At 40.4% G+C, this 106,821-nt stretch overlaps 1 protein-coding gene across 2 annotated transcripts; it reads right to left on the bottom strand.

The window, feature by feature from the left end:
* Positions 1-7,854: 7,854 nt before the first annotated feature.
* On the bottom strand, positions 7,855-106,405 carry asic4a (acid-sensing (proton-gated) ion channel family member 4a). 2 transcript variants are annotated; one of them, XM_037789943.1, is made up of 10 exons: positions 105,372-106,405; positions 24,865-25,009; positions 24,377-24,504; positions 24,095-24,248; positions 17,215-17,268; positions 14,188-14,341; positions 12,369-12,460; positions 12,141-12,220; positions 10,741-10,851; positions 7,855-8,548 (listed from the first exon to the last, which is right to left on the bottom strand). In XM_037789943.1, the coding sequence occupies exons 1-10, from the start codon at positions 105,945-105,947 to the stop codon at positions 8,408-8,410; spliced, it is 1,635 nt and encodes a 544-aa protein (XP_037645871.1). In that variant the 5' UTR covers positions 105,948-106,405; the 3' UTR covers positions 7,855-8,407. The 2 variants fall into 2 exon arrangements, with proteins under 2 accessions (XP_037645871.1, XP_037645872.1); XM_037789944.1 differs by having other exon boundaries at positions 8,408-8,545; positions 105,372-105,947.
* Positions 106,406-106,821: the final 416 nt, after the last annotated feature.

The following is a 106,821-nucleotide window of genomic DNA, read 5'->3' as shown; positions in this document are numbered from 1 at the left end:
TTGTGCTTTGAAAATCATGTCATTTGACCATGAAAACAATTTAAAATGTGTTTTTCACTCACTTTCGATCAAATAATTCATTTCAAAAAGCAGGCAAATACATATGCTTGTTTTAAATTTCCATTGATGTTTGGTTTACATTATTTTATGCATATGGGTACTAGTATAACCAAAGTTTTAATTATTGCTCATCACGTTAAATTGTGTGCTGTAATTCCCAATGAACTGTGAATTATTGTAATTTTTAAATAAAGAGTATTTGAATATAAACCTCTTTTTGTTATCTTTTTAAGATAAGAAAATAGTATTTTTTTTTTTATTGCAGCTACAAAATCCAGTTTGTCCTTTAGGTGTCAGCAGAAGAGCGTGTTTACCGTCTGCAGCTCAGGTCCTATAGAGCAGAACGGGCTGCCAGATGCAGCATTACTGAACAGCATTTAGAAATCATATTTCTAACACAGACTGCTATCTCATTCGCGTTCCCAGCGCGTGCTCGGTAGCACTGCAGTTAACATTCCTGCCCATGTCAGACCCGAGGTATTCCTGATGTCTGGTTTGGTTAAAAACAGGGAAAATGTTGCAGCCTTAATTACAGCTTTAGTTATTTCAAGGGTCCATATGCACTACCCTGAGGCATGCTGTAAAACCACATAACTACAGAGCAGCTGGGACTTAATTGTAAGTCATTATTTTGTACTTCGTTTTACGTTCGATCCCAGGACTTTCTCCTCCCACACAGGGACACAGTTGTTTCAAGTCCTCTAGAAACTGGAGCTGGAAGTTTTTTTTTAGTTTTCACGACAATTTGGGTTCATCTGAGGGTGTTTTAAAAACACAAATGGCTAGACATTAAGAATTATGGTCATGGCAGAGAGAAGGATCTTCACTACTCCTTCGCTATTCTTTAATAATGGCTCTTACTAATACTAGCATGTCTCTCTCCAGCTCCCTTACCTTAATTCAACCAATACTATTGTCTTTACTATTTTACTCTTACTTAACATTACGCTTAACTTCATTTTATTTTATTTTTTAAAGCTAAATTTATTATTTAATTAATTTATTTTTTCTCTCTCTTTTATTATTTTTTTTATCTACTTTTTTTCAATTATTATTTTATTATTTATTTATTGTTATTAATATTCTTTCCTTTTTTTTCTCTCTTTCGTGTGACCAAGACCAACATGGGGTGGGTCCTCTTTCTACGTTTTTATTTCATGTCACGGAAACTCAGTTTTGTTCTTCATTTGATATGATGACCTTTGCTGTGTCTGCAAAAAAGAATAATAAAGATTTGGACAAGAAGAATGGTCAATTATCCTAACTAGATAATGACATTTCTTCAAAGGCCATCTGAACTGTCCCATATTGTCTCCCCAAAACCTACCTTTCAGTGGTGGACAGGCTTTAAAATGGATGGCAAAGTTGAAATACATTTTGACTGTTGAGAAGAAAAAACAAGACAGTTACAAAGTGAATTGGGCTCTTGATTTAGGAGGCACTGGTTTTACCAATCTAAACTTTAATAGTTATCGTATTTACCATATTTAACATTTATAAAATGTGTTCTAACAGAGGAAATAATCACAATATCACACATCTGTACAAAATGTAAGCGTTCCTTGTTGCTGCAGTGATGGTCCATTTCCTTGTCTTGTCAGATATAGGATGGGATTCCTTCTCAGGAATTCCTGACAGCTGCTTGTGTCACCCTGCACTCGTATTTTTTTCTCCTCTCAGATGACCTCTCAGACCTCAGCTAAAAAAAAATAAGCGGCTGAATAACAGCAAAACTTAACATCGGTGGCAGGTCGGATTAATTTTTACGGATAATGTAATAAGCACATAGAAGCACATGTGACTGAATGTCATGGAGCTATAAAAAGGTCGGCCCTAAAGAGCTGTGCAAGACGGGAGCTCAGAGTGGAGCCTCGAGGAATCTCAGGAATGTGAGCTACATGTTATCAAGCAGGGAAGTTGTCCCATCTGCTACAGTACAGACCTGCCGCCCACCGCTCAGCCCCGTGGCTCCTCAACACAGACGGCACACTGATGTAAAATCAACTTATCTATCTTTTTTAAATGCTTTTGTATACAGAATTAACCAGGTTGTGTTTTACTGTGCACAGCATCTGGAGGATGGAAACCTTTCAAACACAACTCTACAGTGATAATGCAGCCCGGTATTCATCTCAACACACCAGCCCCTGTGTGACTTGTCTGAGGATAGCTACAATTATTGATGACAGAGGAGAAGATTGTTATGCATAGCCTGTACAGGATGCCATCAGAGACTGTGATTGGGAACCTTTTGAAAATGTCAAAGTGACACATGATTATGAATATTAAACAGCCATGTATAGCCCATGATTACTTGACAGGAGGAGGGGACCTGACAGATGGAGGACTGTGGGATCTCGTTGTGAGTTAAAGTGATGAATGGCGATATCGCGGCAGCAGAATGCACCGATTAAAAATTAACAAGAAAATTATGTTGGCATTTGTAAACATTATATCCTGTAATGTGCCGTATTTCACACATTTACCAGATAGATGTTATGAATTACAAACAGAAGGGATTGTTAAAGCCTTGTCAAAACTTAAGGGGCTTTAAAGGGACAGTGTGTAGGATTTAGTGGCATATAGTGGTGTGGTTGCAGATTGCAACCAACTGAGTACCCCTCCGCTCACTCCTCCCTTTCCAAGACTGCGGTAACGTGAGCAAAACCATGGTAACGCCGCTTGCCTCACTCGGATCAATAGGTCATCCTTACCATAACACTGAATTCACACCACGCAGCAGCGAAGTGCCACTTGCCGGGATAATTAAATTTTTCCGGGGCCGGGAGGCGCATTCATGTCTTTGAGGCGATAAAAAAATCTTTGTAACATAGGTCAAGATGTCAAAGGAGTCACAGGATCTGTTTACTGATTGGCTGTGGGTATTCTCGGGCCACACTTTGCCGCTTACATTTTTTTCCCAATTTTTGTTTGGCCACATTTTGCTGCAGAATCAAACGACAACAGCTTGCTGAGCGTGGGAGCGGCCGCCACAGCTTTTCATTGACGTTGCATGGCAGCTCGCCGCAGGCCGCACTTTGGTGTGAATTCGGTTGCCTTCAGGTGACGTGAAAACGCAAAAGGCTCTCTCTAGAGCCAGTGTTTGGTTTGTCCGTTCTGAGCTACTGTAGAAACCTGGCGGGGCAACATAACGGACTCCATGAAGAGGACCTGCTCCCTATGTAGATAAGAAAGGCTCATTCTAAGCTAACAAAAACACAACGATTCTAGTTTCAGGTGATTATACACTAAAGAAAATATTATATATATTATATTCCATTTCTGCTAATAGATCCCCTAAATGCTACACACTGTTCCTTTAAGCAGGCTTGATTTTGTGCAGGTTAGGGTTACACTTTAAAATTTAATCCCACAAAATTTGTTCACAATTAGCAACAAAACAGGATGTGATGTCACAGTTCTGAAGCCTAAACTGCTGCATGATAGCTAATAAGTTGCTTGCATGCTATGAGAGAAACATGATGAACATCTCCACCAAGATAACCACAACTGTCTTGTGATTTAGCACATGCAGTCCTGCGTTACAAGTGAATGTGAATCACTTTCTTCTACGCCTAGCATTGTCAAATATATAAATGGACGATGGGGCAACATCAGAAATTATGACGCACGAAACAGCCTAAAGCAAAGTATCTAATATCTTGTGGTTGAGAGTTGATAAAGAAACGACCGCAACTCTGTCATTGCATCATTTCTGAATGTTTCCTCAATGAAGACGAATACTAAACAAATATTTGCAAAAGATGATGCAACTGTGGCTTTACTGTATGTAACATTAGATTGAAGAAAAAAGGAAACTATATTACGAGGCCAAGTGAACTTTTGACAACTACTGACACAAAGAATGGTGTCAAGTCATGCCAAGTTAGTTTGAGCTATTCAGTAGCTTGTAGTTATTCAGATCATCTAAAGATGTTTTTTATGTGGCCATTATTGTACCAAAACTATTTGCAAATGTGTGTGGAGAGTTGTGTAATGTTATCTAAATCTGTGTGTGCACAACCAGATTTGTAAATATGTACAATAATCTCTAAATGTGTACTGAGATTTGGGAATGTGTACAGGAATCTGCAAATGTGCATTCAGAATCTGTGTAAGTAATCAGATTTGTAAATGTGTAGACAAATCTGTAAATGCGTACATAAATCTGTAAATGTGTAGACAAATCTTTAAATACATAGATAAATCTGTAAAAGTGTAGAGAAGTTTGTAAATGCGTAGACCTACATATATATTATTGGCCGAAAAGACAGTATTTTGCTCCAAGAGCTGCAAATTCAGACAAATCATCAGTTACAACTCAGCAGGCCTCTCAATAGGCCGTCTTTGTACATTTGGCTTTTGCTACACTTCTATCATGCCAGAGATCTGAAAATGTGTGTGGAGATTTGTCTGCACACTCTGTCTGCACTGTGCGTCAGTAGCAATACAGCCTACATGCCAACAGTTAGTTTCAGCCAATAATATCTATGTACGCATTTACAGATTTGGCTACACATTTACAGATTTATGTACGCATTAACCGATTCGTCTACACATTCACAAATCTCTACACATTTGCAAATCTGCATTTGGAGATTTTTTTTTTACGCATTTACAAATCTGATCACACGGATTCTTTTTACACATTTGCAGAATCCTGTTCACATTTACAAATCTCAGTACGCATTTAGAGATTCTTTTTACAAATCTAATTACACACACACGGATTGAGATACTCTCCACACACATTTGCAAACAGTTCTGCTACAATAATGGCCCCGTACGTTTTCCACTGCAGGAACACCCATCGTCATGGGTTCTATTTTTGTTTCCACCACTCACTTTTTAGATGAGTTACTGGAGTGAGAGGTTTTACTACTGCATCTATATTAAGCAGGACAACCAATATTTAAAAAAAGACTGGCAAAACGATTGTTAGGTTAACAAAGACGTCTGGGTGAGAGAACCATTAAGAAGAGAAAAAGATGTCTCAGCATCTGACGATGACATGCGGCCCAACGGTGCAGGGAATAAAGTAAAAAGATCAAACAACTGAAAGCTGCAAAGTGGTTCAAAGAGCTGGAGCCCATTTTTGACCACCGACAGCAGCAGTGCCCTGGAGCTAGCATAACTGTGCAAGAAAATCAATATCTGCACTACTTTTTCCATTGTTGTCTGTCCCACTTATATGACATAGTGGTATTGTTGGTACCACTGTTGCTTTTTTAACAGCAGAAAATCCAAAACGTCTCAATTTATAAAGAGTCATACAAAGAGGAACCTGGAACTAAAGCCTCACAAGCTGTTAAAGGTACAGTGTGTAGGATTTGGCGCCATCTAGTGGTGTAGTTGCAGATTGCAAGACTGCGGTAACGTGAGCTGCCGAATGCAAAACCATGGTAACGCATTCGCCTTGCTCAGAGGCCATCCTTACCACAATGACACAACTTTAGAAGTCAGACAGCGGCTGGTGGTACCACGGTTTTGCACTCTGCATCTCGCGCTACCGCAGTTTCACCAGCGTGTCGGAGAAGTACGGTGGCCTTCAGGTAACGTCAAAATGCAAGCATTGGGTTAGTCCGTTACAAAGAACGTATATCCCCAAGAAAATAAAGTCAATTGTTCGTTTCATTAGCAAAGCTATGCTTCTGCCATTTTGGACTGAAAGCGACTACCGAACGTCAGTAAAACGTCCGCCTTCAAAGTGCCGAGCGAAAGTGAAACTAAATTATTTCTATTCTATTGTCATATTCTACCGAAATGGCCTGTGTTGAATAATAAAATATTATAAATATAATAAGCGTTTTCAGTCCAAAATGGCTGCTGTTGTTTCGTTTCGTTGCTTCCATACTCTTTGTTCCCTAGGCAGATATGACGGGCTCACTCTAAGCTAACGCAAACATGATTCTTAGTTTCAGGTGATTATACACAAAAAAAAAACATATTTATGAATATTATATTCCATTTCTGCTAAAAGAGCCCCCGAAATATTACACACTGATCCTTTAAAAAAAATCTGATTATGGGAAACCAGAGGTTACAAGTTGTGAAAGTTCCTGCAGTGCATAAGGGCAAGTGAGCAAGCCGACTTTCCATGATAAAAACGAACATGATTATGAATGAATCGATGCAAAAGTCTCCATTTTTAACTTGTGCTATTTAAATCTGTTGTGTCTTTGTCCCGTCCATTGAGGATGAAGTTACCCCGTAAGAATATTTCAGCCTCCAGAGCAATTTTTAAATTAAACTCTGAGCTGTCCTAACTCTACATTTATTAGATATAAACCTTACTACTGCAATAAAACAGCCGTGCTTTTTTTTGCTAACTATTCCAAACATTTTTTCTCCATGGATCAGCTCAGCCGAGTCGCATCAGCCTAATGTGCTCAGTCATGTGTGCAAAATGTTAAAGTGCACATGCAAACAAACAAACACACACACACACTCATTCCCCCTCACACACACACACACATTGATGCACTGTAAATAGCTGCTACACTTTTACAGCGGTGCCGGCCCACAAGCTGAAGGAGATGACTCGGCAAAAAATAAAATTCTGTTTCTTATTGCTTATGTCAGCTTAAAGTTACGATGCCAACCGGAGTGAAGAGTGGATGGTGTGCAGAAATGAATTGAATAAGAGGAATAATTTAAGTACAACCGTGTCGTAACTGAAAACATCATCCACTCCTCATCCAGGATTGAGTGTGTTGTCTCGGTAAAAGCAGGACATATAAAAGAAAATGGCGATAATAGTCACGATCCATACAGTCCATTTCTGTCACCTGGACAATTGTATTGACGATTGGCAGTCTATCATATCTGCAGATTGTAAGTGTACAGTAATTGCTACAATCGTGACCGCTATTGTCATATAAAAGTCTTCTCTAAAATGTATAAATAACTAAAATTACATAATATATTATATATTAACTGAATATAAACAACAACCATTGAAACAGAACTTTAGAGCTTTCTCATTTTAAAGTTTTATGTACAGGTACAATGCTACTCTCTAACACCTTTAACCACAAACCAGACAAAGTGTATCATGTGGAAAGATGCTGCTAAAGATCTAAAGCCAAGGTCTACAGTTCAGCCTAAAGAACTCCCCTCAATATTTTGGATGGATGTAACATGAGTAAGATTTGCTTACTGTCAGTATTCTCATCTCGTATACAATATAGAACATATAGATAATAGTATCTCTTAAATAATTACATAATTTAGATGGCTTGGTATGGTACAGTGTGTTTTCTATGAAGTGGGAGGAATAGAGAGGTGAAGTCCTGTACCTTCTGCTGGACCGCATGGAACATTATATATCGGATAAAATATGTACGGTATGAGAGACAAATCATTTATTGATCCCGTTTGAATTGCAGAATGAATCACACATATGATGTTTGCCAATTTAAAACATTATTTTACGAGTCAAGAAAGTCACAGTTTGTTGTAGTATCATTTAGTTTTGTGTGAAACCGCTCAGTGAACTAAATCTCTCATCTCGTACAATATACGTCACCAACACTAGATAGCTATTTAACTTAGCTATGACCACGCACAGATGAAACGTTATCTTACCTGATGTGTTTTATCCAGCGACTCCTGGTCTTTTTATCAGCTGGGAAGCGAAAGAACGAGCGAGACCCGTTGATCGTGTAACTACATCCTGGTACAAAACACACAGGCATCGGAGCTTCCAAAAGCTTGCGACTTTTGGGTGTTTAGTCTTTCTAATTATGTATTTTCAAACTTTCTTGACTTGCAAAATTATCTTTTAAATGACAAACATCATATGTGTGATTCATGGTGCAATTCAAACGGGATCAAAATAATATTTGTCTCTCGCCGTTGACTACCGTTCATATTTTTTCCGAATAAGGTCGCATGGTGGTCCACCGGAAGGGGCGGGACTTCGTCTCTCTATAGTTGGAGGAGAGGTAAATGGAGGGATACAGACAGAAAGAAATCAGAGATGCTAGCTGAATAAATAAATAAATCATTGGAGTATAAACTGGATCAAGGTGACATGCAGTCCTCCTCGTGTCCCCTTGTAGTGATCACGTACCAAAAGTTGGTCCTGAATACACAAAGTGCCTGATTTCAAAGTTGAGAGGGGTCCCATCCAGAGAGAGAAAAACAAAAGCGGTGTCCAATTTTGTGCCTACATACTGTACGTACAAGTGCTCTGTTAGCAGCACGAGTTTGGTGTTTGACTTTGGCTGTAGCTTTTCACTGGTGACAGCAAAGGAGCGACGGAGATGCCAAGGGTCTGTTACTGATCTGAACACAGACGACTTTTATCTTTTGGTGTCACCAGGACTGGAAACGATGGTTGGCTCTAGCAAGCGAAGTCCTCGAATACCCCGTGGCGCCCGGCGTGATGGTGGTGAGGGTGCGGGTGAGGGTTGTGGTGGTTGGGTAGGATCGTGTTGGCGTACGCCCCCTCTGGGTGACTCCGTGTCATATCATTGGGCTCCTGCTGAAGGCACAGCAAACACGTCAACTTCAACATCACGTTTCAGAGATCATTAAACGTCATTATGTGATGATACCTAACTGATAATCTCTTGACAAGGTCATTCAAAACCCTGACACTACTGAAGCAGTGGTCATGCTATAGATGGTCATAGTACTTTTACATTGTAATTTAAAGGGAACATTTTTTCCTAACATTTTGGGAAAGGCTTATTCACTTTCTATATGAGAGTGAGATGTAAAGAGTTATGTGCTGTAACTATTTTGTGATAACAGAGTGTATCCAGTACTACCGTGAAGTATCTCCAGCTATAGCGCAGATAGCCAGATATGGTCGAGATATGAGAACAGTTTGGTATTGATCTCTCTACAGGCACGATAGCCCTAAAAGGGGAAAACCACCTAAATAAATAATTCCAATATGTTATTTCCAGGGCCTAGGAAAGTTCAATCAATATTTGTTTTTCAGGAGCTACTCTCTCTCAAAGCCAGAAACCAGAGAAATAAGTCTCAATGGGAATGGAAGTCTGATTTTGTTTGTTTTCTTTTTTTTTATACCCAAATGAGCTTTATTCTGTTGTAGTGTTGTCAGTTGTGAAACAGAAAATGTTCCCATATACTCAGATCGTTCCCCCGGGTGCTCTCAGTGTCATCTGTAACATCTTTCACAATTCATTTTTTTATGGAGCTGTTCCACACTTTATACCCTGCGACATCACAAATTTGAGTTTTAGCTCTAGTTTTTGGATTTGAGAGAGAGTTGTTCATGTTTACTAATGTTTTTGGACTGTGTTGGATGAATTTTTAAATTGGGGGTAGTTCCCCCTTAACAGCCTCACTGTGATGACTGCTGTTATTTGCTAGTAGTTACAGCACATAACTTCCACTAAAACCACAAATTGTCATATTTAGATTTCTGTTTAAGCATGAATTGAAAAAAGCAGATACAATCAGAAACAATTCAGAAAGAAGGTGCCGCACTGAGAGTCAGTTTCCTGTATCTGTTTCACTTGGGTTTTACAACTGCTCTGCCCCTTTAGGCAGCCTAGAAATTAAGTTTGCATTGTGAATTACATTTCGAGGGAAACGTATTTTGTCACGGATTACGTTTGTTTTTTAAGTATCACAAATACGTTTGTAATGATAGTCCGTGGGAGTCGGCGTTGGGAGGAGGTCGGGATGGTGGATGGGTCAACAAACACTGGACTTTCTCTCCGAGGGCTGCTGTTTGTGTCCCGTGTCAAACTAAAAGTCACTCTTGCTCTGTACTTAGGGAGATATTAATCTTCTCATCTAACTCTTGAAAGAAAGTGTGTTTCTCAAATTGGGTGTCCCAAAAGTATCGCTTTTAAATTTCACTATTTGACATCAAATATTTTGGCAAAACAAATCCAGCGAAGTGATAATGTATGCTGTGTGTCCAAATGCAACACAAATGTTGGCTGAATAAGAGACAAGGCTGAAATGACAACTGTCATTTTCTCAGCTATAGCTAATCGTTAATTCAGTGAGACGTGTAAGATTGCGTATATAACACTTACACTTGGCCACAGATGCATCTTCGGTCTTAGTTTCCATGAGAAAGATAACAGTAGCTAGCTATTTAAATATTAACTGAGTGAAATTACTTTTAAGTTCTGTATATATATATATATATTTGAAGTTAATAGAGATCTGAATTCCCTGTTAGCTTGAATGGATTTTCTGTGAATTGATAATGTTTTCTCCTGTAGATACTGAGGTTTTCTGCCCTTATTCTAAAACCAATTTTATGTCTACATCTCCACTGCAAAGTAAAATGTGATGTTAGCCAGTCACACCAGCCAAACCTAATCAAAGCTGCAAATATTGAACGGCAACAGAATAAATTGTGTTTTCGGTTTCTCTGGCTGACTTGTTTAAAAGTGAAAACCCTGTTATAGTTTTATAGTAAGGTGTGTGGAATTGAGACACAGTTAGATGTGAGACAAGAAGTCTATTGTTCAGATATAAGCAGAATGAAGTTGTGCAATAACAAATCCAAGCTCCAGGGGAGGATGTGCTTTGCACCGTGCTTAGGACTAATTAGGAACAATACATTCTTCATTATTTTAGAATTATTCCCTCGTAGTTTCCTAATGCAGTTACAGAGCTGCAGAGCGAGCTGTACACTCGGCATGAACACAACTATTTGTTAAAGTACAGTATGTGCTGTACCTTTGCTTTCATTTCCTCCAGACCCACTGTTGCAACAGTGCTGGTCTGCTGCTTGCTCTTCTTCTCCTCTTTCTGCGGCCTCAGCAGACGTTGTAGCCGGTGCTTGATCACCTGGATTCACCCATCGCACAGCAGCGGGGAGGGTGAAAGAGCAGAGATGAGCGAGGGAGACAAGAGACGCAGCGGAGTGAAGAGTTCTTTCACTGTGATGATGTCTGCATTACAGTCCCTCCCTCTGATTTAGCTTTATTCATACATGTTTGGTAGTCAGCAGGTAGCCGGCTAGAAAGCTTAAAAGGGGATACAGCTGAGACAGGAGTTCACTTCATGATCAGCGTTAGTAGCATATCTTTGGCACAGACCTGAGCGGATATTATACTCTCCAGCCTGGAAATCAAATGAAACTCCTCACATGCATAATAAGAGATAACGTTTACACTGCCAGAGATTATCTGATACGTCTGGGAAGAACAGTGATATGTACTATCTGGGGCTGTCAAAGTTAACGATAATAACGCGTTAACGCAAATTTGTCCCTAATTTAAAGAGAGTCTAGAGTAAAGATACTGGCATCATATGAAACTAGAAAACCTAAGGTACCAAACATGTCAAACTAGCTTGTCATGAAGCAGGTTAAATAACGCTCCAAACTTGCGATAAACTTTGGCGAGGACAATATTTGTCATTGTTTGTGTTGTTAATTGATTTCCAATAATAAATATATACATACATTTGCATAAAACAAGCATATTTGTCCACTCCCATGTTGATAAGAGTATCAAACACTTGACAAATCTCCCTTTAAGGTAAATTTTGAACAGATAAAAAATGTGTGATTAATTTGTGATTAATCACAATTAAATATTCTAATTGATTGACAGCCCTAGTACTAACACACATATCACAAATTTTTTTTTTCAATATTGAGGAAAATTAAATAGAAATACTTTCTAAATAGTTGCGTAAAGAGTCGGTTGCAACAGATTTCTTTCTGAGGACAATAGTGCTGCAGGAATGAGTCCTACAACCCAGAAACGAGTTAGCATTTCTGCACATCCAGTTCCCCCGCTGGAAATCAATCTGGCGATTGCATTTACGCTTCAAAAATCATAAAAGTGGTGTTCATTTGTGGAGCTTATCTAACGGAACAAAACGTGTAAGTATCATAAATGTTTGTTTACCACCAAGTTTATTTTCTGCAGTAATCCAAAACCCAAAGGAAAAATCCCGTTGGCTTTTAGTCGAGGGAACCAGGGCGATGCTAACTTCTTGGTTGGCCTACAAAAATACGTCATCTCTGCAGTACTCTATTGCTGTTAATTAATGCTGATTATATCACAGCTAGTTCTGACCTCACATTGTGATTGGCTGATGTGTGTGGGCTTGCACAGGCACCATACCTCATAGACATAATCCAGTATTTCTAAGATTGTCAGGATGCTGGCTCCAATGAATAAACCCATCTGTCCACCAATGTCACCTGAAAAGAAGGAGCATGTAAGGACAAGCACAACGTAATGCCAGAGCAGTTCTTGTCTGCGACTAATGGACATGAAAAATAAGTGCAGCTACAATAACAACACCTCTCCCTCTGCACCAAGAGAGACAAAAAGTGATAGAAATCTTACCCAATAAACCTGCAACATCATAGGCTTTCTTTTGCTCAATTGTTTCATAGTTCAGAGCTTCAAAGAAGATATCTAAGACCAGGAAGTTGTCTCTGGAAAAACAAGTGTGGATGTCAAACACGGTGTCATACTCTTTTTGTTTCTGTTTTTATAATTCACTACAAAGTTAACATCATTTGAAAAAACACCATTCTGAGTCATCACTGTAAACTGTCATGATGGGACTGTCAGGCCTCCAGCGTTTTATACAGATCTAACCAGCGATTGTGAGATAATGAGGTGTTTGAGGGTTTAACTGAGATGAGCAGAACAAGCACTGACAGCATGCACACTCACCGCCACGTCTCTGATCTCTCTGGATTTGCAAAGTCTGGTGATATTAAGTGTTGTGAGGCATCATGCGCTCTTTGGATAAGGCATGTTTACCTTCTACCACATGCCTGCCTATTAGGCGCTGAGAGGAATTACAGCATGAGCACATTGGAAATGCATTAATTATAATCTGAATGTTAGTAAATGCTCCATAAAACACGTTGTAGAGCTGGATTAAAAGTTATAGCCCTGCCAGAGGTCGCTAGAAGTTACAATGTTGATTAAATCTCACAGTATTAATGAGCCGGATGGAACAAACAACCTCAACCAACCCTCCTGATTTTCACAGGAAACTCTCGTTTTTCATTACCCTCTCCCGGTTTCCTCACGGATTTACAATTCTCCCGATTTATGGCAAATTTTGACACTTTTTTTTCTCCCTTTTTCGTTATCTTATCCTGTTTCTGGAACTGAACTGTGTATAATCCCTTCAGTTTCCACCCGGACGACAATAGAGCTACACCAAGAGTGTGTTCCAATCCGCGTACTTCTGTACTTACACTTACTATTTTGAGTGCATAAGTGCGTTCACACTGGGAAGTACGGCAAAATGCAGTGCACTCAAAGTACCCGGATGTTGTACTCAAAACGGTCAGATCGTTGAGTGTGGAACGCTGGACACTTTCCACACTCAACTGTCGCCATCTTGGCTACGTAGCGGAAGGGGCGGAGCCACGACCACTATTCAAACATACGTAGATAACAGAATAAAACAATACAATACGTAAACAGGAGGACACATCGTAGGCGTAGGCGACGACGTTGGAAACGTAAGTTCCACTCTGCTTTCATTTTTTTTCAGAAGATATTTTGGCGGATAGCGAGCCGCGGTCAAATGTTGTGATCGTCATTTCCGGTCAGTGCGCTGCAGAGTATTCGATTTGAGACGACCCTACCCCGTTGAAATTTACGCACTACTGAAGTAAGTACAGAGTGCACAAAGTGCACTACATTGAAGTGTACTTCTGGAAGTACGTGGATTGGAACACACTGCAACTGTCGTTTCCCAGCGGAAGAGAGCAGTCTATGCTCGTGACACAGCTCATGTATAAGGTGCGCTCGCCACAGCACGCTGCGCCCAAAGACCTTCAGATAGACTGACAGACCAGGTAGAGTACAACATCTCAGAATCTTATAATACAGTATAATAAATATTTTTAATGTCCAGATTATATGTATTATGCATACATATTATACTCATAATGACATCATGGTGCCTGATAATTAAATTTCTATCACCAGACTTTCTACTTCCAAGAAGATCAACTATTCACCTAAAGACAAAACATAAACTGATGCCTGTATGAAAGTATAATGGATTTTCCTTTCTATTTATGGTTGTGTGTTTGTTATCACAGACTGGAGGTCATAGTTTATGGCCCTTTTTATTGAGCACCACATCACCGCCCATACGTGAGCTTAGTCTTGTTGAACGCTCCTGTTGTACCTGATGTAGTCCTCTGACTTGTCGTATTTCCTGGAGAGATAGCGAGCAGAGCCCTTGCTGGGGATTTTGACCATGGAGAGCTCTTTACCGTAGCGGGTGAGATTACAGGGCGTCTCGCATGGACAGGTATCCCCACTGTTCTTCTGTAGCTGTGCTGCAACACAATGGAAACAGTAGTTTAACAGCTACAGACTGGGTCAGTTTCAGTGATGATTTGGTGGCACTCACTCTGCCAGAGAAACATATACGATACCACACTGAATCTAAAGGGAAAAACAATCTGCCGCGGAGGAAAAAGTGTGAAGTAAGGGAGTGTGTCTTATAAGAATAGTAGTTTTTTTTGACCGCTTGAGTGCAGTGGAGCACGCTGTAAACACAATATTTACACATTATCACCATTTCAAGTTTTTAGTAGTATTAGCATTAATTTGGAGCTGTGTTTCTGACCACCTGGTCTTTTAGCTCTGTTTTGGTCTCCACCAACTCTCTCTTTAGCTGCTAAATGCTCCAATATGTTCACTAGCTAGTCGCTTACTTTGTCTGTGTGCTTTGATGGGTGCTATGCCGTTGTTCCGATCAAATCCCAATATACTAATCCCAATAGTCCGAAAAATGTCCAGACAGCCCGTTATCCTGAACAGAAGCACATGGCTAATTATTACGCAAAATGATGTCATCGGATCTTTCTGGTCATAGTATTTTTTTTTGACCCGCCTCTGGTTGGCTGACAGTCTTACCCAACTAATCTCACTCCTCATGCTTAAACCTAACCAACCAACGAAGGCATTCAAGGCAACGAGACGGGAAGGTACGATGATGTCATTCTGCATAATAATTAGGCAGTCCCCGTTTGATGCTGGGCGGGTAGCGTTCAGTGGGTTTATCATTACTGCTATTTATGACTAGAATAACTTGACAAATCAAATTAATATTCAGGTTCCCAGCTTTCAGATGATGTACACCACTTCTATGTGACATACTGTATATGGTTGACCTACTATCTCCCCCTAAAGATGCCCTGCCCTCCCCTAAAAAAGACAAAAACAGTTCTTTGAAACTGTGGTGTATAGATTGGTGCAACTTTAAAGTTGCATGTTAAAGAGGACTTATTATGCTTTAGTGCTTTTCCCCTTTCCTTTAGTGTGTTATCTAGTTTTTTTTGTGCATGTAAAAGGTCTGCAAAGTTACAAAGCCCAAAGTCCACGCCAAAGTTAGTTACTCTCCCCCACAAAAACACTGCTCCTGAACTGCCTGAAACGCCTTGATTGAAGTCCTGCCTTTTCTTCTGTAAAGTGGTGATGTCACCAAGTAACACATTTGCATAATACCTGTGTAGGTGCTGCAGCACGGCCGGTATGAGAAAAATAAAGTGTTTTTTGAACATTAAAGTATGTTCAAGTAGAAAACCAAAATAAAAGTATCCTGAAAATAAGCATAATAGGTCATCTTTAATATACTTTATTACATGACCACAGAAATTATGTATGTTTCTGATTGGTTGGCAGGCGTCCATTACATAAGTGTAACATATTGGGACACTTCAATTACATTTCCAGTCAACAGCACTTATGGGACATGTCACGTTACCCCACAATGACAATTTAAAAATACCCTGTTTCCTTTAGTAAGTGGCCATGGTGGTGTTAGCACAAATAATACAATTGCGTGCTGATGTAGTTTAAGAAAAATATATACACCAGCTGAGATGATTAGGCCTTCTCTGTGTGGCTCTTTCAGTACAGTAATGAGGGTTTTCGAAGGCTAAAATATATTTTTTATTGAGAAGCAGCAGTCAGCACTCAGCATCATTAAATTATATTACTTTCATGCCCAGAAAATTACTAGCAGTTAGTGTTTCTCCCAGTTGTATGGGTAATTTTGAGGATGAACAAATTCAATACAGCCTTTTGAATGCAGAATTAACAGTTTGTAAAATCATCAAATGTGCATCAAAATGTCAGGTCATGTCAGGTTTTATAGACTTATAGACTCACCGCCATATTAGAAACAGAACACATGATATTAACAGACCTGGATATATCAACAAAACGATAACCGTATTATTTAATAGACAACTGTGGCAACAGTGTTTACAATAATTCAGTTACGGCATTTGTTTGGAGAATAAATGATGAAGTACTGTAACGGCTCTATATACATTCCTAGATTTAACATCCAATTAACTCGCAGGCATGAATTGTTCACACATTAACAAATAGATATTCAACTCTGAAACAGCACTATATACACAGGAGAGTAAATAGCTTTTCCCCAATCTCTCTTTTCAAATTCTAAATGCATTCAGTCCACACAAAAAAACAGAGAGAGGGAGCACTGAGAGCAGTAATTATAAATTGGTGATTTATGTATTTTATAACTCTCATGTGTATGCAGGAGCACAGTGGCATATATCCTTTGTCTGATATGGGAACAAAACACCTTTACAATATAAATATATAAATGATATTCTAATTTATTACCTTTCATGGAGGGTGAATGTATTCATTTGATTCAGGAATATGACCCACATGAATATGGCCCGCTCCTGTAAGATATAGCTAAGATTTCATTCAATTTTAAATAAGGTTTGAATTCAGCAAAGAGAGACATAATTAAATTTTCTGGCTTATTTGGCTGAGAAATGTTAATTGTACTTATATGTCTGCCATGACCATGAAAAATTTCTTTTTTTTTTTACTGCAACCGCGATGCCATTGAAACCAAGGCAGCTTTGTTGGAGGAGGCGAGAGAGGTCGGAGTCAGAGCTGAGGGTGGGGGTGCAGTCAGATATGCAGAAATGGAGAGTCGGTTTAATATTAACAGTTCAACAATGGAGCCAGCACAGCCATCAAGCTCTAAAGTGACTAAATCACAATGAGGAAAAGTAATTTCAAAATATCAAGTCTACCTGCAGGTATTTGTATTACAGAAAAAAAAATCCTTATCATATTTACTGAGTGTGTTTCCATTTCCCTTTGGGGGAATGCATTGTAATGAGAAAAGAAATGAAGGAAGATTGTTTCTTACCGAGTGCTTTGTCAACACAGTTGATTTTACTGGGAGGGCAGATAGCTGCAGTTCCTGGAGAGGAGAACAGAAAATGAGTTTGATCAATCAGAAACAAAATGATCAGTGACCCGTGTCTGCTGCAATGAGGAGTCCTGGCTGTGAACAACACTCCACAGCTTATTAGTCATCTTCGAATGAGGGCAGGCGCACAGAGGACGACTTCCATCCGCGGAGCGCGGGGCCGCCTTGGACGTCTGCTCTCGATTGCACTGAGAAATGGAGCATGCTGGCTTCACCCATAACGCATATTTAAAAAGTCTTTAAAAAACAATCAATGAGTCATTTCCTCGCAGACAAACATATTGCCCAGACCGTTAATGACAGGTATTCATCAGCAGCACAATTAATTGGCAGAGGTGTGTCTGTAAAATGTTCAGGGTTAATGTTTTGTGCAAGTCTCCTTCCCAATCACTAGGAAATGTTAATTAATGCGCAATGAAATGATGTCTGATGATCTGAGGAGTGAGTCTATTCAAACATTCAGCTGGTTCTGTTGTAGAAATAACCATCATTAAAGGTACAGTGTGTAGGATTTGGAAGCATCTAGTGGTGTGGTTGCAGATTGCAACCAACCAAGTACCCCTCTGTACACTGCTTCCTTTCCAAGACTGCCGCCAAGTGCAAAACTGTGGTACGCCGTTCACCTTGTTCAGAGGCCATCCGTACCATAATAACACTACTTTAGGAGCAGACGGCGGCTGGCGGTAACACGGTTTTGCACTCAGGTGTCTAAAGTCACAGGCCTAGACTGTACTCTATATCAGGGGTTCTCAACCAGTGTGCTGCGGCACACTGGTTCTCAACATTGGTTGAGAACCAATATCCCTCTCTGTCAACACGGAAGGTGTGCCTCGGAAATGTTTCGACAATCACAAGTGTGCCTTCAGTTGCAAAAGGTTGAGAACCCCTGCTCTATATGATACATGATATGATACATACATGAAACAAAACGGCGTTTGCAGACCATTTTCACACAACTCTTACTCACCACTTGGCTTCATTCCAGATGGCCTTTATTGAAATGATCAGATGAGATGAAGATGAAAAATGAGAAGATCCTTCAGTGTTTTTCCTCTTGACTATACTCATTTGCTCGCTTTCCTCATTTCTGTTTCTCTTCTCGTGCACTGACTCGTTTAAGCTGAACAGCCAATCAGAGTGATTTCTCTCACCGACAGTCTTCCTCGCCGATTCAACACGCTGAATCGGACGAAAAACCTCCAACACGAACAGGCTAGAGCCGACAGTGCGAGACCCCCCGCAAAAAACAGGCTGACGGGCGCTCAGCGACGACCCCAAAATGTCCGACGGCCGACCGTAAGCTTGGTGTGTCAGGGCATTTATGAGCAACGAAAGTCAGACGGAGGCTGGCGGAACCACGGTTTTGAACTCTGCGGCTTACTGCAGTTTCACAAGCGCGTCAGAGAACTACGGTGGCCTTCAGGTAACATGGCGGCTGACTCCGTGAAGAGGACCCGCTCCCTATGTAGACATGAAGGACTCATTCTAAGCTAATACACTAATGAAAACATAGTTATGAATATTATATTACATTTCTGCTAATAAATCCCCTGAAATGTTTCACACTGTTCCTTTAAACATTATTGATTGATGAAAAAGAACAACTTTAAATCATCTTGTGCATTTTATTTTTTAGAAATGTTGAGTGTGGAAGCAAAAGCTGTGGTGTCTCTGTCGTCCACACACTAAGAACAAGAACGACTTAAAAGCCTTTTTTCTTTTTTTTTTGGGGGTGGACATCCAAATATAGAAATAGGACGAAATACTGAAATATTAATCTTGAACCAAAGAATCCAGGAAAACACAGTTTTGCTTCTACACCTCGCAGTTCAGGAGTCATGAGCAAAAAATATATAAGATGCTTTATAAATAGCCACCTAAAAAAACTCACTCATCACGTGTCTGGGAATTTTTAGGAATCTGTGAAGTTGTTTTTGTCCTGCTAACAATCACAGATGCATAAATGTGTCACCAAATATATGATCTACTTGGTGGAGGCCACAGAAAGAAAACAACATGAACAACAAGATAATTCAGTGTCTTAAAAGGAAAAGAAATATGAACGCACAAACCCCAAAAAGACAATTAAACAAGTACAAAAGACTGAAAAACTAGAAGCAACAGACTGTAAACTAATGTGGGATTATGTAAACACATGCTGATGACAATTTGCTGGCATGTTAAGTAGACTGTAAACAGTTGCTGCCGGATTATGTAAGTGAATATGAGAAAGAAATGGATTACAAACATTGTGCCGTTTTCTCCAAAGCAAAGCAATAAAGAGAATAAAAATATGAGCAACACAACACTGTAGCAACAAACTGTAAACCGCTGCTGGAGTAAAAATATGGATACTGTAAATTGTGTGAGAGCTCCTGCGTTTCAGTGATACGGTTCTGTGTTGTTGCATCGAGGCTGTAAAAAGATTTTCAATTCACAAGTTGGTCCCTTGGTGAGCTTTGGAATCAATCGCTCTCTGAAATCTTATGAAGGAGTTTCAGCCAACTTAATATGCAACGATAGATTTGATCCACTATTGATAAGTGCAGTGAACTAATGTGAGCTTCCCGCTACCTGACAGAAGCCCTCTTCTAAATCCGGACCGGGCAAATGGCCTGGAGAAGCTTCCACATTCATTACATCTGATATAATAAATATCAGATGTAATACATCATCATGGGAAGCATAGTGGTTCTGCCGCTCTGTAAACAGCTCTCACTATCCATCAATTCAAAAGTTTCCAACTCAATAGTCCTTTTCTTACCTGCGATTGATCGATGAGATGGAGGACTGAATGTTCTGGCTCTGAATGAATATTATCTGGTTGATGTAACTTGCTGTTTGTTTTAAGTCTGTTGTCTCTTTTCAACACGTTCTCGTCCCAACTCCTGAGCGCATGATGCCAAAATTGCTTGACTGCCGAGTGATAAAGTACCCGGATCATCCGGCGATCTTCCGCATCCATTGGGCCCATAGGGGCAGGTAGTAGCAGTAGCATTTCCTTTAACCCCGCCTCCCAGCCATCGCTCCAGTCCTCAGTCTGGGGCTCATTCACATGAACGGAGGAAGGGAAATCACTCTGGATTCAGCTATTAGTGAATTTTACAACTTTTAGGACCTTTAAGGACCTAATCTTTCACAATGTAAGTCTATGGGAAAAAGTATTTTTGGGGCAATTAGCACCACGTGACAGACACGGAAGTTGTAATACCACCGTTTGGCCACTATGAAAATTTGCTTCAAAGCCCGACTCTCTTCCTGGAGGCTTGTGTCAGACCCCGCGGCGTCACTTTTTAGTCGCAGTACACATGTCCTTAATGTTGTGAATTAAACAAAAACGCTTGATTAGGTTTAGGCAACAAAAACACTTAATTAGGTTTAGGAAAAAACAACATGGTTGGGCTTAGAACTACTACGTTTGACGTTGTGAATGTCAAAGTGAAACGTAACGTACGGGACATGAACAGCGGGCTCCTGGATGAAAGCCTCCATCCCGCCCACCCTTTGTCTCTTTTGCTTTTTAAACTACGTCACCACAGCATTTTCCCTGAATGTTTACTGTTGCCGTGGATGGGTTTACATTGTAGTTAATGGAACGCCCGGTGCGTAACATACCGATGCTAAAGGGTGCCTTGTACTGCGGCTGAACGTCGACAGCCGTGACACATTGTCGGTATTTGATGCCCTGGGAATGAGAACGGGCTGCTTTTTTATGTGAAACATTTTATGTTGTTTTTAACTTTTTGCTGTTTGATCTGATCTGATTAAAAATGTCAACGGGATTATCCTGGTAAAATTTTTAAATATTCACATAATTATAAGTTTGAATCTGATACCCTGGGCATAAGATGGGGTTTGTAGGTGTGTGAGACTAAAACAAACAGGGATAAGTAAAGTGAAAGCAGTAGGATGTTTCCATGCAGTTACCAGTTAGATACGGGAGTCAACAGCCATCTTAGCTAGTTTTCCCCAAATCATGAGCTCATAGCAGCTTACTGCAACACAATCACGCTCTGGTAGCGAGGTACCGACACCCTGCAGAGCACACAAACTGATTAGAAACGTGTCGGCTCCACATCCTGGTGAGATCAAATGATTAGCTGTGATTTTTCTCTGCAGGTCAGACCACCACTTTGCTGCGGCCATTACAGCCTGCGAATGGAAGTTTGAAATGTGTGACTGATATGTAAATGTGTAACCTGAGAACCACGGCGTTTATATCCTAGAGCCTGGTGAAGAGCTTCCCTTTGTCAAAAACTCCATAATGCATCAGTTCAGTTACAGCAGTGTGGGGTTAAATTAGTATTAAAACTTATTTCTACCTCATACTGTGTTGTTTATTCACATCAATAGAGCTAAACGAGACCCACAAATGTCAGCCGCACTGTGTGAATCTTGAAGCCAAAGCGATTCATGCATACATTGTTAGTTTCCTTCCTTTAATTGCGACCACCTCAAACATGCCCAGAGTTGCCCAATTATCACACGACAGCCAACAACAGTTTGCATTCTGTGACTCAGCTCCTGCCGCCTGGCTGTGATGACGCACACGCTCAATAAAGTCCAAACATCTTACTTCATGTTTCTTGGACTCACATCTGCAACAAAGCTGAGCAGAGAAACTGTGTCAAGGGTGGAACTACAGTGACGTGTATCTACAAGTACACACAACTTTGTCTTCTACAGTGTGTGCTGTATCTGTGTCTGTTTGATTATCATTCTGCTCTGCTCATATTAGCAAACCCCGATCTCATGGGAGGTGTACGAATGACGCATGTCATTTGTACGCCGCTTTTCGCATGTCATTCCTACACCACACAACAAAACTACGGTAAAGTCTGCAGGAAAATCGTCATGGTTGGGCTTAAAGTAAGTAGGTAAACTAAGTAAAATATGTATGGAAACAATGTCACATAAGTATGGAAAACACGTCATAAATGTCATTAATGTAACATACAAAACAAGCAAAACACCGGTCTTGAGGTTAAAAGTCCTGTGTTTGTTGGACCCACCCACCATAAGCAGTGTTCATGCTTTTTATTCTACGTCACTAGCTCTGAGTGTAGCATATTTACGTGGATGCGTTTGCATTGTAGTCAGTACAGACAGTACAGACCACATTGCGAACAAATGACACGCCAAAAGCAAGAACGGCATTCTTATTGCACACTAAATGCCTTGTGCATTATTGTGTCAATCATTCGCCTAGTTATTTTAAAAAAATATATTTTTATAGATATCAAACACTATAATAATTGCTTACAATACGCTGACCCCAGAACAGTGTTTTTTATGTTAAATGTGTGATAAAAATGATTAGGTCAAGCCCAAAATCATAAATTTGCCTCGAGGGGCTTTACAATCTGTACAGGATACGACACCCTCTGTCCTTTACAGTACGACCCTCACTGATTACAAAAATAAGAAGCCACTCTGTATGAATCATGAAACATCATGATTTGCTCTGTGCTACATCTTTGTAATCAGGAGACATGTTAAACTGATTGTGCGTTCGAGGCAATCTCTCATTGTGTACGTCAATGCTAAATTAATAAGAGCTGTTTGCAAACCATCTACCAGTGGAAACTAAACACCAGAACAACCAGGACTGATAAAAATAATCAATCAAAATAACTAATGAGCGCCACGGAAACGCAGCTGAGATGTGGGAACAAATGGATCCAAAACTCATTGAGACTTTCATGCAGTCTGTCCAGAGAGCTACCAGCACCGCTGAAGGGTATCCCACTCCAGCTATCAAGCATCAAGGTCAGGCATGTGGCAGCCCAAATTATATCTATGCTGGAATTATTCAAGTGGGTAAAAAAAATGATGACTTGTTTTGCACAATGGGTCATCTGCAAATATGCGACTGGCTGCTTTTTCAATCACGCTAGACCAAACAATTTGACAAACAGAGGGAAACACTTGATTGTTCCTAATGGGAGTTGTGTTACTTTATACAGTATGATGTCATGACCTTGAAGTTGCTGCATAACACGAAAATGTGTGTTGGTGTGTTTCTAAGTTATAACCACACATACATTTTGTTCTTAGTTTAGTTTTCAGTTTTTTTTCATTCTCAGGTCCTGCTGTAACAATAACTTGACAGCATGAGTTACTAATATGTGTGCATTTTAGGGCTTATGTGTTAACGCAAATGTGTTTCAACGCCACTAATTTCTTTAACGCATTAACGCAACATGTGATTTTTAGGTTGTATCGCAAAGGAGTCTAAATAACGCTTCAAAGTTGCGCTCAAATTTAGGCAAAAAACTGTCATAGCTATTTTCAAAGGGGTCCCTTGACCTCGGACCTCAAGACATGTGAATGAAAATGGGTTCTCTGGGTACCCACAAGTCTCTCCTTTACAGACATGCACACTTTATGATAATCACATGCAGTTTTGGGGCAAGTCATAGTCAAGTCAGCACACTGACACACTGACAGCTGTTGTTGTCTGTTGGGCTGCAGTTTGCCATGTTATGATTTGAGCATGTATTTTTTTATACTAAATGCAGTACCTGTGAGGGTTTCTGGACAATATTTGTCATTGTTTTGTGTTGTTAATTGATTTCCAATAATAAATATATACATACATTTGCATAAAGCAGCATATTTGCCCACTCCCATGTTGATTAGAGTATTAAATACTTGACAAATCTCCCTTTAAGGCACATTTTAAAAACATAAAAAATGTGTGATTTATCAAGATTAAATATTTTAATAGATTGACCGCCCTGGTACATTTGTATTCCCCTTCCCCCTATGCCACCTGCAGGGCTCTGTGTAAATGTGAAGTGGGGGTTGATCTTACCGGGCATGTGCACCATCCTGCAGCTGCACACTCGCAGGACCTCGTTGGTCTCGCAGAGCAGGCGACAGGCGCTGATGCTGTATGTGTCGTATCCCGGGAACTTCTCTTTGCTGGTGGAGCGGCAGTTCCCCCAGGGCTGGGGCAGGTAGGTCAGCTAAGCACACAGAGATTTATTAGACCCCAGTCTGAACCACCACGGGGCGAACGGTTGCACAGAGAAGAGTAATCTGGTGGGGGGGGTTGGGGAAGCGGCGACGGTGGGCTGTGATGAAGAAGACCTACCCTCTGCTCCTGACATGAAACAAAGGTCTGGAAGCCCGGAGAGACGCCGAAGCCCAGCTGGTGGATGTAGGGAGGCTCGTCCTGACTGTGGATCTGAACTCGGATGCCGGCCTCCAGGGACGTCTCATCTTCAGGATGAAACAGAGCACGGAGCATTGCAAAGAGATAGTTCAAGGGAATTTCAGACGGCTGTCTCATCTGACAGCTAACTGAAAACCATATTTCAGTCATGTTTGAAAAACACGCCAGTAGGGATTAATATTATGTGACAACTACAATGCAAACACAAATCTGAGGTAGAGTATTGTGTTCAGGAATTTCCTCTTACAGATCACATTTTCCAGGTTGCAGGGATGCAATCAAAAAATGCATTATTTACAGTACGTGACCCAGAGGAAATGTTTGCAGGTTATTTTAAAGCCCAGCGGAGGTATCTCACGCTGTGGCATATGATGGGATTACATTGGACAAATAGTTTTGAGGCTTACTTGTCTCTCTCCAGATGGGCAGATACTCATCCTGCTGGATATCCAACATGATCTCCAGCCCATTTCCCATTCCGCCCTGCTTGCTTTTCCTGGATGTCGTCTTGTTGCCATTAAAAGTGTAGCATTTCCCATATCTGGTGTAAACCTGGAAGAGAAAAGATTCCTATCATGAGCATCACCATAAACATGACAAAGTCCAAACGCTGGCTGTGACAACATCATACTGGTGGTGCATTGCAATGAAGGCAGATATGGAAGAAAGAATAAATAAACAAGCCGAGCGTCTGCCTGGGCAAGTTACTGATTATTACCCATAAACCTCTGGATGCAGTCTGCTGGCTGGCTCAGTCCCTTATGGACTTTGATAAACTGTATTTGAATGAATTCCCAACACCCACCGCATAAAGCCTGCACAATGCTGCTCAATAGTACTATCAGCCCACTGAAATATCAAATGGCATAAGAGATTCTTTAATCTTCCTTCAAAAGAAAACAAAAGACAATAAGTGAGAGGCATCATGTCACCACCTATCAGAGGAGCTGTCTCTGCGGGGGACACATCATCTCTTTGTTTATGCGTCTCCTCTAAACTGCTGCACTGCAGAAAAATGTCCATCTTACAGAGCATTTATCTGGTATCTCCTCTGAGTTATAGAGGGACAATCCCTGGTCTACATGGAAACAAAAAGGTAAAAACAAAAAGCCAAAACAGAGGATGGGAACCTGCCATCACTCCCAAATTGACTGATAAATATTTTAATAATAACAGATTAAAACTAGAGAAAATCTAAGTTATTCATATTTTTTTTTATCCTGATTAAAATTTGATTAAATCTGTAATATGTTGTGAAAAACACAAAATGCTTATTACAAATCATTCATTAACCGTTCGCTAAACCCCTCCCCCAAGCAGTGATGATCCAATCACAGCTTAGCAACCGTAACCAGGCATGGCTGGCCTGTCAAGCTTTGGATTTCTCCACATGCTGAAGCAGCGTGCATAAAGGGCTTTAATGACAGCTTTTAAACTGTGTGGGGGGTCGTGTATTGGCATAAGTGTAAGGAACGGACTAAATGTACTAAAGGTAGGCTATACCTTCAGTAAGCTAGCGTTACGTTTGCCGAACACATTGGTGAAAAAGCATATTTTTTTAATCATAACAGGATCATAATAAAGCAAAATAACAGTCTCATCTCACATTTTTTCATTATTGTACTTATAATACTTGGACTAACAAACTCTACACTGCAATACAAGAACAATATTGTTTTCCTCAACGGTCTCACAGGAAGGCGTATCAATAGCACGACATTACAAGGACATTCCACATGTCATGAGGACGCATTTTAGCCTTTTTACTCATCATTTGTGCGCCACGCAACAAAACTATGGTAACGTCCGCAGTTTAGGCAACAAAACCACTTAGTTAGGATTAGGAAAAAAATCACGGTTGGGCTTAAAATAAGTACGTAAACTAAGTAAAATACGTACAGAAACAACATGACATAACTATGGAAAACACGTCACAAACGTTACAAAACATTGGATCCATCAACTTCTCCACCTCTCCGCCATAAGTACTCTTTCTCGCTTTTTATTCTACCTCTCTAGTTCTGAGCATGGCATATTTATGCAGATGCGTTTACATTGAATGGCGTACAAATGACACGCCAAAAGAAAGAAAGGCGTGATTATTACATGCTAAATGCCTTGCACATTATCGTGGCATTCATACGCCTTTTCGGGCAAACGGGATGTTTTTTCTTTATGCCATCTACTTGGATCAACTGGTGAGGACGTTGACATTTTGCCTTAGATATGTTAGCTTTAGCCTTTTGGCACAATAATATGCATGCACCCATCAAGTTCATTATTAAAGACACATTTCCAACATTTCATTTTAAAACGAGTTAGCTGGAAACATCAACAAGCCGTTCAACAAGCAGTTTTCATTTTAGCAACCGCTGGCTAGAAACGCAAAACCCTGCTTTTGTTTTACTCTGTGAAGACTCATTGTTTCAAAAAATTACAGAGAGGTAAATCTGCCACCGTTTTCATTGTAAACTGCATCTGTGACATGTGCGAGAATGGAAAGCTTGACATGCTTAGCAACAGTAACTAAGGGTGGCGGGGCAAGTATATGTGGGCATGTATGTTCTGCTTAAAACATTTCACAAATCAGATGACATCATTATTATTCAGGTGTTTTGTGAAAAGGCCGAAACAAGTAAGACAAGTAAAACAAAAGTCACTTAATTTGCCTCGGTTCTGGCTTTAAGGCTTTTGAGAATGCCACACACGTCAACAACTATCCAACTATCATGAGAGTAGTGCTTTCTCCTCTAAACACATTTATAATACATCATAATGCGTCTTTCCACAGAGCAAAAACAATAATCTATTGGATTCATTTTGCCCAAACATCAAATAAAAGAGGACAGTGATGAAACCATTAAAGCCGAAAGAATCACATGTCAGGAGAGGTCAACCGACAAGTCGCTAGAGAAATGGCAGTGAAATAACAATCGGGCCGAATAGACGGCAGACGTATCATTAAAGAGACACTGCGACCGTCCCAGCCTCCTCCGAAACATCGACATCTGTGTTCTGACTTTGATATCAGCTTGATCCACCTAATGAGTGCTGTGATGTCTAAATAAGGGATGCTGGTGGAACAACAGACACTCTCATTTACAGACCACAGGGTGTATTCACATCTGAGACGGCTGAACAACAAATCAAAGTCACGGTTGTGAGGTTCGGTCCCGTAATTCCCTGGAACAGTGGCAATTTAGCAATATCCACAACAGTGATTAGAGCAAGAAATGAGTACCATTTACAAAAGCTCTGCGTTTAGAAGTAGAGCTGTATTTTATGCAATAATAGACCTGGAGGCTTTTGATCTGTGAGTGTGTGCGCATGCATGTTTGTAATGAGTGTTTTTGAATGCATTACAAATGGTAACCTTCAAAGTGAGTCTTAGTTGAGGATTCAGAGAAAAGGCTGACACAATGACAGATCTCAGTTCGGGTGAAGAGTGTAGGAGCAAAGAGGCGAAACTCAACTGCTGTTTTGACAATAGCCGCTAGATGGTGCTGCGGTTTTCCATTTTGGACTGAAAACGCCAATGAGTCCATAGCCATGAATGTATAAAGATAGTCTGTAAATCAGAGGATCATTTTTTTGGAGGTAAATCAACTTCCCAGTATGAACATTTAAACAGCACTCATTTAAATAATTATGTCCTAAAAGTTGTAAAATTCACTAATAGTCGAATCCAGGGTCCCACCCTGCACACTCATATGACATATCCGGTTCTGCCAGCTTCCTGCTAACTGTATGCAACTGTAATAATGAATATATTGGCTGTTATTAATCACTTTTATTATCTCATAATAGACCCATGATCTGTATGCTGTAAGCCTGTACCGCGGGGGATGTATTAACGTCTCTGTTCCCAAACAACCGGCTATCGGCCAGTAGCTAGTAGCGCTAGTAGCATGACATAAACAGAATTTAATGGAGTTATAGGCTATTTACTAACAGGCAGGGCAAAAGCACAGGACACAACCTCTTATACATCCATGGTCTGTGGTCTATTGGGCATTGATTTTGATTCTGGAGGTCCTTGACATGAAAAAGTTTGAGATTGCTCTCAAAATCTGTGTGCTTGATTTTTCTAACTTCCATTTATTTCCATCGATCCCTTTATGCTCCTCTGGGAAGCGGCCGAGCAAAATAGTTTAATAAATAAATAAGTAAGTAAGTAAATAGTCATAATAGTATGCAAATTTATAATGTTTTTTATTGTTCAACACAGGACATTTCAGTAGAGACATTAAAATTATGACAATAGAATAGAAATCATTTTGTAGGTGGACGTTTTACTGGCATCCGGCTTTCAGTCCAAAATGGGGAAGGCGTTAACTTACAAAGGGGTCTCCATTGTAAAAAAAAAAAAAAAGTTCTGCTAGCCACTCAGCATTTCGTTGTAAACTGCAGCATCTTTCCAGCCAGTGTGATTAGAAAATGGGGGGTTGCGAAGTGGGGGCGGGGGCCGGGAAGAAGTATTCAAGTGTGACTTTTGACTGACATGTGCTATTAGGTTGAAATGGTTTAATCTCTATTTGGCTGGTGCGGAGCAGTTGAGGAGGTAAGCTGCACTTATCATTGATCCTCCCGCCGTTCATTGACACACTTAAGCCTCCGCAGGCAGACTTTATCTGATGGAGCAGGCAACAGAGGCAAAGGAGGATTTCACTTTAGAAACGCTCAAAACACCCCGACCAAGTGCCTGGGTTCCGCTCTAAAACTTTGGGCTCTGGAGGACGCTGGTGCGTTCACAAATGATGTCCCCAGAGAGTACGGCGAAGTTTTCCCATCATCTTATCCAGGAAATGGTTGTTGGCAGAGCTTCCACTGGTTTATTTCTCTTCCTCTGAACCCCCCCTCCCTCTCTCTTCTCTGTCTGCATCTGCAACGTGATTGATGGAGCATTTTTCTCTTGTTACATCTCGCACCGAATTTAGCAAAGGTATCAGGGCTGACTTGGGCAATTCCCAAGTGGGGACTTGGCACTGTTGTTGACAAGCTGAAACAGAGCAGCAGCATGGCAGTTACAAACCAAATGAAAAGAGGTTTTTGTACTCCTCTGAGTGACTCAAGTTGTTTACAAGAGCTAATTATTGCGGCACTTAATGTAGCATTGTTCACTTTGTTGTCATCCGGAGGTCTTAAACGATATCACTCCGTTCAGCAGACGTTTAGATGGTAATGGAAAACAGATCCAAATGTTTTTCAGTTCCATATCATTCTGTGAGGTCTGAATACAAACCTGAAACTCTCTTACACTTAATATGATGTTGTTCTGTTATGTACTGTATGTAGTGTATTTGCATAATATTATTACTCCATTTCTCCATATTGTGATTCTACTATTCAAGGATGGATTATCTACTGGCCCGGGGCCCCTATAACCTCAGGGGTCCCAAAGGCCCCATGTTCACCGTGTAGCAATTTGCTTGAATAATTGATGATTTGTTTGGTAATGGTGTGTGCACCACTAAGAAACAATATAAACTGTAAATGAGATGGGCCTTCGAGGGATATAATAAATATTCTTGTATTAATAATGGACCACTTGACTACTTGTATATGATAGGACCTGCTTGGTTGCAGGACCCCGAAACCAAAGTAATGTTGTCATTTACATTTGTGCTTTTTTCTACAGTGACAAAGTGTTTTCTTTGAAAACTGCATATTGTTTTGTTTTTACGGCCTGCAACTGAACTGTGTTTTTTCTTTATTCTTTATTGTAAAATGCTCTGTCCTGTTCCTTGTTTCCTTGTCACTGCCACTCCTACTTCTGACTCTGTATATATGACACCTATTGGATGTCTGAGGGATCCGTGTTCTCTTCCTCTTCCTCAGGTTTCTCCTATTTTTTGAGTACATTTTTGTCCTTATTCAAATGGAGGTTACAAGGATAGAAGGTTTCTTATGTTCACACTGTAAAACTTCCTGAGACAAATCTGTGATTCTGAAGTTAGCTCAACTTGACTAGACTAGACAGTGGACGTATAAACGCATTAAGTTGGAGCCCTCGTCTACAGCGGCAACATACTTTGGAAAGATGCCTGACTTCGTGTCATTTGCATATACTGTACCTCACCAATTACAGCGTAACTGTCTTAAATGTCAATTCATTATGTGTCTTTTGGCAGTGTTTTTTCTTCCAAAGGGCCTTGTTTTATTCTCTGTCTCTCCATGCTAAATGCATTAGGAGACCAACCCCTTACCATGTAATTCATAAGCCCTAGTGGGGGAAACCCTTTAAAACCCTCTTTATGGCCGTGATCTGACAGTCCCATGGCACTTTTCCTTTTAAATAACCTGCAGGAATCACTTCAGTGCTTCTCCGGAGGACATCTATTTCCAGGCGGGCTGCGTGTCGCCGGGCGGCTCTGCGAGTATGAGGAGGGAGGATTTGAATTCATTTACGGAGGGTGGTAGAATATGCCACAGCACTGATTGGCAGTTGAAAACCATTAAGGCCGGCTCATGCAGGTTTAAGGTTGAGACAGAGCGTTCCTTGATTTAATGGCTTCCTTACAACCTCCCAACAGAAGGACTCGAATCACAATGTGACATGAACTGAATATTTATGCAGGACCAACGGTGTATGCAACAGGACTGCAGGTCAATGCACTGCAAAAATCTCTCTCTCGTCCAGTTTTTAATCTATTATCAACTTTTTTAATAGACAATGTGATGATCAAACCATTAACCATTCAGTTTGTTTTCAGTTTTGTCTGTTATAAGGGAAACTGCACTAAGAGGTAATGGATCTGGCTTATCCCATTGGCTGACATCATCTTGTTGTAAGAAAACCATACTAGTTATGAAGCATACACATAGAAAATAGACAAAATGTAACTGCAGGAGAGAGCTGTTTTACAGAGAACATTCTTTACTTTCCTGCTATGAAGACAAAGAATTAGGAAGTATAAATGTTTGGCGATATCCACACTGCAGCTAAAAGTGTCCTAGTTCACATTTTTTATGGACTATATGGACAGGTGATGCCTGCAGGTTGGATTTTATTATTCAAAAGTCCCTGTTACACAACCAGCCAAATAAATAAATCACAATTTCCATGACAATGCATAAATCTCACATTATGCATATGAGACGGTGCCATCGCTTTTTGCCCAACCTGCACTGGAGGACAAAAGGACGTACTGTAACAATGGGAAGCCAAATAGCTGCCTCAAAAAGTATTTAGGGAGACACCCCAGTTCGGTCAAAACTGTTGTTGCCAACAGGCATTACAAGGATGTACAAAAAGGATGTGATGTCTTAGGTCCTTCTGGGGAGAGGAAAAGAAAAATGTGAGGAATGAGTCTTCAAAAGAGAGAAGCTAAATTTACAGAGTGAATATTTTTGCTGCATTTCTTCCTTTCTTACCCTGGCATGCAATAGTCCCATTTGTGTCCTGGATACAGAACTTTACTCTATGAGTTTTTCCTTCTCACACTCTCAATACAGACAGAGATTCTTCACTAGCACCAAAAAGGAAGAATAGACGGTGATAAAGCAACTCTAAACTGCATGTGATCTTCTGTTAAACAACAAAAGAGGTAGAGGTAAAGCTAAAGATGATCTCCACATCGTCATCGCTGCTATTTATGCGTACACTTCTACTCTGCTTTTAACTTCTTTTGACATTAATTAGAAGACGGGTTCAGGGATCGGTGGATTCTCTCACCAGATTTCTTACAGCAGTTCTTTGAGTACACTTGCACAATTCATGATTTCCTGAAATAGCCCTGAATAGAAAAAAACCCCTCTGACCTTCTCGTGGGGTGAACAAAACATTAGCAACACCTTTCAATATAACACAGTCGACAACAACACTACAGCTGCAGCTGAATAAAAACCTGACACGGTGACAACAAAAACAGCTTCATTAAGATATGGTGTATTACAGTGCCATTGCATTGCATTAGATTTGACACTAAGGGTGCAACTAACGATTATTTTCACTGTTAATTAATCTGTTGATTATTGTTGTTTGGTATATAAAATGTCTCAACTCAAAGATGTTCAGTTTACTGTCATAGAGGAGTAAAGAAACCAGAAAATATTGACATTTAAGAAGCTGAAATGTTTCTTAAAACAATACTCAAACCGATTAATCGATTATCAAAATAGTTGGCGACTAATTTAATATTTGACAACTGCAGCTCTATTTGACACAAACTGCTATTTCAGGGTATTTTCTTAGATGATCCCAAACTCAAAAACATAAAAAATCCTTTCACAATCTTTCTCTACTGTGACAGGACCTTCAGGAGTCTAGCGAAATCATGATGAACAAGGCTACCAGCAAGGCTGCAGAGATTCTGAACATTTCTTTTTTAGCTCGAGATTAGGAGAGGAAAAATGATAGTGATGTGTTAACTCAGCGCACATGTCTGAAAAACTGACAAGTAGTGATAAGAACTCATTCCCAAATCTTTCCTTCTTCCCAATGCACCACGGTTAAGCTGCATAATTCATAAATAATCCTCAATCAAATGTCAGGCAGATTGCTTTTATCCTGGGTCAGCGCTTTGAGATCTCTACAACAGTGGGGAGTAAATACAAATCTAGCAAACATCATAACCCCCATCTCCCTGATATGTTCAGAGAAAACAGTTTGGCCAAACAGACGAGAGGCTCAGACACGAAGCCTAAACAGACTGGAATGTGAGGCGCACACGTTTTGCACCATTAACCTCCATCTCAATGCCGGCGCCGGGGAACGCAGCTTTTGGATTGCCATTCAACACATTACAGTTATTGTGTATCAATTCCGACCTTCATTATGCCACCGAGTGCCGAGATCTCAATGGTAGTTTAATACAGTCATTCAAGTGAGGTAAATACTGTGCAATCAGCGGGCTGTCATCGCGGTTGGTCTTACTCTCCTGTTGGGCAGAATAACATGTTTAATAAATGTGGTAATTTCCACAAATTGTCATAAGAAATGTAAATGAAGGCTGGATATAATGAGCGCTCCCAGCAGACCTTCTGATTAATACGAAAAAAAATAACCTTTTGTGATTGAATTGGGCTCTGACCCACTGTGTTCATGATCAAACATTGAGCTACACTACAGGGTGGTGAACTTACTCGATCATTTCAAGTCTACGTTTCGCTCTCCCTTTTGACTAAATACCATACATTAAAAAGATGAACTCTGATATAAACCTGCAGGGCTTGTTTCAGTCATTAGTGTAGGAGTTCTGACTCATCTCTTCGCTGCCTTTCCTGCCCTCTTTCTGGTTTCCTCCGACAGAGCATCAAAAATAAGTGGAGCACCAAAGTCAGAACAGTGCACTCAGCAAACCTCTCTCTCTTCAAATGTTAGTATTCCCATTCCCCCCACCCCTCCCCTCCCATGCTGCTATTCCCCGCATATCCGAGCATACTCAGCTAATGGAGCAGTGAGAGATGCTCTTGAAAAAGAGGTTGAAAATGGACAGGCTCTCCAGCACAATACAGCAACTCACAAATAGAATAGTCCACTACATGCAGCACTCTCGGAGATGTGAAAGCTTCCTTTGAGTACAGTCTGCACTAACATCATGGCCGCGGGCCCATAAAGGTGCTGTTTTATAAATGTGATTAGAAACTACTGTCATAATGGGGATAATTCATCTGGATCACCACAGTGAGACAGGTCCCTAATCAGCCTTTATGTGTAATTGAGATGAATCATTTCCTGCAGAGAGAGCCTGTGCCTGGGTCCAACCAAAATGGTAATAATTCTTGACCTTAAGAGTCCAACTGAACAGCGCCTATTAATTATGCTCCATATGGAACAATAGTTGTCATTATCCATTTATCTCTGATGGAATGAGTCAACCTGGATGATGGTTGGGGGTGGGAATCACCTGAGGACCCACAATACGATATTATCACGATATGGTCTTATTGCGATTTTAACATTTTGCGATATGCTGAGTATTGAGATAAGATATATTGAGATTTATTACCTTTTTTTCAACTGCAAATTATGCAGTTTGTCAACATCTGTTTTATCTAATAAGATACAGTTTTCACTTTGTTCATCTCAGAGTTTTCATTCACATATCTTGAGGTCAGAGGTCAAGGGACCCCTTTGAAAATGGCCACGCCAGTTTTTCCTCGCCAAAATTTTGCGTAAGTTCGGAGCGTTATTTAGCCTCCGTCACAACAAGCTAACATGACATGGTTGGTACCAATCGATCCCTTAGGTTTTCTAGTTTCATATGATACCAGTATCTTCTTCTAGCTTTAAGACTGAGCCTACAACAGCCTCTGAAAGACAATATAGCTGTCGGGCCTATTGGCGGGCTGTCACATTGTTAATAGGTTAATAGTTTATATAATAAAACAGGGCTATCAAAGTTAACGTGATAATAGTGCGTTAACACCTATTCGTTTTAACACCACAAATTTCTTTGACACAATTAAACGTTTTAATGTGAAGATACTGGCATACTATGAAACTAAAAAACCTGAGGAATCCATTGGTACCAACGATGTCATGCTAGCTTGTCGCAAAGGAGGTTAAATAACGCTCCAAACTTACTTTAAATATTGGCGAGGAAAAACTGGCATGGCCATTTTTAAAGAGATCTCTTGACCTGTAACCTCAAGATATATGAATGAAAATGGGTTCTATGGGTACCCACGAGTCTCCCCTTTACAGACATGCCCACTTTATGATAATCACATGCAGTTTTGGGGCAAGTCATAGTCAAGTCAGCACACTGACACACTGACAGCTGTTGTTGCCTGTTGGGCTGCAGTTTGCCATGTTATGATTAGAGCATATTGTTTTATGCTAAATGCAGTACCTGTGAGGGTTTCTGGACAATATTTGTCATCATTTTGTGTTGTTAATTGATTTACAATAATAAATATATACATACATTTGCATAAAGCAGCATATTTGCCCACTCCCATGTTGATAATAGTATTAAATACTTGACAAATCTCCCTTTAAGGTACATTTTGAACAGATAAAACATGTGTGATTCATTTTCAATTAATCTTTATTAAGTATTGACAATAATGCGCTTAATTTTAATCCTCTAGATAATAGCTCAAAAACAGCTACAAATGTATAATCCCGGCATGTTGGAGTGATCCTACTGTCAAACTCTGGTTCATCTGAGTCATTTAGGATCCTCCCCGTCTAACCCTTACAGTACAGCGCCTCTGGTTAAGCTATGGTTATTTTTCGGCCTGTGGTGGTTTAGGAACAATTTCAGGCTATTTATTCCACTCCAGCGCTCAGGGTCATGGCTCAGAAGAGTCGAGTACAGTGTACAGTCATGCTGAATGTATGAGCTAATGGGGCTCTCAAGATAGCTATACATGAGCCTAGTATGCTTCACTTTTCCACTTCACCTCATTTCGCCCACAGTCCTGATCAGTCATTCTGTACGGCCGACGCCGATACAGCCGAGGAAAAGTCTGCCCAGGGCACTGCGCCGGCAAACAGCCTTAGGCATTTGTCTAACTGTCGACCTTGTTTTTCTGCAGTCATTTAGATATTCAGGTTTAATTAAGGTACCTCTGTCATTAACACAGGATTTCATTTCCTAAGCTCTCAATCTCGCACCGCTCCCTGCTTCTCTCAGACTCTGGCAACCACTCCAAAACACAAACACTCTTCCACCCAACTGCCACTGAAGAAACGCCGTCACAGTTCCCTGGCCAAACTTTTATTTAGTATTCATCATAACCAAGACACCTGCTCGGTTGTTTTTCTTTCCCGGGGAACTCTGGGGAAATGATATCTGTTGGATTGGAGCCACATGTTAGGGTTGATGAAACTGCTGAAGAGGAAAAGCAGGATCTACAATCTCTTGACATGAATCATCAATATAAAATATGGTGTCCCTTCAGAGATATGAGGGAGAGATACAGATGCAAATAAATATCAGCTGCTAGCGCTTGTCATTTTGTGACAAGTTATTCATAACTGAGCACATGCATCAACATATACAAATGCTTGTGATTGCAAGTATTTTATAAAACGCAGCTGCTGCGTGAGATAATCATAAATACATTTTCTCCTCTTGTGCCCCAGTGTAACATCTCTAATGTCCTGGACTCCTAATGACATGCAACACTGGCTTTATTCACAAGATGGTGCAATAACTGCACTCACTTATCCACTTACTGACTCACTTATCCCAACCCAAACCTCTCGGTGAGTGCAACAGTGAAACAATATTTGCCTCTCAACCGTGTAACATTTATGAGCATGGGGATTCGTGTTTTTCATGCTACATAAATCATCCGAGTAAACAAGTCTGATTAGTGTTTTTGCTCAGGCGAAAGAGCTTGTTTTGAGTCAAAAGCAGATCTCACAGTCCATTAGACTAAGCTGGATCTAAAGTCGGAGCCCAAGGAAGTTTGGCAGACGCAGAGGTTTAGACTGCACACCTAAACACGCCCAGTTTAATTCGGCCTCTAATCACAGTCCTCTCAAAAGGCTGAGTTAAAGAAGGAGATAATGCAGCGATGGAACAAAAGGTCGGCAGATCGAACAGGAACTGGAGAGCTCAGAACGCTGATCCTGTCCTTGACCGACTCTGATCAAAGTCACAGCTTTTACTGGACAAAATGCCCACATGTCTGCACAGTGTATCTGCAGGGGACTGGTACAGTTGATGATTCATTTCATTAATTAAAATACAGGTGGTGACATTTCTGGCAGTATAAACTAGCTGTCTTGTGTTTATTACATTGTGGAACAAAAATGCCACAAGCTCATTCAACCACCCACACAAATACAAACACACAAACACACACACACACACACACATACACACATCCTTGCAGCATCATCATACAAAAGAGCGACCAGCATCACATCAGTTCTGAAAGCTACACACCCTCACAAGCAAAGCACTTTTATTACTAGGGATGCACCGATACCAGGGCTGGGACGATTCACCTATCTCCTAATTAGGGCTGTCAAATTTAACGTGATAATAACGCATTAACGTTTTAACGCCACTAATTTCTTTATTGCAATCGATCTTTCGGAGGTTGTAGCGGGCTCAGTTTTACAGCTAGAGTGAAGTTAGTGGCATCAAATGAAATTAAACATCTTAAAGAATCCATTGGTACCAACCATGTCATACTAGCATGTCGCGAGGTTAAACGAGTTAACGCAAATTTGTTTTAATGCCACTAATTTCTTTGACGCATTAACACAACTTGTGATTTTGCTTGTCGTGAAGGAGACTAAATAACGCTCCGAACTTGCGCTAAATTTTGGCGAGGAAAAACTGGCATGGCCATTTTCAAAGGGGTGAAAATGGGTTTTCCGGGTACCCACGAGTCTCCCCTTTACAGACATGCCCACTTTATGATAATCACATGCAGTTTTGGGCAAGTCATAGTCAAGTCAGCACACTGACACACTGAAAGCTGTTGTTGCCTGTTGGGCTTCAGTTTGCCATGTTATGATTTGAGCATATTTTCTATGCTAAATGCAGTACCTGTGAGGGTTTCTGGAAAATATTTGTCATTGTTTTGTGTTGTTAATTGATTTCCAATAATAAATATATATGCATTTGCATAAAAAAAGCATATTTGCCCACTCCCATGTTAATAAGAGTATTTATTAGTTGACTAATCTTCCTTTAAGATACATTTTGAACAGACAAAAAATGAGATTAATTTGCGATTAAATCTTTTAATCGATTGACAGCCCTAAATTAATGGACACATTTTGTTTTACAACGTTAGGAAAGCAGTGTTTAAGTCGAGCCTGATGTTGCCTTACACAGAGACATAAAGCTTATTAATTAAACACTGGTATCGGATCTGTACTTGGTACCGGTCGATACCCAAAGCCCTGGTATCGCTATCGAGACTGAAAAAGTCGGATTGGTGCATCCCTATTTATTACTCGACAGTATGACGATTCCAGTATTTAGCACATTGACAGATCACTTCTTCACCAGACATCCTGTTGGATCTCTCACGAGTCTCTCTCTGTGCCTTTAGGCTCATCTATTACCTACTGTTGTTGCAACTCCTACTGTTCGCCAATGGAGGTCGATAAAGATTAAAGATGATTCGATGCCCCTTTAATACCAGGTTATTAAGAGTGAGAGAGTAGAGGACCACTGTAATCCCCGTCTGCAGATCAAAGACAGGCCACATATCTGGCCCGGTATTACCCGAGTGGCTGGATGCCACCTCTCCAGATGTTTGGCATGTGGACTCCAGGTCTGCCAAATGGGAATCATGAGCTCACAGGACGCCTTCCAGGAAGCATCTGAGGTGCCCAAACTTCAAGGACAAGCCTGCGGTCAAAATGTTTTAAACATTTTTGCTCATTTTTTCCATAATAATCTATCAATCCTTTTATGTTTGCGGTTCAATGTCCATTTTGAGGTTTCATAAAACATTCTTCAAAAGATCCATTTCACACCTTGCTAACAAGGTTATTGCATTTGATTCAGACACCTTTAGAAGTTGATGACACAGCTGCCTCACTTTTAAATTTTAATTTTCCACGAACATAGCAGGCACTTTTGATATCCGGCATCAGAGGCCACACAGCTCAGAGTGGATTAGAAAGAGTTGATGTTGGGCTCTGCATATCCCACAGTCGTGACAATCCCCGGCCTGTTGCCTGGGCTCTGACTGTCAGTTAAAGAACTTGCTTGTGATAGGGCCTCAAAACATTGGACGGCTTCCTGTGGTTACAACTCTGACTGTCAATGTGCATTTGATCTCCTCCGAGTTTACTCACACTGAAGCCGTTTGTTGTTATTTACAGCCAAAGCCTTAGAGTGAGTCTGAGCCATTGTACACTCGGCCGAGCTGTGGTGGAGGTCGAGTTGATCGTTGCCATTATGTTAACCATTATACTCACTGTGTCGCAATAAGAAGAGACACAAAGACCGGCAAAAGCTACATATAACCACACATACAATGGTCACAAGGCCATTTTGTCACATGATGGTCATATGACCTCAACAATTCTTGTTTAACAACGTGACTGCAGTTTAAATCAAAGAAAGAAGAAGTTAAAAGCATGTAAATGTCTTATATTTAATAGAAGAAATTATGAAACCTTGGGATTAGGGCTGCACAATTAATCAAAAATGTTATTGAAATCGCAATATGGCCAACTGCGATTTTACAATTGTAGTGTTTGTTAAAATCGTAATATTTGTTAAAGGTGAAATGTGTGTCAAAATCACCATTTTAAATTAAATATTGTGGTAATGCGGAGATGTTCTGGCCTACAAATCATATTCTACAGACTTAAGAAAACATTTTTGTTTGGTACGGATCCCTGCAAAAATCACACCATAAATATTTCAAAATGTTTTGATGAAAATGAGAATAATGGTGTAAAAATTATCATTTCCTCTATTATCGCAAATCATATCGCAATATCAGTCAAAAAATAATCGCAAATAGAATTTTTTTTCAAAATCGTGAATCCCTACTCGGGATTTCAGTCGGTCGGTCAGTTCCAGATCAAGACTGAAATATCTCTACAACTAGTGGATGGTTTGCTATGAGATTCTGTAAAGACGTTCATGGTCCCCAGAGGATGAACCCTGATGACTTTGGTGACCCCCTGACCTCCATTCTAGTGCCACCATGAGGTTGACATTTGTTTTTGTTTCAGTCTTGGCAACGACTGAATGGATTGCAATGAAATTTGGCACCCGTGGTGCCCAGAGGATTAATTCTAATGACGTTGGTGATTGCCAACACTTTGATTTAGGTCCAAACACCGTCAAACTTAATGACCTTCCCATCAGCTTTGTTTGTGCTAATAAGCAAATATTAGCACAACAAGCTAAACAAAGATCACTCCAGTGGTAGACATTGATGGAAACACTGATGACGATTAAACGGTACAGAAATGACAACCAGTACCAAAAATATTCTAGATACTTTATGCCTAAATATTTAGGAAAGATTATATATAAAATATGTATAGATTTTTTTCCCATTTGTAATTCAACAGATAATTATTTTTCTGTCAATATAAACTGATTTTATCCGTCATCTGTAATGCAGGTGGAGGTATTTACACAGTATTTCTATCTACGAGACAAGACCTTAATACATTTATTTTTCCTTCTATGAGTCACAGGTGAACAAGGCTTCAACATTTATAATATGAAAATATCAAGCGCATGCATTTTTTAACACACATTTGCTCCACGCGGATGAATCTGTGTCAAATCAATTTCAAAGGTGGCACCCTCGACTTTGACCTTGTCCCGAGCCGCTCAGATTGTCACCGACTTCCATTAATACGACTCAGAGCAATTTCATTGCATGCGACGGACACAAAGCCAACCTCGATGCTTCCAGCGACGAGCACTTTTGCAGGCAGGAGCGAGGTGATATAATGCAAACGCTTTACATATCCATCATATCTGGCAATCGGTGCATTGCAAATAATCATCAGGCTATTTGAATTTAAATGCTTTAATAGATTTTAGGGTTATGAGTGAAGACATACAATTAATTTACCGTTTACATTTTGATATGAAGGATTATTTCTCATGCTGCAAGGTCATTTGTACCCTTCCAGACACACACACACACACACACACACACACACACACACACACACACACACACACACACACACACACACACACACACACACACACACACACACACACACACACACACACACACACACACACACACACACACACACACACACACACACACACACACACACACACACACACACACAGATTCAACTCCACTACCTGAAGGTGGAGAGCAGCTGCAGTGAGTTTCTGCTCGTATTCTGCCTCCGGAGCACTCGCTGTATAAGTCAGACTCCAGTCAGGCACTACAGACGCATGACTTATTATAAAAAACAACAAAGCTGTAAACCAAGATGAAGAATTGTGACTTCTGCAACTCTTTTCGAGATCTATAATTCACTTTGACAGATGTCAGAAATGGAGCATGTTTATTTTAGCCGCGCCGTGACAACAGGCTGCAAAATATACCTCTGAAAACATCAGAGGCCTTAACATCTTGCAGTCTGTGAATTCTGCGCTCCGCATGATTTATCATTAGCGAGCGCTGACACCATTGAGATGACTAAATTATGATAACAAAGCCCCATGCATCAGAGACTCTTCACTGTGACGAAAGAGGGAAGGCCCGGCCGACTCCACTCTCTCTATGCGTGTCTGCACCCCTTCACAGAGTCTATAGACGTTTTAAACATGAGCAGCTGACTGCGAGTGAATGACAGTAAGTGCAACACAGAAGAGCAAGCCTACTGTTTGCACCCAGACACCCCTCAAGATAATCACATTGGTTGTCATCATAGCTTGAACAGTAAGTCGAGACTTCTTTTCTAAACTGGCTCTGGCAACATTTCACACACGAAAACAGTCAAGAGTCGAGTTTTTCCTCCTAAAAGAAACAGAAAAAGAAAGCAGTGTTCCAGTGAAATGAAATGAGTGTGGCCTTTGACTCGGTGGCTTGGTCTGATAAAATTCTGTTCGCTGTCTTTCAGCTCCAGCAAACAGTGGCAAACAGAATGTCGCTAACTGATCGGTACGGCAGTCAATACATCAGCGTGTGCATTGGGATGAAGAAATCAATGTCAGTGCATTCCCATGCCTCCTCCATCTCTGCCAGCCAGCCCTCATACAGGGATGGAAAGCCATCAACTGAACCTACCCAAAGGGGATAGCGCACACCCGATATTGATGTTTGAAGGGTTGCCTTGGTGCCAAGAAAGGCCCTTGTAAAAGCCACGGTAAAGGATTACCCAAGCAAGCATGTCCTCCTTCAGCGCAGCCGAGAACACTAGTTTCCACCCTTGGTACCGTTTTGAAGGGTCATTTTTAAACACAGCACGGGATGAAACAAACAACAAGAGAAGCTAGGAGGAACCATCCATCACTCCTACTTGGCTCTACCCTGCTGTTTGTTGAGCTGGAGATAAAGCTGGCCCTTATCTTTAATTAAGCTTGATCCAACATTGTTAAGGCCCAATCTGTAATGCTAAACAAAACAAACAAAGAGGCTCTCCTGGGACACGGCACATTTCTTTATATTGTCAAATTGACTGATAGAAAATTACAAGTTTATTATGCTGCGATGATGGTTATAATGGTGATGCAATAGGCTGCAGCATGGTATCTATTATACTGATAAAAAGTGTACTTAAGGATATTATGGCTGTGAAGCTACAGTCACTGCTGCAACAAGCTCAGTTGCACATGTGGGTCAATACAGTTTCCTTTTGCCTTACCTTTCCTTATTTATGTAAATCTACACCTATAAATCCAAATATGTAAACCAATTCACTAATTGCATGATTGTCCATAGTTAATCGTGATTAATTGCAAATTAATCTCACATTTTCTTATCTGTTCAAAATGTACCTTAAAGGAAGATTTGTCAAGTATTTAATACTCTTATCAACATGGGAGTGGGCAAATATGCTGCTTTATGCAAATGTATGTATATATTTATTATTGGAAAATCAATTAACAACACAAAACAATGACAACCATTGTCCGGAAAACTGCATTTAGCATAAAAAATATGCTCAAATCATAACATGTCAAACTGCAGCCCAACAGGCAACAACAGCTGTCAGTGTGTCAGTGTGCTGATTTGACTATGACTTGCCCCAAACTGCAAGTGATTATCATAAAGTGGGCATGTCTGTAAAGGGGAGACTCGTGGGTACCCATAGAACCCATTTTCATTCACATATCTTCAGGTCAGAGGTCAAGGGACCCCTTTGAAAATGGACATGACAGTTTTTCCAGCATTATATAGCCTCCTTTGTGACAAGCTAGTATGACACAGTTGGTACCAATGGATGTTTTGTAGTTTAATATGATGTCAGTATCTCCACTCTAGCTTTAAAACTGAGCCCGCTACAACCTAAAAACCACAAGTTGTGTTAATACATTTAAAAAAATAGATTAATTCAGATTAGACGGAGACAGAAGGATTCTAAAATGATAAAAAAAAAAAGGCTTTCACTCTCTTTTCATTGTATTGACAAAACAGAGGGCAGAATATGTGCTGTACTTCTGAGTCAGCTGAGAGGTTTTGGTTGAGGTTTGGTGGTTGTTGCATGCAGTTTAGCAGATAAGATTGATGTGCCACTGCTCTGCCAAACAGACAATGTAATTAAAGTCATGCAACCATGGTCTGTACCATAACTGAGGCACATGTAGCCACTTCTCTGGTCACTCTGTTGAGTACTGACAGATTCTAAATTGTTACCAGCCTGTTATATATCTGGGAATATATATCCGTTTACATCCGAACCTTAAAGTACACGTGAACCTATGTTTAATGCTTAGTTATTTTTATCAATTGTTTCATGAGTCAGTTAATTTAATGTAAAAGGGTCAGGAGCAGTGGGCAACCTCCGGGTCTGAGAAGTGAAGCCAATGCGAAAGTGTCTTAAACTTGCATTATTTCTAACAGCCAGCAGGGGGCGACTCTTCTGGTTGCAAAAAGAAGTCTGATTGTATAGAAGTCTATGAGAAAATGAGCCTACTTCTCACTTGATTTATTACCTCAGTAAACATTGAAAACATGAGTTTATGGTCTCAATCTCTAGTTTCAAGTCTTCTTCAATACAGCATGATGTTCATTTAGTGAATTATGGTCCCATTTAGAGTCAAATAGACCATAAAGCAGGGGATGCTTTAGGGTGTGGCTATCTTGTGATTGACAGGTCGCTACCACGGCGTTGTCCGGTCTGAGAGTTGTCGTCTGACAACTTTAACCCTTTCACAGTGTGTTTTCACCTCATGAAAGTTAATTGTAACATTTTTGATCGCCTAAAAATGTCTTATTCAGCGTTCAGTTGTACTTTACTCCATCCTCTTGTGTCTAATCTGGTTGCAAAAAAATCACGATGGCGACAGCCAAAATGCCAGACTCAAGGCTTAAAAATGGCAGTCCACAAACCAATGGGTGACGTCATGGTGACGTCTACTTCTTATATACAGTCTATGGTTCAGGAGGTTTTAGATTTTAAAATTCGTGGTACATATTTCTTTCCAATACATCAGTTAATCTACAAAACCAGACTCATTAAAACCAGTAGTAGGGGAAACACTGTGGGGGGAACATGGTAACGGTAATGCAACAGGCTTGTACGCCATGTTGGCTTGCATAGATCGTAGATGTGACATACCTGGGAAGCAAAGAAAGGGAGTCTAAAATGTTGTTGTTGGTTGTAAAACTGGGCCAGTAACGTTATATTCACAATGAACTGCAGTTGGCTCCATATACATCATATAACATGGTGTCAGAATTTAAGGCGGGAGAGTATGGCGCAGTTTCAGCCTCCACTGAGTTTGAGTCTGCAGGGCAATCTAGCCAAAAAATTGGAACAAATGGATTCAGAGGAGGCGATCAAATGCAACACTTTTGAGGAGACAAGAGTGATTTAATAGACATACTGAAGAGGAAGTTTCAGGACTACTGTGAGCTCAGAATAAACTTCACTTATATACACGTAGCCCAGAAACCGGCAGAACCCATTGACACCACGGACTAATAAATAAAGCAAAAGATTGTGAATTTGGATGGCCGCTTGATTCCCTGCTACGTGACAGAATAGTATCTTGCTTAACGGCCAGGTGAGAGGCAGACTGTTAAGAGAGGCACATTAGAAAAAGCAATCGATAGCCGCCTTGCACGTGAAATTACATCCAGCCAAGTCAAAGCACTGACAAGAGAAGTGGAAGTCAACAGAATAATAGCAGTCAAGCCAAAAGACAACAAAGTCAAAGCATACGCAGTAAATCTTGAACAAAAACTCGCAGTAGACGTGACTTCAAACAAGGAACAAAAAACACGTCCTGCCACTGGACAGACATGTAAATCATGCCACAAGATGAGTCATTTTGCAGAGATGTGTAGATCACAGGGTCAGCTCCAGCATGGAAAGAAAGTGCATGAAATTGGGCAGTGAGAGTGAAAATGACATGTTCATAGGGATAGTTAAAGAGGAGCATGAAAACACCGGGCTGACGGAGTCTGCAGAGACAGAATCTCAGGAAGAAAAATACTTGAGAATAAAAGAGAACATTTTGGACTAGACACAGGTGCAGACTGAATGTCAGTTAAAACATTCAATGCACTGGATGTTAAGAGGCAGGTTCAAGTACAAGCAAACCTGTTGCCTCCTCTGGTCATAAGATAGCACCACTGGGCAAGAGAACACCAATGTGGGAGATCAAGCAGTGAAAAGAGTGCATGATGTTGAAAAGGAAAAGGACATTGTTAAAGACTATGATGATGTCTTCGATGGTGAGCACCACATACAGATTGACCACACTGTTACACACTATCCATTGCTCACTATTGAGGAAGTATGTGCAAAATGAAAAGTACTTCTCTGTGCTAATCAGGCCTTCTGGCAAATACAATTTGATGATGAAAGCTCAAATCCGTGTACCTTTAATAACCCCAAAGGAAGATACAGATTCCTGCCATTGCCGTTTGGAATTTCGCACAGATCGGAGTTTGATCGGAGTTCGCGAGTGATTGACAGCTGCCTAAATTGAATGAACAGCCAATAGGAACGCTCTCTCTCTGAAATGACCTGTGATTGGATTAGATTTTTTGAAGCCTGAAAACAGAGCCACGAGGAGGTGCAGAAGTCTCTCAGAGCACATGAATTACAATATGCTGAAAGGTTATTATGGAATCTTTGCCCAATGATGCCAAAAAACGTTGATGTTGATGTTTACAATACATGTTGTTCCCGATGTCATCATCTCAGATAATGGTCCTCAGTTTGCCAGTGCTGAATTCAAAGACTTTGCAGAAAGTTGGCCGTGCCCAGAACTGTACAGACTATTAGAAATAATGTAATAACGGCGACCGCTACATTGCACTGTTGGGAGAACCGTAATACACCGCTGGAGTTTAGGGTTATCACCAGTGCAGTTGCTGATAGGACGTCGGCTGAAAGGAAAACGGCCTCAGCCTCCAGTGGAAACAGTCTCGCTACGCAGGCAGCTCAATGAAAGGCAGGAGAAACAAAAACTCTACTACGACAGGCTAAACAAGACAACTATCTGATCTGCAAGCTGGAGAAAATGTCAGGATACAAAGAGGAGAGATATGGAAGCCAGGTGTGTTCCCGCACAATGTGTGAAAAGAAAAGAAAAGAGAAGAAAGGGGCACGTGTAGATCGTAGATGTGACGTAATGCGGAAGCAAAGACAGGGAGCTCAAAACGTTGCTGCTGCAAAGCGTGGCGGGTAAAGTTTTGTTCACAATGAACCGCAGTTATCTGGCTCCATTTATCTGACAACAGGAAATTACTGATTGGGATCACTAGTTGTAATTGTGAAAACAAAGCCTTGATTAAATCCTTGTGTTGTAAACACTGCCAGCAAATGTTGTTCATCCAGAGGAAATGACAAATAACATGACACACACACACACAAAGCTGACAGCAGGGCTATCTGCCCGAACACTGCCACAATAGATATTGTAGAAATAAATAATTGTTGACACTGTTAATCCGGCAGTATTTATATATATTATATTACTACACATTATATATATATATTATATTACACTTTTTTGGCCTCTTGGGGGCAGTATAACAAGCTGTAATCACAACACTGACATATTATCACTTTTAAAAGTTGTTATTATGGATGATGTTAGTAAACAGTTGCTTATTTAAACATCCAGCTAGTATAGAACATTAGCATTTCTTTGGCATCGTGTTTGTGGTGAATCTAAATCCAATATTCACTCTCATTTTAGCTCTGTTTTTGGTCTCTACCAACTCCTGAGGGAAATATCTAACTCTCTAGCTGCTAGATATTCCACTACTACTTTGTTTATTGCATGGCTTTGTTGAATATTCGATTCTGATTGGTCAATCATGGTGTTCTACCGTCTGTTATTTATTTATAACAGACTGTTTCTATGGGTGCAGTTCTGGTATCAGACCATTTTGTGTCAAATTATTGATTCCTTAAGTAAGTAGCCGTGTAATAAGCGGGATAATGTACAGCTAGCGGGTCATTGGTGTGAGATAAACCCCGACGCGAAGCGGCTCACTGTACATTATCTCTTACCTGTCGTTTGGTGCTGGACAGTTCATGTAAAGTCCGTTTATCTGAGCTTTTTTCTGGAGACAAGTTCCATGAAAGTGATGAAAATGAACCACAACAGTAAAGTTGCAGGCTGTAAATAAGCAGAACAATGAGAAGAAACAAGGGGGAACTGCTGAGTCGGGTGATAGTTGACTGACAGTGGAGCTACAGGAATGTGGATCAAAACAAAAATCAGTTGAACTCATCCTTTGGGATAATAAAATGTCCACAACAGTGTTACTACTTCTTTTCACATCATCACATTTCAGCAATCTGGGCGCCATCGCCGTGTTTAGTTTCCACTACCAGCGGGGGGGGGGGAAACAAAACAAAACAAAACATGCAGTTGTATTCCTTGAAACAGGAAGTATATAATTATTCACGCCCCACCACAGTCCTGTTTCAGATACACACACACAGAGAAACAACATCCTATATTGTTTGTATATTGCCTGCCAACCAGCCTGCAATTTAGCCCAAGTCAAGGCTGCAAACAACATTAGCCGCAAGTTTAGTATCCTGAATTAAAATAGATTCACAGCAGTGTGCTGCGGTAGGGCAGTAAATTACGGGTGCTTGTACTCTCGTGAAACTGCAGGTAGTTGGTGAGTGATCATTTGTAGATTGGTACAGCAGAAATAATGGCACACTTAGACCGGAGCAGGTCATTTTGTAGGGCAAGAAAAGCCTTGTTAAAACAGACAGACTGCACACCCTCTTAAAAGGTTAATCTGACAAATGAGGTGATGACATTACAATCTGATAATTAAGAAGCAAACAGCACTTTTTTCCACAGTGAAAGGCCCCCTGATGACATTTTAAAGAAGCAAAATAAGAGAAAAGAGAACTTTGTCAGATCATCCCGAGCCCTCTGCACCACTTTGTTTTATCACCTTATGATTTTTAGTTTATTGTAACACATAAATCATCTCCGTATCATACTTGAGAACATCCACATGTTTGTTTTACCCATGAGCGGTGACCTCAATACACCAAACAGTCCTTACAGAAGACCAAAGCATGAGTATAAACAGATAAATATGAGAGGTTGACCCTGCTGAAATCCCCAGTTTAATTAATGCCAGGTCCCCTCTCTGTAATTTGAAGTCTCCTTTATTAGAAATTTTAAAAGTGCCCTCCCAAGGGATGCTCTGAGTCACAGGGAAATTGTGGCACAATATGTTTTTAATTTCCCAGGAGGTACTTGCACAGCAACTATTTAACGATGGAGCAGCTTTGCTGAATGAAACTAAAAGGTATGCTTTTTTTTTTCTTCTTTTGTCATCATGACTGGCCCTAACATGAAATATTCGGCCTATTTGCATGGTCCTCCCTTGCTATTATTCAAAGCTTAGTACTACTTACTGCCTTCCACTGGGACATGCACTGTCCTGCTGCTGCAACAAACTGCAATACAACTTCAACTACAACTACAACCAAACGGAAATCACATCACAACAATTAAAAGACACAGAATTGAGAGTTTCATCAGAATGCGGCATTTCAGAGATAAAAATGAAATGCTGATAACTTAATTCGTTGCCTTTTCATTATGCCATAATTAGATTTTCTAAAACACAATTGACATAACATTTTTTGATTTGATTTTTTTTTAAATCACGAGATGAATGACATTAATTCACACAACACTACAAAAGATGTTCTTGATGCGAAAATAGTAGGGCTGTCAATTGATTAAAATATTTAATCACGATTAATCTGATTGTCCATGATTAATGGCACATCTTTCATCTGTTCAAAATGTACATTAAAGGGAGATTTGTCAAGTATTTAATACTCTTATCAACATGGGAGTGGACAAATATGCTGCTTTATGCAAATGTATGAATAAATCTATTACTGGAATCAATTAACAACACAAAACAATGACAAATATTGTCCAGAAACCCTCACAGGTATACTGCATTTAGCATAAAATTAAATCATAACATGGCAAACTGCAGCCCAACAGGGAACAACAGCTGTCAGTGTGTCAGTGTGCTGACTTGACTATGACTTGCCCCAAACTGCATGTGATTATCATAAAGTGAACATGTCTGTAAAACGGAGATTTGTGGGTACCCATAGAACCCATTTACATTCACATATTTTGAGGTCAGAGGTCAAGGGATCCCTCTGAAAATGGCCAATGACAGTTTTTCCTTGTAAAATTTAGCACAAGTTTGGAGCGTTATTTAGCCTCTGTCCCAACAAGCTAGTATGACATGGTTGGTACCAACGGATTCCATAGTTTTTTAGTTTCATATGATGCCAGTATCTTCACAGTAGCTTTAATATTGAGCCTGAAATCAAACATTACAAATGAAATATAAAAATTACAAAAAAATTATAATGGAAGATAAGCTTTTATTTCCAAGTTTTACATAATACATTATTAGTATTTTATTAAACTTTTTTTTTTTTTTTTTAAATTGTAGTGGTTATTATTACATTATTATTAAAGCATTTTCATGTGCAACGGCCACCTGTTCCAGTTCCTGGCACCACAGAAGCTGGAACAGGTGCCTACTGTGCGTTGGTATCGAACCTCTGTTGTCATAAAATATTATATCTATTATCAGTTTTAGTTGTACCGTCCTTCACGGCGAATCACTCAAGCTGTTGGAACTATTGTTGGTTTGGGTTCAAACCCAACACAACTCCGACCAAGTTGTTCAGCAAAGTCGTTGAGAGATCAATACGTGTATTTTCTCAGACCTTCAAACCACCAACAGAGTGAGCAGGCAAAGAAACCCAAAACCAGATAAGTATATTTTTCTTCCTTCAAGGATTTAAAGGTTGAAAATATGAGCAAATCTATTAAAAGCCAGATAAAGTAGTGGCTCAAAGAGATTCAAGGTCAGATTGATGCTTTCCACTCAAGTTAGTTTGGGGCTTCTCAGGCAGTCCTGATATCTTTGTCACAGTGACCAACTTGATGGCCCTATTAGTGAGGTTCAACTATCCCTTCATCAACACCAAAACAGAAATACAGTATATTACTTCGAACAAGTAGCTTCCTTTCCCTTTAATGAGGCACCTCAGATTGTGTCTTTGACCACAGCTGTAATAATCAGGCTCTTCTCCGCATTGAATCTGTTCCACTACTGCGTTTTGATTTGGGTCAAAGCTGCAAAAGTCGCTTCACACAAGAAGTCAGATCCAAAGGATAAGGGTTCATTAAGGCCATATTTCCCCAAGTCTGGACTCAGCGACAGTGTCTTGTCTGTATCTTTAATCTTTGGCGCACAGTCTGAGGACACATCCATCAACTGTTCCTGCAGCCCAGCAAGCCTGCTGCTGCCGCTCTCAGTCCAACTGAAAGAGTTCCTCGCCCGGTCCAGTTTAACAGATGTCCTGTCAATATGACTCAAATATGAGCTCAACTCACTCTGGAGCTCGGGGAAACACGTTTTCACCATTTTCACTACAGGAGGTCTGTCCGACTGAGGAGCGGCTCACATTTCCGTCCTCACATCTCCTCTCCCACAGTCTGACCTTGCTTATGAAACCATTAACCTTGTAGGATTTCTGTTTCTTTAGCGATAAGTACAGTTCCTTCACTTTGGACGATTCGGATGCTCATTTAGAAAAGCACGTACCTCAGTGTGAGGTTAAAGAAAAACTCTTTTTCCACAAGACAGCCACCGGATGAAGCAGCTGAGGAGCAGCTCTGATCCGCCGTCTTGACAAAGACTTTGAATCAGTCTGTGATTCACAGGCCTGAACTGCATGATGTCCGTCACTCCCTCACTACGCTCACAACAGAACCTGATGATGGAGGTGGATGATGCAGCGAGGCCTTTTCACATCATCTGAAAATGCCCCAGAAGGCCGTGCACTCTTCTCATCAACGCTGCTGCTCAGACGGTATTTATTCAACTGCAGGATTTCTACTTCAAGGATTGTCAGTCTTGTAAAACATGTCCAACACCTTTTTTTTTTTTAGTTTCTGTTTTCAAAATCGCATAATTTTTCTTTTCATATAGATATCCTCATAACATTGTGCCTTGAACTTTGACCCTCTTGCTCATTCTTTATATCTGCAGCGGATTAATCACAAATGAATGGCACATTTTACATCTGTTCAAAATGTACCTTAAAGGGAGATTCGTCAAGTATTTAATACTCTTATCAACATGGGATTGGGCAAATATGCTGCTTTATGCAAGTGTATGAATATATTTATTATTGGAAATCAATTAACACAAAAGAATGACAAATATTGTCCAGAAACCCTCACAGGTACTGCATTTAGCATAAAATAATGCGCTCAAATCATAACATGGCAAAATCAAGCTCATCAGGCAACAACAGCTGTCAGTGTGTCAGTGTGCTGACTGGACTATGACTTGCCCAAAACTGCATGTGATTATCATAAAGAACCATAGAACCCATTTTCATTCACATATCTTGAGGTCAGAGGTCAAAGGACCTTTTTGAAAATGGCCACGACAGTATGTCCTCACCAAAATTTAACGTAACTGTGGAGCGTTATTTAGCCTCCTTCGCCACAAGCTAGGATGACATGGTTGGTACCGATGGATTAGGTTTTCTAGTTTCATATGATGCCAGAAACTGAGCTAGCTACGACCTAAAAATCGCAAGTTGCATTTAAGAAATTTGCGGCTTTAAAACAAATTTGCATTAATGTGCTATTATCGTGTTAACTTTCGCAGACCTAGTATTGATCAACATTAGCTTTTGGGCTTGTCTGCAATGTGTGTGTTATTATGCACACAAGCTATCGGCAAATTATCCAAAGTGTGAGAGCTCTGTATTAGTGCTGGGGAATGAGTTTTATAATGGAAAAGCTGAAAATCAACTTTTCATGATTTAGTTATGTGTGATTTTATTTCCCTTCTATTATGAAAACATACGGTATATCTATTAAATAAACTTGTATTTCCTGTTGTAACTGTTACTGTAGAATCTGCCGCTGTGATGCCCATGTTAGCAAAGCAGTAGAAAATGCTAGGATAAGGATAAAACTTATTTAGCTTTGCTGGACATTGACCATGCCATGGTTGGCTATTTTTACTCCAGTTCAGCATCTGTGCTGGTGTGACATACGGGACGGTGTCAACACACTGCAGAGTCAACACACTGTCAGGCCTTGTGGTTTCTGCTCCCTGGTGGGAGACTTAAAGCATACAAAGCACTGACGACGGCTCCTGGTAGAGCTCGGGTCACTGCAACGCCAGTTCCTTCACCTCACATGCTGTTTGTGAAGTTAAATAAAATCTTGAGCTTTCTAAAGTTTCTCCCTGAACATAGAAGTGAAGTCCACAGCCCACAGCTAGAAGATTAGGATTTTTTTTGTTTGTGGCTTTGATGTTGGAGCTCTAATGAGAACACATTACTACATACCTGTTGGGAAGAAACACACTCAGCAAATCAGTAAGCTGCTAAGCAGCTGTTTGAAGCGCCCTTGCCCGTTCCCTTCGCTTCACATTTTAATGTGGAGCGATACTGTCTTCTAATGTGCTTGTAATATACTGCGTGTTCCTCAAGATGACACAAATCAATAGATATACTAATCCTGGTGTACCCAGTGGGCATTCTCTTATCCTGCTGGATTTTCACACACTAACTTAAAAAATCCGTTGAGTGGTCTTTAGGGCAAGTTTCTTATTCCTGTCAGAAGCAAGAGGGATTACGTACGATACTTAAAGCTTCACCCACTTGGAGTTGAACTTTTTTCCACATTAGGCAAAAAGAGAAACTAAAAAAAATAAATAAAAAAAAGACGTTTTACATTCGCTGACATCGTAGGACGTGATAAACAAACCTTAAAAACGGGGGTTGTGCAAAGATTGCCCCATCAAACTGGCAGATAAAATGCCTTCTGTTTTCTCTGGTTGTTGACATTTTCTAAAGTCAGTGGTGAAGATGGAAGAAATGCTTTGAATGTGTGTGAATCCACAACGGTGCAATTGTGAAAAAAAAAAAAACGAGTGCAGAGGGAGCAAGGAGGTTGGGGTTGTATTTCAACAGCTACACACTATTTATTGACAGTCGTGTTAAAATCACATTTCAGCTGTTAATTAGTGAGCAGTCGTGGCACATCTGGGCAGTAGCATGCTACACCTTGGAAGGAGTTGAAGTTGTGCCAGAAACCCCTAACTCTGCCTCTATAGTAGCACGCTACAGCCAACTACTGAGCTCAAATAGGTTTAGAAAGCTTTGCCTGTTTAATCACTGTGTGAAAAGTATAACGTGCCAATGCGTGGGTGACTTCTTAAAGTTCAAACTACAGTACAACTTCCCTCTGAGTTTGACATGTCGCTATTTGCGTCACCGTGAGCAATGAGTGTTTATTTTCTTGTCCAAATAGCGGATATGTGATGTACTGGTAGTCTTGGTCAAGCTCTGCTCTCAGACAGACTGGTGATTATATTCATAACTGAATATATTTGACTCTAATCCACTCCCCTGTTTGCTTCAGTGATCCTCTTACCAGAACTTATTCCACATTAAGGGTGTTTAGAGTTGACATGTTCCTGCCTGCTCCCTCCTTCCATCAATCTACGACTCCAACGCCGCTGTTTGTTGCTATTTTGAGAGTATCCAAAGAGGATAAAATGAGACACCTGACTGATGGTAAATTATCCCCCCCGCCCTCCCCAATCCTTGAACTGTGCGTCAAAAGCTCAGATTTATGACTCAACTCACATCCAAGAGGGCTTGATATCCGACATTGTCACAGAGTAAAGAGCTGGCGTGTAATTGAATTGAAAAGCACAAAGCCAGTGGTAGATCGCACTGGAAATTCCCAAAGCCTGCAGATTTGAAACCAAGTCACGACCCTAGTAGCCATAAGTGCCATCCAAGTCAAATCCCAGTTGCTTGCACGTGTCTGTCTCTGTCACACGGAATCCAAATTCCCCCATCAATCGTGGCGGTGGGCGACACGATCCCTGACAACTTTTCACATCAGTCTGGGGATTAGAGGCATAAGGTTTACGCTGGCCTTGCCAGAATCCAGGATAACATTTTTTGATTCAGCAATTTAAACTAATTTCAAGGCTGGCTCTGCAGCAATTTTCTGGATCAATGGAATGTCATAGCTCACTTGGTCACTAGTCCTCTTATCGCGGGTACCTAACACAGGGGGATGCTATGCTAATTGCCTGGTTTGGAGAGCAGAGGATCTTCATTTCCTCCATCTCAGCCTGACGTCTGACGGCCAGAACCAAACATTTGATATGATTGATTGTAGTCGTTACCGGACAAACAAAAGCCTCTACATGCAAAGACAAAATGTCAACATGACATGTTGTGTTATTTACACAGAAGCAGCAGACTCAGACTTACTCGTGTGCTCGGAGTCTATTTATTTTCCTTTTACACAATATGCAAATTAACTGTAACTTTCCTAAAATAATAATAATCTGTTGTTTTTCTTCAGATGACATTAATTATACAACTAACAATGTTTTGAGAAGATTTGAGTTAACATTTTCCTATGATGGTTGTTTATTCAGTCGGTAGTATAACGTGCCAATGCGTGGGTGACTTCTTAAAGTTCAAACTACAGTACAACTTCCTTCTGAGTTTGACATGTCGCTATTTGCGTCACCGTGAGCAATGAGTGTTTATTTTTTTCAGATGACATTAATTATACAATTAATTATGTTTTAAGAAGAAATAAATTAACATTTTCCTATGATGGTTGTTCCTAGTATGTTAAATCGGTTGGTATGATGAGGGTTAAACTTTATCAAACCACTTTTTCATTGACGTGACTGGTGTCTTCTTAATTTGTTGGGTCTCATACTGTCAGCTGCCAGAGTTGTCAGACATAAAATACACCCTGGTCTCTCCTCATCTCCCACCGCCTTCATTATAATTTATATTCATATAAATGTAATTTACGGTGCTGTTGGATTGCTGCTAGACCGCCTCGTTAATACAGGTGCGTGCGGGAGAGATTACAGTTTTTAACCGCAGTAGAACTGTTGTTTTTGAAAGGCTATATTTAATATTTAATATTTCAATAGATATATAAACATGTTTTGAAAATAATTACAATCTCTCTTTTTAATAAATTTGACTTTTGAACTGAGGACTGAGGCGATTACAGAGACAGACGGAGCGCTGCGTCGCTCGCTCTGTGTGTGTTTGAGAGAGAGGAGGGAAGAGAAGGTGGAAGTAAGGTTCATGTTCAAGTTTAATAATAATGTTCGTCTCCGAAGCATCATCTGTTTTTTTTTTTTTGTCCCTGTCAAATATCTCTCCATTCTGTAAACCTACAGACTACCTGTCTGAATGAACATCACTGCTACCTATACTAGATGTATAAAGGCACGATTTAGTTTACTGTTCCTCTGGGAAAAAGATTGTGACGTCAAAACATTAGTTGCGCATCACATATTCCTCCGGACACCCCACCTCTGTCATGCCTCTGACCCCACAGTTTGAGAACCATCGGGCTGAGGTGGTCCCAGAGAATAAATTAACTCAATCAACTAACTGTGGCGTTATTGTGAAATATAACGTTAGTTGCTCTAACGAGGGAAACCTAAAGACCACAAAGTAAACATCATTAATCGATCGGCATCACAAACAGAACACGTACAAAGTGTCTGCTAACCGTGTTAACTGACTCTCAGGAGAATGCGTCGTGGTTGCTCGTAATGACGGCAGCTGTGTCCTCGTAAAAGCCTTCAATTTGACTTTAATCAATTTTAAATATATACTAATCTGTGTTTATTATCGTCCAACTTTTTACGTAAGTTACCACGAGCAACTAAAGACGCTTTCGGCTGAAAGTCACCAGTTAATACTGACACAAAGCAGTCGCTGTATTCGTCTAAAGTGTAAAAATAAATCTAGTGGAAGAATAACAAAACTGTTGTGTTTCAAATGTAATCTTTTTATACTTGCATCATACGCCTGGGGCAAAGATAGTTGGAATGCATTGACTTCTGAATGGATGCTGACTGAGGCAACGTGGTGACATTCAATGTATGTAAATATATGCCAATCCATTTGAGTGGACTGGTTAAAAGATATATATTTTTTTGATTGCTATCCAATAACCATGAAACCGGGGAACTGGACATGTATTGTTGTAAATGCGGCTGGAGCCCTGAACACTGGAGCCTGAAATAAATAAATATCTTCACATCATTTCCGTAGTGTTGCTTCAGGGAGGCACAGCTGAGGACATTATCTGTTGGACTCTTTATTGGTGCTTCTGGCTCCCCTCATTTCTTTGAACATGAGTAACTCAAATGTTGCAACTGAATCTTCAAGTCATTAAATCTGGCAAGCGCAAAGAAAAGAAAAAGAAAAAACTGACAAAATTACCAAAATTGCTGTAATCTGTGACATATTCAGCAGGGTTTCCTTTTCTCCTCATTTCTGCAGACTGGCTCGGGACGAGACCAGAAAGCATTTTGGGGGAAAAACGGTTCTGTCTTTTTTTTTTTTTTCCTGGCAGGGCCTGTTCCATTTTCTTATGTTTCAATTGCCAAGGACAGCGCAAAGCCACATAGGGTTAAAAAGCAATTTCCTACATCATGACAACTGTACAAATATATGGTGGCAAATGTTGGAGGAGAAAAGGGGGAGGTGGGGGTAGATAAGGGGGTGAAAGACACCGTGGTGGCAGTGGTGGAGTAGAGAGGTTAATCCTGCTGTTTAATCTGTGGAGGTATGGGGGGGCCTTATCTCTGCCGCCTGCTGCCGTTGCGCTCTCCTTCAGCATCCAGCATCCCTGACTGTCTGACATCACTCAGCGCTGGGGTGTGGTGGGGGTTGGCTGGGGTGACGGGGGAGAAGGAAAGATGAGCTAACTGCAGCTACATTAAGTGCCAATGCTACCATAGGAATATACAATACCCCGCCCTTCCCTCTTACCCTCCCACCCTGCCGTGTTGTGACCACAGAGACTCAGATGCCGCTGATTCTGTTCAACATCCTACGGGACCGAACACTGACAACCTCCATTTCCGTATTTGTTTTTGTGAAAACTGCGATGAGGAAAGAAACCCAGCGAAGAACTCATTGGCCTGCTATCTGACAAGACTGTTGGCAAACCGAACAGCTGTCAGCCACCCTCAGGCAGCGAAGAAACAAGAAAAATCCCACATGGGCATACATTTTAGCTAGCATGCCTATTTGGAAAAACTGAAGCACAGATATTCATATTCGCAGCCACAACTCACTGCAACTTAGCTCATGGCTCTGATTAGGAGATGACAGTATAATATGCACAAGGGCAGCTAGTACTGGAGGCCTGCAAGCAAGCTCAACTCGACTGTTATTAACAGCACAAAACAACTGACCCGCCTCCAGGAAGAGGGGAAAGATCTCTGAAATCTTTTGATGATGACTTCCACTTGACCTTACAACCACCATTTAGGTTTCAGCCTTGGATCCAAGAAGCTTTTCTGGAGGGCTCTATGAAACAGACGGGAGCCTTGATGACTGCAAGTGGAGAGAGGTATCACTGCATTCACTGATTTAGAGGAGCAGTAATTATAAAAATCAGCATAAAGAGGGAGACGACATCAAGTGACTTCCTTCATTTGATTTCTCCCATACTAGTACTGTTCCTGTCCTTAAAATAACCACGGCATAAATTAATGTGAAAAAAAAAATGGTGTCATTCCTTTGGATGTTCTTTCTATGGACAATTTCAGTAACACTGCATTTTAAAGGTCTGCAAATTTCATGGTAATTAGATGATAATTAGCAAGTAACCTATTTGAAATTTATTTGGAATTACTACCTAATTACCCCAATATTTACCTCGAAATTTATCGAAAATTACTTTATTATAAACATTATTTAATAATTATATTCTAAAATAGCATATCATTATTAAAATAAGGCCCTTAGGCTTGAGAAGCGTCTGTGCGATGCTCTGCATTGGAGGTGGAAAACCAAAACTAATAGAAGACACTTCTGATCAGGCACAAATCACACCATTGTGTGACTTATTTTGTCTACACAAATAGGACGACATTACACAGACATTCCCCGTGTCATTTTAGGTTTTTCGCGTTTATTTATGCGCCACGCAACAAAACTATGATAATGTCCAGGAAAAACGTCATGGTTGGGCTTAAAATAAGTACTTAAACTAAGTAAAATACATCTAAAATGCTGTGTTACTCGATTTTTCTTTTACGTCGCTAGATCTATTTACACGGACACGTTTACATTGCAGTCAGAACAGAGTACATGGTGTACAAATGACACGCCAAAAGCAAAAAAGGTGTTCTTATTGCAGGCTAAATGCCTTGTGCATTTTTGTGTCATTCATACGCCTTTTCGTGCGAATGGGCTGTATATAGAGATGGTCGATGTGTTCACGTCCAGTTAAGGAAAGAAAACTCTATAAACCTTTAATAACAACGCTGTCAGAAGCCACTGGAGTACTATAACTCGTCAGTTTGACGGGCAGTTTCTAACAACCTAATTTTGCGTATCACTTTCTAACACAACATGAGACAGAGTTACAAGTGTTGGGAGGGAAGTTGGCCTTTTTTTGGACTTTTGGCCCTAATTAAAATAACCTGGCGTCCACGCTTTTCCAACAGTATATCCATGCAGAAAATGGGCAACCCTTAGCTATGATACTGAAAAAAATAAACAGACCAACAAAACAAATCCGCATCCCAAGCCTCAGGCTACAAAAACAATTACCAGAAAATCCATTTCTACATTATACAGCTTCCTATTCTTTTAATGACTCTATTAATGATACCATTCCATTGACTGGCCGAGGTCCCAACTCTTTTGTCCGTTTCGTTTATTTTTATAGAGCAACATGAGAGAAAACGTTTGGAGATAAACTGCCTGTTGTCTTTACAGAGCAAATCTGCAATAAAATCAGCAGTTATGCATCAGAATGTGTGAGGTGTTGGACAGACCAGTCAATACTGTATTTGTTTACACAGACAACTTCATCCAAATGCCAGAATCAGGAGAACGGAGATCCTAATCTGTGCTTGTATCTAAGTACAATTTCTGGAGGTGATTCACTGACAATGTTGCTTAGGCAGCTTTAACAGGCTCACAGTCCCTGAGCCTTTTCATAAAAAGGAGATTTGCAGATATGAAAATATGTCCTCGGTCCTGGAAAATCCCCTTAAGTACTGTCGGTGTCCACAAATAGTCATTTTCAACCTCACTGTTCAACAACTATAAGCCCCAGGAACAAATTTAGGGACCACATGTTCCTTTAGTGCATTCGTTTTTGTGTTTCCACTGCAACCGAAAAAGTGTAAAGATTGGGCAAATGAGACTGCTGTCAGATTAAAAAGCGACTGGGTGCTTTCAAATGTCACTTTAGCACGTGACGAGACATTAACGCAGAGTCATCGAGATGTTCTCCGGACAGGACATGTGCAAAGGTGGAAAGGGAGATTAAAAACCCCAGAAAGCCCAGACAGCTGTCTCCAAAGGGGACTGTCCTTATCAGAAAAATTACGCCACTGGTCATTTGCTCGAATGCTTTAAAGCGGCAAAGGCAGAAGAAGTGGGACGTCTTTATACAGCCCGCAAAACATCTTAGAACGGAGGTCAAGGTGGATGGTTGGGTGTTTGAAACGTGTGACATTGACGCCAGAGATCGCAATGTCTGATCTTCTACTAATGGACCATAGAGGTTGCAGATAACAAAACTCTCATATGAGTATGCACCCGATTCGACTGGTATCAGGCCATTAAATAGGCGTTATCGGTCGCTATAAGCACCATAGATGTGGGTCATTTGGAGCCTACTACGCCTACTACTTCGTTGTAGAAATGAAAGCGAAAATTAAAAGCAACATGTTCTAAAAAAAACTGTTTAGGCAACAAAACCACTCAGTTAAGTTTAGGGAAAAACATCATGTTTTGGTTTAAAATGACTACGTTGTGAAAGTGAAAGTGAAACTTAACGCCTCTGAACACAAAGACAACTACACGTTGTTGGTTTCAGGATGTAAACTCCGGTCTCCTTGGTGAAAACCATCCATCGCCCCCAACTTATATCACATATGGAGTTTCACACTGTTTATACTACAACACCTGACTTCTGCTTCTGCTCTTGTTATAATTACTACAGCGTAGAGGTCGCTGTCGTGTTCTTTTATACCTTCTATCAGTAGTCTACCATGTGAATAGATGATAAAACCTACTAGTGGGTATAGTAGGCCCCTATTGACCCACATCTATGGTTCTTATAGCGACTGATAACACCTATTTAATATCCTGACAACAGTCAATTTGGTTGAAATATATGAGTAATCTAACGCAAATAACTGCCATTTAAACATAAAAAAATCCCTTCCCTAGTCTTAATATTGATGCTAGTAACAAACATTGGTGCGGCCTGAATGATATCATGTTGTAGCACTAGTGAGGTTTTCCTAAGTCTAAAATAAAAGTTTTACATTATGATTTTGCTGACCTTTTTTAAGCTTAAAGACAGATTTGTGTTCACAAATGTTCACTGACAAAGATTAAATGTTCAGCACGCTTAATGTTAATAATTAATTCATTTTTTTTCACTTATGTGTGAAGTGTTTAACACATTACATAACATACTCTCATGAGAGCACTTATAGAGTGCAATAGTAACCAGAGAAATTAGTAAAATGTGGGACGATGTTTTCAGCTTTTTAATTGTGGTAACACTGTATTATTTTCTTCCTCTGTGGTAAGCCCCAGCCAGCAGTGTTAATGCACAGTTGATGGCTAATGACAGGTGTATTAAGTGATCATGGGATTTTAATGACCACTTATCCGGGGCTGTCAAAGGCAGAGTCCACAGAAAGCTGCTGGGAGCTGCTACAGCTGCTGTCTGTCTGCCAAATGTGCAGCTTTCTGCTCTCAGCCTCTCCGTTTCCCCCAAGTTTCTGTTTGACTTTGTTCTCTTCATCCGATACACACTCATTTAACACTACTGAACACCTGTGTCACTGTTCACGAGGGCCCTCTGTCACGTTTGTATCAAAGCGGCTTCAACGAACCTGTCGTTCCTTATTTCTTAAACCCTCGTTGACATGCCAATGGACATATTTATAACATGCAGTGAAACAATGCCCATTAGTTAATCATGACGCTAATAAAATCCATTAATCCCTCTTTTTGCTCTTATCAAGCCCTGCAACCTGCTGATAACAGCAGTTTTTAATAATTAAGAGTGACTGCCAATATAATCAGCCATCAGCGTATTAACATTTCAATAACAAAGGGTCTATCAGAGCAAAGCAAAGCATTGCAATTATATCTATTAGTCCTCCTACTCTCATTCAGAATATTTACAGCTGGGAATTCAAATGACAAAAAACTGATAGTGTGCCTTTGAGAAATAAATGGTTGGAAATCCTCATTGTAAGAGAGCGTGCACTGTCATGCATCTGCAGAGAAAGAGCAAACAAGTCTTTGCACTGTACAGTATGTACGTATGTGGATCATTGGCTTTATATTAGGGCTGTCAAAGTTAACGCGGTAATAAGGCATTAAAGCAAATTCGTTTTAACACCACTAATTTCTTTAATGCATTAACGCAACAGATCTTTCGGAGGTTGTAGTGGGCTCCGTTGTAAAGCTAGAGTGAATATGCTGGCATCATATGAAACTACAAATCGTAAGGAATCCATTGGCACCATGTCATACTAGCTTGTTGCAAAGGAGGTTAAATAACGCTCCAAACTTGCACTCAATTTTGGTAAGAAAAAATTGGCATGGACATTTTCAAAGGGGTCCCTTGACCTCTGACCTCAAGATATGTGAATGAAAATGGGTTCTATGGGTCCCCACGAGTCTCCCCTTTACAGACATGCCCACTTTATGATCATCACATGCAGTTTGGGACAAGTCATAGTAAAGTCAGCACACTGACACACTGACAGCTGTTGTTGCCTATTGGGCTGCAGTTTGCCATGTTATGATTTGAGCATATTTTTTATGCTAAATGCAGTACCTGTGAGGGTTTCTGGACAATATTTGTCATTGTTTGTGTTGTTAATTGATTTCCAGTAATTAATATATATTTACATTTGCATAAAGCAAGCATATTTGCCCACTCCCATGTTGCCAAGAGTATTAAATACTACTTAGACAAATGTCCCTTTAAGGTAAATTTTTAACAGATAAAAAACATGTGTGAATAATCACGATTAATCATGGACGATCATGCGGTTAATCGCAATTAAATATTCGATTTACAACCCTAATTTACATATGACAAATATAAAAGAAGCAGGTAATGAAATGTTTCATTTCTTTGTTTTGTCATACAGGAATGCTGTTTGTAAAATAAATGAGAAAGGTGAGATGAGGAGGCTGGTGGTTCACCTTTGAACTGCCTATCTTAGAGAAAAGAGGTAAGAAAGCATTTTCTCTCTCCCTTTCCTCCGGCAAAGAACATTTCTCACCGCAAGTCTCATGGGGAACCTTCTAAAACACATCCAACACCCACATAACTTCGATTTAAGATCTGCACCTCAGCTATCACAGGCTAAAAACTCACAGTATCCTGCCCTGATGCTTTGTCTGTTGTAACATTTGGTGTGATTACCCATGGGCCATCAGTCTTCTGTGAGCTCTCAGCTGAAATCCCCTACGGCGATATTTAGCGCAGTTTTTTTTACATATTGGCAGTTGGACAACGGTAAGCTACAGGTCACTCAGCCCATGTTTGGCTCACATCCACGCCCTCTGAGAAACATTATACAATATCAGTGAGCGGCACCTATCACTTCAATTTATTCTTTGGATCAATTTATCCATCTTTCTCTTGGTAACTTCCCACATCTCATCAAGCCACATTTGAAATGCCAGTGGTTTCATTGATTTCCATTAGCGCAGTTCACATCCCCTGGGTGAGGCCACAGCCACATTGGTCAGGATATTTGAACACTCAGATTGTTTAACACACTCCAGTGCCTTTAGAGATCACTGTGACCACACAGCTGAGCAGAGGTATACTGTATGTAGATCTGATTAAAGAAACCAACAATCCATGACATGCATTTCTTCCCCTCGGTGACCTTCATTCCCACTCTTCCAACTACCTGACTACCTGAGGAGCGGCTCTGTAGTGGTGCCCCAGGTCCATTTGGAAAACAAGAGATGATCGAATCATTCCCTGTAGGATAGTAGATGGAACCAGAGAGCCGGGCTTCTTCTGACGGCACGCAGCGCTAAGAGCCATTCGGTGGTCCACGGGACACACTTGAATGTCGTGTTGGATCACATCACACGTACTGGGAATAAGGTCAGCATCGAAAACGTGGAAGACCTCAGCGGCTACAAGGACGAAGCTGAGTCAAGATGGGGGGGATATTAGAGAGAGAGTTGAACAATCTCTCTGATTCTTAGTGAATGGAGCCACAACAATAAAAGGCTCAATATATGTTGTAATTACCTAACGCAATCTCACCAATGGAAAGGAACAAATGAATAATCTCCATGGCAACAGGCAAACAGGACTGTATTATCAATATTGCGTTGGTTTTAAAATGGGATCACTGGGATAGCCTGGTGTTTAAGACCCAAGGTAAAGCTATACAGATTATATTTTTTATAATATTAAAGCTGGATAAATAAAAAATAAAAAAAATCTACAGAAATGATAAATGAAAGAAAATAGCTACAAAATGTTGATCTGTTAACAGCGTAGTTTTTAATATAATATGGACTAATAATTATATAATAAAATGTTCCATTATTTCAGTTATTGGATTTTTTGGTTTACACTGTAATGACATTATCAAATAAAAAATGCACAATTTAATTGACATAAGCAATTTGTATGAGTTAAATGGGACAGCATATAATTTTTCATTATGAAATGGTTATTAAAATATAGCAGAGTATAGATTTACAAATAATAAACAAACAATATGTAAATAATAATAATAATAATACAGGTTTTTAGATTAGATGTCAAAAGAAACTTCCATTATTTATGAGGTGGGCAACGCTGACTGACAGACCAATCATGGTCCTGATATTGGTCCAACCCATGGAAATAACATGTATAATGTTGATTTGCATGGTACTGTATTTTTTATGTTCAAATTCAATGTGAATGTTCTAAAAATATACTACAGCTATGGATCTGTCATATACATTAAACACAAAGCAATCAAGACTCTTTTGTCCATCCTTCCTCGAGCAGGACCATTAAAGTCATTAATAAAATTGCTAAATCAACAGAAAACCCCAGCAGGAGGCTTCTCAGTCACGTGGTTCGTTCTTCTGACCGCTTGCCGTGATCAAGCGCTGAGCGATACGTGCCTCGCCTATCCGGAGCATCACTGGGAATGCTTTTGTCAGCAACATGTGAGCGCCTTCACTAAATGTCAGCTAACAAGGCTAAAGGAAAAAAGGAGTGCATGCACACACAAGCTCATTAAGACGTGCTATGATGTCCCTGGCCTCCAGCGGTATCACTAGCTAGTTGTGAAGAGAATTTAGCCGGGGAAAAAGTCAATGAAGTGATGATGAAAATGAGCCCCCCGATGCAGCCGATTGATTTTTTTCAGAGAAAAATGGCAGGTGCGTAGGGAGTACTTGTCGGCACTACACAAATTGCAGAAGGTATGGGGAATCGTTTTCACTAGGTGTTCTCACGCTACCTGTATTTATCTTGGAGGATGAGGGGATGCTGCTGGATGTCTTGAGATGAAGAAGTGTTTTGACCTTGACTGAAAAATCTGAACCAATCGTAGATTAGAATTTGGGTTAATTATTTTTTAGAGATTATCCTTATTTGCCATTAAATATATATAATGTCAGAGAGTTTTTTTTTAATGTGACTTATCAGAGAAAACGTATTTAAGGTGAAAAGATCCGCAGAGCTCAGAGCGCTTCAGCTGGCAGCTTCAGAGCCCAGCAAATATTTAGACACTGAATCAATATTGATACTACAACCAGAGTAAGGGTTAAGAGCAGCCAGAGTAAATACAGCAGCAAAACAGCACTCAGATGTCTGTAGTCATCCAGAACTCCCTCCTTCACGATTCTGTGATATCAGGACCTAAACCTGAGCATCTTCCAGCAATATGCTGCTGAATCAGGTGATTCTCAGATCAAGGACAGTGACCTTCAGAGGGGAGGAAAAGTACTGGAGCACATTCATTGATTTGCAGCCTTTACTAGTGCAAAAAAAAAGAGTAGAGTTTTGACTTTTCTACCATGTCTTCATCGCTGTCAAAATGCACAAAGGCAGGAAAATTGAGCTGTAATTTGGTGTTAGCTCTACCAGCAGCAGGGCAACAAACGCTGGACGTGTAGTGTATTGTTGCTGTATTTCACATCTGCACAATAGACACACTATACAAGAAGAAGACACACTATACAAGAAATAGAAGAACTAGATAAAGAGGTATTTCAGCTATTCAGTATTGCACTTCCATTAAGTCGGTGGACTAAAAACAAATTATCAAAACTGAAGTAGCAGAAGCAGAGAAATCCTGACTTTTAGTCCAAAAGTGCTAGATACTACATTTACCATAATAATAACTCAATAGTGTAAATAGTCAAGATTTTAAGTCTCAAGTCCAGTCGAGCCAAAATGATTCTGATGACATCGCTGTGACATCAGAGTTATTTTGTTGAGGGGCCAGTATACTCCATCAAAAGTGCTTGTTGGATGGCCTAATAGCTTCGGAAACCCCCGACCCGCCACATCTTTCTTTTGTCAGATTAGGGGGACTGTAACCGACCATTTCTGCAATTTTCCAAAACCATCGATCCGACATGGACACCCTCTTCATGCCGTCATTGGTATAGCTCTTATTTTTCATTTGTTTCCAGGACAGTCAATCGACTAAAATATTTAATCACAATTAATCGCGTGATTGTCCATAGTTAATCACGATTAATCGCAAAGTAATTGCACATTTCTAATTGTTGAAAATGTACCTTAAAGGGAGATTTGTCAAGTATTTAATACTTTTATCAACATGGGAGTGGACAAATATACTTGCTTTATGCAAACGTATGTATATATTTATTATTGGAAATCAATTAACAACAGAAAACAATGACAAATATTATATATACAGAAACCCTCACAGGTACTGTATTTGGCATAAAATATATACTCAAATCATAACATGGCAAACTGCAGCCCAACAGGCAACAACAGCTGTCAGTGTGTCAGTGTGCTGACTTGACTATGACTTGCCCCAAACTGCATGTGATTATCATAAAGTGGGCATGTCTGTAAAGGGGAGACTCGTGGGTAACCATAGAACCCATTTTCATTCACATATCTTGAGGTCAGAGGTCAAGGGACCCCTCAGTTTTTCCTCACCAAAATTTAGCATAAGTTTGGAGCGTTATTTAGCCTCCCTCGCAATGAGCTAGTAAGACATGGTTGTTACTAATGGATTCCTTAGGTTTTCTAGTTGCATATGATGCCAGTATTTAATTAATAATAACAAATTATATAATAAATAAATTAGTGGTGTTAAAATGAACTTGCGTTGACGCCTTATTATTACGTTTGACAGCCCTATTTGTTACACAACTATTTGTGGCACAACCGCGTTCAACACTGTGAATGTCTTCCAGGACAGACTGTCAGAAAATGTTGGCAACGGGATGCTGGGAAAAATGTTGCATCCTGACATGATGATGAGCAGCCCACAATGACTGCTGCAGGTGTGTGGGTTCACATAGAAAACAACAGGATGCCGAGATCATCTAAACAACTACAAACTGACAAGAAATGTACGATATTCATGGTCCAACAAATATTAAATTATGACTCCTAACAAAGAGCACGTAGTGGGTACCAACTTTACATTTCTGCCGCCACAAAATCATCAGCATGTTGTTCAATCCATCTAAATCTATTTGAACTCACCCACGTCCTGCGTTTCCTTAAGTGCTGCAAGCCAGTGAGTGAAAAGATTAAATGTAAAAATAGAGAGAAAGCATCTCTAATGGGCAGCATCTATGAGCATCTTTCCAGCTGTTTTTTCTTTTTTTTCCCCACTGGAGTGGAAGAGGAGGAGGTGGGCGGTGAGAGGACGAGGAGGGGGGTGAACAGATGAACTGATGGCCTTTTGCTGTGTTTTACAGGACTACAGCCTGGCCAGGATTGTTCTCTGCCTCCCAGAAGACACCAGTCAGCTGCTGGAGGCTAATGTTAATTAGAGCCTGTCAGCAGAGCAGCCTTTAAAAAAGGGTCAGAGAAAAGGTCAGTGTGCTATATTGTAATTATTTTACATGTTTAAACCAGAGCCTGTTTCTCTCTCTCAGATATCTGACACCAACATGATCTTTTTTCCAGGGTGGAATTTGTCTATCTACATCACAGAAAAGGGAGCTTCACCCGCATCCACTATTGATAAAACGACGTGATTCATTATCTAAAACGGAGCCTGAAAAACACTGTTGTTGACAGACTGTTGACTCATACAGCCTTTGTGATGGATGACGATAAGAAAAGTAAAATATTAGCCGAGCGCTGATAGTGATGGAATCGAATGGAACTGATGATAATTATTCTTTTACGAGACTGTCCCTCACAAGAAAAATTACAGCATTTGTCAGTTGTTCAAAAACCTGACACAACCTATTAAACCAGACCTCTAGCTGCCATTTGCAGTATGATCCTCGTCTCTGTGGAGCTAAGGCTGAGCCACAAAACTGTGTAGGGTGAAGGTGAGTCAAGCCTAACCTACCTAACAAAATCCACCTATTATACCAGCACCTGTTAAACTCACTAATTAACACATCTTCTTTGTTTGATCCGTACAAAAAGCGGTGTAAAAATGACAAGTTGCAGCGTTACAGGGGGTTATGTGTCAGACTATTTCTTGTCTGGGAGCGGGCGCTGCCACCGTGTGTGCAGCTGTCTCAGTAGTCTTTAGTCCAAAAGTGGACGTGAGGAAATATCTGTTGAATTTGACAAAAATAGGCCTATGTCTTATTATCATTCAAAATGAAAATGAAACAAAATGACGGGCAATAATTAGATCATGATGGAATTTTTACAACCCTGTCCGTCAAAATGACGGGCAACGAGAAAGTCTAACGCAGCCACCGCTCTAACTCCACAGTTCAGTTCTATATAGTTCACAGTCTTTTCACGTGTTTCAGCAATTATTTTGTTTAGAAACAAATCTCTGATTTGACTTTACCCGGACTTTAACGCACATTCAGCCAGACGAGCTTCAGTTGCGTAACATCAGAGGCATGCAGAAGAGAGGAGGAAGGAATTCAGCCCTGCTTCGTCTCTGTTGTGGGCTGAGCCGATGGCAACATCATTCGGAGGCTGTTAACCCACAATACATCAGGTGACACCTGTCTGTCCTGTGCTGACCTTCCCATTTCGACCTCGCCCCGCTCCTGTCTATCCTCCCTGGCAGTGTCAGACAGAAATCTCCCAGGGCCAAACTGTGCCATGTCCGTTCACTGCTTCCACCCCGTCAACCAGCAAACATCTTCAGATTGGATTGCCTGACCCAACCCCCACCCCCGCGGCTAAATAGATTGCCCCCCCCCTCCCCACCTCTTCCCCCTCCGCAGACAGGTGGAGACAGGTAGAAATGACTGTCTGTCTGTGCTGGACATTCATCACACCTGCTTCCTCCCCTCGTATCCACTAAACAATGTAGCAGAGATAATGCAGCATTAGAGTCCTCACCTTCATCATGCTGACATTTGCTACGCCTCGGCAGAGCTGCTGTTTGATCCGGCGCGTGTTTCAACATCACATCTTTAATCTGTGTAAACAAGTCAAAGGCCAGCGTGGCTTAGGAGGCAGAGGATGGAGAAACATTATTCAGACTGAAGCACGTAGCACGCCGGGTGAACCCTAACAGAGATTAGAGTATATAGTCGTGTCACGAGGAGTCAAGACAGTCACGTCCTGTGTGTGTTTATGTGTGTTGGTGTGTGTGCGTGCGCACGAGCAGGTGTTTTCTATGTGACATCCGAGTGGAGAGCCCTTGTTCAGATTCCTGTGTGCATTTCCAAACCCCGGGCTGTATATCATAGAGCAAAGTGTGACGTTTGAAATTGACATTTTTAATCTGCAGTGCTTCTCCCCATGATGTTATCTACTTTACTGTCTACCAAGACTGAGAGGAGGGGGAAGCATTAATCTAAGGAACACATTTATTCTAAAACCATCATAAAACATTTTTTTTACCCCTATGTAACCGATAATAAATATGAGAGGATATACTACCTCTATGGGAAAAAAAGACAGTCGGTAATTACATTTCAAATGTAATATGTTTAAATAGTATGCAAAAACGCATGTCAAATCAGATTTATAGACAGATATCCATAATGGAAATCCCTGTCCACATTAACTCTGCAAAGAAAGGGTACAAAGCACTCAGAGATTTGGTTGGAAGAAGGATATGGATAACACACGCTGCTGTCCTCCATCTCTCTAATGTCTGGTGCCAGCAACAGTGAGCATTCGTCAATGATGACTAATGACCAGGATGTTGATAGCAGACATCATAACAAGCCGTGATGCATGTGGACTATTATGCTGTATTATTACATTCTTTATTTGTTATGCCAAGCATTTGAACATTATTTTACAAGATGATGTAACGCTGATTGTTATTCTCAAAAGTCTAAGGTCAAAACCACAGAGCCAATTGGCCACAATGAGCTTTTTCATCGGCAGATTAATTTGAAAACTCTACTTAATTTGTCCAATTTGTTAAATGTCGTCTCAGGGTGACATCTTTCCTATTAAAACTGATATAGAGGTTGTGAAAGCATTGTGCTCTAGCGAAAGAAACACAGTGCAGATGAGGTAAAAAAATGAAATACATAAAATCACACGCATGCCCTCGAAATGAAAGCCCAGAGCTCAGATCAGTCTAAGCCCTGCTGAGACTTGACAGTGCATACAAGTTGGCACATCTACCCAAAAGCACTCCACAATTTTTCACTGACCAGAAATAGAGCGTGCATCTCTCGTTGAGCGGCGCGGCGAGATGAGAACATCAGTCAGAACAGGGTTTCTATTTGAGGTTGTCAATTTGTACAAAGTAAATAACAGGCTTGCACTGTCAGTTCTACCATGTAACGTGATGCATTTTCAATGCAAGGTGGATCCTTCCCTATCCTGAGCATGGGTGCATTTGCAGTAAATAAAAAACGAAGACATATATTCATATATTCTCTGTGAAAATTAAATCAATCTCATAGAATATGCGTTATTTGAGAAATTCATTTGGTCCACCACTTTGCCCCGACAGATATATCTTCTACATCAGATGGATAGCTGTCGTCTTTTTCCATTTAATTTTGGTGCTGAATTCTGTGAGTTAAGAAGTAGTAGCATTATTTATATGGATGTTATTATGAACCTTTCCTGCATATTGTTATGATTTTCTTAGCAGCCGCACTAAATCCCTATATGATCATTTTTAAGCTATTCATCTGTTCTTTAATAAACCTTCACATTTTAGCTGACATGTGATTTGAAAACATTAAATGGAAAACTGTGTCCGAATAAAAATTACAGGTTTATTCTTCTATAATTGAAGGCTATGGCTTCTAGATTATATTTTAGGGATGTGAAAGTAACGCAAATTTGTTTTAGCACCACTAATTTATTTAACCCATTAACACAATCGATCTTTCGGAGGTTTTCGCTTGTCGCAAAGGAGGCGAAATAATGCTACATACATCGCTAAATGTTGGAAAGGAAAAACTGGCATAGCCATTTTCAAAGGGGTCCCTTGACCTCTGACCTCAAGATATGTAAATGAAAATGGGTTCTATGGGTACCCACGAGTCTCCCCTTTACAGACATGCCCACTTTATGATAATGACATGCAGTTTGGGGCAAGTCATAGTCAAGTCAGCACACTGACACACTGACAGCTGTTGTTGCCTGTTGGGCTGCAGTTTAACATGTTATGATTTGAGCATATTTTTTGATGCTAAATGCAGTACCTGTGAGGGTTTCTGGATATATAATATTTGTCATTGTTTTGTGTTAATTGATTTCCAATAATAGATATTTACATACATTTGCATAAAGCAAGCATATTTGCCCAATCCCATGTTGATAAGAGTATTAAATACGTGACAAATCTCCCTTCAAGGTATATTTTGAACCGATAAAAAATCTGCGATTAATTAGCATTTTTTTTTTACAAATATTCTAACGCAATTTTAGGCCCATTTTGATAGACCTACTGCCTGTTGGGCGAATTACTCTAAGACATAATGATGAAGATAATGGACAAGTTAACATAACCAGATTGTCTGAGCTTGAAAATGCAAATTAATGATTGATTAATTGATAAATCTCCTTTTAAAGTACATTTTGAACAGATAAAAAATGTGCGATTAATTTTAATCGATTGACAGTCCTAATATATACATATATATATATATATATATAATTACATTATTCATAATGTACATTGTGCATTGTTTCAAAGTGGTTTTTATTTCGGGTTTTAGCACCGTTTTATTTATTGCCAAGTAATAGTAAAATAATAACGTGGGATCTCTGGAAAGGATGTATTAATCAATATATTCATATTCATTTACATAAATTCCAAAGAGTAAAATCTCGATACGAAGGCGAGTGCCCTGAGAACATGAACACCAGAGCACGACAGTTTTATGCTTTGTTAGTAAAGGTCAGGCCGGCACATTGATGATGTGCTTATTATCTGTCTCAGCGGCAATCTGTTTAAAATTACCTCATTATGTTGATGACCAAATCAAGTGCACCCCTGGGCCCCATGCACTCCTCCTTAGATACTGCTTATGCCAAGTCACGGGCTAGCAGTGCCGTCATGTTGGACCTGATGAGAGCTGTAGGGCATCTAATACTACATGTATGCCAGCTAAGCCATGACACCATATTAATTATGTTAAAGCCCTCCTTGTCAGGCTGCCTGATCTCCTTATTAGGAGCACAAACAGGTGAGGCTTCAGGCTCCTTCACCCGTTTGGAGCGTGTTGAGTGTGCAATGAGCTAACAAATTGGACGTTTTCCAATTCATTTATAAAATCACAATGGAAATGTCTCCATAATAAGTCTATAATCTGTTTGCATTATTCTGCATATATGAGCCATATAATTATTGTTTTTGTTGCATTTACAAACAGGTCAAACGAGAGTAAGAGTACAGGAATTACATAACATATATTTTCTTTGTGCAGGATGTATGGTGGAAACAAAGTTGAAGGATAATGATATGAAAATGGAAATTCAACCTCAAGCAGCACCTGATAGCATCCACTTTCTGGCTCGACTTTGGATTTCACAGTTTAAAGGACGAACCGAACCTTGATGACAAAACTGCTTGTAAATTCATGGCAATATGTTTGTCTCAAAAGTGGAGAAAAGAAGTCAAGATGGACTTTCCACCCTTTAGGTTTTCATTACAGTATAAATATGCTAAATCAGTTAAATTCAAGTCGGGAAATCTCTCTTCTTCTGTTTGGAAATGTATGCACTGCAGTCTGGATCTGGTCTACATTAATTAGCATCTTCAAGCTCAGACAATCTGGTTATGTTTACTTGTCCATTGTCATCATCATTATTGTTTCTTGCGGTATGGCTGTCAAAATGGGCCAAAGATTACGTTCAAATATTTGTTCTAAAACCTAGGGCTTTCAATCTATTAAAATATTTAATCGCGATTAACTATCTTGAATAGTGATTTGGAGGTTGATTACCATGGCAACGGTCAAAGCTTCAAAGCATTCGGGTCAGCCCTAGACGTTACTTTTCATTTTCAATTAATGAAAGTGACGTGCGACTCTCGTCATGCGGTGAGAGGTGGACAGCCGCGGTAGTGCTGCTTCTTTTTTGCACATCAAATATTAATTTTCAAATATCTATTGTTTTTTTTTACTATTTGAATATATATTTGAATTTATAATATTCGTTGCACATCTCCCCACTACACTAGAGTTAAATGCTGAGGTAGAAGAGCGAACTAGCAACTTTACCTGACAATAGACTTTGGAAACATGCCTGTAAGGTTTTTAGAATAATATTATATTAAGGGCATTTCACATCTTCCTTTACCTTCCAGTAACACTTTGAGTTGTTGATTTGCAAAGCTTGTAGAGTAGCCAGAAGAAAAAAACTTACATCAAAATCACATCAAAAGCTTTCAACAAGTATTGAATTAGTATTCTAAACATTTTTTCACCTACAGTAGCTCGATTGCTTATTCACTATTCATTTCACTCTATTTCCTTGGTGCTTTGTTTGTGCTGAACTGTACCGGAGTGAATGCTTTCATGCAGAACATGTAAGTGGCCACCCAAGTTCTTATTGATTAGGCTATAGCACGCTGAAAGATCAGACACTCACACTCTTTTGACAGAAATCAAAAGCAGTCAAACCTTGACACTTATCCCACTGGGATCTGTGCTATTAAACAGCTCTGTGTGATGGGCCACACGTATAGTTGGAAACATTTAACAAATACCAACAAATGAAAGAAACATGTGGCAGAGAGCCAGAATATACAACCGATATTTCCACAGAGTAAAGGTTAAAACTGCTTTCACAACATGAACAAAACGGGATATCCACAAGGTGGGCAAACTGAGTCGACAAGCTATAATCACAACGCAGCCAATTTACATGCAGGTTTTTATAAAGACTGTGTTGAGAACCACCTAGATAATTCTGACCATCATTAACCTCTGGCTGATCCTAATTCAGCTTCACAATCCCCCGGATTCGGAGGATTAATGCTACATTTAAATAATTAGGGTCAGCAATGGACAAACACCACATATATAAAAACCTCGCTGACATGGCCGCTATTGAATTTAATAAGACTGTGCAGCCACAATGAGCTGTCATCCTATATGGAACCGGTGGATAAAAATGTGGCAGGAAATAACACGCTGATTAGTCCGCTTTATGCAGCAAGCTGTTCTGTTGTATTACATCCCGCATGTACTGAATGCCATTCAATGCATGTTAAAAGGAGCACAGTAGTTGGTATGCATTATAAAAGTCAATCTTTGACAGGCATTATTACACACTATGCGTCGGGGTCGGATATAGGTTTGACATTTTAGACAATAGTCTGTTGATTGAACATGAAAAAAAACTGTACCTGCTCAGCACTGAATAACAAACAGTTAGTAACTAGCTGGTGAACATAGTGGCGGTATTAGCAGCGTCAGATTCTGTTCTATTCAAGGTCTTGAGGTCCCCTGACCGGTAGCACTATGGAGCGCTGTTTTGTTTCTATCTCGTGCACCCACACGAGGACGCCCATGCACAGTCCTGCAGATGGTTTCTCGCTATTCCGCTAATAGATGGCTGGTGGTGATAACATGCCAAGAAATGTAACACTGCACCAGTTTAGGCATGGAAGAAGACTGCTAGCGAGCAGACATGGATGTACATGTGATGAAGGGTCAAAGTTTCCCAGCTTTGTAGCTGTTTTATGAAGAAGAAAAGGTGTTAATTAGGCCTCAAGGATACACACAATGTGTTTTTGTGAGAAGATAATGAATCAAAAGATAACTTTGTCTACAAAAAAAACTAGATAGAGGACCCATTCATTGTCACAACACACAAATGAAAAACTGCCATGAGAACTAACACCCCTCTTTTGAGTTCAACCAACTGTCTAATAGGGCGCACACATTCACAGATACTGTAAGACTGAAGGCATACAGTACATCTGTGAGTCCTGAATATAAAACAACCCTGCATAACACAGGGCGTTATTTCCGTCTTCATCAGTCCACTTGCATTCATCGCACTGAATCTCATTTAGCACCTGCTGTTGGTATTTTGGATCAGCGTGATGTACAGCATTAAATGCCATGTAAATTTAATGCGCTCTGCTGCTAATCTACATTACACAAAGGTGTGTGCCTCGCAGGCTACGGCCGCATCTTTCAGCTCAAACTCGATGTAAAGTTACTGTAAGTAAGTTGCCTCTGAAAAGAAGACAGAGGAGCCTTCTTTATCAGGCAGGGAGAATAACTGTAGCACAAGTAATTTAACACTTCAAACAGTTAATTGATCCATGCATTGGAAAATATAATCTGAAAATCTGACAAATACTTTAGGCTGCTTTAGAAGTGCTAATTAGGAATATTGATCCCATATAATAATGTCTAAAAACAGGGAGCCTGTCTCTCACCGTGTAATCTACTGTGAGACCCAGGGTGCCAGCTCACCACTTTTTGTGAAGGGCATTTCTCCCTGAAAGCTTTGATGGTATAACGTCTGCTTTGTTGGGTGTGTGTGTGTGTGTGTGGATGAAGGAGAAGGGTGTGTGTGGTTGCTAAACATTTCTCCTCTCTACTTTTTTCTCTCTCGCTGTCCCTCTTTCTTTGGCCACAGCTTACGTCTTTGCTACTCTTTGAGGTTAAAACCGGCGTTGCCTTCGGCTCGAATGGCAGAGTGAGTGACAGGTCAGTGACAGGAAACAAATGTGAGCCTTCATCACACTGGGCATCCACATAAACATTCGGCAACCCCAGGGCCACGCTCTGAATTGCTAATTCGTTTTGTGATGAGGACGACAGTGAGCGTATTTTGAGGGGGGTGGGGGGGAACCGCGGGTGTCACAAAGTCTACCCCAGCTTCTATTTACAAAGTCATCAATTCAGTGTGTTTTCCACTTCCAGACAGAACGGGCAGTTTTCTGTTTTCAACAACATTGATCAGCCTCTGAGCTGCCGGGACTCGGGATATTAGAGGGAAAATGATCAGCTAGGCCTGGAGAAATGGCTCACCGCTGGGAGGCTTTGATTGACTTTCCTTAGGGGGGGAACACTGCCTTAGATCTACTTCGAGGTCTCTGTTGATATACTAGTCCACAATGCAGCTGAAAGGACAGCAGGTGGAGGTGTGTGTGTGTGTGTGTGTAATGTTGAAGAACAGGAGGAACAAAAGGCCAACGCAGGAGAAGGTGGGATGTCTGGCCCACTCTGTGTGGGAAGTAAACTACTTGTATGTTTTTTCTATTCTGGGTGGAGTGGAAGGCTGCTTTGTGTTTTATTTTTGAGGCCAGAGCTCCAACATGAAAAGCAAAAACGTTGCAGTAAAGCATTCAAAGTGTAGAGATAGAAGAGTGTACAGGGTAAAGAGATGAGTGACACCATGTGAACCAAGTTTAACATCCCATGCGATCCGAGCATAGACTGCATAAGAAGTAGTCACTGTGACGTCAACCATTTGTTTGTGGACCGTCGTTATGAAGCCTTGAGTTTGACATTTTGGCTGTCGACGTCTTGATTTTTTCTGAATAAGAAAATTTTACGTGACCAAAAAGGTTAAAATTAACTTTCATGAACTGAAAACACACTGTGAAAGGGTTAAAGACACACGAAGATGGACAATTTCCAGACCGGACAACGCCATGGTTACGACCTGTCAATCACAAGGTGGCCACACCCTAAAGCATCCCCTGCTTTATGGTCTATTTGACTCTAAATGGGACCATAATTTACTAAATGAACATCATGCTGTATTGAAAAAGACTTGAAACTAATGATTGAGACCATAAACTCATGTTTACAATGTTTACTGAGGTAATAAATCAAGTGAGAAGTAGGCTCATTTTCTCATAGACTTCTATACAATCAGACTGCTTTTTTGCAACGAGAGGAGTCGCCCCCTGCTGGCTATTAGAAAGAATGCAAGTTTAAGGCAGTTCTACATTGGCTTCACTTCTCAGACCCCAGAGTTGCCCACTGGATCCAAATCTTACAAATCAAGACTGACATGTTCATTTGCCAAACAATAAAGCCACGGTATTTAACTAAGCCTTAATAATGCGGGGGGGGGGGGGGGGGGGGGGGGGGGGGGGGGGATGTGGAGGGAGAGACATGAGGCAACAGCACGTGAGGTGAAAAGGACAAGTGCATGCTGGTGCTCTGAAAACAACGGGAAGTTAGTTATTTTAGTTTGGTCCACTGATTTGGCCGGCTTTTCAACATGGTCAGCAGATGCAGCTGCAGCTTCAGCAGTGGTTGTGACAGCTCATGGAGGCAACTAACTACTTTAAAGCCCATTATTGCTGCAATTAGCGGCAACAAATGGTACATGTTCTTGGAGTTATAGCTCAGTCAAATCTGAATAGACATACATGATTTACACACTGTAAATCCAGAGGATATCGTTATCGCTATGTCCATCGTGAATAAACCTTCATAAATCAGATTAGAAATGATAGAAAAAAGGCTTACCAACCTGCCTGAGAATCATCACATTTAAAAATTTTCTTCAATATCAAAGTAATGAGGTCGTTTTATTGCCTAAACCTAAGGAAGTTGTTTCCTGTGATGACGGAAGTTTATTTTGAAAAGACTGTATGCATGTAATGAGCGGAAATTGTCACTTGTTGCTGGACATTTGTAGGAAAAAGAAAAAAAAAAGGAGGAATAACTTTTTCGCAAAATATCATACGAACCTTTCTTGAGAATAGGTTGAAGTAATCTAGTGATGGTTGTCTGTACATGCATGGATATATTGTAAAAAGGAACTGCTGATTGCAAATTTGGCATCTTTTTGTGTTGGGTTGCGCGGTTGTCTCGATAATTTCTGACCGAGGTCCAACGGTGTCTCACTTTGAAAACCCTTGCTATAATGCAAAGTGTGGGTTTGGTCTCTTGCATGTGAAATCAGTGGCTCTTAAAGTAAGCACCAGGCCAGCACTCAGCTCAATTAACACAAGGAGATAAATGATATTACTTAATATAATAATCAGCTACTTTTTCTTTAAATAGCTGCTCGCTTTTGCTCTTTTCCACACACAAAAAAACAAAAACCCAAAATAAGACTCAAAGGTCTGGGATGGATCCTATCCACCCATGCAAAACAGGAGTGTTTGTAGCCAAAATGTTAACCTTTCTGTTATGATCACAGGTCATTTTAACATGGCTGCTTTACAACAGGCTACCAATGCATTACTTAACCACGTTCCTCTATATGAAATAACAAATGTCCATATGGTCAGAATACTATGCAAAGATCCTCTTCAACAGAAAAGCTGATTATGGTCATCATATCTTAATGCTTGGCAGTTGAACCTCTGGTGGCGTGCTTTAGTAACTCAAGAAGGTTTGAAATGTGCCATTACCTCCTCAATCTGCCGTTTGCAGGATGGTGGTACAGCTGTTTCTATCTAGCTACCAGAAAGCAATATAGAAAATGCTACAGAACACCCCCTGCACACAGTGCTGGCCTAAACAGATGACAAGGGAACTCTGGGAAGTGCATTTCAAAAACACCACAGCACAATGAGCTCTTAGCGCTATAGATACTTAGATTGAACTGGTGATATTCATTATAATTGACTCAATCCGTGGTCCTTACATTTACCGACCCAAAAAAACAATTGTAAGATAGGCGAGGCAAAGTAATGAACCTTGCTCAAATGGTATATTTACTACCCGATTTATCAAGGCCACCATGCAGGCATCTGTGTTAGTTTATGTTCCTGTCTAGCCTCACACGGCCTTGAATGACGCTGTTGAATGCAGAGGGACTCCAGATGCAGGCAGGCAGCTTCTTTGGGCTGCTTCAAGAGTTCTGGTGCTCTGTTATGGACCTAATGGTCTTACCATGCTAAGCTACTATAACTCAGTGGATGGGGAAGATGCAGTGGTTGTACAAGAGACCTGCTGTCAGTGTTCCTGTATTGGTTGCTATTAATATGACTCATAGATACGCAATATAATATTTAAATTGAACTGACTCAAACTGTGAGGTTAGAGTGAGTCACACTGTGCAGTAACTCAGACTTAATCAAATGTTATGATGGTTATGTGTTGGTAAATTATGTTGATATATTACACAGGGCTCTTTAAAGGTTGTGTTTTAATCGGTATTCTTTTCTGTGTTTACACCAACAACATCTCCTGCAGCAGTGAAGGAACGACACTTTTAAAGTACATGGATGACTTAGCTCTAGTGGCACACCTGACTGGTACCAATGCTCTGTCTGAATACCATCAGGCAACAAACCAGTGGTACTATACGGTAACTGCGGTGCTTTAGAAAAACGAGTACCGTCACATTTTCAGAATTTTGGCATCAACTTATTACTGAAGTATCGGTTCTCGTGACATCCCTAGCTGCCACCTGATGAGGAAGCTCAGGACTTTTAATGTCAGCAAGGACATTTTAACCGTGGTTTACAGGTCACTCATTCATCCTGATACAATGCCATCACTACCAAACACAAAACAAAACACTCCCACATAACTTAATCAGGCCAGCAAAATAATTGGTTCACCCCAAACTCCCCTATCTGAACTGTACCGCCGATCAGTGATCAGGAAAGCCACTCTGATCAAGCAGGACCCTTTTCACCCCCTCCACCAATTCTTCCGGTTACTGCCATCAGGTTGAGGCTACAAAGTCCCACCGGCTCGGGAAAACATCTACCAAAAAAATATTTTATTTCCTCTGCGATCATCATCCTGAACAAATTAAAACAGGCTCCGTAAATGGCATGAGACAAAATTATTATTTCATGTCATGATCATCCTGGTCAAAATAATTGCAGATCACGATATTATCCCGATATTCATCAAAATATGCTTAAATCTCTTAAAATGGTCCTAAAATATTTGAATCACTTTACCTTACATTTAGTTAAGAAACACATATTTTCATTATAGGACACATCTTTTTACATCCATTTTAGTGAAAAACAAACAATCTAAAATAAGATAATCATGAGTTCCACCTGCATATATAAAGGATACTTGTGTGAGTCTGTTCTTTCGTACATGATAATTCCTGTTTTTTTTAAATCAGGCTCTATTTGTGGAAATTGAAATTCACCACAATCAACAGATTGTGAGTGTTATTTATCCCAATCTGTGATAAAAATCGTCCCAGAATTTCTGTTGCTTTGTGACAGAGAAAGTCTATCTTATCTTATCTCATTAGGGCGCACATCCACATCCAGTTTTAAATGCCTGCAACATAATATATGCACTAGCTCATTTCCCTCATATTTGGTCAAAAGTAAACGTTCAGAGCAGTCAACAATGTGAGTGATTCGACACATTTTTCTTGATCCAAAGCACCATCATGTCTGTAAATCAGCCTATTTCCATTCTACACCAGCTCCCTCATTCTAGACTAATGGCAAATGATCCCTTGTGGTGCGGCATCTTTTTCCATCTCACTGCCAATTGTACAGGACATCTTTCACATTCTGTCTCTTCTTTGACATTGTCCCCTTTGGGTTGCCAAAGCAAGCGAGGAATACACAATACGTAGGTGGATCTTCATGCCAGTATCTGACTGGAATACTTATCAAAGACACGGTGTACATGTCAGAAATAATTCTGTAATTTCCAAGGCATACAATTTCATACACGGAGCATCATACATTGTTAAACCAGGACATGTTGGGGCAAAAAACAGAGAAAACATAGTCCTAAATGACTGTGAACTCATTACAAGAAAGGATTACAGAGCTGTGGCCAGCCTCTGTATCAGTATAGGAAATGCAGGTACCTGAATATAAGGTTTAATGCCATATTCAACGGATTCCAAAGGGCATTTTAAGTGTCCTCATGCAACTGCTGGCATGCTGCGGGGATCCAAACCGAATGCAAAAATAATCAAGCATCCACTCCCTCTCGCTCTAATCTCCGTGACTTTCTGCACTATGGCTGATAAAGTCCATTAGAGTGAAGTTAATATATCGAGACTTGACACATTTGGCCTCTGAAGTTAAGGCGCCGCGTTTCCCCCCCACACATCATCACTGAGTTGACGGCAAGAATAATGTGCAGCACATATGGGAGCAGTCCAGTGCACGACACAGTAAACAGGCTCAGAGCGGGATGCTGAACAAGAGATGTCTGTGAGGGGTTATAGTCCAGCCACAGTCTCGTGTGGACAACTGAAATATGTTATTTGCGCAGATATGACGGGATGTGTACTCAAACATTTCGCTCTGCAATACAGGCAGCGGAAGATTTACATTAATTTAGCATGAAGACTCAGCTGAGAGGAGGCTAGATGCTGTAGAATTCAAAAGAAGCTTCCTCCCAGTAGGCTGCACTTTACATCAAGTAGAGCCCTGGTTAACATTCAAATCATGAGCCTCTTGGCTAGTTTTAAAAAAGAAATGTCAGGTCATTATAGATCGCAATTTTTGCCGGGGTAAAACGAATACATGAAACCTTTATTACCCACAAGGCAGAGCAGCAACAGAGGAAAGACACCTTCAGAATAATTCCTTTCTTCTCTCCTGGTTTACTGGTCAGATCAGACTCTTTCCCACCCCCATCCCACTTCCCCAGGCTTCTTTTACAAGTTCCTGGGCCAGTCATGTCAGGGTCACTGCCTAATCACATTAGGGCTTGATCAAAGTTGCAAGAGCAAGAGGGAGAGCAGGAGAACCTCATTTCTCACAGTGTGGGGATTAAACTTCCAGCAACATCTCAGGATCATCGGCACCAAGCCACGTCCCACAGGCCCCACAAAAGGCTTCAGCTGAGTGGTGGGCGGCGGACAGGCTGCTGAACCTGTTGTAATCTGGAAGATAGAATACAGAGGGCAAATCCGGGCTCCAAGTGCTGGGCCAAGATAGATGATCGGACGGATAAAATATAAAATAAAATGGAGGGAGTAAATCACTGCTGCGGATGTCTCTGAGGTGGGTGATCAAATGATCTTAACTTTCCAGCACAGGGAGACTGTTGGAGTAGCGGTTCCCAGACACACGTATCAATATTTCACAGGAGGAGTTAACAGCGTTAAGATTGTTTGAATCTCATCTTGCATCGCCCGCGGTAACCTGAATCCCTACATTTATTTCTACATATGTATTTTCCCATGATCAAATTGATGCACAGGGAATTATGCTATATAAATTGGCTGGTGAAGTAGATTCAATGTGCAATTCCCACCCAACAATAAATAATGGCAAAACAAAAAACAAAAAAAAATCAGGATGCAATATTTAGATTTTAACTATAGACTGTATATAAAAGGTGGACATAGTCACCCTAACGTCACTCATTGGTTTAAGGACTGCCATTTTGAGGCCTAGAGTTTGGCATTTTGGCCGACGCAATCTTGTTTTTTTGCAACCAGAAATGACATGAGCTAAGTACAACCGAACGCTGAATAAGCCATTTTTAGGTGACCAAAAGGGTTATAATTAACTTTCATGAACTAAAAACCCTAAGACGAAAATACAGACAATGGCGTGGTAGCGACCTGTCAATCACAAGGTAGCCACGCCCTAAAGCATACCCTGTTTTATGATCCATTTGACTCTAAATGGGACCATAATTTACTAAATGAACATCATGCTGTATTGAAGAAGACTTGAAACTAGCGATTGAGACCATAAACTCATGTTTACAATGTTTACTGAGGTAATAAATCAAGTGAGAAGTAGGCTCATTTTCTCATAGACTTCTATACAATCAGACTTCTTTTTGCAACCAGAGGAGTCGCACCCTGCTGGCTGTTAGAAACAATGCAAGTTAAAGGCACTTCCAAATTGGCTTCACTTTTCAGACCTGGAGTTGCACACTGATTTTAACCAAAATGGTGATGCGGAAATCACAGTAAAAATGGTAATGAATGTTCATTTATTTTTACGCACAAATTCACTTGACAATTTAAAGATAAGGTCTATTGTGAACTGGGTCGCAATGGTTTGTCATTTGCACACATTCAAATACAGATACACGAACAGAAACATTTTCAAACATCTTCGTTGTTGCATTTTCATCTAAAACAGAAGTCCTTTCAAAAATTACAAATTGTCATTTTCAAAACATAAGAAGCAATTATGGCCAATTATGTGCCTGTAATGTGTGTATAGATTACTGTCTGGTATAACATTTGAATGCCTTGGTTCTCACACTTTGTCCGCACTGGCCTCCACACACTGTTCCATCAAAGAAAGACAATACTGAGTAGCTCTCTATTATTCAGTCTACACAAAGCTTCAGCATTTAAACTTCTGTTTTAGCGCTGGTTCTGAGCAGCGGCAGCTTTCCTGGTTTCACGTCTGCTCTGTTTGATCATTTTTTTCTCTGTGCCTGTGAATCTGAAAAATAAATTACAAGACTTGCCTTGGGAGAGAATGACGGCGCCTCCCACCACTTTTCCATTATATGATCATGCCCTTTCTCTTTCCTTTTAAATTATGACAATAGTACGTCCCCCTGTTAAATTCATCTTCACTAATGCTAACAGCGTAAACAAGCAAAGAACTCCATCATCATGTCCACATCTCTGATGATAAAACTATCAGCTGATAAACGTGGCATATTTGGAATCAGGAGGATGGCAACTTCAAAGATGTCTATCTGAGATGGCAATTATATCCACTTTTGCACACTGATGGATCTGCTCCTTCGTGAGTGTTTCTCACAGCGCCCCATTTGAGTGTTTTTCTGATCTGGTTCCCCCTTTTCTCAGCACAACATATTGTTTGTCAGTGGCTGCCAAAACAAATGTTATGATTCATATGACCGTTTTCTGACACTGCTTTTGTTATGGTTTGGTTTGGTTTAACCAAAAATGACTTTGTTAAAGAACAATTGTAGACATGGTTAAAAATGACTAACATTGATTTAGGAGGACATGGGATGCAAACAACACGCCAGAAGCTTTGTGCTCCCAAAACCGCCCACCCAACCTCCTTGTCTTAGATGTTTTGTGGCGTACCATTATGTTACGTCCCCCGTTGCTCTTGAGAGACAACAGTCATAATTCACACAACCACAAGAAAGGTTGTTTTAGGCATTTAAACAAAGGACCTGTTGTTTTACTGGTGAAGACAGTCGGGAGGGCACTGACAAATAACATGTAGCTGTTTAGATCTGAGGACCAGTTGGTAATATCAGGTTCTCATCAAGAAACATTCAGTTACATTTTGACTGTGAAAAAATGTATAATATTACAGGCTTGTCTCATGCATCGTTTGAAGTATAAAGAGTGACAAACGCCGCGTAGGGTGGTTGGGTGAAAATAGAGAGGACTTTCGCCCAGGAGACCGGTGTTTGTACCCCGTGTAAAACCAGAAGTCAACGTTCATATATTTGTCACATAACTTTCGTACTTCAAGGAACAGTGTGTAGGGTCTGGCTGTATCTAGTGGTGAGGTTGAGATGCAACCAATTGAAGCCTCTCCCGTGTGCCAAGTGTGTTGGAGAGCTACAGTGGCCAACGGGAAAACGCGAATGACCCTCTCTCTCTCAAGTCATTTGAAGCAGAGCCAGTGCGTAGAGTATGTGTGTGTGTTTGTGGAAAGTGAGTGGTGAAGCAAGAGAGAGAGAGCGGTGGCGATGGGAGTGAGTAATGTTATCGACTTCGGCCCAAGCAGGAAAAGTTAAAGTGTTTGATTTGTCCGTTCTGGGCTACAGTAGAAACATGGCGGTGCAACATGGCGTGAAGAGAGCCCGCTCCCTATGTAGATATAAACGGCTCATTCTAAGGTAACGAAAACAACAATTCTTATTATCAGGTTATAATTAACTCAAGAAAACATACTTATTAATATTAGATTCTGCCAATAGATCCCCCTAATTGTTCCACACTGGTCCTTTAAGTTACGCCACTTCCGCTGTTATTCTAACCCAACTAAACCTAAACTTAACTAAGTAGTTTTGTTGAAGACAGAAGGTTATTTTGAAAAAAATAAAGTGGAAATTGACATGTGCATCACGTGCTGCTGGACGTTTGCAGGAAAACGTAGGAAAAATGAGGAATAACTTTTCATAAGATATGATATGAACTGAAATGAAGATACATAATACCTCGTTTCTGCCCCCCGATTCTAACCGTCCATTTTTACTTCTGAGGTGTGAAGGCCAGCTGCAGTCTCCTTTAACAACTCCTATGACCAACAATTTCTTTGTGAGCTCTATTGTGACACCCTAGAAGATGAATAAAGCCATAGAGCACAGTGAGGTGCAGCACAAACCTTCTATCAGTCACCAGAATAAACCTTGTTTTGATTTCCCCCTGCAGGTCCATGTGGTGCTGGTGATGCAGCACGACAAGTCACCAACACTGTCCAATGAATGAGTTACCTGTCAGTCCATGTGACTTCATGTGTACCTCACTCGGTGTCCAATAAGTCACTTTGCCCCCGAAATGGACAAGAACTCAAGGACAACAATGAATCATTTCTATTCTTTGTTCCAGACTAAAAGGAACCAAACAGGTGTGACAATGGAAGTCACAGCCAGCGCCTCCTGTACTGTGGGCAGAGTGGGTGATGTCGTGTTCACGCTGTCTGAAAACCTGGCGAATGTTTAAATCTGTTTTCCTGTTAAAGAAACAACTAAATCAAGGTTTAGTATGTCACAGTTTTATATAGTTTTATATCCATACCTTTGCCAGCCAGCCAGAGAAAGCTTTTTATTTATCTCTTCACTTTACCAACAAGGTGAAATGAAAATGTCAAAATACGTTATACAACTTACAATATTCCAATGTTTGTTCACTGTTAAAAGCATATATAGTATATATATACTATTAAGTGGTCCAGGGATGATGTATTTTTGTAGGCCAACCAGGAAGTAAGCATCGCCCTGGGTTCCCTCAACAAAAAGCCAATGGGATTTTACCATTGGGTTTTCGATTATTGCAGAAAATAAACTCTGTAGCAAACACACATTTATGATACTTACACGTTTTGTTCAGCAAGATAATCTTCACAAATGAACACCACTTTTGATTTTTGAAGCATGAATGCAATCTCCAGAAGTAAAAAGCTAACGTTAGGCTATAACAAGCATACACAACGTGGATGTAAAGGCGGTGTGATGACGTTTAGTAGTCTCATTTAGCCACTTGTTAGCAACCTCCTTTTAAAGATATATAAAGGCTTAAAAGTGTGGTATTTATTGATGTATTTTATGTCATAAAACAAAATGTTAAATTATCTTGAACTGTGTTAACAACAGACCTTATTTCAGGCATCTAACTAAAAATCCATTCAAAAACCCAAAGTGTTAAAATGCTAACTCATTTCCGTGTTTTAGGACTCATTCCTGTAGCACTCTGTAAGGTATATATGCCAGTTTAAATGACCCAGCATATGGTTACATTAACACACACAATGGTGCACACAGTCATATAGTCCATTGCTGCTGCTGCAGCTGTATTTTATGGTTTCTATGCCCTTTTGTATCAGCTTCAAAAACATTTCATGGACTGTTCACTATGTGCCTGAAAAAAAAAAAAAAAACTTTTCCGACCCATCGGCAGGAAGAGAAGCTCAATATTTCTTGCAGTGAAATCAACTTGCGAAACATTTCAGCATCTGAAAGCCAAGTGTTCAGCAAACCATTGAGTACTGCTGTCTGGGTGGTTAATTAAACCAGTGTAATCTCTAGTTTAACCCTATTCCACTGTGATTACACTGTACATATTAGGTTTGAAACAATAAAAGAGAGTATGGCAAACCAAGTGAGTATTGAAAGTAATCCGCATGCAGTACCTGACTCTATTCAAATAAGCCTCTGAATATGTAGTGTGACATTTTTCTATAAAAAAAATAAAAAAACTTTAATATTTTGGCTGATAAGGGGCGGTATTCTTGGCAGGTAATTTTTTAGTTTACAGCCCTTGGCGGTGGAGCTAAAAAGTAAATTTCAGACACTGCCTACATGTCGTGATGACAAGGCAGAGCAAGACAGTTTAACTTTCACAGTGTGATTTCTTGCTCATAGAGACATGAAGATTTTTATGATAAGTGTATCACACTAACGAGGAACGGTAGTCAGAGTTGGGAAGAGATTATGGTCCTATCAGCTCCAGGAGTAAACACACCTCTGCCATTTCAATCAACATCCAGACCTCAGCTTCCATTTAAAGCATATGATATATATATATATATGCTAGGGATGTCATTTCACCTTAGATATGGAAATATGTTTCACAGGCCGTATGGGAGTAAAAACTCCAAGCTGCACACCTGGGAATGCCATTAAAATACCAACACTGACCTTCTTTTTAAACTTTGTTCCATGCATGTCTGCAACATTAACCTCGCCATCCACTTCTGCAAAGTGCTGTTTGTACGGCTAAATATTCATATTTCATTCATATCTGTCAGTTGTAGTACATCTCCCGGAGACATGTAGGAAATCAGAGTGGATATGGAGGTTTTGCTTGGTATTGTGGAGCCATGCAGGAAAAACAAACTGACATCCAAGTTTTATCTTAATAAATGGATGCTCCAAAAAAGAGCCCACATGGCTGACAATCTGAATATCTAAAGTCTTTAGGGTTTGGATTTGTCTCCTCAGGCAGATTATTACCACTGTCTTTTTGGGCTCTTGTCTTTTGTAGTTTACTGCTCTGCTGAATGTGTTTACTTATCCGTGGGGAGCACAATCAAGGGGAAATTGCATGTTCATGGCGCAGATAACACAGACTGGCCACCAGCAGGAGACACTTTTGCTGAGGCCAATTTATCTCCGAAGCAAACTGTCACCAAGTTTTCCTGCACAAGTGCTCTCTAGATTACACTGTCTTCCTGGGTGTACGGATTTCAGCAATAATCTTGGTCTTTTAAAGATATCACATGGGTGAATTGTGCCTCCGTAAGCTTGTCTGTACCTCCAAACCAACATCTCTGCCACAGTATTCTGTAATGATGCAGCTGGTGTAACAGAGCGGGTGATCATGCCTCACAACAAGCTCTCAGTACCAACAAAAAGGAGATTCTTTCCAATAAAAAATAAGGCTGCACTCTCTGTATTTGTAAAATGAACTCTCCAGGGAAGGCAAAAACCTAAATCTCTTCCACATACAGGGAAGGGACCTCAAACAGTCCCTCTTTTGCTCGGCTTCGCGCTCTTTTGTCCACAAACCACCAGCGTGAGTACCATCTAATGAGATGCTAATCCTGGCATCTTACGCTGGTGTTTGGAGGGGTGAGGGTTTTATTTATTCAGTGGCGTCTACTCTGTATACAGGCGATGTCTGGTGAGATCAGGCCAAAGTCCTGCATAACCTGCATTAGAAAGAGGCACGGTTAAAGGTGACCTCTTCCGAGTATCATTGTAAGCTTTGTGAGGATCAGCTCTGATTCATTTTCTGTCTCATAACTGAATTCTAAGAGTGGTAAGTTCAATTATTCAGAGGCGTACGGAAGAGTACCGGCTTTGTTGTGGTCATATACAAATGGATATTTGAGGAGTAAAATTCATGTTGACACTTTGCTCCTGTTGTGATGCTGTTAAAAGTTCATTCTAATACAAATTATCTGGAAAATATTGGTTCAACGTATTCTCATACAATGTTTCGTATGATATCTTATGAAAAATGTATTCCTCTTTTTTCATTTGTTTTCCCACGACCGTCCAGCAACATGAGTCAATTTCTGCTCGTTACATGCATACAGTCTTTTCAAAATAAACTTCTGTCTTCACAGGAAACAACTTCCTTAGGTTTAGGCAAGAAAGCTATTAGGCTTAGGGAAAAAGATCGACTTTGTTATGTTTAAGCAGTAAAACCACTTGGTCAAAATTAGGTAACACAACTACTTAGGTTTAGGAACAGATCGACTTGTTTAGGATAAGGCAACACAACTCTTTAGTTATGTTTAGGCATCAAAACTGCTTAGTTAGGCCTAGGAAAAAGATTGATTTGGTTAGGTTTAGGAACAGATCATCTTGGTTAGTTTTAGGAAACAAAATTACTTAGTTTAGCCTAGGAAAAGTTTGGTTTGGTTAGGTATAGGAAAAGATCGATTTGGTTAGGTTTAGGCAACAAAACTACTTAGGTTTAGAAAAAATATCAACTTGGTTAGGATTAGGCAACAAAACTACTTGGTTAGGTTTAGGAAAAGATTGTGGATTGGCTTAAAATAACTCAGGAAGTGGCATTACTTAAGTACGTAACTTAAGTGATGAATAAATCAACTTATGGTTTCACACAGGACACGAATGCCGGTCTCCTGAGCGAAAGTTTGGTATGTTTTGACCCACCAATCCACCCCGACCTCCTCCCTACATGGCATTCGCTGCTATTTATATTTTCTGGTTCATGATTATGTTAATCACACATGAACTGATATTGTGGGATATACAAGAAATACAATGCATTACTTTTCATAGGTATAGCTACGAACAGAGTATGAGAACAGCCCGATTGGTCGAATTAATACAAATCGAAGCTCTCACCATTAGATTCCTTTTAGAAATGTTCCTAAGCAGGGAGATGTCATGCTATAGGGCAGAGCAGCTGACTGGCTTGCAAGCTGAGTCATTCAGCAAGGAAATGAAGCAAATAATGGCTTGATTTGGAGCACTTGAGCTGCATACGGCAGGTGGAAACAAGGGGGGGGAGACTCTAATTCTGCTCTCAAGCCAGCTGGTCCTAAAGCAGGGCTGCAGCCAATCTCACTGACCGCTCTGTTTCCCACTGAGCTGCTTCAGCCCAAGGAACTGTGCCAAGAGGTGTGGCGCCTCTCTTCGAGTCACCTTTCTCCGGGCTTTACAAGACTCTCTCCGCTTATAATCGTAACATAATCATGCCCACTACATCTATTGATTTGTTCACAGTACACTTCCACTGGAGCAGCCAAATGGTATCCTTAGGCGGAGCTCGTGCCAAGAGAGATATGATGACACCAATTAGATTACACTGATATTCAAATACACGGTGGATTTATGTGGCGTGGGCGAGCGTCTCAGACTTACTTGGCTTACGGTGAGGCTCAGCAATTTATCCAGTTGTCGCTCTGTCCCAGAAGTCCCTCAATGTCATGCTAATTAATTATTTATCATTACCTAAACGTGCTAATTAGTTGTCAGTTTTAAGGGCATTGCTTTTATGGAAGACATATTCAATCTGTCTCTGGGGATCACTTTCATCATAGTATACTAATATCCTGCTAATTCTTTTTAGAGTAGACATAGTGAAGGTCAGAGAGGAAGAAAAAAGCATAGTGATTTGTGAGTGAAGCCCGCTGACATTTATCCCTTCCCGTGGACTTTCAAGATCTGTTTAGAAAGATGCCATTGCCCCCTTCCCTTATTCTCAAAGTGAATGTCAAGGACAGGCGTAAACAGCGATGCCATACCTCATTACTGGTCATATTTATTCTAAGGAGATGCCCTTATCACGGTGATTTATAATTAAATGGATGAGACCGCAATTTTGAAAAGATCTGTCATTTTCTCACTCCATGATCCCGGGGGGGTTGTTTAATGGATGAGCTATTTGTCTTTTCCAGCCATGATGCATGTTATATGCTTTTCATCTCGTCGTAAGATCAGACAATCACATTTTGAGTGGCTCTAATTATAGCAGCCTCCCATGAGTTGGCATTAAACTACAGAAGCACACAGACATCTGGTATTCAAATAATTGGCACACTTAGAAAGGGTCCGTGGCATTTTACAGATGTTCCTGTGCACTGTTAAAAATGTGTCAGGACACCCATTAGCTCATTCTCAGATGACACCCAAAGTGCAAAGAACTGTAACTAGGAATTCAAACCTCCTAAATTCAAATGCTCTGTCTGGTGTTAAGGGCACCTCAAATGCCACATCGTCAAGATCTTAAAACGTAGCAAAATAAAAATCAACAACAACAAAAAAAAGAGATTCAAGTTTAATTGGAGTTTACTTATTATTAGAGGAACAGTGTGAAATATTTCGGGGGATCTAATATCAGAAATGGAATAGGGATGTACATCTAATAAAAGTTTTATTGAAATCGCAATATGGCCTACTGCAATCTTCAAATCGCAGGAGGCTCAATATTTGTTTAAGGTGAAATATGTGTCAAAATACCATTTTAAATTAAATATTGTGGTGCTGCAGAGATGTCCAGGTCTTCAAATCATATTCTACAGACATAAGAAAACATCTTTGTTTGGTACAGATCCCCGCAAAAATCACTCCATAATCAGTTTAATATGTTTTTCAGTGAAAATGGGAATAATGATGTAAAAATGATCATAACCTCTGATATAGCAGATCATATCGCAATTGCAATATCACTAAAAATAATCGCAATTAGATAGTTTTTTCAAAATCGTGCAGCCCGAAAATATAATAATCATAACTATGTTTTCATTTGTGTATGATCACCTGAAACTAAGAATTGTTGTGTTTTCATTAGCTTAGAATGAGCCCTTCATATCTACATAGGGAGCCTCTTCACGGAGTCCGCCTTGTTGCTCTGCCATGTTTCTACAGTAGCCCAGAACGGACAAACCAAACACTGGCTATATGATGTAAAAATTATCATTCTCTCTAATATCGCAAAAAGTGGTGCAGAGATTACTTATAGTTGTCGGCCAACCCGAAAGTAAGACACACACTGGTTTCCTCGACAAAAAAGACAATGGGATTATTCCATTGGTTTTTGGATTATTGCAGAAAATAATCTCTGTGGCAAACAAACGTTTATGATACTTACACATTTTTTTCCCGTAAAATAATCTCCACAAATGAACACCACTTTTATGATTTTTGAAGTGTAAATGCAATCGCCAGAAGTAAAAAGCTAACGTTAGGCTAGAAACGAACTACACCACCGTTACATGAACGTGAGTATACACAACGAGGCTGTAAATGCGGATGAGTCGGTGTGATGACATTTAGTAACTACCTTTTTGATGACACATAAAGGCTTCAAAATTCACAAGTGAGATATTTACTGACGTATTTTATATCATAGATCAAAAATGTGTTAACCACAGACCTTATTTCAGGCATCTAACTAAAAACCCATTTAAAAAACCCATTGACTTTGAGACAAGGGAACCAGACTTTTTGTGCCATAAAATGTAAACTAACTTTTGTTGTCTTTAACATTTATCTTTCCAATAATTTGGTGCAACACTGCTTAAACATTCATAACAATGACTGTTAGCTTTAAGCCAACACATCACTATGAGGACAGATTTCTCAGCATATACATATTGGCTCTGGCTGCTACTGTATAATAAGTGAATAATTAAGATTTACAGATGTACACTACAGTAGCCTTGACTGTGTACCGCATAGTACAATCAGCAAATTCTGTTACATTGACAAATCAAAAAGTAGTGAAGGCTAGAATATCACCTGGAAATGAAACAAACTGCGCTCCTATAGATGGTAAAAAAGGTTGGTGCTATTCTTCTATGTCCACGATACTTTGCCCCTATGTGTCTCATAAATATAAGCATTTTATGTGGTCTAAGTAAAATCTAGGACAGTAGGCTATTAATGGCCAGGGGACTCCTCTCCTGGGGCAACAGTGTTAATCGGAGCAATAGGTCTCCTTCCTGCTGGATCAATGTCAGCACAAATTTCAGATTGCTTTCCTGATGTGCGCCAAGTTATCTGTGATTCAACTTTAATAGGTTATTGAACGGAGCCAGCATTTAGGGAGCAGGGCCGTATTTCACGTTATTGACAATCAAATGCACACAACTTTCTCATTAGCATGCATTAGGAAAACACGGAATTAATCTTGACAACACCATTGGGGGAACATGACTAGAGTTACACGCTTGTTTAAACAAACAGGGCTAACAGTGGCTCGGGGTCACGTGAGGAGGGGACATGAGGAACGTAGGTAAATACAGCCTGACAGTCATTACACTGGGCAAAAAGCTGCTGTTTTGACTGAAGGAGGGGCATAAATGAAGAAGAAGAAAAAGGGTTGAGCAGAGACAAGTGTATTTTGTTCTAAAAATAAATGAAACATTGCATTATACATGTGTAATGATAAAGCAATCCACAATATCATCTTTAAAGTTGCAAGACCTCAGTGCATCACGGCTTCGCTCACTGTCATTTTGGATAAAATCATAGGTTTCAGCATGAATGCCACTCCAATGATTTGTACTGCATGAATCTAGTATCTCTGTTTTTATGCTGGGATAAAGAGGTCTAGATGTTCCACATTTATTTGACCAACAAATTGGCATCAAAGCTAAAGAATACCATGTAAAGGGCAGTCATCCATTTTCATATTCTTTACAATTATGCAGTAACAGCTATGCAAATGCTACGTCCAAGTGTTATTAGGACTCATGATGGGCGTGATTCTCCTGCTTTAAGCAAACTCATTACACTGTAATGTATTTGCTCTGACAATTCCAAACCAAAATGCAGCGCTCGGATGACAAAATGAGTGGTGGCAATTCAAACTGGCTGTGCTAAATCAGATGACATTTCGCTGCACCTGAAGGTCAAGTGTTTTGTCAACATGGACAGAGCCCGACGACGAGGCTGCCAACCTCAGGTGAAAGATTTACAGTCCATGTGTTACCCAAACAAGAAGTAGACATAATGCGTCTGAGAGGAAGGGAGGTTATTGTATGTTGGTAAAAAAATAGATTTACACTGTTACAATGAAGGTTTGTATGTAGAGTGATGCAATATTCATATATCTAGGGAGTGCAATGTGCTGTATTTCAGGTCTATATCGGTTTATAAAGTGTGAAACAGTAAAGAAAAATAAAATAATTTAAATTGCAATTTGAATAAGTGCAATTTTCAAATTGTAATTTTAATTATAACGTATATAATTTAGTGTCTAAACAAGAAATTTAAGTCAATAACTGATAGCTAAACAACAAAAAAGAAATCCTGACTGTTGTATGGTAAATATAATCTCTGTACTCCGTAAAGACATTACGATTTTTCAAGGAAGATATATCATTTTGATAAAAAGTGAGTGGGCTGTGTCTTTCGCTGTTCAAAAAAGATACAAGCATATAGTAAATACAGACAACTACATTGTTTATGTAGGCCACATGTTACTTTTAGAGGAGTAGCAGACAGCTGGTGAACAAACAGAGTTGTCAGATCGCTTTAAATGTGTCACTCTAATAGGGATGTGACGAGACCTGATACTTCGGTGCCAAGTCAATGCCAAAATTCAGAAATTTGACGGTACTCATTTTTCTACAGTACCGTAAGTACGAGCTTGCGTCGTCAACTAACGTTGTCCCGGGAACAATAGAAAATGTGTTTGGGATGCAGTAATCTCGCTATCGTTGCATCCAGGGGACGCACACTATTTTTTCCCCAATCTAATGCGACATTGCGAACAACAAATCCAGGTTGAAATCAGCAGGATGAGAGCTAGTTAACGTTGGCTATTAGCTCCATGCAGGACTGACTGGATGCTAACAGCTAATGTAACTAGCTCTCGTCCTGCCGATGTCAACACGGGAGGTGCTATTGATTGACATCATGATGTATTCAGGCTCTATTCAGTAAAATGATTATTTGGGCGAAGGTACATTTTAACATTATTATGATGTGTTCAAATGTAATCTTGTGAAATGTAGTTTTTGGCGAGAAACATGAATAAATACAGTTGTTTGAAGGAGATGTTTTCACATCAATATGAAATAGATGATAGAGAGGGAAATGAGTGTGAAGTGTTGAAGTACATGGGATTTATTGTTTTACTTTTGTTTTTCACCGTGTATCGAATTGATATCGAGAATCATGGAATTTCTCTGGTTTTGGTATCGACTACTAAATTTCTGGTATCGTGACATCCTTACACCCTAATGCTATGCTATGTTCACACTATGAGCGACAAAGCCACAGGCTACAAGTCCTTTTCAATGTAAGCCGGTGACATGAAGCTACCAACTGATGCCCCACACTTGTTGCTGCATGACGGGCGTGACGTGCTACAGATAAAGTTGAGCCGGCTTCAACTTTTTTTCAGCACTCTAATGATGCAGTGAAAGGTCAATCATATGTTTTGTTTCACCATTTCCGGTCCCGTTCTCTCTACCCACAATCCTTCGTTTTAAGACCAAATTGAGGACAAACGCATTATTGCCGTTAGCCAGTTCCCAGTGCTATTTAATGACATTACTACGTCCTTGCTTGAGCAACACGGCGACAATGTAGCTGGCCATGCTTTGTAGTTTTGTCACTCGTGTGAACATCGCATCAATGTTTTCATCTGCGAAGCAGTTCTTGTCAGTATGTGAAGCTCAAGCTAAAATAGACATCTGTAGTTTAATTTATAGAATTAGTGCTACTATTATTATGGCTATTTTGATCTCAATTGTAATATTGGTCCAGAAAAAAAATCACAATTAGATGTTTTTTTCTCGAATCATTCAGCTCCAATAAGCACTGAAGCCCACTGAACAACCAAGGTCAAGAAAATTATTATTATTTTACATTTTGTTGGTTATTGTGACTAAAGCGTCTCTGACTGATGTCAGGCTTCATCTGCAACAGTGCAGTAAAAAAAGGCAAATTAAATTTGAATTAGCTGATAATGTTTAATCTGCCATAGATTCCTCTTCGCCTTACAAAACAGTATAAAAACATAACCAGGGTGGCTCCACAGCAAATAGCCTCAATGATGACCAGTACGAGCTACTGACATTAGGAGGGCAATAACTTGAATTATTCAGCATTTTCTATTATAGCATATTGTTCAATAAGCTCGGTGTACATTATGAAGTAATATAGAACGTCAGGGATTTTCAGTGTGAACATTACAGTCGAGAAAAAAATGCCTCTGGCGCATTTGTTGCTGACCCAAACCTCGCAGCCATTTGACAAATCATTGCATGAATCTCCCTAGAGGAGGCTACAAGGTATGCCAAATGTCATCATACACCAAGGCCTGTTCAGGTGGTTTACACCACAAAGTCATATAGATTCAGACAAAATCTCACACCTGTCATGACACCTTAGTGTGTATGTACTTCACTTCAAACCTTGTTTGCATAGCTGCAGCCAACCGTAATGTAGCCAGAGAGGGAAAAAGAAACAGAAAAGGGATGTTAAAAAGCACGTTGGTTATGTGCAGTGTGTGTGTGTGGTAACAAACTCCAAAAAGCAGCAAGGGGCAGGGGCAAGTGTGTGACATTAGACATAATTCAGAATAAGGGCCAAGTGTCCAGCCAAGCGGACAGACGAGGCCTTCATGTTCAGACTATGCCAGGGGTAAATATTCACTATGACATTTGTGCTGTATGCTATTTCCATCGGCTGAATTGTAGCCGACTGACATTTCCATCCAAGTCACACTGGCCATGATTTCTACATTTCAAATTTATTTAAAATATAAAATATACACAGCGAGTGGGAACGTCGGACTATAGATTGTAAGGTGTTCATGGTGTTATTGCAATGAAGAGGTTGTATAAGCCTCACACTTGGAGTTTGAGTCCAGTTTTCTGAGCTTTTCACCACATCTATTTTAGTTTTTTACTAGTGCTGTCAAAGTTAACGTAATAATTTAATGCATTTTTAATGCATTAATGCAACTTGTGATTTTTTAGGTTGTAGCAGATTCAGTTTTAAAGCTGAAATATACAGGCATACTAAGATACTGGTATTTTCTGAAACTAGAAAACCTATAGAATCCATTGGTACCAACCATGTCTTACTAGCTTGTAGCAAAGGAGGTTAAATAACGCTCCAAACTTACCCTCAATTTTGGCGAGGGAAAACTGTCAAGTCCATTTTCAAAGGGGTCCCTTGACCTCTGACCTCAAGATATGTGAATGAAAATGGTTCTATGGGTACCCACGAGTCTCCCCTTTACAGACATGCCCACTTTATGATTATGATTTTTTATGTTAAATGCAGTACCTGTGAGGGTTTTATGGACAATATTTGTAATTTTTTTTGTGTTGTTAATTAACTTCCAATAATAAATATATACATACATTTGCATAAAGCAGCATATTTGCCCATTCCCATGTTGATAAGAGTATTAAATACTTGACAAATTTCCATTTAAGGTACATTTTGATCAAAAATTTGATTAATTTGCGATTAACTATGGACAATCATGCGATTGATAGACCTTGCTTTTAGTATTTCTGCCTTGTTTTAATGACATTTAATTTTGAAAAAAACAACAACTTGAGTTTTACCTCAATTTTGAATTATACAAGTAACAACAAACTGGCACACCACTCTGCCACAGTACATTATAAACTTTGGTTCGAGCTTGGCTCAGCATATCTTTTGAAAGTTTCACATATTCTGGTAGACATCCCAGATTCAACATCTAAAGTCACCACAGCAGCTTCTCTCTCTCTTGTATTCTGCAGCCTGTTCGGACCACAGCAGCTCTACTGAAGCATGACGTTACGCTGCTGGCTAACCACTGTTCTCTTGCTCATGCTAGTTCTGGTATTGTTAGCGATCCTTTTGGCATTTCTCCCGTTAAATGCTGTAACACATCTTCATTGCGACAGTTGAGGTGCGTTTTGAGACTTTTCTGGTTTTCCCTTTTAGTTTAAATTCACAAATGGCTGCCAGAAGTGATTAAGCACTTAAGTTTAACTTTCTGGTATGAATTCAAAATGATCCCACACACTGCTCGCAACATTTGAAACCTCTAAATCGGTGGCTCAAGTCCATGATCTCAAACGTTCACTCCATCTGTGAGTAATGAGATACATTCTGTAACTTCTGTGCAGATCATAGGCATTTAAATACAACTTTAGTTTAGTTTTCATTAACGAAAATAACACTATTCCATCGAACCAAATTACATTGTAAGGTGTCTTTATTTTTTTGTCCACCTCCTGCATGTGCTATCTCACCCAAAGCAATTAAACCATACGAGCGAGGGGAATGAAGAAGCACGAACCCATTATGTGGCGGTGGCCTAAAAGCAAGCTTGGTTAATTTTTCAGAGGAATTTCCACTAATGTATTCAGAGACTGGGAAACATGACAAAATAAAAAGCTCACATTGGCAGCTAAGAAGAAAAGTGTGCATCTAAAGTGTGCCCAGCCAAAGGCTTTCATAATCGTAGTTATCTCGTACGGTGAACGCTATTCATCAATGTAAAGTGAAAAAGAAATGGCTATTATGACGGATGTGCAAGACGGCTTCATTAATCAAAACAGAGTCTACTATCTCTTTAAGAAAAATGCACACTAAAATAATTTATTAGCTTTATTCAAACAGAAATCAAGGTATTTTCCGTTTTAATGAGTTCTTTTTAAAATGATCCTGGGGACTGATAGCGGTATTGAGGGCAGGTTGAGATGTATTTGTTTGATAGGGTCACTGAAGCAAATGAAACCTTTCAATCTGGTAATATAGGCAGAACCACCTTGAAAATGCCACAACAAGTAGTAGCCCAGTTAATGTGAACATGTGCCATATGGAAATCGAGAAAAGAGAAAGAACTGAACGTACATGTCATTACCCCCACGACCCAGCAACGTGTAGATACGCTTTTCATTTGAAAGAACTAATTCAGATTTAGTAATCTTTTCATTTTGTTAAATTTCTGAGTAATCTAATCAGGCCCAAGGGTGCAATCTCCTTCGAAACTCCCTCTTGCTCTTTATTAAGTGGATACTAATTCAGACTGTGCTGCTGTTATGGGGAACTTCAATCAACCACATATGGAAAAACTTCTATTTTGGATCTGCCTTTAAAGGAGCTAAATACGGGATTGGGAGCATTTCTATTGCATCTCAACGGCTCTCAACATGGCGATGGCGAGCCGCAGCTCGTAACTAACGGTGCTAACAGCGCTAAACAGTGCAAACAACGGCAAAATGCTCACATGCAAGAACATGCACTAAAAGCTAGGGATGGGAAAAAGAAAATGGACTCACCAATGTATTGCGATCTTTTTTTTTTTTTTTTAATTTAAAATTTTGAAATCAATTTTTTAATACCAGAATCAATATACTTTCTTCATTTGAGTCTAAGCTGAGGTAGAAGGAATTTACCGCTTTTATTGTTGTAGTCAGAGTAATGTGATGTCATATACGTTCTGTATCTGTCAAAAAAACAAAACAAACTGCAGCCGGCCGCAATATAAGGTTTTCAATATAAGGTGCTAACAAAGGGAACTGTTGTACAAAATACAAAAACATTACATGTCCCGTATAAATTAAAAAGAAAATAACACTAATTTAAGAGGGAAATGTCTTTATTCTTTGATTTTTGGGGTGCTGGAAAAAAAAGAATAATAGTAATACCTGACAGTTACTGATATATTTGACTTCAGGACATCTCTGACTACATACATAATGAAAATCAAACATTTTTACTGTATTAATTTAGATATTTTCCAAAGTAAAAGTACCTAGAAGTGTATGATTTAACTTTTTCCCATGATCTAGTGTTAAAAAAGTTCACAAAAATCGTAATAAATCGTAATATCAAATTGCAGTACTTATAGCAAAACATATCAAATCGGCACCAAAGTATTGTGACAGTACTGAATCGGGAGATTGGTGAATCATCCCAGCCCTACTAAAAGTATGTGCGGCGATGTCAACAAAGCAAGGATAAACTCAGATTACAACACACACAGAGGAAGACTGACTTAATTCTCTGCTCAGGTAGCCATAACTCCTCTATATCTCTACATAGCAAATAGCTGTTCGCTGCTATATTAATGGTCTGGATATCTAATTTAGCAGCTTTAACTTTGATTTCACTTCATCAAAACGCTCATTCCTCCCTATCCCCACACAGTCCGAGCTGTGAGTAATCTCGTGTTGCTCGATAATTTCAGCGCCCTTTAGGAAAAAAAGGTAGACAGTGTATATTGATTGATTTGGGGCTGGCAATACGCTAAAACAAACAGATATCTTGTTCTAAAGATCAAATTCTTTGCCAACTCTGGCGGCATTAACAAATGCAGCTGAGACTGGGCCCAAAACACAGCCACAAGATAATTAGTCACACCAAGCTGGGAGTAGGAAGGGCAGGGAAGCAATCTGACTGAAGGATGTATTGATCCTGCAGAGAGGGAGGGGCACCCAGTCAGGAGTCATGATCAATCTTGCGAGCCAACTCTCTCAATCTGCGATGAAACCTGTGTGTGCTTGTATGGGGAAGCATTCTATCTACACACTCTAAATACACATGTTCGTGTGTGTGTGTGTGTGTGTGTGTGTGCAGCCACATTAACACTACCAACGGCTTGGTGTATGACTTGTCAGAAAGAGACAAATGTCTGTGTGAGTAAAAGACTCCCAGGGGTTAGAGGAGGGGGGTTTAGCGCTACCACAACATCGGAAGCCTTTATCATTGAGTTAAAAGCCATCCCTGAGCCGCAGATTCTCCCCATCAAACCGAGCGCTCCAAACCGTGGCGCGGTGAGAGGTTTTAAAACCGGCTCAGGGAGTGATGGAAAAGGTAAATCTTCCCAAATATAAACTGTTTGCATATTGGTGTTATCCAGTGACTGGTCACAGGTGGGTTTCATCTGATTAGACAGTGGTGATGCATATCAGGTGGTGCAGCCGACCAATTGCACTGTAATTCATCTTCCTCTGATAGGAGGAGGAGGAGGAGGAGTGCAGTGGGACTGAAGTGGGTTGTAAAAGCAGCAGTCCTCCCTGTAGCCTCGAAAGATATGGGATCAATGTCCAGTTATTTCTTTTTGCATTTTGCAAGAAGGGTAAAAATAACGAGAGAAAGACAAGAAAAGACAGCGGGTTATTTGTTTGTTTCTGGGTTGTGGCGGTGGGTGTAACGAAGCTCAGTGCCGGCCTCCAGGGTCGGTTGTGTGGATCAGATATCAGACAGCATGCTAAGCTGCAGGGACACCCACAGCAGTGGAACTGTAGACGGCTAATTGACAGGCTGTTGGAGACGAAGCCGGTCCAGATAGCCAGTCACTTTCACGCTCCCACACGCCTCGCTCTCCACCAGGGGGAAGGAGGGTGGCTCGGCGAGACGTGTGTGAGTGTGTATTTGTGCTGTTAAGGGGTGTGTGTGTGCAGACCCACTAGGGAGGTGGATGTCACTCTCACAGTCATCTGCACATGGAGACAGCACATTGTCACACACACATCTATACAGTATATATAACTGAGAATGAAAGCCTGTGCATGTGAGTCAGGAAATGTATTTCTCGTGGTTACAGTGATGATCATATCACACTCATGTATCTTACTATAGATGCTCGAAAACCAAACAGAGTAAGAGTAAGAGACTGAGAAGTGGTGTGACCTTGGGGCTGCCAAATTTAAAACAATAATAACGTGTAAACGCAAATTCATTTTAACGCCACTAATTTCTTTAACGCGTTAACGCACCTTGCGATTTTTACATTGTAGCGGGCTATGTTTTAAAGCTTGAGTGAAAAACTAGAAAACCTATGGAATCCATTGGTATCAACCATGTCATACTAGCTTGTTGAGAAGGTGGCTAAATAACGCTTTTTCAAAAGGAATCCCTTGACCTCTGACCTCAAGATATGTGAATGAAAATGGGTTCTATGGGTACCCACGAGTCTCCCCTTTACAGACATGCCCACTTTATGATAATCACATGCAGTTTTAGGGCAAGTCATAGTCAAGTCAGCACACTGACACACTGACAGCTGTTGTTGCCTGTTGGGCTGCAGTTTACCATGTTATGATTTGAGCATATTTTTTATGTAAAATGCAGTACCTGTGAGGGTTTCTGGACAATATTTGTCATTTTGTGTTGTTAATAGATTTCCAACAATAAATAAAAACATACATTTGCATAAAGCAGACATTTGCCCTCTCCCATGTTGATAAGAGTATTAAATACTTGACAAATGTCCCTTTAAGGTACATTTAGAACAGATAAAAATGTGTGATTCATTTGCGATTAATCATGATTAACTATTTTAATTGATTGACAGCCCTATTTGAAATAGAAGTAAAGCTGGGTCGCTGTACCAGACATGCTGAAGCTTTGGTGATTCATCTCTGTCTGATTGCACCTTAAAGTCTTATACTGTACATTGCTGGTACAAACCCTACAGGTAACATTCACACACGCCACTCTCACACGCTTGCCGACTCTATAGGCAGTCTATGCTGTACCCGTGGCTCATTATCTTTAATTTGCTTTCCCTTTTTATGTACAGTATGTCCTTTTTTTCTCTGATGAACCACACAAGAGCAGTACACTTATTGAGATAAACTCCCAATAATGCCTCTTTTGTGCCATTTATTCGCAGTATTGATTTACATTAATGTGGTTTTCATCGCTGTACGAAGGATAGTAGGAGCGAGGGGGGGTGGACATCATCTATGGCTTTCACTATTAAACTTTCAATTATCTATAAAGCACACAATAGGGGTTTCAGTCAGTGTGATGACAGATTGCAGGTAGAGAGAGCTCTTCAGCGTCGTCCCCGTTAACCCGGGTTTTTTTACAGCTCACCTCGCATGCCACCCTATAGCTGTTTAGTTATCTCCATGAATATATGCAGAAGGGATCTGTCCTTGCTGAGAGCAAAATCTGATAATGCAGCAGCAAACACAGCTGAGAGTCAGAGCAAACCAATTCAGAGCTCTGTTTAAAAAAAGCCAAAGGGCTTGCTGCTCGTCTCTGCGACAGCACAACACAATGGATGAACAATTATTCAGAGTTAGACTGGAAGAAAAATAATCTATTTATTCATGGCTTGTTGAATTAGCTTTATCTTCTGTGATTAATCCGAGTCAATAATGTAATCTTTAATTATAAAGAATGGCCTTATTACCTACGTCAAATAATCACGCCGGTCCACGATGCTGGAAAACAAATTTCTCTGCTACGTGATTATGTATTTTTCTGCCATAAATTAGAGAAGCCAGACAATTTAGTCTGGGCCCTGAGACTTGTATTTATTTAAATATTTTGAACAGTGAATGCAAAGAAGCCAATTAATGATTTTCTGTAATAAACTAATAACTTGAAATGGAGGGGAAACAAATAGTCACATCCTGGGTTTTTTGCGCTTCAATTATTTTAAAGCACACATTTGAGACTGTGAGTTTTGCCTAAATTTACAATTCAAATGCAATAATGAACTAAATGAGCAATTACTTGAAATTCTTTGTGGAATAAAACGCTAAACCAGAGGTGTATCGCACAGAGCGTGGTCCGTTTTACAGAAGAAGCTAAAATTATTTCAATTATATTTCATCATGCAATTTTCCCAAGAGCCCCACGTCCATGTAGCTATTATCAAAATGAAACATCTGGAGCACCCAAAGTGATCAATCAAGAGGAAACATAATACAAAAAGCCGATCCTGAAGGAGGGCCCCATGAGAGGACGAATAATGGCGCTGGAGACTTTTTTGTATGAGTGTGTAGCTTTGTACATGCTTGCATGTGATTAATAGCGCACCACCTGTAATAAGGGCTTCCGTGCTCTAACAAATGACGTGTGATTTGTAGTTACAAAACACACACTCGCATAAACACGAGCAGAGGAGTGAACGCGTGTGACCGTTACTTTTACATCCTGCCTGGTCCCACAGCTCCCAGTCCCTCCTCCCAGTTTTGTCCCCCACCAGGACTCGGGAGTAAGCGATTTGTCATGCGTGGAGGCAGCGAGTAGCCTGTAACAAATCTAACTGACAGCCCCCGAAAATGCAGATCACATAGCCGACAGAGAGGAAACAGCAGCTTCGGGGACTTCCAACGGGATCTTAATCTGTGATGAAGTCACCCGGCGTCCAAAGAGAGCTACAGGACGCTCCGTAGACTGACACGGGACAGACATTTCCAAGATGTCAGAATTGTCCGCTAATTAATGTACTCAGGGAGGACTGAGTGTCAAAGTGTCAGAGGACATCGCCGTCAAACGTGCTAGAAGCACATTATAAACTTTTAGAGTCATGTTGTTGCTTCAGAGTGAATTTCGTCAAACTTTCCCGCTCCCCCGAGGAGCATGACATTTCCTTTTTGCCTGATAGAAGAACTGAGGAAATTTCTAAGAGGGGGGATCCATTCTCATGTCACAGGTAATTCTACGTCTCCCATGTGAGGGGGCTGCCGTGAAGACAACAAAGAAAAATACGCTGTGAGAGAAACCAAATGAGAGGCAGTGAAATGTCATTATTTCTTTGGTGTAATTTGGCACATCAGAGGTAATGTAGTGCCATCCCCGTGATAAGACCGAATCTTTAGGTCTCAGGAAGGTGAGCATATCAATGTTCAACATACCCTATTAAGACTTGACACCCGCACTTTATCATCACTAAAGCAATTGCATATTCCTATTCCTGCAGGAGAGATGGGGAAATCCATCTCCTGCAAGGACAGTGCCTTTAATAAATAGTGCACAGAACACAACTCTCCCTCTTTCACCTGATCCCCCCCCCCCTCTCTCTCTCTCTTCCTCTCTCACACACACACACACACACACACACACACACACACACTTTCCTTCTCTCATGGAAATTGTTTCATTCCTTTTAGTCAATCTGGCTAATGCAAAAATCATGTATGTCTGTCCTTAAATATTTAATCTTAACAGCAGCGAGATTGAAATACAACGTTGAAGAAGCATTGCTCCTTCCCTCCTGAAAGGTACAAGAGAGAAAGAGAGAGAAAGAGAGAGAGGCAGCTGCTCTGCAACGTCAGAAAGAGATGGAAAAGAGAGGAAGACTCGGCTATTTTCTATGACAATTTTGTTGCCATGCACTCTCCGCTACCGGAGTTGGAGGCGACATTGAAGCACAGTTTGCCTTGGAAAAGTATACAACCACAAACGACAGCTCCGTGTTTCTCTTCTTCGGGAGCAGCCTTTGTTCTTTGACATAATAGATTCTGGTACAGGCTGAAACCAACGACTGGAAGAGAAAGCACTGTTGCTGCTGCTGCTTAGAACTTAGCGAGAAGAAATACAGCTCACTGACTGAGCCAGAGTCATGAATCTTGCATGCAGAAATGCACCGTGGGAACCACATGGCCCCTGGAGATGAGCACACGCACAAAGAGAATTTCAATCCCTCTCGCCTTAAAGTATTCATCTTGCTTTTCATGCTTATCGGTAGTTTTGTGTGAACAAGAGAACGTTCGTAAAGTTGCATTTTGTGTGATTCCTCAGTATGTTACTTTTACTGAACTTGTTTTATACAAAAAGTTTAGATAAAGACAATAGATCACGATGAAGTGATATGATAAAAGTCCGGCAAAAAGACAGAAGTTTGAGAAACTTTTTCTCACTCACCACAGAGAAGTCCTCGACTGAACAGTTCTGTCCACTGAAATTGCAGCTCATGAGCATCTCTTCTAACTGATGTCCCGTCCTGTTGAAGATGTCCTGCATGTCGGGGGCAGGATACATTAAATCATGAGGTTTGTGCCCATCCTTGTTTTTGGGGGGCAAACCCGTCAAGTTAGCCAGGTGGTAGATGTCGGCGTCGGTGAGCGCGGAGAAGCGAAAGCGGTTGATGTTGCAGATGGTCACAGCGGGGAAAACCATCTCCGGGGTCGCCTCCTCATTCAGCGCCGTGACATGAGGATGCTCCAGGTATGAGATGGCACACTTAGCCGCCTGGTATATAAACAGCGCCAGTGAAGTCAGAAAGGCGAGAGCCCAGAGAGTCTGACGGATGCCCAGGCGACCAGAGACAAAGATGTGGTTAATCCCATGAAGAGAGCAGGAGTTAGCAAACCCGGCCAAGTCCTTAACCGGAGGTGTGCAGCTCTCCTCGATCAGGCTCTCCTTGTCCCCATCCTGCTTGCTTTTCTGCTTCTCATCCTCCTCTGCAAATTTGATTTTGCAAACAAATTCGATAGGCATGGGGGCAGCCAGGTCTGCGTTTTGGTTTTTGTTTTTGATGGCAGCTATCAGCCCTGGATCACTTCCCTCCTACTTCCTTGGCTTTTGTCCTCTGAGCAGGAAACAACTCCAGAAAGAAGAGAAAAAAGACAGGGGAGAGTTTGTTGCTGCTGCTGCTGCCGTTGCTGCCTCTGCTGTGACTGATAGTGCTGCTGCTGCTTCTGCCGCCACGGCTCCTAGTGACTAGAGCGCTGCTGCTGCTGTGCTGCTACTGCTCTGAACGCTTGTCTCACTACTTGATCAGCTCGCACAGTCTCGCTTATCAGCAGTAATACAGCTGTCAAATAAATAAAAAAAACACCCTTGCACACTGCCTCAGACCCACAGATGAAAATGCAGCATTTCCACTCGGACTAAAATAGGCACAGGGTACTTAATAATTCATGAGAAGGTAACATTGTGATTATTTCCTCCTCACTGGCGCGAGTCGCAACTTCCCCCGGTCATCCCGGCGCTTCCAGCCCCCCTCATGCTTAATCCACTTGTTTGGACGGCGCTTCCACTTCTTGACCTGAATAAAGTTGGTGTCAAAGGTTGCTCTGCCAAACATCCGGTGTTTGATGTGCTTCGCAGGGGGTCAGCGCTTTTTAATGCCACCCCCCAATAAGGTCTCTAGAGAACGCCTAATTGAAGCAATAATGAGGAGTGCGAGAAGCGGAATCGAGCACAGGCGACTCCTGGCAATCAATCTTGTCTTTGCAATAAAAAAGTAAAAGACTATCGATCGAACGAACGTGTCCGTCAGAGATTAAGAGAGGAAGTACAATGTGTGTTTTCTTATCAGGAATTAATGGTAGCATCACAAGACTCCTACACGCATTTGAATCAGTGAATG

This window comes from Sebastes umbrosus, chromosome 13 (genome assembly GCF_015220745.1).
Source record: "Sebastes umbrosus isolate fSebUmb1 chromosome 13, fSebUmb1.pri, whole genome shotgun sequence".
NCBI lineage: Eukaryota > Metazoa > Chordata > Actinopteri > Perciformes > Sebastidae > Sebastes > Sebastes umbrosus.
The sequence above is the reverse complement of the archived record's forward strand: the minus strand, read 5'-3'. Positions and strand labels throughout refer to the sequence as shown.

What these genes read in the sequence shown, in the direction of transcription:
- asic4a (XM_037789943.1), bottom strand. Translation starts at nt 105,947, where the DNA reads ATGCCTATCGAATTTGTTTGCAAAATCAAATTTGCAGAGGAGGATGAG. An exon ending in CAGTCGAGGACTTCTCTGTG is followed by an intron (nt 25,010 to 105,371) that starts GTGAGTGAGAAA and finishes TTTCTCTTCCAG; the next exon opens with GTTTACACCAGATATGGGAA. An exon ending in TTTCATGTCAGGAGCAGAGG is followed by an intron (nt 24,249 to 24,376) that starts GTAGGTCTTCTT and finishes CTGTGTGCTTAG; the next exon opens with CTGACCTACCTGCCCCAGCC.